Source organism: Loxodonta africana, chromosome 20, assembly GCF_030014295.1.
Source record: "Loxodonta africana isolate mLoxAfr1 chromosome 20, mLoxAfr1.hap2, whole genome shotgun sequence".
Lineage (NCBI taxonomy): Eukaryota > Metazoa > Chordata > Mammalia > Proboscidea > Elephantidae > Loxodonta > Loxodonta africana.
In genome coordinates this window covers 42,370,548-42,514,726 of record NC_087361.1, presented here as the reverse complement: position 1 = coordinate 42,514,726, position 144,179 = coordinate 42,370,548, and positions in this window count along the sequence as shown.

Sequence of the window (144,179 nt, the reverse complement as noted above, 5' to 3'; positions counted from 1 at the left end):
AAACATAAATGCTACAAAATACAAATTATATTTTTATTAATGCTGAGTTAATCATTTCACAAAATATTCGATTAGTATGGAAATATTATGAGTAATAACCCATCATGAACACAATTAAGAAGCAAGGTGGCCAGCAGGCTCCATTGCTGCTCTTGTACTACCCAGCTGAGCCTGGTGCGGGCCCAGGGAGCCTGGAATGCAGCCTTTGTTCTGGTTAGGCCTGAAGCTGTTACTTTTTCTTTAAATATAGGTGCCGTTGTCCCTCTGAGCCATGTACCCTCAGTTTGGTCTACCCTCAGAACAAAGAGTGGAGGCCTTTAATACACCCTAAAACTGAGCAAGATATTATTCTTTTACAATAACTAACATGGCAGTTTGCTAATACACAACCTTTTTCTGGCACTTCTACACTCTGGTGACACACAGTCTCTCCACAGCTGTGAAAGTGGGTGATAATAGAATATCCTACTATCTAATCATGAGATTTGCCATGGATTAGAGATAGAAGAACCATTGAGATTGTAATGAAAAGATCCCTGTGTGTGTGTTTGAATTTGAGGTTCTTTTATACAGATATGTTTTGTTTTCTCTAGCCAGACTATAATTTCCTTGAGTTCAGAAAATGTATCTGACTTGCAGTCTTTATACCTATTCAGACTACAAATTTATTACATGAATCATTTCTCTCACCAAACGTATTTATAAATGTATATATATATTTTAAAAAAATATATACAACATGATTTTTAGAATATTCTCATATACTCATGAATTTTCTCTGTGGCACAGTGGTTAAGAGCTCGGCTGCTAACCAAAAAGTTAGCAGTTCAAATTCACTAGTAGCTCATCGGAAACCCTCTGAGGCAGTTTTACTCTGCCCTATAGGGTCACTATCAGTCAGAATCAACTCAACAGCAACAGATTTTTTTTTTTTTTTTAATATTCCCAAAGATGAATTCTTAAAATGATAGTAATTATTCATATCTTGTTTAACATTTATGTAATGTATACGTATGATAGTAACCTAGGTTGCTTTGTAGTTTTGTTTGAGTTCTTAGCCATTACACACAACATGTAATATCAGTTGACTCTGCTTAAATCATTAAAAAAATCATTTTAAAAACAGAGCAATGTTAAATATATTTTGAGAATAAGAATGCAATTTGAAAGAAATCAACATATCTCTTTTTTAAAAAACATTTAATCTTTATTACAAATTTACTTTTTTTTTTCATATTATAATGACAACAGTAATTGCACTTAGTAAACTTAGAAAAACAAAAACAGGACAAATTTAAATTCACCTGTATTGTCGCCATACAATTCACACTTTCTCTTTTAACTTATTGGGATTAGTTCATTTCAAGATTTTTTTCTCTGTGAATTAAGAAAATTGATGGATTGGTTAGTAGTGGCAGAAGGGTTTAGGGAAGGTTTGGAAGTAATGATGAAAGCGAGTGAAATGATTTTCTAGAACTTTGATCTTTATGTTCAAATTTATATCCACACACATATATAGCATTATTTGTAAGGAATTTCTAAATCATTAATCTTTAAGAATAACACTTTACAGTGATATATTCTTTAGACACAGATGTGAATGTTATAAAATTATCATTTTTTAGCTCAAACATGACCCTGTGAATTATTTCCTTAGGATTAGTTTCTATTCATTGACAGTCTAGGATAAAAGACAGAAGTTTGTTTGAATCCTTGGTACATAAAGCTGATTTGCTTTTTGGGAGAGGTCAGGAATATCAATTGCTTTAGAGAAAAAATCGGGAATGCCTACCTCAATTCACTTAATTTTATACTCAAAAATGAATACATAATTGCTATTTGATTTGTAATAATTTGTTAATATTGTGCATAAATAGCATCTCACACAACATAATTGGAAGGACTATTCTCTTATTTCTATATTAAATGTGACATAGTTAAAATAATGTATGTATTCTTTACATATGAAGCATCTATTCTAATCCAAATTTACTAAAAAGAATGTAAGTGATAAATTTTCATTACTCACAAATGTATTTATGGAATTCATTAATACAATAACTTTAGTTAAATAATTTAATTAAATTTATTAATTTTTTTATATAATAATCTTTACATAGCATTTACTTTGGCCTTGGAACAAAATAAACTATCAATTCATAAATCAATCATGACTATTTAATGGGTAAAAAGCAAATCAAAATGATAGCCATGGTGTTCTTTTTTCCAATAGAACTGATACCTCGGTTCATACAAGACTTGGAATGATCTTATACTAACCCACACTAATTATGAAATTTGAAGATGAAAGATGAGAACTCCTTTCCAACTGAGAAGTTTTGAAAAACAGCAAGATTTATTGTGTTTGATATTTTTTAAAAAAAAGTCACAATAGAGTAATATAAATCTTTTAGTCAGCCACATTTCTTTAAAAAATTGTGCTTTTTCAAAATGTGAGTCAATTTCAAACATTAAAAATCTCAGAATAAGAATTCCTTTTCTTCTCTTTTCTGAGGCTTGATTATATAGCAATGCATGACCTTAAAACATATAATTCCCCCCAAAACTTCAATACATCCTTTATTTTAAACTTCTCCAAACAAGGAAATATACTATTTGACAAAATATCAAGAGTTAATGAATAAGAGAGCATAATATGTCCCTTTTAAACTCATTAATTTTTCCAGGAATTATTTTTTTTAATTGTTGCAATATCTTGTTTATGCACAACCAGTAGTTCTTTTATGTTCTTTTATACCAGAAGCTTATTAAATAAATTTATTTCAATGAATACTTACAGAATATATGACCATATTCAACTGATACAACCTGAAACTGAGAGACACATTATTCTTCCGTATACACTAAATAAACATGAAATTTAGCTAATGTGCCACCTTTTCCCTGTCACTTCTACACTTCTGGTTATTACAAAGTGATATCCATCCTTTGGGATCCTGGCAAAGCAATCTCATGGTAAAAATCTATGCCTCAAGTCATTCTCTAAAGCTAATTGGTTATGGCAATAATTTAAACTTTCACAAGGAAAATGCATCTTCTCTCTCTTTGTTTACATTCTTTGAAACTCCTAAGTATGCTGAAAATATTATAAGGACAGAAGACCAAAAATAGGCTAAAATATGTGATGAATTATTTTACTATTATATAGGGTAGATAACAAAAGTATTTTAAGACCCTATCAGTAAACAATTGAATAAATACCATAACCAGAAGAAATATTTAGCCTCCTATTCATGCTAAGGAGACCTGGTGGTGTGGTGGTTATGAGCTGGGATGCTAACCAAAAGGCTGGCTTTTCAAATCCACCAGCCAGCCCTAGGAAACCTTATGGCGGAGTTGTACTCTGTCCTTGAAGGTCACTGTGAGTCCCAGAACCCACTCTATAACAACGGGTTTGGTTTTTTATTCACGCTAATGGAAAAGTTGATTTTAACATTTATTTTTTAATTAAATTATTTAAACTTCTGTGCAAAAATGTTTTGTCTTTTAACATAAAATTTTATTTTTTGAATTTAATGAATCAGAAAAAAAAATTTATACTAGTATAATGTACTTGCTTTGGAATCTTTATTTTCTCCTCACAGTCATTAGAATTCTTTGTTTTCTGTAAAGAATGTTTTAAAATTTGGAAACAGAAAGCATCTAGTATTTATTTCACCATCTGAAGCACTCCTGATCAAGAAAATAGATGGTATACTATGGGAAATCTGACTTTTTTCAATATTATTTTTACAAAGTTTATATATTCTAGTTTTATAGAATTTCTTACTAAAATGGAATGACCCCATAGTGCTAAATCATCTCTAAAGGCATGGCTTTTAAGTGTTGAAAAAGGGAATCTATAAGGGTGTAACAATCCCTAGGTGAAGGTATATCCAAGTTGTCATCCCAGAGAACCGGCCATGGTGGTCACAAAGTCATCTCTGGCTTATTCCAAGATGGTAGTGGATTAGATTGATTCATCCATTGAGATATTGGTTCATGTATTGATTCTTTCAACAGGTATTCATAGCTTGACCATATCACATGTGCCACTGGACTCCAAAGAGTCAGCAAAGGAGAAGGTTGACAAGGCCTTGCCCCTTTGGAGTTTATATCATTTTGGAGGATACAGACAGAAAACAATCACCCAATTATTAATCATGACAAGTGTAGATGCTAATACTATTAAGAAAATGAATCAGGGTAAAATAATAGTGTTTCATGACCTACGATTATGAGACAAGGTGGTCAAGACTGAACCATGTGAGGAAATAACATTTGAACTGGATTTCAGAAATAAGGAGTAAAATAAGAAAATATTTGGATTAAGAATTTCAAGGCAAACAGATCTGTAAGAACAATGTTCTCAGGCAGGAAGGCCCCTGGAGTATTTGTGGAACAAACGGAAAGTATAGTGGCTAAAGTTAATGTAGGGCAAGGTTAGGTAGCAAATTCCTGACAAGCAGTTTGGATGGTTTTAAACAGAAGAGTGACCTTTGAAAAAAGCCCTCTTGAAAGGTAATTTTATTAAGCTGTATCATTTACCAAATACAGTTCTAAGTGTTGAACCCATATTAAAATTTTCCTCAAAAATGCCTACAGGAGTTACTTATCATTCCCAGGTGAGGAAACAGAGGCTTTGAAAGATTAAGAAAATTTCCTCGAAGTTGTACAGCTAGTAAGCGGCAGAGACAGAATATGAACCCAGAGATCTGAAATCAAAGCCTGCATGCATCCTCACAGTGCAATGCTGCCCTCCTCTCATTTAACAAAGGTCATTGAAGGATATATGAACAAGGCTTTGCCATAGGGGTTTATGAGCCCTGGTGGCACAGTGGTTAAGAGCTCGGGATGCTAACCAAAATGTCAGCATTTCGAATCCACCAGCTGCTCATCCGAAACCCTATGGGGCAGTTCTACTCCGTCCTATAGGGTCACCATGAGTTGGAATTGCCTCGTCGGCAACAGGTTTAGTTTTTTTTTTTTTTTTTAATAGGGATTTAAGGATCCCTGGTGGCACAGAGGTTAAGAACTCAGCTGCTAACTGAAGCTGCTCCATGGGAAAAAGATGCGGCGCTCTGTTTCCACAGGAAAGCAGCTTTGGAAACCCTGCAGGGCAGTTCTACTCTGTCCAGTACAGTCACTGTGAGTCAGAATCTACTCTACACCAATGGATTTTTTGGTTGTAGGGATGGAAGAAGAGAAGCAAACCTGCCAGCCTGAGATAGTGTTGCTTGGCCTGAAGTCATGTCATATCTTGGGCAAAGTACAGCTAGGGCTGGTAGACAGCTGTAATAGTTTCAGCCTATAAAATGAAGGGAGTTCAGTAAGTATGCGGTAACTTTTGACTCAATAGGAGAGCGCGGGGTATGTTTCAGAGCAGAATCAAAGTTCATTTCAGAAAGGCTAAATTTAGGTGTTTTTTGGACATCTAACTGGAAATGTCAAGTCAGCAGAGCACGTGGGAATCTGGATGTCATCAGCATATTGATGGAGACTAAATTCATGACAGTAGAGGTGATCACCTAGGAAGAAAATAGAAAAACAAAAAAACCAAAGAAAACCTGCTGCCATCAAGTTGATTCTGACTCATAGCCACCCTTTAGGACAGAGTAGAGTTGCCTTATAGGGTTTCCATAGAAAAGGAAAAATACTAAGTGCCAGTCAAGCATTTGGAGATCAATGAAGGTATGTGATGTGTATGCATGTGTGTTTCCTCACATTTCCCTGGGTGATGCAAATGGTTAAGAGCTTGTCTTCCAGCCGAAAGTTTGGAGGTTTGAACCTACGCAGAGGTGCCTCAAAAGACAGGCCTGGCTATTTACTTCTGAAAGGTCACAGCCTTAAAAACCCTATGGAGAAGCTCTACTCTGCAACATGGGGTCACCATGAGTCAGAATGAATTTGACGGCAACTAACAACAGCAATGTTTTTTTAATTTACTTTCTTGTTTTTAAATGTTTTCTTATCATAGCAGAAAACATCAAAATTGTAGTGGTAATGTCAGCACGTGTGAGAGGAGGTAGATACATGCACAAACTGTGCTAGTTTTAATTAGTACAGTGTTACTGAATGTCAAATCACCAATATTTTTCTAAATTAAAACTGCAATACCTCTTTTTTTAGGAATTTCAATTTTAGACATTTTAGATTGGCTGAAATATTCTCTTACATTTATTTTTATTTCTTACCATTTTAAATATCTTTAGGGTACACAAAACAGACCAGACCAGTTGCCCTTGAGCCCATTACCCCTTACAGTGACCCAGGTGTCAGAGCAGAACTGTGCTCCATAGGGTTTTCAGTGACTGATTTTTTAAAAGTAGATCATCAGGCCATTCTTCTAAGGCACCTCTTGGTATACAAGTAAATCTTTTTTGAATTAAAAAATAATGATAAAAACTGCATAGTCCTGGTAGAGAAAAAGAATTGCAACAAAAAGAATATAACATCATTGCCTGAAAAAAAAACTCTGTCCAGGGTGAATACTTGTATTTTGGATAACAAACAGATGGACAGATGATTGGTTGAGTGACTGGTCATATGGCTGGTTGGATAAAGACTAATATAGGCTTCTTGTATATTTTGGGTCATCTTATTTTTAAAATTGTGTAACTTGCTCTTTTATTGAACATTTGCTTCCTATTATTGTTCTTAGTTGTCATCGAGTTGATTCTGACTCATGGTGACCCCCTTTGTGCAGAGTAGAACTGTGCTTCCCATGGTTTTCAAGGCTGTGACCTTTCAGAAGCAGATCTCCAGGCCTGTCTTTTGAGGCACCTCTGAGTGGGTTGGAAAAGCCAAACTTCTGGGTAATAGTAGTTGTTGTTGTTGTTAGGTGCAATCAAGTCAATTCTGACTCATACCAACCTGATGTACAACAGAATGAAATGCAGCCTGGTCTTGCTTGATATCTTCTCCAGGAAATAGTTCCTCCTGACAACATGCCCAAAGTAATCGAGAGAAAGTCTCACTATCCTTGCTTCTAAGGAGCATTATGGCTGTACTTCTTCCAAGGTGAATTTGTTCATTCTCTGGCAATCCATGGTATAATCAATGTTCTTCTCCAAGATTCAAACGTATCAATTCTTCTTTAGTATTCCTTTTCATTGTCTGGCTTTCACATGCATATTAAGCGATTGAAAATACCATGGCTTGAGTCAGGTGTACCTTAGTCGTCAAGGTGCCATCTTTGTTTTTTAGCACCTTACAGAGGTCTTTTGCAGCAGACTTGCCCAAGTAATATGTTGTTTGATTTCTTGACTTCTACTTTCATGGGCATTGATTGTGAATCCAAGTAAAGTGAAATTCTTGACAACTTCAATATTTTCTCCATTTATAATGACGTTGCTTATTGGTCCAGTTGTGAGAATTTTTGTTTTCCTTATGTTGAGGTGTAATCCATAGTGCAAGTCCTTTATCTTCATCAGTACATCTTCATCAGTAAGTGCTTTAAGTCCTCTTTACTTTCAGAAAGCAAGTATGCGTATCTGCATATCACAGGCTGTTAACGAGTCTTCCTCCAATCCTGATGCCCTGTCCTTCTTCATAAGGTTCAGATTCTGGGATTATTTGCTCACCATACAGATTGAATAAGTATGGTGAAAGGGTATAACCCTGAGGAATACCTTTCCTGATTTTAAACCATACAGTATCCGCTTGTTGTGTTAGAAAGACTGCCTCTTGGTCTATGTACAGGTTCAACATGAGCACAATTAAGTGTTCTGGAATGCCCATTCTTCAAAATGCTATCCATAATGGGTAGTAATAGTGCAGTATTTAACTATTAGTGCCATCTAGGGACTCCTATTAAACTCAATGTGGTGAATATCTCCATGTCAATCAGGTATTATGCAGAAGATAGTATTTCTGGGTAAATTATATTGCAGCCAAGAAATGTACCATAAATTATTTCATGCCTTTTTGGTGAAAAATAAACTTTGCTAAATACCATTCCAGGTAGATTATGCAAACCTGAAATTCTACCAGCTGCATACAAATGATTGTTTTACTGTAACCAAGCCAAGTTGAGGGTGATCATTTTCAAAGGGACTCCATTTTGGAAGACTGGGATTAAAAAGTAGCATCACATTGTTGTTTCACTTTGACCTTATGTGCAACAGAATGAAACGTCGCCAGGTCCTGTGTCATCTTCAAGATTGCCAGTATGATGGAGTCCATCATTGTGGCTGTGGTGCCAATCCATCTCAACAGGGATCTGCATTTCCCTTGCTGACCCTTTCCATCACCAAATATCATGTATTCCTCCAGCGACTGATCCCTCCTGATGGTGTGTTTAAAGCAAGTTAGTTGGACAATGTTCTGTTGTGAACCACAAAATTTTCATTAGCTAAATTTTGAAATGTAGGTTTCCAGGCCTTTCTTCCTAGTCTGTCTCAGTCTGGAAGTACCACTGAGACTAATCCACCATGGATGAATCTGCTGGTATTTGAAATACCAATGGCATAGCTTCCAGAAGCATAGCAACATGCAAGCCACTACAGTAGAGTAAACTGACAGATGGGTGGTGGAGGGTCTCAGCAGATGGATCTACTAGAATGACCGCAACAGGTGGGAAGTTTTGCTTTACTGAGTGATGTGTCAATAAAAAATAACCAGTGAGAAATACTAAGGGAAAAAAAAATTGAATATTCAGAAAAAGGTGTATGATAAAGTTACCACCATGGGCAACTGGAACGCAATCCCACTAAGTTACTCAACTAGATCCAAAACATTGAGTAAAATAAATTCTTCAGAGATACTCTATCCATGAAGAAATGGTTGGTGATCTCGAATCAGCTCTCACTAACACATTTCCTCAGCATAATAGAGAAAATAATAGAACCCATGACATAAGTTTTGGGTGAAGAAAATAAGTTAAAACCTGTAAAGTGATTAGAACAATTATTGGCATATAGTAAGATCTCAATACGTCTGTACTGCTATTATCTTTTTATCTCCATCATTAAGCACAAAATTTAGAATTTAAGTATTAATATATTTTTATCATTATTGTTATCATCCAGGGAGTCATCTCCAGTATTGGACCATTGGGATTTGTAGGATTTTCATTGGCTTACTTTTGGAAGTAAATGCCAGGTCTTTTTCCTAATTCATCTTACTCTGGAAGCTCCACTGACACCTCTTTAACTTCACAGTAACATGCAAACCTCCATTGACAGACAAGTGGTAGCTGTGTTTGGGGTGCAATGGCCAGGAATCAAACATGAGTCTCTGACAGAGAAAGTGAGAATTCTCCCACTGAACCACCACATATATAACACTAATCACTTGTAGGTATTTAAAAAAATACTCAGTTACGTAAATGCATATCAATCTCACAACAACTCTATGAGGTGGGTAACCCAAGTATCTCTTTCCACAGTTGACGTCAATGAGAATAATGATGAATAGAAGAGTAAGGAACAGTAAAGAAGAGTGCCCGTAATGTATTTATACATATGAAGACAATATAATGGTACAATACTTTTGTTTATTAGTTAACTTGATTCTGATTGATCATAAAAAAAGCAAATCATTGTTTGGTAAGATAAATGCACTGGTAACAAGAATGAAATGGTGAAAAATCTTGGATTAATTCATTTAAATTGTTCAATAAAAATACTAAAGAAAAACCATTTCTCATCACTTGCCTTTTTGGTAGTTGCACAATAGCATCATCTCCCAATTGCATGTATTGTTATACATAAATGCAAAAAAAAAAAAGTCAGAAGCCATGAGTATATGCACAGTGATGACTCCGTAAAAGTAACTAAATGACCACATGGGGGTTTAAATAATGTAAATAATGGGAAATTATGCAATACAAATCCTTTTATTGTCATTTTGATCATCACAAATACAACATTATATTGCATTTGCATCATGACTGCACCCAGTGTTGGGCTGGAGCCTTGTCTTCTCATCTCCTAAGGGCCAAGATGGGGCATTTCTCCACGTCTCCATGTTTGGCGACACCAGATTGGTAGCTTGAAATCATTCATGAGGGAGTACATACATCACATCAAATGGAAAATACTACGAGTCAAGATTTAACTTTTAACCAGAAGATGGGTTGTGAAACATTTACCAGCACACCACTGGATGCATCTCTTTGATGATTTGGGAGACATGGTGATGTATTTACTTCCTGAGTGTCTTCATTAGTAGCAAAGTGGAGTAAAAAAAAAAAGAGAGAGAGATACTACAATTGAATTCATGGCTACTTGATGATTTATTTTCAAACTGTTTTAAGGGTTAGATAGCCATTAAAAAAGAAAGAAAGAAAGAAAACTATCACTGTTAAAACAGTGTTCATTCTAAACTGAAATTACTTTCATTAGGAATTTGTTTAAACATAGTCTGGAAAAGCTGAGAGAAATATCTCTGACCTTATTGTCTTTGCATTGTAATGTTTTTGTATGCTGGTTTAATATCCATATTTTTTTTTAATCTCCCTACTAGCAATGTCATACTTTGCTCAGTTTAGAGAATTAACACTCTATGTAAAAAATAATATACAACAAACAACAACAAAACCAACTTCAATGACACAGTTAACAATGCTTCTCAATATTTCAAAATTAAATATTTGAATATAGAACCTTCTTCATGTTTTCTCAACTTCTCACAGCTTTAGCTACCTCCATTCCCATTTGTGAATTCACTGGTTTTTATAATCTTCAAAGTTGTTATTGTTGTTGTTAGCTGTCATCAAGTCGATTCAGACTCATGGTGATCCCGTGTGTGTAGAGTTGAAACGATCCAAAAACTTTTCAAAGTTTTGACCTTTTTGCAAGCAGATTGCCAGGCCTGTTTCCTGAGGCACCTCTGTGTAGGTTTGAATGGTCAAGCTTTTGGCTAATAGTAGAACACTTAACCATTTGTGAAACCCAGTGACCATAAGAATCAAAATAGTGGAAATACTTCTGCTCTGGAAATACACCTATTTCAGCAGTAGAGTGCAGTTTGCCTGCACTGTGAAAAATGGTGGAAGTTACTCTCAGGGAAATTAATTGAAGGTTCAAGTGTATAGCATGGGCCTATTCATCTAGAGGAAATAATAAGGTCTGACTAAGGTTTGGGGATATGGACAGTAAAGGGCAATGTTTTAGTCTCAAGGAAAACCTGAGACATGAAAGGACAAAGACAAGAGAAGTCATTGATGTCATAAACTCATAAGCTTATGAAAGATTCATTCTTTTCTTATATATGTTCCCATTCCACCCAAATGTTACGTGACAATGCTTTCATTTAGATGTGCAATTACTATGCGGCAATGTAGAACAAACGGTATTCAAAGGGCTTGAAAGTACGAATAAAAAAAAATGTTTTCCAAATGAATAAATGCATGTTATCAGAGGTGTATTGAATTTTTACCCAGGGAGTTCATTCCTGGAAGACTCTGATTACTCAAAAGAATTATGGGGCTAATTATGAGGGTTTTGGAGAGTAGCCTAGTCAGAAACTGATCATTTAAGAAAACCAGCAATATGGTTTAAACTGATAGGGCAAGAGCTCATATTAATATTGGTATATACTAGGCAAAAATATTATCCAAGGAAGCATTGTTTGTAGCGAACTGCAGAGAAGGATTTGATAGTGAGCTCAGATAATCAAAGGTTAAAACAATACTGAATGGCATTAAATGGAAGGACTTTATGACTGTGTTAAAAAGATGGCTATAAGAGTCTTGAAAAATCTCTCAGGATAAAAATCATTACATCATATTTAAGAAGTACACCTGATTATTTATATCCTATAAACATATAATAATAATTACGAAAAAATGACTATTTAGTTGGATAAAAGCTAAAATATAAATATTACTAATAATTCACTTTAATAACAGAAAATATAACTATATAGATCAAGCTAAAAAAGAGAGTCACCTCTCTTTCTGATTAACATACATTCAATTCTGCTGGGAATGTAATGTTTTTTTGTTTTGGTGAGATAATGCAGCCTCTCTTCTACCTCATTCTAAGAAAAGGAAATTCTTGATGTCATAAGAATTAAAAATTAATCCTTGATCAGATCAACGTATAAATAAATACTTCAATCTTCCTCCATGAAAGTTTTAGCCTGGGCTTTAGTTTTTAAAAGAGCTGTAATCAGCTTTGGGCATTAGTCCACGGTATCTCTCTTCATAGACATATCTTTCTTCTTCAGATAGTCTTCATGCCACATTAAGGGATGGGCTTTGGAAAAGATTTCATTTAATTGATGACATATAATGTTTTATTTTGCCTTCATAAGAAATCTATATGGTTAATAAGTAACTTGAGTAGCTTGTTAACCTCCTCAAGTCTCACAGATAAACAAACATTGCTTTCTATTCACTTCCAAAGAGTCAAGTTAAAATTTACGTGAATGTTGTTGTTAGTTTCTGTCAGTCTAACTTTGAAATCTTCTGTTCAGCTTGTTTGGATAGTAAAAAACACATAAATGATTACATGAAACTCCAGTTGAGACAGCCACAGAACCATTTTTTATATATCATTTCATTCAGGTAACAAAGAGCCCAGGTTTTCTCTTGTATACTTCATATAATTGCTCTAATTGGTGCTAAATATAAATCAAAGTCTGTAACAATCTCTTAGTAGGTGTCTTAGTCATCTAGTGTTGCTATAACAGAAATACCATAAGTGGATGGCTTTAACAAAGAGAAGTTTATTTCCTCACAGAAAAGTAAGCTTAAGTTCAAATTCAGCGTGCTGGCTCCAGGGGAAGTCTTTCTCTCTCTGTAGGCTCTGGAGGAAGGTCTTTGTCCTCAATCTTACCCTGGTAGAGGAGCTTCTTAGGCCCAGGGACTCCAGACCCAAAGGATGTGCTCTTCTCCCAGTGCTGTTTTCTTTTCGGTGTGAGGTCCCCAACTCTCTGCTTGCTTCTCTCTTTTATGTCTCAAAAGACACTATCTAATCTTCTAAACCTTATCAGTATAAGTACGATTAATCCATCTTATTAGATTATAGTGATAGGATTTACAACACACAGGGAAATCACATCAGAAGATAAAATGATAGATAATCATATAAGGGATATATGACCTAGCCAAGCTGACAGATATTTTTGGAGGACATAATTCAGTCCATGACAGTAGGCTACCAAGAAATCATTTGAAACCTGGGCGGTGCAAATGGTTTGTACTCAGCTGCTAACCAAAAAGCTGGCGCTTCGAACCCACCCAAGAGCACCCCAGAAGAGAAACCCCTATGGAGCACAGTTCTACTCAGTAACACATGGGGTTGCCATGAGTTGGAATCCACTTGATGGAAACAGGCATTTTTTTTTTTTAATCAGGAATCCCCTCAGAAATAAATTTTTGATTTATCCCTTTATGTAAATTTTTTATTGAGGTAGAATGAAATTTAAAATCAAAAGTAAAAGGATGAATTATTAAATAACAACTATGACTTCAATTGCCAAAACAGAAACTATATCATTTGCCCATATTTTATCTCTTGTGGAGGATATATATATTATTATATATATAATTATAATAGATATTATATATGTATTATAACTGTTGTGGGCTGTTGAGCCGATTCTGATTCATAGCAACCCCATATGACAGAGTAGAACTGCCAGATAAGGTTTTCTGTGTTGTAATCTTTACATAAGAAGCCCTAGAAATGCAGTGGTTAAGCTCTTGGCAGCAAAACAAAAAGTCAGTGGTTCAAATTCACCAGCTACTCCATGAGAGAAAGATGTGGCAATCTGCTTCTTTAAAGATTATAGCCTTAGAATCCCTATGGGACAGCTCTACTTGGCCCTATATGGTCGCTATGAGTCTGAATCAACTCGATGGTAACTGCTTTGGTTTGGGTTTTAATCAGAAAGCAGATTGCCAGTTCTTTTCTCCCTTGGAGCCACTGGTGGATTCAAACTGCTGACCTTTTGGTTAGCAGCCAAGCGCTTTGACCATTGCACCACAAGGGCCTTTCTCTCTCTCTCTATATATATGTATAATTATTATAAAGACATCTTTATAATAATTTAATCAGCAGCATATACAGAATCAAGAAAAGATTGGATTTTCAGAACAAAGTTAAATAGCTGTATACACTCCGTTAACAACCAAATATCTGTACTGTTCCCTTAATTTATAAAGAAAAACTTTAGAACCTATCCACAGAATGCACTTCTTATTTCTGTCTATTTGTAAATTATTTTGTTTTCTTGCCTGACATGCACTTAACCATGTTGTATTGGTGGAAAATGCCCATTCGTCTTTAACACCAAGTCTAAATGTCATCCACTCTGAAGGCAATTTCTGACCAGAACAGTCAATTTCAAGTGTCGACTTGGGTGGGCCACGATGCCCAGTTGTTTGGTCAAACACTAGTTTATATGCTGTTAGGAAATAGCTATTACATGTGATTGGATCAATTTTCCTTTAGTAATGCAGATCTCATTCAATAACGTGGGTGGGCCTCATCCAACCATCAAAAAGGGAGTTTGCGCTAGCGTGTATTCTGCCTCCAGACTGTTGCGGCCCTAATACCTTGCAACTTGTTTTCTCCTATTCAAAATGGGTGATTGAGAGCTTGACATAACTAGCACCATAATGACACTCTAAGTAATCTATAAGCACTTTTTATTGCACCAGCTGCACTGGTCTCTTCTAAGGGGGGAAAGAGCCCTCTGCGCCCCTGTGCCCTTGGTCTCTCTCCTCTTCTTGTAGGCCTTCAGCCTACAAGATGGCAGCTAGGAAGACTGCCTGGCACTTTTGATCTGCAACTTTCTGTCTTGCTCCTTATTTCAGTCAGAGTAGACTTGGCAGGCCAATTCCACTTGCCAAGATATTCTTATGTAAGTTTTTTTTTTTTTTCCCAGCCTGTTACAAACATACAGATTAGAGTTCAGATGTCCAATATGCATATGTTTAGTTTAATAAAGACTTTCTTGTAATTGTTTTGTGATTGCATACCACCATCCATAGGCTACGTGCTTAAAAATTAAAAACATTAGGTGATTCTTGCCAAAATGATACATAAGCTCTGATAAAAAAAATTGCCCTTTGGGACTCCATAGAGGCAGTTGTTGCTGGGTCGCCGGTGATGTATACATCTCCTTAATAAACTCTCTCACTCTTTCTGACTTGGAGTACATTTCATTAGCTCAACTGTTCCAGGGCATGGACCCCAACTGGGTAACACTGTAAATAGGCATTTTGCCAGAACACTTTCATTCTTCACTCCTCCAGTTGCCTGACCTATGGATTTTGAGACAACCTACTGCAATCTCCAGTCTGTTGCCTGAACAATAGATTTGGACTTGCCAGCCCCTGAAATGTTCATGAACCATTCCCTGAAAATGAATCAAACTCTCCCTGCCTGTCTGTCTCTCTCTCTCATGAGACATATACAGAACACTAGTTCCATGGTTCTGTTTCTCCGGAGAACTCTAAGACACTACCTTACTTGAAAATGCTAAGCACCTTTCCTTTTGTGTCCTTCCAATGCCTTGTCCTAATGCTTCTAAATGTATTATAGAGAGTCTGATCATAGTTACTCCATCAATATATTTTGATATAATTTGAGCAGGAGAAATAAATAAAATTGTAGTATAGAACCTAAAAGTTGGAAGTAATATAATATCAAATCATTTCTCATGTCAAATGAGATACACATAAAAGATACACAACAAAATAGTATATAATAGGCAAAATCTAGAAGAAAAAAAAAAAGATTCTTTCTGGAATACTCAATAACCTAAATTAAGCAGTAGTAAAAAATTAACCCTAAAACACTCATGGCTTCACACTACAAAATTCTATTTCTTGCTCATTTTCAGTATGTGTCAATATGCCTCTATCATCTCAAGTTATAGTTTCAGTGATCTTCAGGGGTAAAGAAAGCTGGAGGGCCACGCATCAGGGCTTAAATTCTTGAGTCTGGGAATTACTTATACATATATTTTTTCCTCAGGGTCCATTGGCTAGAACTGATCACATAGCTCTAAATCTAAGAGGATTGGAAAATGAGGGTGGCTGGGTGGGTATGGAAATTTCAAAGCAGTAAAAGTCTCAGTCATGTCCCAGTATGTCTCATTCTAAAACCTCTTTAATATGAAGAAATTAAATCACTCATTTATTTTAATTTAAATTTTCTAATGCAGTCTTTTTACTAAATGGAAGAGGCATGTCACGGATTAAGTTATGTCCCCCCAAAAATGTGTGGATCAGTTTGGCTGGGCCATGCTTCCCAGCATTTTTGTGTTTTTGTCCTCTATTTTGTGATTGTAATTTTATGTTAAAAAGAATTAGGGTGGGATTCTAATACCCTAAGGTCACATCCTTGATCCAAAGTAAAGGAAGTTTTCCTGGGGTGTGGCCTGCACCACCTTTTATCTTTCAAGAGATAAAAGGAAAGGGAAGCAAGTAGAGGGTTGGAGACCTCATACCACCAAGAAAGCAGCACCGGGAGCAAAGCATGTCCTTTGGACCTGGGGTCCCTGCTCCTGAGAAGCTCCTTGATCAGGGGAAGATTGATGACAAGGATCTTCCTCCAGAGCCAACAGACAGAGAAAGCCTTCCCTGGAGCTGACACCGTGAATTTGAACTTGTAGCCTACTGGACTATGAGAAAATAAATTTCTTCTTGTTAAAGCCATCCAGTTGGGGTATTTCTATTTTAGCAGCACTAGATGACTAAAGACAAGGCATAATAGAGTTACAAAAGCAAATGTATTATTTTAGAATTATAAAATGATTGGGAGTCCCAGATCTAAAATTAAGAGGGGGAAATAAAATTTTGGTAGCATAATTGTTTTATGAAGGTATGAAGGTTGGCTTCATCTATTTGACTTTTTCCAAAATTTCTAAAGCATTTAAGATTTTAATTTGTTCTTACCAGTAGTTTCAATGGAATGGTCTTGTTGGTTTAGGCCACAGTGAAAGTACAGGGGTGTTTATAAAGCTTTATGATACACACTAGAATCCACATAATTTATGTTGGCAGTTCAGATTACCCAAGGTGTGAGACAGATAGGATAATTCCAGGAAATTGAGAAAGGACACAGTACCATGGATGTGTTAAGAGACACAGAAGTAAAAGAGATGTGTGAGTAAAAACTGTTACCTTCTAGGAGCATGATCATGGACAATTAAGTTAGTTTTTCTGCATTCATGCCCTATCAACTCTTACATAATATTTAGAATGCGATGTTATACTGTATCTACTGTATAGGACCCCTTTGAATAATGAATAAAACAACGATTGAATTTTACCCTAGCACAGCACACATTTCTTTTTTAATTAATGAATAACTAGTTTCAACATTTGAAATTCCATCTTTAGTATTTTTTGAGTTAAAAATAGTAAAAGAGGTCTATGATCAACATAAGGTCAGATAAGAAATAGTTGCTGCATATCACCTCACAAATACTGATAAATGTATTGAAAATGAAGTTAAAGCAGTGAGAGAGTAGAAAATAAGTTTCAAATGTTCACCAGCAATAATCTATATCCCAATTTACTCACTTTTTGGAATACTGATGTAAATTATTTTTAAAACAATGACAGATGTACTAAAAGCAAAATATGTGATATTAAAATTTGATATATTTATTTTGATCATGCATCATGTAAAAAAAGCGTGATGCTGTATTAAAAAAATTAAAGGTTGACACTATTTAAAATAATTTAATGAAGACATATTCTTGAGGTGGAAATATGACTTAAGAACATCCTTTGAGTAGGTTATTTTGGACCCTGTCTTAGTTAATTAGTGCTGCTACAACAGAAATGCCACAAGTGGGTGGTTTTAACACAAATTTATTTTCTCAAAGTTATTTTCTCTCTCTGTTGGCTCTGGAGGAAGGTCCTTGTCTCTTCTGAGCTTCTGCTCCTGGATGATCTTCCTGTGGCCTGGTACCTCTCTTCCCCCATATCTGCTTGCTAGCTTGCTTGTTTAATCTCTTCATATACCAAAAGAGATTGATTTAAGACACACCCTACACAAACATTGTCTCATTACCTTACCAAAGAAAACCCATTCCCAAATGGGATTATAATCACAGATATAAGGATTAAGATTTACAATACACTTTTGGGGGACAAAATTCAATCCATAACAGACTCCTGTCATAGGATCAATTGACAGTCTAGTTACTTCTGTATAAGATACAGCACTCTCTTAATTGTGTTCATGTGGAACTTGTACATAGACCTAGACTATTGTTCCAAGAGCACAGGGGGTACTGAGTGGTTTAAAATCAGGAAAGCTGTGTGTCTTAGTCATCTAGTGCTGCTATAACAGAAAAACCACAACTGGATGGCTTTAACAAAGAGAAATTTATTTTTTCACAGTCTAGTCGGATAGAAATCCAAATTCAGGGCGTCGGCTCAAGCAGAAGGCTTCCTGTCTCTGTTGGCTCTGGAGGAAGGTCCTTGTCATCAATCTTCCCCTGGTCAAGGAGCTTGTCAGATGCAGGTACCCCAGCCCAAAGGACGTGCTCTGCTCCCACTGCTGCTTTCTTAGTGATACGAGGTTCTCAACCCTCCATTTGCTTCCTTTTCCTTTCATCTCTTGTAAGATAAAAGATGGTTTAGGCCACACCCCAGAGAAACTCCCTTTACATTGGATCAGGGATGTGAGTTGTGTTAGGGTGTTTAGCCCCACCCTAATCCTTTTTAACATAAAATTACAATCACAAAATGGAGGACAACCACACAATACTAGGAATCACGGCCTAGCCAAGTTGATAACGAATTTTTGGGGAACGCAAGTCAATCCAAGATGGTGTGCATCTGGGTTGTAGCTTTTAACCATATTTTTTCAATCTATATGCTGATCAAATAATCTAAGAAACTGCTATATGAAGAAAAATGCAGCATCAGGATTGGAAGAAGACTCAATACCAGCCTCAAATGTGCAAATGATACAACCTTGCATGCCGAGAGTGAAGAGGACTTGAAGCACTTACTGATGAAGATCAAAGACTACAACCTTTGCTATGGATTACACCTTAAAACAAAGAAAACAAAAATTCTGACAACTGGACCACTAAGCAACATCATGTTAAATGGAGAAAAGATTGAAGTTGTAAAGGATTTCATTTTACTTGGATCCACAATCCATGCCCATAGAAGTAGCAGTGAAGAAATCAGACAATGTATTGCATTGAGCAAATCTGCTGCAAAAGACCTCTTTAAAGTGTTAAAAATCAAAGATGCCACCTTGAGGATTAAGGTGTGCCTGACCCAAGCCATGTGTTTTCAGTTACCTCATATGCATGCAAAAGCTGGACAGTGAATAAAAAAAAAAAAATGTGAATAGGGAAGACCAAAACAGAATTGATGCATTTGAATTATGGTGTTGGTGAAGAATCTTTAACATACCATGGACTTCCAGAGTAGGAACAAATTTTTCTTGGAAGAAGTACAGCCAGAATGCTCCTTAGAAGTGAGGATAGTGAGACTTCGTTTTGCTTACTTGCTTTAGATATGTTAACAGAAGGGACCAGTCCCTGGAGAAGGACATCATGCTTGGTAAATTAGATGGTCAGCAAAAAACAGGAAGACTCTCAAGTAGATGAATTGACACAGTGGCTGTAACAATGGGCTCAAACATAGCAAGACTGTGAGGATGGTGCAGGACAAAGCAGCGTTTTGTTCTGTCGTACATGGGATCTCTATGAATTGGAACAACAACCATCTAAGGATAATTCTCTGTCTTTTAACTGAACACAACAACTTTTACTATAAAATTCAAATAAAATATTGGAATTAATAGGGAATCAGTTCATATTGAAAATGCTGAAATTAGAGCTTGAGGTGTTAACATGCTGCAGTATAAATGAATAACATGCCTTTTAATTCGGTATGTGACACATTTCTTAGATGTTTGCCCATGTAATAAAAATCTTCATTTCTCTGATGAAAAATGTTCTCATTCTTATGTATGTATCTGTGTCAATGAAAATTTTAGATTTTGGTTGAAGTGAAATTTTCTAAACCACTCTGTCTTCCAAAAGTACAGTTGTTTGTTCATTTTCAAGATAAAAGACTTCCCAAATACTTCCCATACATCAAGAAAAGTTTAGAATATACAGTAAACTAGTTTAACACTTTCATGGTACTTGGGACAGAAGCTATTCACAAATATTTTCGGGCTCTCAGGTTTCTTGGAAGGCTGCTTTTCCCACTAAAAGTATTGGTGAAAAACTAAAGAAACTTTTTTTGGTTAAAATTCACTAAGGACTAAGGTGGGTGTCTTAGTTATCTAGTGCTGCTATAACAGAAATACCACAAGCAGATGGCTTTAACAAAGAGAAATTTATTCTCTCACAGTCTAGTAGGTTACAAGTCCAAATTCAGGGTGTCAGCTCCAGGGGACAGCTTTCTCTCTCTGTTGGCTGTGGAGGAAGATTCCTTGTCATCAATCTTCCCCTGGCGAGGAAGCTTCCCGGCACAGGGACCCCAGGTCCAGAGGATGTACTGTGCTCCTGGTGTTGCTTTCTTGGTGGTATGAGGTCCCCAACTCTCTGCTCGCTTCTCTTTCCTTTTATCTCTTATAGGATAAAAGGTGATGTGGAAGACATCCCAGGAAAACTCCCTTTACATTGAATCAGTGATGTGACCTTAGCAAGGGTGTTAGAATCCCACTCTAATCCTCTTTAAAATAAAATTACAATCACAAAATAGAGGACAACCACACAATACTAGGAATCATGACCCAGCCAAGGTGATCCACACATTTTGGGGGGGACACAATTCAGTCCATGACAGTAGGAGTCTTAGGTATGAGACACTGCATCCAGGAAGTGTGTTTGGGCCAAACGTTTGTCTCTGTTGGGTTTTGAACAGCTAGATAGTCCTTGTAAGTATATTCATGGGTTCCTTTGTGATAGTTAGGGAGCTCTGGTGCATTTGGTTTTGTGTGTGTGTGTGTGTGAATTTGGAAAACCAGAGATACCCAATGTAACAAAGTGAAAGGTGTCACCCTCCAAAGATCCTTGGGACAGATGGAGCCCATCAATATGGTATTTGACTACCACCATTTTGTGGGGAAATATATACCCACATGATATTTCTCGAAATTTGTATTACGACCAAAAATTTTGACACTCTCAATGTGTAAGCAGGCCTTTCATTACTGAAAACAGATAGTATTAAAAAAAAAAAAAATTAAAAGGAGAAAGTAATAGAGTCTGAAATGTTAAAAAGGGTAACCATGGATTGCCAGAAAAAAGAACAAATCTGTCTTGGAAGAAGTATACCCAGAATGCGCCTTAGAAGAAAGGATGGTGAGACTTTGTTTCACATACTTTGGACATGTTACCAGGAGGGACTAATCCCTGGAAAAGGTATGTTTGGTAAAGTAGAGGGTCAGCAAAAATGAGGAAGCCCCTCGACAAGATGGATTGACACAGTGGCTGCAACAATGGCCTCACACATAGTAACAATTGTGAGGATGATGCAAAACTGGGCAGTGTTTTGTTCTATTTTACATAGGGTCACTATGAGTTGGAACCAACTTGATGGCACCTAACAACAACAACAAAGTGAGTTTCAAGAACTGGAGAATATCTTAATCCGCTGTGTCATGATGGTGGATCAGTGAATTATGATCTGAAATTAGCACTTTACAGTCATACCAAAGCTCATTTGTAACTGCCTCCATAAGCTTTTCCACTATGTTTTTACTGGTGTATTTTGAAATAGGAGATGGCGCTTTATGCTAGCTATTTAGAATTTGCCTGAATAATTGGAAAGGCAATGAAACCGGGTTTCTCCGGTGCTTGAGCCAAAGTCAAAGTGAGAATAACTCCGTCAGGATTGATCAAGGAATGTATTCATAGGCATTTTCAAATGTAGGTTTTTAAAATTTACAGAATCTAGATTTTTTGGCTTCCCCACCATGAGTACTGGACTTGTATATCTATATAGGTCCCTAAGTGGCACAAAAGGAGCCCTGGTGGCAAAATGGTTAAGCACTTGGCTACTAACCAAAAGATTGGTGATTGAAAACCCACCCCCTCAATGCTCCATGGTAGAAAGAACTTACACGTTTCTTCTGTAAAGATTACAAAAACTCTATGGGCTGTTCTGTTCTGTTACATGGGGCAGCTATGAGATGAAATTGAATTAATGTACCTAATAATAACAACAGTGACACAAATGTCTTGGGCTCAACTGCTGTTCTAAAGGTTGGCAGTTTGAACCCAACCAGTGGTAGCATGGAAGGAAGGACTGGCGATCTGCTTCCATAAAGATGATAGCCAAGAAAATCCTATGAATCAGTTTTACTCTGTAACACATGGAGTCACCATGAGCTGTAATTGACTCGATGGCAAGGGTCTTTTTTTTTTTTTTTAATATGTGTGTATCACACACACACAGACATACACACACATAATGGAATATTATTTCAACAACCAATTATGTGAATAAATTAATTCCCCATTGCCAAGATAGTTTTTGCAAATAAATACAAATAAATAATCCTTGAGTTTCACTCAAATGAATAATTATTTGACATTAAACATTTAAGAACGATTTTTATCTACCGAATATTATCATCTGCCAAAATCAATCCAGTTTTACATTTTAGCATTGGGTTAGGTTAAAATTTCAGCTGATAAAATAATTATTAATGTAGTTAAAAATCACATTTTTGTTTGAAATGAAAAACTATGGTTATTGGGAACAGAAATATAATTTAACTAAAATATTAAAATATACTGCTTATTATCTTAAAAGTAGTATTCTGATATTGAAAAATATATTCCTATTGCTGACTTGGCTAAGGTCAAACATTAGTGCCATAACAAAAATAAAATAGAAATATCTAACTTACTATACATTCATAGTATTCTATCATAATTTAATGGATCCTATACTTGTACAGATTTTTTATGTACAATTAAAAATTCAAAGGCCTTGATAAATTATTCTCCAGGTAGCCATGCATTTATTGATTTTGCTAAAGGTACATTGAAATATTGTATTCTGGGTCACACAGTCAACTGAATTTACAAAGAACACACTTAAGGCTCATTTATCTAAAACTTAGAAATATTATGTCAGTATAATTATATCAGGAAACCCTTGTGACGTAGTGGTTAAGTGCTATGGCCGCTAACCAAAGGGTCAGCAGTTCGAATCCACCAGGTGCTCCTTGAAAACTCTATGGGGCAGTTCTACTCTGTCCTATAGGGTCACTATGAGTCGGAATTGACTCGACAGCACTGGGTTTGGTTTTGTTTTGGTTATAATTACATCGTACAATGTAGGAACAAGTGAATTCTATAATGTGCAGTTAAGTTATTGTAATATTCAGGAAGGAATCTCAAAAATACTTTTTTCAATAAAAATGCAGCAACAACTTTTTTCCTGGTTGGTTATATTTTAAGTATTTTATTTTATCATCTATCTTAAACATACTGATACTATAAGTTCTTTCAAATAAGACAAAAATATGCATTTGGAATAACAGTCTAATCTAATAGTGGATTGAATGCAAAGTCAATTAATTTTAATTTGTTTTTAGACCTGAAGACCAATTTCTTATAGCCATATTTAATGGACAAGGTACTCAAAGTGTGATTTATACTACATAAACAAGGACTAAACTGGTTGTAATCATACATCCAAGCACAATTAAGAATTTTTACATGCTATAATTGAATCATATATTGTCTTCTTATTGCAGATGAATTATCTGTGTCTCATCTCTATCACATGAAAGGAAGAAGGAGAGGGGAAACAAATAGGTATCCTAACAAATAAGGGCTCACAATAGGTTTTGTTAAAGTAAAAATCATCTTTAACAAATATATTCTATTTTTACACAAATAATGAGCACTATCTATGTTTGTTTACCAGCTGCGTCCTCCCCTCTTGAGGTATTTTTCTAAGCGTGCTACGCTATTTATTTTTTACAGCAACATGGGGAAAAGCATTGGTCTGGTGGTTCTTGTACCGGTGGCTGGCAGAGGGGGAGAGTGTGGCCAGCAAACACACAGAGAACACAGGTTATTTGTGTAAAATACAGTATATCTAAATTAGACATACTGAATAAATAAGCTTCCAATATCAAGGGTTTTTTTTTTTAATAAATCATTTTAATGCTTAATAAGCAGGACATCATTGCGTATTTCTTAACTGAGCACACTAAAAATGTGTCTTAATATTAATTAAACTGGCCATATCTTGGTGGCATAGTGGTTAAGTGTTAGGGCTGCTAACAGAAAGGTCCACAGTTCAAATCCACCAGGTGCTCCTTGGAAACTCTATGGGGCAGTTCTACTCTGCCCTGTAGTGTCATTATGAGCTGGAATCAACTCGACGGCAGCGGGGTTTTTTTTTTTTTTTTTTTAATCACAAAATAATAAGTTTAGTGTTACCATAAATAAAAGCTTTTTGGAACAAGATAAAATCTATTTTATTTAAAATCAAAAGCTTCTATACTAAAATACCTAAATACAAAGAATAAATCCACAAAATGGAATATACGACATTTTTCGCATAAAAAGAATACATTAGAAAGTAATACACTTGGCCAGTTTTACGGTTTTCCAAAATACCATAGCTTCCTATTATATTATGTGAATTATATTCGGAACACTTCAAACACTTCACTAAAGACATATTTTAAATGTAACAAGAGAAAATACCTAAATGTTTAATTAAGAAGACTGCTAAAACAACTGGGAAATTAATTATAATTATTCATTTGTTTTAAAAAATTAAGATTAAAATTCTCTTGCAATATTCATGTGTTGTAACAACAACAACAAAAAAAGTGTGTGCCAGACAAATTAAATTCTGTTCTCATTTTTGCTTTTCCTCATGCACTGGTGATTTTGAACATGCACAAAAGACTTCATATTTATAAACAGATTACGGCCTCCCTGGGCAACTGAGTTAAGGAAGTAGATGAATGCAAAAGTGTTGAAATTCATTACAGCAAATATTTGCTGATGTTGGAAAGTAAAACCCTAAAACTTGAACACCTTACATATTTTAGATACAATTTTTTAATGCTTTCTGACCATACGAGCATGCTCAGTGTTTTTAGCAGGCAAGCACACAAACCATATTTGTATTATGATGCCCCCAAATATCATGTTCATTATTTTTACTGGTATAAGAGTTCAAACGTAAGTCGAAAATAGAACCTTACCTCTGGATGCCTCTGGATGTGTCACGTCTTTGCTTTTGAAGTCTTCAACATATAAAAGGATGAGAATGCACACTCCGTGGTTATGAACGTCTTCTAAACGTTTAATAGAGCAAATGTCCATGGCAGCAAGATGGTACAAGAAAATTATAACATTTTTCATTTTCTCTTTACAAATCATATCCTGGCCACATATATTTTTCTCTTTATTCAGGCAAAAAATAACCTATCCGAGTCTCCTTCTTTTTCACTATTATCAGTTCCTTAGTTTTGAACCTTCTCTGCTCTATGTTCAGAATGTACTTTTTTCCTACTAGCTTTTACATAGACGGGTTTCTTCAGGTACTGGCCATGAGAGAAGGGGTTGAAGGAAAATAGTCTCTCTTGGTTCATTCTTGGGAGAAAGAACTCAAAATGGCATTTATCTTTGGCTTCTGAAAGATAAGCCTTGTAATTTCCTTGGTAATCGAGATGGCTTTTTATCTAAAACCACCAGAAAACAGTTCAGAATTTGTGCAAACTAGTGGGGATTTGTCAAGCCCCAAGGACCACACCTGGTCAGTTCACCTCAGGAAGAGAGAGGGTCACAACGCAATCAGTCATGCGTATTCAATTCATGACTATACAATGAGGCCCCAATCATGACTATGCATGAGGCCAATAAAAAGTTTTGAATGTGAACTTCACTAGCTCCCTAGTTGATGAAAATCCTGAATGAACAAGAGACAGGAGGGCATCCATTACCCAGTAAACCCAGTGCCGTCGAGTCAATTCCGACTCATAGCGACCCTATAGGACAGAGAGAACTGCCCCATAGTGCATCCATTAGGACATGAAAAGCAGCCCTGGGAGCTCTCCCAGACTTAGTCTTACGTGTGTTTTCATTTGCACCTTTTTATGGTTATATAAAGGAGCCCTGGTGGCTCAGTGGTTTAGGCCTGGGCTGCAAACCCAAAGGTCAGCAGTTCAAACCCACCAGCTGCTCCGTGGGAGAAAGATATATAAGTCTGCTTCTGTGAAGATTTACAGCCTTGGAAACCCTAAGGGGCAGTTCTACTCTGTCCTTTAGGTTGGCTATGGGTTGGAATCAACTCAATGGCAATGGGCTTTGGGGCTGGGTTGTTATATTAAGGATGTTATAGTGAATATAGTCCCTTCAGTGAGTTCTGAGAGTCATTCCAGAAATTAAGGAGCCCACAGGGGCCCTAAGAGCCAACAGGGGAGGGGATCTATCTATTTGGCAGTCTGAAGGACTATATCCTTTAACTCATGTGCTCTGACCTAGCACAGCGTGGCTGGAAACAGAAAAGGGCTGCTCAGGCATCTGGTTGGTCTGAAGAACAATGTCATTTTAACTGATGAGCATCAATCTAACTATGGGGTCAAAAACAGAGTATGCCTTTTAGGCACTGGCAGGCTACGAAGATAGAGAAGTAAGAAGGTGAGGACTAGATCCGCTTCCAGACGGGAACTGAATTCATGTTGATCCTTACAGCACTGTTAGCAATAAACATGGGATTTCCCCATTGTGTCCCTTTCTTAGTGCAAGTCTCCTGTAAAATAGCAAGAAAATAAAGTTTTCAAGAATCAATTTAAAAGTCTCAGAAGAATTCCAATGCTTTGTCATTAATATTACACACAAGTAAAATTTTGCAGAAGATTGTTGCAGCAGCACATCAACAGGGAACTGCCAGAAGTTCAAGCCAGAATTAGAAGAGAACGTGAACAAGGGATATCATTGCTAATATCAGATGGATTCTAGCTGGAAGTAGACAATACCAGAAAGATGTTTGCCTATGTTTTATTGATTATGGAAAGGCATTCAACTGTATGGACCACAACAAATTAAGGATAACATTGTGAAGAGTGGGAATTCCAGAACCCTTAATTGTGTTCGTGCATAAACTATACATAGAGCAAGAGGAAGTCATTCTAACAGAACAAAGGGATACTGCATGGTTTAAAATCAGGAAAGGTAAGTGTCATTGTTGAATCCTTTCACCGTATTTATTCAGTCTGTATGCTGAGCAAATAATTCGAGAACCTGGACTATATGAAGAAAAACATGACATCCGGATTGGAGGAAGACTCATTAACAGACTTCAATATGCAGATGACACAATCTTGTTTGCTGAAAGTGAAGAGGACTTGAAGCACTTACTGGTGAAGATCAAAGACCACAGCCTTCAGTATGGGTTGCACCTTAACATAAAGAAACAAAGATCTTCACAACTGGACCAATCAGTATCATCATGATAGGAGGAGAAAAGATTGAAGTTGTCAGCAATTTCATTTTACTTGGATACACTGTCAAGGTCCATGGAAGCAGCAATCAAGGAATCCAAGGACGCATTGCATTGAGCAAATCTTTTGCAAAAGACTTCTTTAAAGTGTTAAAATCAAAGATATCACTTTGAAGACTAACGTACACCTGACCCAAGGCTCAGTATTCTCAATAGCCTTATATATACATGCGAAAGCTGGACGATGAATAAGGAGAACAGAAGAATTGACACCTCTGAATTATGGTGTAACTCTGTGGGGCAGTTCTACTCTGTCCTATAAGCTGTAATTGATTCGATGGCAATGGGTTTAGAACTATGGTTTTGGGGAATAATATTCAGTATGCCATGGACTGCCAGAAGAACGAACAACTCTGTCTGGAAGAAGCACAGCCAGAATGCTCCTTAGAAAGAAGGATGGTGAAACTTTGTCTCACATACTTTGGACATGTTATCAGGAGGTATCAGTCCCTGGAGGAGGACGCTGGCAACCTACCCCTGTGAAAAATAGTGGAATTTATTGGGAGTTTATTACAGTGTCCACTCACCAAGGAGCATAAACTGCTATGTAAGTTTTCTCCTGGGGCATGTCTGTCTTCTAATATAGGTCAGTAACCATATTGATTATATTTCTCAGTATCTACTATTAAACCTGTTGCCATGAAGTATATTCTGACTCATGGTGACCCCATGTGTTATAGAGTAGACCTCCTCCATAGGGTATTCTAGGCTGTAATCTCTATGGAAGTAGATTGCCAGGTCTTTTCTTCTGAAGAGCTGGCACTGGCTTAGTTCAAACCACCAGCCTTTAGGTTAGTATTCAAGTGCAAACCATACGTGCAAACCATTTGTGCCACCCAGGGACCAAATATGTCTTCTATTTACCAAACCAAAGAACAAACCCATTACTGTTGAGTCTATTTCAACTCCTAGTGACCCTATAGGACAGGGTAAACTTTCTGCATCAGGTTTGCAGAAGCAGACTGCCACGTCTTTCGCAGAACAGCTGGTGGGTTCAAACTGCCAAACTTTCAGTTAGCAGCTCAGCACTTAACCACTGCACCACCAGTGTTCCTTATATTTGCCATTAACTTACCTTGTCGGTGCCGTGGTTAAAGCCCTCAGCTGCTAACCAAAAGGTTAGCAGTTCCTACCCACCAGCCGTTCCATGGAACAAAGATGTGGCAGTCTGCTTCCATAAGGATTACAGCCTTTGCAACCTATGGAGCAGTTCTATTCTGTCCTATAGGGTTGTTATGAGTCATAATTGACTCAGTGGCAGTGGGTTTTGGTTTTTTTATTTGTTTTTCTTTGGTTTAGCTACCCTTAAATTTGAATGCCAAGATCCCTATCCGCCCTGAAGTATTCATATTTGCTTCTACTAATTTCTACATCTTCATACCTTATTTTTTCTGAATGCTTAGGTGATTCTCGGTCCCTAAATGGTGTATTGGTAAATAATTATGATTGCGTTATTCTATGTCTCTATAAGACTTTCTGGAAAAGATCTGCCATCAGCCATGCCCCTCCTTGGAAAATTTAGCTCCACTGCCATCCTAGAATACTCATTTTCCTCTGATATATATTGTGTTAACTGGCTTATTGCCTGGACCTGTGACTAATAATTAATACATATATTTTTATCTATTAAGGAAAACCTTACAACTCTCTTACACCATTCAAGGATATCATGAAAAGATTGTTGTTCTTTTACATCTCAAACCTTCTTTTTCGTAGTCTCTCGCTCTGACCCCCCAGATAAATAGAGAGGTGTTGAGTTTCTAGTGGTATCCAAATTGCAGGTATATTCTGCAACTAGTATCACTTACCTTTCAGCAAAACTCCTCTGTCCTATTTTACAAAAAGCTATTCTGTCTCTTTTCGCCAATTGGAAATGCCTGGCGAATTGAAATCCTCTTAGCCAAATTTAAATGTGTTTTTGTACTTAAAAAATCTTGCCTTCTCTTTCTAATTTTTCCAGAGCCCTCATATGAGATTGGAAATGAGTATCTTAAATCAGCAACTAAATGATTGTGCCATACTATAATGCTGTTATACAAGACATCTGGTACCAAGGCCTATTCTTTTCACACAAATTTCACTTTGATAAAGAGACAACAGTTACTAAAACAAATGTGAATAAAACAAATTGAACTGTATATACGACCTTGAATCAAATAGAAGAACTTTTGTTAACAGTGAAAATATATGAGAAGATAATACAGTAGTTTTGAAATAGTTAAAAATAAAAGCTGTTGCTAAAAAAGTTTGTGCAGTGAAAGAAATGTGGTTTTCTCAGTGATAAGGCGACGTGTAGAGAGTGTTGTTGATTCACAGGAGATGGATTTTAATGAGCATGAGATTCTCAAAAAGTTATTGGATATTTTCCATTTGGTCTAAGCACAGCAGGTTAATCCTTTCATTCTATTATTTTTCTGAAGTTCTTGATAAAACAGAAGTCTTCATTTCATGGGAAAAATGAAGTTTATATCAAGTAAATTGATTACATGCTAGAAATATTTTTGCTGTAATCCATACACACTTTAAGGAAAATATAAATGGGTAAACTATGGAACCCACCTACAACAGCAAATGAAAAATTCAGAAAAGTTCCATAATGCAGTAAAGAACGGTTGTTCAATCTCAATGTTTATTTGAAAATCAATTCAAAACACATTCACCTCTTGTTCTAGCATGCTCTTATTTTGATTCAAGAAACTTCCATCACATAAATTCTAATAAGCCTGATTTGTCATAAAATAAGAAAACAGAAAATAAAAGTGTATTAAGTCAAATGAAAATTTAAGGTGTTAAAGACAGGAAAATCTCTGAGATTTGATGCAAAAGGAAGAAGCTAAAACAACCTTAGGCAAATGTCTAGGATTCAGAAATTCTCATTTGAAAATACAACAAATAAATCCACTTTCAGATGGTGTCATATCTATGAAAAAATATTTAGCATATGGAAATGTGCTTAGCATTCCATTGTTGTGGAGTCAATTCCGACTCACAGCGACCCTGTAGCACAGAGCAGAACTGCCCCATTGGGTTTCCAAGGAGTGACTGGTGGATTCAAACCGCTGACCTTTTGGTCAGCAGCTAAGCTCTTAACCATTGCACCACCAGGGCTCCTTGCTTAGGATAGATGCCCATTAAAATTTCAACCACAGGCAAACAACTGTATCTGCCAAGATTTTGTGAAGCCCTCTGCACTGAAGGTAGAAAAATAGGAAACAATTCTAAACACTAATCACATGCATTAATCGACTCCTAAGACAAAGGGCACTGCATGATAAACTCAATTAACTCTTGGTTCAGCAATCCTGAGTAAAATATAATGACAAATTAAAATGCTTTACACTTTTTAACACATACGTGTGCATAACAGAGTAACGAGCAAATGTTATTTGAAATGTATATTAATATTTAATGTATATGTATCTTTCCATTTAATTGCAAAGACAAACATAAGGACTCAATAGTGTTTACCCATTACTCAAGTCAACGTACACTTAACTAAGGACCTGTTTTATACCAGGCTTTGCTAAAGGCTTTCAATAAATATTAATCTTTAATTCTCACAATCATATGGAGACATATATATGGCTTCAAATATAAATGTAGTAGCTCCAAGCAGGTTGAGGGACATGTTAAATGTCACATGTCCATCAAATGATTTGCTACAAATCCAATCCAACACATCTGACTCCAGATGCAGCATACATGTTGCTGGAAATATGACCTCCTAAGCCACAAGCAGAAACCCTGGTGGCATGGTGAATAAGAACTATGGCTGCTAACCAAAAGGTCTGCAGTTGGAATCCACCAGGCACTCCTTGGAAACTATGAGGCAGTTCTACTCAAATCTATAGTATCGCTATAAATTGGAACTGACATGATGGCAACGGTTTATTTTTTATTTTTTTTTTTAAGCCACAAACATCCACCTGCACGTTTTCAGACACTTGACACATTTAGGACTATATTAATCTGCTATGCCTATTATTCTTCTATAGACCAAGTTTTCCACCTTCTTAATGAATGCAAACTTTACAAAATATTTGATGAATTACTTATTGGTATCATGTTGTTTTTGTGTGGGTGTCGTCAAGTCGATTCCGACTTACAGCGACCCTACAGGACAGAGTAGAACTGCCCCATAGGGTTTCCAAGCAAAGGCTGATGGATTTGAACTGCCTACTTATTGGTTAGCAGCCTGAGCTCTTAACCACTTTGCCACCAGGGCTCCATTTGGTATTGTAGTCCTACTTAAAGTCTGGTTAATATGAAAATGAATTCCTTTGATTTAAATCATTTTATGCTCATCACTGAATGTTAAACACTTAGCATGGTGCTTAGTAAGTGTTAATTTCTTCCCATTCTATGCATAATAACAAAACATTTTAAAGCAACCCCAGCATTTCTGTATAACAGAAGATAATAACTGTCTACCATTTTATTATTTCTTCTGCATTTATATCTCTGATTAATATCTCCTACTAAAAGGCAGACATGTATCTATTATAACTCTAAATATATTCCATTTTATTCTGCTCTACTGTGCTTTATATATGCTCTGATGGTTGCATTCATCATGTAATACTAACATAGATTTGAAAATGTGTGCCTCTTCTTAGACTGTGAGATTCTTGAGGTCAGGTTCTGTGCCTTTTTCATCTCTGTACTACACAGCGAAATAGTTGTGTGAATGGTGGATAAAAAACACCATTGTGGTTTATCTTATCTAAATCTAGACTATATAAATTTTGTGTGCCATGTAATACTAGCATATATTTGAAAATGTGTCCCTCTTCTCTATTAGACTCTGAGATTCTTTAGGTCAGATTCTGTGTCTTTTTCATCTCTGTACTCACTCAAATTACTTGTGTAATTTCACGAGGCTTATATGTAGAATTGGAAACCCTGTTGGTGCAGTGGTTAAAAAGTAAGGCTGCTAACCAAAACGTCGGCGGTTCAAATCCACCAGGAGCTCCTTGGAATCCCTATGGGGCAGTTCTAATCTCTCCTTTAGGGTCGCTATGAATCAGAATTGATCCGACGGCAATGGGTTTTTTTTTTGGGGGGGGTTATATGCAGAATTAAAATTAAGTCTGAATATCACTGTTTGTAGAAACTAAATGTGACTTTGCAGTGGATTTTTTTGGTTTTGCCAAACACTGGTCTTCCAAGTGAAAGATATTTTACTGTTCCAAATATGAATTTGGGACTAGGGGGTGCCCAAGACCTTCTTTTCTTTCCTGGTTCTGCTGTTTTCATTGCTGTTATGATAGCTCAAATACTAGCTTCAGCAGATCAGAGTCAGGCACATGTTAGACTTGTAACTTGCTGATTTATATGCACTATTTCATCAATTTAGGAGTCAAGAATTGACTCAACAGCACTGGTTCTGGGTTATTTCATCAATAATTTAAGTGGTAGTCTGGGATGAGAGTTTATAAATAAATGCACTGTTATTCAAAACATTACTTTTGATGTAATTTGACTAAAGTGCTTACAAATGCATCAGTTAAAGTTAGATTACTGTCCTCGCTAATGTGAAATGGAAGGAGAACTTTTTGCAGGTATCTTAATGGAGACTTAATGTAATAAGAATAGTACTCACTTTTCACTAGTCATTAAATACAATAATAATGCCTCTATGTTGCATCTATTCAGTCTAGTGGGAACATGTAAACATTTATAGCTGAAACAAAACGTATGTTTTATGCTCCTGAATATTGATGAAGGAAAAAGATTTAAAGGTCCTGGAGGAACACTTATTTAATATTTTCCATATCTACTAAAGAATACTTTGATTTTAATCACCAGAAGAATTATTTAAATTAGATCTAGGGAATATTTCACAAAATTAAAATTTGTTATAAATATATATATATATATTTTTTTAAATTTAGGCAAGAGTTTCTCATAAATAGGCTTGTCTGTTATAAAATAAATAATTCTACCTGGGGACAGGTGTATGAATTTATAAAACTGTATTAGAATTCTATCTATACTATTCTGTTGTAATAAAATGAACTTGTTGAAAAACTACTTAGATGGTTTTTTAGGAACTAAATTACAAGAGTATTGAAATGAACAACCAAAAAATTAAAAAAAAGGAAAATAAAAATAAAACAAAAGTAATGCCAGTAACGTACCACTGAATGTAACATTTTCCTCTTTCTGAAAAAAAATAGAAGTAAATTTGTCTTGTTCTAGTTAAAATCCTTAGGGAATGGACCGTATGGTTCCACTGTAAAGAAGGAAGAATATAAATACATCATCATTCTGTTCTGGAGATGGAAATATATTGAAAGATATGATTGGGAACACTGTCTGAATAGAAACTGAAACTGGAGTCTTATTTATATTCTGGAAGAAAACATTTTTTTTTTCTAAATAGATTTTTGAGAAACAAATTAATGACCTATAATAACTGTTAGAATTAAGCAGCTACATCAAAACAATCATTTTCGTAATGAAAATACTTCAATATAAGCAACTAAATATTGTTTTAAAAATATTCTTCAGAGAGTAAAATATGTAATCTTAATACAAAAATATTAATCTGCCTTTTAATAGCCCTCGCAGTATTATATTTATGGATTTTTAGTTTTTTGTCCTGTGATCTAACAGGATAGGTCAGAGTTCAAAAAATGTACATTCCTTTGATTTGTGCTGACTTTAAATTTTCCAGAAAATCTCTACTACATTGAAAACCTGTGTCTTAGGAGTTTTTATTTAGGGTCAAAAATTGTTCCAAAGGATACTCATAGACAAAGTTATTGCTAAATAGCTGGACATTCTTTGATTTTTCAGGGCTATACTTTCACTGAAACTTGATGGTATATATTACAAACTTCCAAATAGAAATAATTTCAAGAACAAAAAATTACTCAAATGTTAATATTCAAAATTTTTGTCTATTCCCTTATTTACTCTTAAATTAAAAGAGCTATCAAAATAAGAAATCATATTTTAGAATTGCATGTGACTTAAAATTTTTTCAAGTATATTGCAGGTGCCATTAGACAGTATATTAAAGAGTCCATTGTAGTGTTTTTCTGTGCTAATATTATTCTATGGCTGATCAAAATAAGTTTATTTTTATATGCTTTCTTGAAATTTTGAAAGCTGAGAAATGCAATATATATTCAATGTCAACATGAAGAATTGTGGTTTTGGTTATTAAAAATCTCTGAAGTAGTGATAAAAAATATTTTAAGGACAATACCCCTACTTTTAATGTCTTTCTTTCTATGCTTTAACTAAGCAAGTTAACTAAATATATTGAATAAAGACTGTTGAAATTTTTTTTTCTACATTCTTTTTCATATAAAGTGTCAGTACCAATTAAAAACACAAACATAATGGATCAGCAAAAATGGCAGTAGGTAGCTTAAGGGCACATCCTTCCACAGATACACTGAAAAAAATGAACAAGAATGGTCAAATACACTTTTTTGGAACTCTGAGAAATAGTCAAAGGTTTAAAGCAACCAAAAGAATGCAGAATAAAAAAAAAATGCCAACTTAAAAATAGAAGGAAACCTTTGTGGAAATTTTACGTGCCTTTCTCCAGCTCAGCAGTGGTCTTGAAGGTGGCAGTTTGTGCTCCCACTGTGGGACCCCAGTACCTGATTTGGAAAAGACAGAGCAGGCCTTATTCTCAAAGAACTGTGTTTGCCTGTTTTGACCTTTCTGGTGCTATTTGAAGGACTGACACAAGACACTTGCTTTTGTTTTGTCTAACTCGGAAGTTGCACAGGGTAGAAAAATGAGTTCATGAAGGATATTCCTCAAAAACATTGACTGGCAAATGAACAACCCACAGCTACCTAGGGAAAAACATACAGTTGAGAAAAACAATAGACACACTAAACACCTAGGAAGAAAAGCTGGGGGAAAGATTCTTTGGGAAAGTAGGGCATTTAAAAATGCCCATGTATACTGGGGAATTTAGAAAGCTACTTGCATACCCAGAGCTGGGCATCAGCCCAAAAATACATGAAGAATCCTGAGATTTCCCTCTGCCTAATCCTTTGGCTCAGCAGAAAAAAGAAATCGAAGCCTAAGGAAGAGTTTTAAACAGCCTGGCTAAATGTTGAAGGAATACCCCAATAGAAAGCCAATATGCAAAGACTGCAAGAGTTTTTGTTGTTATTTTATTGTATTTATTGCTTTTTCTTTCTTTCTCTTTCTTTCCTATAGATATATAAAAAAATGTCTATCAACATACTACCTGATCACAGGTTAATGGTACAGCGACTTCAGAGTCTATACACTAAACAACAACTAGGGGAAAAAAGAAAAAGAAAAATTACAATTCATGGCAAGAAAACCTGAGAAAGGGAAAGGATCTGATTCCCTGTATTAACACGTACTAATATAAGAATGTTCACTTTTCAACAAAAAATTGTGAAGCATGTAAAGGAACAAGAAAGTAATCCTGTTCACAAAAGAGATGAACAGCTGCAGTCCTTGAAGAAGCATGGACATTGGAGTCACTAGACAAAGACATTAAATCAACCATCTTAAATATGCTCAAAGAGCTAAAAAAAGAAAAAAAGAGCTAAAGGAAACTAGGAGAAAAATGCCTTAGCAAAGAAAGAATATCAACATGAGATAGAAGTTATAATATAAAACCACACAGAAATTCTAGAACTAAAAACTATAGTACAACTGAAATTAGAAGATTTTAAGAAAAGATTTGAATCCCAGGAGGAGAGAGAGAGGAAGAAAAAAATATTTGAAGTAGTCATGGTCAAAACCTCCCTGAATTTGATAAAAGACATGAATCAACTCACACAAGTATCTAATAGAATCTTTAAAAGGATAAAAGTGAAGAAATACACATTTGCTTAGGATGGGCTTTCTAGAGAAGCAAAACCAGTGAAGTATATATATGTATATAAAGAGAGATTTAGGTCAAGGAAATGCCTCACATAGTTGTACAGGATGGAAAGTTCCAAGTCCGTGGGTCAGGCTGGAGGCCTCTCCTGACTCACGTAGCTACTGGGGCTGATGAACCCAAGATCAGCATGTCAGACAGCAGGCGTCTGGCTCACAGGCTGCAGAGGCTGAAAAATCCCAAGATAGGCAGGTAAGCTGCTAGATCAAGTCCCAAGAACTGGAGGTAAGATAAGCAGCAGCCAGCTGCAGGATCCAGAGCAAGCAAAAGCTCATGAGTTTTGTCAGAAAATTCATCTATATTGGTTGCAAGCCAGGCCCCGGAGAAACTCTCTCTCAACTGATTAGCTGCTCATAACAAATTTTTCATCATGTAGGTTACTACATGATATCAGATCCCAGGTGATTACATCATTACTTGCTGGCAAACTACATCATACTACCAAACCATTGAGAATCTTGGCTCACCCAAGTTGACATACAACCTTAACCATCATGCACACCAAGACACATCATAGCCAAATATCAAAAGAAAAACACAAAGAGTAAATCTTGAAAGTAGCAAGAGAGAAGTGACTTGTCATATACTAGGGATCCTCAATAAAATCAACAGCCAATTTTATAGCAGAAACTATGGAGGCCAGAAGGCAGTAGGATTGCATACATGAAGCACTAAAGAAAAAAAGATTGTCAACCAAGATTTATTTATCTGTTCACAGTATTCTTCAAAGATTAAGAGGAAAGTACGACATTTTGAAGTAAACAAAAGCTGAAGAATTTTGTTGCTGGTAGACATGTTCTGAAAGAATTGCTAAAGGAAGACTTTCAGGATGAAATGAAAAGACACCTCAGAGTAATAACAAAGCCTGGGAAAAAACTTTTAAAAAAATCAATAAAGATAATTACGCAATCAGTATAATTGTGTTATATTGTTGGTAACTCCTCTTTTTATCTATATGACTTTTAAAAATATATTAAACAATAATTATAAATCTATGTTAATGGGAAAACAATGCCTAAAGATATAATCCATGACAGTAACAGCAAAGAGGGTGAAGAGCGTGTAGAACCAGAGCTTTTGAAGCTAAGTTGGAATTAAAACAGATAGTTATAAATTTAAATTGTAAACTCTACAGCAATCACTAAAAACAAAAAACTAAAAAAATATACGGAAAAGGTAATGATAAAAACAAGCAAATGGTATATCAGAAAAATATTAAAAATTATTAAAGGCAATAATGGAGGAACTGAGGAACAACAAAGATATAAAATACCTAGAAAACAAATAGTAAAATGCAGAAGTAAGTCCTTCTTTACCAGTGATTACTGTAAACTCTCCAATTATGAAGCAGAGAATTAAAAAAAAAAAAAAAAAAGATTCACCTTTATGCTGTCTGCAAGACACTCCCTTTAGACCCAAAGACACAAATGGGGTATAAATAAAAGAATAGAAAAACATGTTTTAAGCAGATAATAATTAAAAAAAAGTGAAATACCAGTAAAACCCATTTTCAGAAGGGTTGTTATTTGCCTATCAAATACACTTCCACCAAAATTATTGTTGTTAGGTGCCATCAAGTAGGTTCTGACTCATAGGTACCCTACATGCAACAGAAGGAAAAACTGTGTTGTCCTGCACCATCCTCACAATTGTTGCTATGCTTGAGCCCACTGTTGCAGCCATTGTCTTGATCCATCTCGCTGATAATCTTCCTCTTTTTCACTGACCGTCTACTTCACCAAGCAAGATATCCTTCTCCGGCGACTAGTCCCTCCTGATAACTTGTCCAAGGTATATGAGACATAGTCTCGCCATCCTCTCTTGTAAGGAGCATTCTGACTATACTTCTCCCAAGACATATTTTTGTGTTCTTCTGGCAGTCCATGATACATTCAATATTCTTCCCAACACCATAATTCAAATGCATCAATTGTTCTTCAGTCTTCTTTATTCATTGTCCAGCTTTCACATGCATATTAGTCATTTGAAAATACCATGGCTTGTGTCAGCTTCACCTTAGCCCTGAAGATGACATCTTTGCGTTTTAACACTTTAAAGTGGTCTTTTGCAGCAAATTTGCCCAATGCGATACATTCTGTGATTTAGTGGAACATGGGCGTTGAATTGGAATCCATGTAAAATGAAATGAAAATATTAAAAACTTCAATCTTTTCTTCACTTATCATGATGTTGCTTCTTGGTCCAGTTGTAAAGATTCTTGTTTTCTTTATGTTGAGGTGTAATCTGTACTGAAGGCTGTAGTCTTTGATCTTCATCAATAAGTGCTTCAAGTCCTCTTTTCTTTCAGCAACCAAGGTTGAGTCATCTGGATATTGTAGGTTGTTAATGAGTCTACCACTAATTCAGATGCCATGTGCTGCTGTTTAGATTACGAGCTTGTCATCCAGAATGAATAAGTATGGTGAAAGGATACAACCCTGACACATGCCTTTTCTGATTTTAAACCACACAGTATCCCCATGCTCCATTAGAATGACTGCCTCTTGATCCATGTACAGGTTCTGCATGAGCACAATCAAGTGCTCTGGAATTCCCATTCTTTGCAATGTAACCCAAAATTTGTTATAATCCACACAGCCAAATGTCTTTGCATAGTCAATAAAGCACAGGTAAACATCGTTCTGATATTCTCTTCTTTCAGCCAGGATCCATCTGACATCAGCAATGGTATCCCTCATTCCACATCCACTCTGAACCTGGCTTGAATTTCCGGCAGTTCCCTGTTGATGTGCTGCTGCAACCAATTTTGAATTATCTTCAACAAAATTTAATTGAGTATGGTATTTATGATATTATTCAATAACCTCCACATTTTGTTGGATCACATTTCTTTGGAATGGGCATTAATATGGATCACTTCCAGATCTCCCAAAATCTTCCAAATTTCTTGGCATAGGTGAGTGAGTAATTCCAGTGTTACACTGATTTGTTGAAACATCTCAACTCAAACACTTCGAAAATGGCTGTTACTGTTATTTGCATTTAAAATAATGACTTTGCATATTATTTGTATGCTCTTTTATGACTTCATGTTTCTGAAAATTGTTGATATAGGAAAGTACAATCTTGCATTGGTGGGAGTTGTTTCTTTTTGTAAGTCATATCTTGTTAGTGTGCAGGTCTTGATGTAGTAAATCTTTGATGAATCCTCTTAATTCTTCATTTCTAACAAGATCTCCCAGAATGTTGATAGTATTGGTCTGGCTTGCAGGCCATATATTGAGTAGCAAGACTCAAGACGTTATCAGAGAAGTATATTTCCTGGTCCGTAGAAAAGAAAATATTCCATTTTAACACTGTTGGCTTTTGAGTTATTCTCCACCTATTCTAGAGACATCAGGCAGACTCAAAGGTCCTGACAGTCCAAGTGATAATGTGGCAGAGTGAAAACAGCCCATCTAAAGCTCTCCATATTCTAATTTCTGGAACATGTGACTGTTATCTCATATTGCAAAAAGAGATATCTTTGCAGAGGTCATTAAGGTAAGGATTTTGAGATGAGGCGATTGTCCTGGATTATCTGGGTTCAGCCCTAAATGCAATAATGTGTATCTTTAGAAGAGGGATTTTACTCTCACAGAGGAGAAGGTGATATGAAGATACAGAAAAGAGAGATTCAAATATGCTGACATTGAAGATTGGGATGATGCAGCTGCAAGCCAAGGAATGCTGGTAGCCAACAGAAGCTAAAAGAGAAAAGAAATGGATTCTGCCCTATGACTCCGAAGTGAGTAAAGATCTGATTTCGGCTCAAAGATACTGATTTCAGACTTTTGGACTCTGAATCTGTGAGAAAATAAATTTCTTGAAGTTTTAAGCCACCGAGTTTGTGGCCAATTTTTTGAGCCGCCACAGGAAATGAATTCAGTAAGATTTTCCTCAGAGACTTCTAATGATCACGTTAAGGTGCCCATCAACATGGTACTTACCTTACACTTCAGGAAAAGATTTCCCTCAAGAACGCGAAGTTCTGAGAGGTGGGGCCAAGATGGCTGACTAGGTAGAACTACCACAGATCCCTCTTGCAACAAAGACTCAGAAAAACAAGTGAATCGATCACATATACTGACCATCAAACACAGAACTAAGGAGTTGACCTGAGTGACAGGGGAGTGAAAAGCCATGTCCTGAAGCAGTGACCGCTTCTGGAACTGGCATCCCACGCCACAGCCTTGAGCCCATGTGGTTCCCTAGTGCCAGAGTGGTGGGGCTGATTGCAGCTTACTGAGAAGGGGTGAGCACAGGATGCAGCCCTATCCCCTAACCTGCTGGAGTAACCTCAGTAGAGACTCAGCCAGGGCGAACAGGCTGCACACTGACGTGGCTGACAAGAGAACGAGCAACCACGGGGAAGCTGTGACTGTTTTTGGAGCCTGGAGCCAGTGTCCCAGTCAGAAAACCTTGGCACTGGGATCTGGACTAGGAGCAGAGAAGCTGATCACGGCTACCTGAGGGTGCAAGCATGGGATGCAGACCTGACCCTCGGGGGCAATCTCGAACCAGCCAGTGCACACAGGCTACATGCTCCTCTGGAGTCTCAAATATAAACAGTAATCACCAAGCAAGATAAGCAACTTTGTCTATGTTGCCTCACGCTACTCTCACCTATCTATCTGATTCCTCCCGTCCATGCCCCAGGCAGCTTCATTAACATTGGAATTTCCTGGGCCAGGAATTGAAGTGCTCTGCAGGGTGTTTTTTTTTTTTCCCCCCCAACCCATTCTATTGGCCTGAGAGAAGCAGCAATTAAAAACATGGGGGGAAAAATCCTTCCCTGACTTCCCTAAACTGGAATAAAAATACAGAACCAGCTCCAGCTAAGCATATGAGATCCACAGTCATTAGCTTTCATCCCTAAAGGGAACAAGGTAGGCTATTATAATGCAAAGGCAATTCTGACAGAGATCTGACTGTAATTGTTTTAGCGGAGCAGTGGAAAGACAAGTTTTCAAGGTCTGATACCTCTCTACCTATTCAACAGAGCCCTCACTGATCCACAGCGGGGGACCAAGGGCTGAAGCTCCACCCAAACCACCTAGCCACCTGCTAAAGGGGTCTGGAAATAGTGATGCCCACCAATCTTTACATGTACAAGCATTGGGTGCCTAAAGTCCAGCTGCAGAGCCCACGCACCAAGTGCTCTAGGAATAGAAACACACCTACCTCACTGGCACGTGGGGGATGGCTGTCAGCATTCTGCCCTAGTTGGAGTGTGACCCCCTGCCATTACTAGAATCTGATGCACACAACTATCACCACTACTCCTCTAAGTTAATAGGTGAGAGAGTACACCAAACACTTGATGACCCAAAATCAGAAACCTAAGCTGATTCTATTCAAGAATAGTGAATGGACTCTTAGGCTTATATATCTGGTAACAGCTCAAACCAGCTGGTAATAGGACATAAGTGATTTTAAGGCTACAACAATCAAGACAGCACAATATAGTAGCCCATCTGGTTATAATGAAACAAAACAAAACAAGAAGGTAAGACTCAGTGAGCAAATATAAAATAAATCATTACAATATCTTATAGATGGCTCGGAGACAGCAGTCGATACCAAACCACATAAAGAAGCAGACCATGATTGCTTCTACAACTCCCCAAATTAAAGAATCAAAATCTTTCCCAAATGAAGATACAATCCTGGATTTGCCAGATGCAGAATATAAAAAACTAATATACAGAATGCGTCAAGACATCAGGGATGACCTCAGAAATGAAATGAAGAAATCTACAGAAAAAGCCAAGGAACACACTGATAAAGCAGTTGAAGAACTCAAAAAGATTATTCAAGAACATAGTGGAAAAATTAATAAGCTGCAAGAATCCATAGAGAGACAGCATTCAGAAATCCAAAAGATTAAAAGTAAAATTACAGAATTAGACAACTCAATCGGAAGGCACAGGAGCAGAATCGAGGAACTGGAATGCAGAGTGGGGGAGTTGGAGGATAAGGCAATTGACACCACTATAAAAAATAGTTGAAGAAAAATCAGATAAAAGAATTAAAAAAAATGAAGAAACCCTAAGAATCATGAGGGACTCTATCAAGAAGAATAACTTGCACATAATTGGCGTTCCAGAACAGGGAGGGATAACAGAAAATACAGAGAGAATAGTTGAAGATCCATTGGCAGAAAACTTCCCTGGCATCGTGAAAGACGAAAGGATATCTATCCAAGATGCTCATCAAACCCCATACAAGGTTGTTCCAAAAAGAAAATCACCAAGGTATATTATCATCAAACTTGCCAAAACCAAAGATAAAGAGAAAATTTTAAAAGCAACCAGGGATAAAAGAAAAGTCACCTACAAAGGAGAATCAATAAGTTCAGACTACTCAACAGAAACCATGCAGTCAAGAAGGCAATGGGATGACATATATAGAGCACTGGAGGAGAAAAAATGCCAGCCAAGAATCATATATCCAGCAAAAATCTCTCTTAAATATGAAGGTGAAATTAGAACATTTACGGATAAACACAAGCTCAGAGAATTTGCAAAAACCAAACCAAAGCTACAAGGATTACTAAAGGAAATTGTTTGGTCAGAAAATCAATAATATCAGATACCAACACAACAAAAAGTCACAGAACAGAACATCCTGATATCAGCTCAAATAGGGAAATCATAAAAACAAAATAAGATTAATTTAAAAAAGAAAAAAATGCTCAAAACGGAGTCATTGAAGTCATTATGTAAAAGATTACAATAATCAAAAAAGAGGGAGTAAATACAGGAGGCATAGATCTTCCATATGGAGAGGAAAACAAGGCGATATAGGATGATACATATTAGGTTTTTACTTAGAAAAATAGGGACAAATATTAAGGTAACCACAAAGAGGTCTAACAATTCCATACTTCAAAATAAAAACCAAGAAAAACATAACGACTCAGAAAAAAAAATTCAACAACTATGAAAATGAAAAAAAAAACTAGAGGAACACACAATTTACGAAGAAAAACTTCTCACCACAAAAAAGTAAGTAGAAAAATGAAATTGTCAACAACACACAAAAAAGACATCAAAATGAGAGCACTAAACTCATAAAAAAAAAAAAAAACTCATACTTATCTATAATTACACTGGATGTAAAGGGACTAAATGCACCAATAAAGAGACAGAGAGTCTCAGACTGGATAAAGAAACACGATCCATCTATATGCTGTCTACAAGAGACACACCTTAGACTTGAGACACAAACAAACTAAAACTCAAAGGATGGAAAAAAATATATCAAGCAAACAACAATCAAAAAAGAAGAGGAGTAGCAATATTAATTTCTGACAAAATAGACTTTAAAGTTAAATCCACTACGAAGGATAAAGAAGGACACTACATAATGATTAAAGGGACAATCGACCAGGAAGATATAACCATATTAAATAGGTATGCACGGTATGACAGGACTGCAAGATACATAAAACAAACTTTAACAGAATTGAAAAGTGAGATAGACACCTCCACAATTATAGTAGGAGACTTCAACACACCACTTTTGGAGAAGTATAGGACTTCCAGTAAGAAGCTCAATAGAGATACTGAAGATCTAATTGCTACAATCAACCAACTTGACCTCATAGACTTACACAGAACACTCCACCCAACAGCTACAAAGTACACTTTTTTTCTAGCACACATGGAACATTCTCTAGAATAGACCACATATTAGGTCATAAAACAAACCTTTGCAGAATCCAAAACATCGAAATATTACAAAGCATCTTCTCAGACCATAAGGCAATAAAAGTAGAAATCAATAACAGAAAAACCAGGGAAAAGAAATCGAATACTCAGAAACTGAACAATACCCTGCTCAAAAAAGACTGGGTTATAGAAGACATTAAGGAGGAAATAAAGAAATTCATAGAATGCAACGAGAATGAAAACACTTCCTATCAAAACCTCTGGGACACGGAAAAAGCAGTGCTCAGAGGTCAATTTATATCAATAAATGCACACATACATAAAGAAGAAAGAGCCAAAATCAGAGAACTGTCCCTACAACCTGAACAAATAGAAAGTGAGCAACAAAACAATCCATCAGGCTCCAGAAGAAAACAAATAATAAAAATTAGAGCTGAATTAAATGAATTAGAGAACAGAAAAACAATTGCAAGAATTAACAAAGCCAAAAGCTGGTTCTTTGAGAAAATTAACAAAAGTGATAAACATTGGCCAGACTGACTAAAGAAATACAGGAAAGGAAACTAGCAACCCGAATTAGAAATGAGGTGGGTCATATCACAACAGGCCTGACTGAAATTAAAAGAATCATATCAGATTACTATGAAAAATTTTACTATAACAAATTTGAAAACCTAGAAGATATGGATGAATTCCTAGAAACACACTACCTACCTAAACTAACACAATCAGAAGCAGAACAACCAAATAGACACATAACAAAAAAAGAGAGTGAAAAGGTAATCAAAAGAAATCCCTAGTCTGGATGGCTTCACTGCAGAGTTCTACCAAACTTTCAGAGAAGTGTTAACACCACTACTACTAAAGGTATTTCAAAGCATAGAAAAGGATGGAATACTATCTAACTCATTCTATGAAGCCACCATCTCCCTGACAGCAAAATCAGGTAAAGACACCACAAAAAAAGAAAATTACAGACCTATATCCCTCATGAATATACATGCAAAAATCCTCAACAAAATTCTAGCCAATAGAACGCAACAACATATCAAAAAAATAATCCACCACGACCAAGTGGGATTTATAACAGGTATGCAAGGTTGGTTCAATATTAGAAAAACAATTAATGTAATCCACCATCTAAATAAAAGACAAAAACCACATGATCTTATCAATTGATGCAGAAACGGCATTTGACCAAGTCCAACACCCATTCATGATAAAAACTCTCAGCAAAATAGAAATAGAAGGCAAATTCCCCAACATAATAAAGGGTATTTATACACAGCCAACAGCCAACATCACCCTAAATGGAGAGAGCCTGAAAGCATTTCCCTTGAGAACGGGAAGCAGGCAAGGATACCCTTTATCACCGCTCTTATTCAACATTGTGTTGGAGGTCCTAGCCAGACCAATTAGGGTAGACAAAGAAATAAAGGGCAAGGAAGAAGCAAAACTATATTTGCAGATGACATGGTCTTATATGCATAAAAGCCTAAGGAATCCTCCAGAAAACTACTGAAACTAATAGAAGAGTTTGGCAGAGTTTCAAGCTACCAGATAAACATACAAAAATCACTTGGATTCCTCTACATCAACAAAAAGAACATCGAAGAGGAAATCATCAAATCAATACCATTCACAGTAGCCCCCAAGAAGATAAAATACTTAGGAATAAATCTTACCAAAGATGTAAAAACCTATATAAAGAAAACTACAAAGCACTACTGCAAGAAACTAAAAGGGACCTACATAAGTGGAAAAACATACCTTGCTCATGGATAGGAAGACTTAACAGTAAAAATGTCTATTCTACCAAAAGCCATCTATATGTACAATGCACTTCTGATCCAAATTCCAACGACATTTTTTAATGTGATGGAGAAACAAATCACCAACTCCATATGGAAGGGAAAGAAGCCCCGGATAAGTAAAGCATTACTGTAAAAGAAGAAAAAAGTGGGAGGCCTCACTCCACCTGATTTTAGAACATGCTATAAAGCCACAGTACTCAAAACAGCCTGGTACTGGTACAACAACAGGCACATAGACCAGCGGAACAGAATTGAGAACCCAGGTATAAATCCATCCACATATGAGCAGCTGATATTTGACAAAGGCCCACTGGCAGTTAACTGGGGAAAAGATAGTCTTTTCAACAAATGGTGCTGGCATAACTGGATATCCATTTGCAAAAAAAATGAAACAGGACCCATACCTCACACCATGCACAAAAACTAACTCCAAATGGATCAAAGAACTAAACATAAAGACTAAAACGATAAAGATCATGGAAGAAAAAAATAGGGACAACTTTAGGAGCCCTAATACAAGGCATAAACAGAATACTAAACATTACTAAAAAGGACGAAGAGAAACCAGATAACTGGGAGCTCCTAAAAATCAAACACCTATGCTCATCTAAAGACTTCACCAAAAGAGTAAAAAGACCACCTACAGACTGGGAAAAAATTTTCAGCTATGACATCTCCTACCAGTGCCTGATCTCTAAAATCTATATGATTCTGTTAAAACTCAACAACAAAAAGACAAATAACCCATTTAAAAATTGGGCAAAGGACATGAACACGCATTTTACTAAAGAAGATATTCAGGCAGCTAACAGGTACATGAGGAAATGCTCTCGATCATTAGCCACTAGAGAAATGCAAATTAAAACTATGATGAGATTCCATCTCACTCCAACAAGGCTGGCATTAATCCAAAAAATACAAAATAATAAATGTTGGAGAGGCTGCGGAGAGATTGGAACTCTTATACGCTGCTGGTGGGAATGTAAAATGGTAGAACCACTTTGGAAATCGATCTGGCGTTTCCTTAAAAAGCTAGAAATAGAACTACCATACGACCCAGAAATCCCACTTCTCGGAATGTACCCTAGAGAAAAAAGAGCCTTTACAAGAACAGATATATGCACACACAGGTTTATGGCAGCATTGTTTACAATAGCAAAAACATGGAAAGCAACCAAGGTGTCCATCAATGCACGAATGGATATATAAATTATGGTATATTCACACAATGGAATACTATGCATCGATAAAGAACAGTGAGGGATCTGTGAAAAACTTCATAACATGGAGGAACCTGGAAGGCATTATGCTGAGTGAAATCAGTCAGATGCAAAAGGACAAATATTGTATAAGACCACTATTATAAGATCTTGAGAAATAGTTTAAACTGAGAAGAACACATTCTTTTGTGGTTACTAGAGGGGGGAGGGAAAGAGGGTGGGAGAGGGTTACTTACTGATTAGATAGTAGATAAGAACTACTTTACATGAAGGGATGGACATCAGTCAATACAGGAGATGTCAGCACAACTGGACTGGATCAAAAGCAAAGAAGTTTCCTGAATAAACTGAATACTTCGAAGGGCAGGGGAGCAAGGGTGGGGGTTTGGGGACTATAGCTTCAGGGGACATCTAAGTCAATTGGCAAAATAAATTCTATTAAGAAAACATTCTGCATCCCACTTTGAAGTGAGGCGTCTGGGGTCTTAAATGCTAAGAAGCGGCCACCTAAGATGCATCAATGAGTTTCAAGCCACCTGGATCAAAGGAAAATGAAGAACACCAAGGTCACAAGGTAATTATGAGCCCAAAAGACAGAAAGGGCTACATGAACTAGAGGCTACATCATCCTGAGACCAGAAGAACTAGATGGTGCCCAGCCACATCCAATGACTGCCCTGACAGGGAGCACAACAGAGAACCCCTGAAGGGAGCAGGAGAATAGTGGGATGCAGACCCCAAATTCTCATAAAAAGACCAGACTTAATGGTCTGACTGAAACTAAAAGAATCCCCGCGGTCATGGCCCCCAGACCTTCTGTTGGCCCAGGACAGGAACCATTCCCGAAGACAACTCATCAGACATGGATTGGATTGGATAATGGGTTGGAGAGAGATGCTGATGCGGAGTGAGCTACTTGAATCAGGTGGACACTTGAGACTGTGTTGGCATCTCCTGTCTGGAGGGGAGATGGGAGGGTAGAGGGGGTTAGAAACTGGAAAATGGTCACGAAAGGAGAGACTGGAAGGAGGGAGAGGGCTGACTCATTAGGGGGAGAGTAAGTGGGAGTATGTAGTAAGGTATATCTAAGTTTATATGTGAGAGACTGACTGGATTTGTAAACTTTCACTTAAAGCTCAATAAAAATTATTAAAAAAAAACAATGCAAAGTTCTTATTTATGATTATTTTTAGTGAGCATATTTCTACTTAGGTTCTATGGAGATATGAATATTTTAGTAATTCACATTAAAAGCTATAGGCTTAAAAAAGATTATGAAATAATTAGATTATGATTTCTTGACATTTTGGATATGCAGGTATAACACCAAGGAATGTAAACTTCAAAAAATAAAAATAAGAGCATTAGAAAATATTCTCCAAATAAATCAAGGAGATACATCAGTAGGTATATGGAAATTGTGTTCTTTAAATGTCATTTAATGCTTTTTAGTGATTAGTATTCCAAAAATGAAATTCAACTAATAATAGAAAGAAAAAAATTGTCAATTCTAGCCTATCTGCATAAGTTCAGCCTCAACATGATTTTACTCAAATCACTAATGGAAACTAAATTAAGTCAATTTTATTTATACCTGAGGTGTCTTAATCAGAACATCTCACAAACTAATCAAACTAATTCCCATCTAATCTTATGAGGTAATTGCTGCAAAGCAATGGAAAAACAAATTTTCAATAAGTATTTTAAAAGCTAATTTCTAATACTGTATATCCAAAAGCAATTAAAGATTAGATAGACAGACAGACAGACAGAGGAAGTACATTAACGAATCCATAATTCTATGCTTTATTAAAAAAACCTATCATTTTAATCATTTTTTTATAATACTTGTTTAAGAAACACTGTAGAGTGAAAGAAATAAGGCCCCCAAGGCAAGATATTTCTATTTATTTTTCTCTCATTTTTTTGTCTCGTTTATATGTAAAGATTTACATACCTTCAACGTGACATCACAGATTCCAATTTATAGAGGACTCTATACATAAAAAAAAAAAAAAAAAATACATAGCCTTAGAAAATTCCGGTTGACTTTCTGTAAAACTTTAGCTTCTTTGTTTACAAATTCACACTATTACATATTACTGTATTTTTAATACAATAATATTGAGATTTACATTATCATTGCTTTTATTGCTGTGTGCCATCTAGTTAATTCTGATTTATAGCAAACTTAGCAAACAGAGTAGAACTGCCCTCAGAGGGTGTCTAAGGTTGTAATCTTGACAGGAGCAGATCACCAGGTCTTTTCTCCCTCAGAACCACTGGTGGATTCAAACCACCAACCTTTCAGTTAGCAGCCAAGTACTTAACCTTTGCACAACCAGGGGTCCTTGCATTTTCATTAAGTAATGTTATCCACAATGTTTATCCATGCTTTATGTATTTAAGATTGAAGACACTAACAAAAATTAAAAGTTGCTTATGTGTAGCAATCATATTTCATATTTGGTTTGGACCTCACTGTTCCTCCTACAAGGCCAAGCATTTTGTCAAGTCAATCTATTAAAACAGTTTAAGTGATATTTATTTAATTTATATTTATCGCACACCTACTATGTTGGGACTATGTACCAGACACCTGCTATATTAGGTGGTAGATACATTTATCGCTAATATTGTAAAGCTAAGTTCAGGCTCCTAGTAGCATGTAACAAATTGTTAAATTGTTAACTTATGGGAGAGCATATTTAGAGGCCTCATGCCTAATGAAGTCTGTGTTTAAACGGTTGACTACTAGCCAAATGTTGTAGGTTTGGACCTACCCAGAGGCACCTCAGAAGACATTCCTGGCAATTTGCTTCTGAAAGCTTACAGCCTTGAAAACCCTGTGGAGCAGTTCTACTCTGAACACATGCAGTCGCCACGAGTAGGAATCAGCTAGATGGCAATTAACAACAAAAACAACATGTGCCTGCAAGATGAAGTTAACTACATATTTATTAATTGAACACGATTGTGATATACTACAGCTTGAAGTATTAATCTCATTGTTCTCTATTTCCCTATCATTTTATATGGACCTCTGTCTCTTTGTTATATAAATACAAATCTATATATATAAATATATTTGTATGTAATGTGTATGTTTATACATGTGTACAATATTATATAGTTTTGTAAATGTGCTTCTTTATATATAATATTGTAACAGCATCCAGACGTGTACACATAAGATTCAAGAGTCATAAGTAAAAGGGGCTTGGTCCTAGCACCTGCCTTTCAATTTTAAAAGATTAGATAAGACTGAGTATGGGGAAAAAAGCAAGAAGACAGAACTAGAAATAAAAAACACAAGAAAGGGGAAGATTATACCACAAAGAGGCCTGGAGGGGACTTAGAATTCTCCAAAAATATGAGCCACACACCCCACCTAACCCAAAGAATCCTATTCTCCAGACAACCTGCCAGTTCAGTAGACCTGGATGCTTGTTTCCACCTTGAACACAGAAGAGATGACAGCATTACAAAGGAAACTGATACCCTGATTAAGTCATGTGATCCATGTGATCCACTGGGGAATTTCGCAAGGTACAGGGCTGATACTGGAACCATAGATATAGTCACTTACATGTAAAAATGTTTTATTGTCATTCATAGAAATCAGAAGAAATATACCTTTTTAGGTCTTATAGAATGGATACTTGGCCTAAATGGACTTAGCTCTCAAATCCAGGCCTGATGTTTCTGTTTATAATAAGTTCACCAGAAATGTAATGCCAGATTCAGAATGATGCACTTAGCAGACTTTGGTGATCATATTATTTCCGTAGAGGTTACACACTCAAAGATAGAGGATTCACAAAGAGTAGAGGGTATTTCTTATGTAAAATTTTATGTTCAGCTTCAACGTGAACTACTTCGTTCATTGGTGCACAAACACACGAGTTAAAATAAATAAAATACTGTAACATGAAAAATGAGCATGAAAGAATCAATTGATACATGTACTTATACTCTATCCTATACTTACTGTCATTGTATACATTTCGTAAATATCTGTTCCATTGAGGTAGAAAATATAAATCATCCATGGAGATGACACAAAATAAGACAGGGTCCCATTAATATCTATTAATAAAAAAATAGTAATGTTAAATTGACATTAGTAATATTAACTACACGATTCTCAACGTCAACTACATGTTTATTCTTAATATTATGAATATTGCGCATGTTTTTAGTTTCTAATACTTTCTGAGAGTACACTGATTTTGTATTTTCTAGCTATAATCAAAATGAAATAGAAAAATAAATACATAAATGTGTCTGAAACTCAGTATACAAGGAAAAAATAACTGACTCAAATGCACACTCTGCCAAATATAGCAGATTCACAAAGTGCTGCTGTGGTAGAACGGCCTGGCAATCTACTTCCATAAGATTACAGCCACTGAAAACCCAGGTGAGTGCAGTTCTACTTTGACACACATGGGTCTCCGTGAATTAGGCTCAACTTGATGGTAACGGGTTTGGTGATGCATTTTTTATTTTATCATAAATATACACACATATAAAATGATATCAGTTGCCATAACTTAATATGCATATTTTATTACAAAGCCATAATCAAAATGGATAAAAAAGAAATTAGAGTACTAATAAAAAGGAAATGCCCTTTAATAGGAAACCCTTGTAAAATTAATTCCAGTTGGACTCTTCAATGTTGTTAAATAAAATCCTAGAATATATAAAAGACAATATTCATTTGTAAACTGAGAAGTTATATTGTTGTTTTATGGAGAAAGTTGAACCAGCTCAGGAATTTTAGTTTTTTTTTTAACTAAGAGCAAGCAAGAGGAGGGGACTGATAATTTAAATCGATTATTGAGTAGCTGAAGATACTGTTTGCCTTTTTCTTTTTTCTATTCTTTCCCTCTTTATCGTATAGTGAGTTGATAAAGCATACTCAAATGGGAAAGAGTTTTGAGAAAATATAACTTGTCCACATTATTTCTTCACCAAAAATCATGTTCACGGAGCATCATATAAACATCTAAGTTTTGGGCTGAAAGTAAGCTTTCTGAGCATTTATTGCTGCAATATGCTTAATTTTTAAATTTTTATTAATAGATATCACACCACACAACTCAATATGTAATAATGATAACTACAAATTTCATGCTTTGTGGTTAAGAAGACACAGATGTCACATGCTTATTTTTAATGTCCACCATTAAAATTCTAGAAATGGGGAATATTATTCAACTAAATAGAGGTTTTGATTAAAATTACACATTTCAATACTAACTAGCATGTAAAGTTTTCTAACATAAAAAGAAAGCCATAACTACCTGCAGCCTAAAGTCTGTCATGTTCTCAATTTAATTTACCTGCTTTCTTCAAAAGAACTTGGGAAATAAATGATCAATTTACTTTTATCCTTCATAAATACTTTAATGCAGGGTTGACTCATAAGCAGGGAAGAAGTTATGCATTCAACCCTATCATGAGTCAGAATGAGTAAAACTCTCAGAATAAATAGCTTTCCCTTGAAGCAAATTAATTTCTTCAGGACGGCTGGTAATTTAGTTAATCATCTGTCTACCTTTCTTCTCAATGCTCTTTCTCCTGAAGCGTTTGCATTTACCTTGCAGGGAGAAATAGCTCATCCCCAGAAACTTTTGCTCATCCTGATTTCACTATTCACTGATATCCAAGACTCATTACCTGGGAATTTCCCCATCCTAAGAAGTGATCATTTATGCTAGTATATTTTCAACCTTTCTGAAGATTTTAAATATTTTTGACTCAAAACCCTTAGCAACTCTCAGAATGAATCCATTATTGTAATACTACAAATATATACATATTTACCTTATTTTCAATTTGAATGAGCTGTATATTACTCCAGGCTGTCAAATTTCCACTTCAGGAGACTCAGTAGAGAAACCAGGAGATGCCAGGAATGTAGTGGTAACAAAACCCATAAATTGTTCTTTGTTTTACTTAACACAGCACTATGACTCACCAGTTTATAAAGAAGCATTCTTATACTTTCAACACCACGGTTTGATGTCATTGATTAAATAATATGGCTGTTAATATCTAAAGCAGCAGTAGCTTAAGCAACACTATAATAAAAAGATTACCATGAGCACATTAGGTAGGCGGTACAATAAAAGTTTCTAAGGCTTTCTAAACATTGTAATTTGGAAGAAAATATAAATGATGGTCTATCGATTTCTACATATTTTCTGCTTTATGCAACAGAAATAAAACAAAAGTTTCATATAACTACTTGTAGTGCCAATATAATGAAAACTATATTGTGAGAAAGTTTCACTATTTTACTAGGCACATTTTACTTTTGAAAGCATTAATATGTGAATAGCAATGTTTTATGGGAAGAGAAGAGACACATAAATGGGAGGAACTTATTCAAAAATAAAACTTGAGACTCGCTTCCAAATCATGGCGCGTTTCAGATAGTGACATTCATTGTAAATGGCACTAAACCATTAAGAGTTCTGTTGTAACATTATAGTTTTATTTTCCAATTAAACAACAGCATTTATAAGAGGTTTAAACAAAGGGGTTCACAGAAAAGGAGTATTTCTGTCAGAGCAGACAAGGATTAAGCACTTCTGAATTCTAAATCCACCTCTGAGAAGATTCCGCTCTCCAACTCGCATTTCATTCTCCACAAAATGGCGAATGGTATGACCTGTATTTTCCTTAAAGTTCGGAAGGTAAGAGGAGAGACATGCTTCCCTTGCTGACTACAGTGACGTAATTCTTCCTATGCCATACTAAAATGTAAACCTCTGAGCAACTTTCAACATGCCTCTTCATTTTACATATTAAATTAAAGGCCACATATTCTTGCTTTGTTCTAGAGGGTAGTATTTTATGTTACCTCAAAAGCACAGCATGAAACAAGACTATGGATGGTAGAAGCAGTTAGGAGGGGATAGGGTGGGAAGAGGGAATTTGAGTGAACAGGAGGGAGGAAAAGAAAAGTCAGAGAGAGAAAAGAGCAAAGGGATCTGTAGTCAGTTCACTTGTTCAGGTTGTAAGAACCCAATTCATCCAGGGCATCTGAAAGTCGTAGTTTGCCTCCCAGAATTGGCTATTCAAACAAATCTTGTCTGGGACACGTCCTTCAGTGGTCGCTTCTATTGGGCGAGGGGAAACGTTAAACCAGCTCCACTTCCCAGACGTACTTGCCTGTGGTTTCAGTTTCGCCCAGGTTTTGTACTGGCAAGAGGCAGAGAAAACGTACACAGTGAGCTTGAGTTGGCAGGCTGAAAACGAGCCAGGTGAATGGGATGCTGAAAAACAGAGGGGTAGGCCATGCAGAGTTCCATTTTCAGGAAAGTTTATAATGAAGCCAGGCACCACCACCATTACGTGGCAAATATGGAAAACCCGTTGGACGCCGTTGGCGTCCAGTCGATTCCAACTCACAGGGATCCTTTAGTAGAACTGCTTCTCAGGGTTCCAAGGAGTACCTGGTGAATTCCAACTGAGACCTTTTGGTTAGCAGCCCTAGCTTTTAACTACCGCACCATCAGGGTTTCCAAATATGGAAAAGGGCACAGTAAACCCTGTATTTTTCCTAATGTGAAACACAGAATTAAGATTTCAGGGAAATGCTCCAGTTTGGAAAAAAAAAAAAAAAAAAAACGGTGCAAATGAATATACATTTGTAGGCAGTCTATTATAATAACAAACAGGAGCCGTAGGTCTGGAGTCCAGTCCATCCCCGACAGGCTTCCTTCAGTCTGCCAGTGAGCGCGTCTCCTCCCATACGTATTAAAACATGCCTTATGCGCAATTTAGGAGAGATCACGAAATCAAATCATGTTTAATTTGAAAGAATCGTGGTAATTTTTCTAAACTTAGAAATAATCTAGTTACGTTTTTACTATGTGCGCACAAGTAACCAGAAGACAGACAAGAGAAAATACCTGAGAACAATAAAAGTGTTAACGGTTTCCAGAAATGTCTTTTAATAGGAATGAAACACTTACATTAAAAAAAGCTTTAAAAGTGGAATTTCTGACATTTCCAAGAGTCAAAGGAAAGGGCATATTTTGTTTTTTGTTGTAGAGAGACGTGACAAACATTTCCTTTGTCCTTCAATTAATTATTCCTAGGGTCACTTAGGGTCACTAGGAGTCTGAATCATCTTGACGCAAAGAGTTTGTTTCTTTCTTTCTTTTTTTTTTTTTTAACGTATGAAATGCTTCAGAATTGCTCATGAAAAGGTATCCTGTTTTTAATCACTCATATCACCATAGTTCTAAACAAATATTTTACATGTAATGGGGAGCAAATAAATGTTTAACTCTTTACTTTTTCTTTCATTATGAAGTTGTCATTATAAATATTTCTTTTTAATGCCTAAGAAACAACATGAAACATGGCAATTTGTCAGTATATATTGGCTGGTTAGTATGGCGGTGAGTTAAATATAACGGCAAACATAAATGCTTTCCGACAGTAAAGGAAAAAATGATAATTTAATGCCACTGTGAGTAATGCTTCTGTGAATATTCTTGTACATTTATTTGGCTATCCATTCAATTCTGCTGAGGATATACCAAAGAATGCAATTGCTGGTTCACAGACTAAGGAAGGTCAAACTTTAGTAGATGGTAACAGGAAAAAGAAGCTTTACGATGTATTTGCTTGTTATTTGTTTGTTTTAGTAGAATCCTTCTATTGGGTGTGCAGTGGTAACTCACTGTGTTATTGTTTTGTGTTTTCCTGAAAACTAAAGAGGTTAACCATCTGTTTGTAGAATTATATGTGTTAAATTCTTGGATGGTTACTGAGGGTAAGAGGGGATCATATAAAGACATCATGACAAACCTTGGGTTCTGGAAATGACTGGGCAACTTGTATCACATGAACCCTCCTATTGGGGAAAAATATGGCATCGGAGAACAACCAAGGCTCAGATATTGCAACTCCGAGAAAATGGAAAGGTAATGCAATGAATAGATAAAATCAGTGGCATCACTAGGGTTAATGTCATCCAGTGTGGTGACTTATGGGTGGTGTCACCCCCCCCATGGATCTCCTCCCTTGTCAGGCCATACAGAAACCTTAGTAATGTTTTTTGTACTATTGTTACTTGTAAATCGTAATTCCCATATGCCGTTCATTCTTTTTCTTTAAATACTACTTCATTCTCAAAAAAGTTATAGGTTCACAAATGCTAATTACTATAACATGGTAGCATTGTAGCTAAATATGGCACAATCAGTGGCTATAAAAAATACCAGCAGCAATGAAAACAACAGCACAAGCTTGTAGTGTGTGCAGACGAAACCAGGTGATAAGAAGCATCAGTATAATTGTTTAATGATGACAGCTCTGACTGGAGGGCATCAAAAGGTTCAAAAAGTAAATTAGCATAGAGTTTTAGCCTTGTAGGTATATTGATACCGTGTAAGCTGGGATTACAAAAAATGTTTTTGTGGTTATAACTACGTGGATATTTTTATAAAAAATAAAAAATCATTCCTGAAACACAGCACACAAATTTATAGGCAATGATTTTGGTATCATCTCCGCTGGCAGTGTCATCTGATGCAGCCCATACCCCCCTGCACCTCTATCATGACACCGCTGGATAGAATAAAAGCCAATTACCCATAGGAAGCAGCAGTCTCAGGTTTCCATCATTGTACCAGAAGTGGAAAGACTGTGATTGGAGTTCTGACTATGAAAGTGCCTTTAAGTTGAGGGGACCATGATCTCAGAGGAAAGAGAATTAGAAATAAGTTAGTCTAACCCAAGCATTCCCTTTTCTTTGAAGACGTTGGCCTACCCCTGAAATAACACAATGAAAACTTTTATGGATCACAACCGTCCAATCTCATTGTGCATGGAGTCGCCATGATTTGGGGGACAACTCAAGGACAGCTAACAAAAGGAACAATAAGCAGTATTTTGAGTTCCTGGGTGGAACAAACTTCTTGGCCGCTAACCAGAAGGTTAGTAGTTTGAGTGTACCCAGAAACACATCAGAAGAAAGGCCTGGCAATCTACTTCCAAAAAGTCAGCCATTGAAAACCCTGTTGAGCACAACTCTACTTTGACACACGTGGGGGTGCCATGAGTTGGAATCAACTCCACAGCAACTTGTTGTTGGTTAGGCTGTATATTCACTACTGGTCTGTCAGTTTGTTATACTGTGAGGCTTTGTGTGTTGCTCTGATGCTGGAAGCTGTTTTACTGCTATTTCATACAGCAGCAGGGTCACAATGGTGGATAGATTTCAGTGGAGCTTCCAGACTAAGACAGACTAGCAAGAAAGGCCTGGAGATCTACTTCCAAGAATTAGCCGATGAAAAGCTTATGGATCACAACAGGACATAGTCTGGTTCTCTTGCTATGGATATGTCATCAGGAGGGATCAGTCTCTGGAGTTGTACACTATATTTGGTGAAACAGAATGAAGGATGGCCAAGAAAGATGGGGGAGTCCCTTGGTGAAATAAGTTAACACAATAGCCACAATTGTGCATGCTAACATGCCAGCGACTTCGAGGATAACTCAGGACTGGGCAATGTTTTGTTTTGTTGTACATAACGTTACTGTGAGTCAGAATCCACTTGGGCAGCTATCTATCTATCTAAGTTGTAGATACACAGATGTTTACCAATAAGCTAAAAGAAAAGAAACATTTCAAGATGGTTAAAAAAATGTGAACAAAGACATTTTCATTCTGATGATGTTAAGGCTACAAAAGCTGAAATTCTGGAACTGTTGAGACTTCTTAAGACAAGCGATAAATGGGAAGTGTTTCCCAGACTACCAAAGAATAAAAGACCTAACTAAGTCAGAGTCATCTTCATATACTTCATAATTTCAAGTATTCATTCAATCAAAATTTTCTTTTTATAAAATGCCTAATCAAAATCTTTCTTCCATTTTCTATTTTTCTTATAAAATCTGGTATGTGAATTGCAAACACTGTCTCATATTTTAATTTCTACTCTCTTAATTGTGCCCTTTTATACATGTTGTTGTCAGGTGCCTTCGAGTCAGCTCCTACTCATAGCCCGGTGTACAACAGAACTGAACACTGCCCGATCCAGCACCATTTTCACAATCATTGCTAAGTTTGAGAACATTTTTGCAGGTAATGTGTCAATTCATCTAGTAGAGGGTCTTCCTGTTTTTGGATGACCCTCTACTTTACGAAGCATAATGTCCTTCTCCAGGGACTGGCCCCTCCTGATAACTTTTCAAAGCATGTGAGATGAAGTCTCGCCATTCTCGCTTCTAAAGAGCATTGTTGCCGTACTGCTTCAAAGCCAGATCTGGTCTTCCTTCTGGCAGTCCATAATATATTCAATATTCTTCACCAACACCATAATTCAAAGGCATCAATTCTTCTGTCTTTTATTCATTTTCCAGCTTTTACACGCATATGAGGTGGTTGAAAATACCATGGCTTGCATCAGGCACACCTTCTTCCTCAAAGTGACATCTTTGCTTTTTAACACTTTCAAGAGGTTTTTTTTTTTTTCCCCAGCAGATTTGCTCAATGCACTGTCCTTTGATTTCTTGACTGCTGCTTCTATGAGCATTGATTGTGGATCAACATAAAATAAAATCCTTGACAACTTCAGTATTTTTTCTGTTTATCAGGATGTTGCTTATTGTTCTAATGGTGAGGGTTTTTGTTTTCTTTATGTGAGGTGTAACCCATATTGAGGGCCGTAGTCTTTTATCTTCATCAATAAGTGCTTCAAGTCCTCTTCACTTTCAGCAAGCAAGGTTGTGTCATCTGCATATCAAAGGTTATTAATGAGTCTTCCTCCAATCTGGATGCCTTGTTCTTCTTCATAAAGTCCAGCTTCTAGGATTATCAGTTCAGCAAATATAGACATTTTTAATTTTTCATCAAACCCAGTTTGTCTTCCCCTTTTGTTGTTTTAAAAATAATATTTGTCTCCTTCAAGGTTAAGAACATTTTCTCTTCTGTTATCTCCCAAATACTTACTTGTTTTCCTCTGATATTTGAGCCTGCAGTCTACAGCTTCAATATATACACTCAGTATATATCTGCAACATATTTCTTCAAATCAGTTGTCATCAAGTCAATTCTGACGCATGGTGACCCCATGTGTTACACAATAGACCTGCTCCATAGGGTTTTCTTGGTTGTAATCTTTATGGAATCCATCTCCAGGCTTTCTTCTGCTGTCGTTGAGTGAGTTCAAACCACCAACCTTTATGTCAATAGTCAAGTGCAAACCGTTTGTGCCATCCAGTGACACACACATACACATATGATTAAATTTCATTTTTTCTACATCAATTTACTTTTATTAAAAATAATGTAATTTCCCTAGGATACCATTGTGTATTAGTTCTCTATTTCTGCTCTAACAAATTACCACAAACTTACTTGCTTAAAATAACATTCAGTGTCTTCTAGTCTGTATGTTTACTTTTAATAAATAAATGTAAATTGATGTAGGAAAAATAAAATTTAATCATTTATGTATGTACATCGGGGCCCTGATGGTACAGTGGCTAAGTGTTTGGCTGCTAACCAAAGGGTCAGCAGTTTGAATCCATCAGCTTCTTTGGAAACCCTAAAGGTGGTTCTACTTTGTCCAATATGGTGAGTCACTGTGAGCTGAAATCGACTAGAGGGCAATAGTTGTTTTTTTTTTTTTTTCTTACATCTGTAAGTCAGAACTCCGAAGCATGTCTCCCTGGGCTACTTCTTCCTTTAAAAAATGATTTTATTTGCCTCAAAATTAGGATTTCCACTACTAAGTCGAACACAAATCATGCTACAGTATTCGGTCCTCATGTCCAATCTCAGAAGAAAGGCTTTCAATATCCAAAATACAAACAAACGCATTGCACTCGAGTCCATCCCAACTCATAGTGACTCTACAGGACAGAGTAGAACTGCCTCTTTGGGTTTCCAAGGAGTGGCTGGTGGATTCCAAATGCCCACCTTTTGGTTAAGAGTTGAGCTCTTAAGCACTGAGCCACAAGGGATTCAATATAATATTTTTTGATAATTATTTTAAATACTCTTTATCAAATTGAGGCATTAGGTTTTCCTTTCTACTGTCCTAAGAGTTTTGTCTTGCATAACCCATTGCTGTCAAGTGGATTCTGACTCACCCTATAGGACAGAGTAGAACTGCCCCATAGGGTTTCCAAGGAGCAACTGGTGGATTCCAACTGGTGACCTTTTGGTTAGCTAGGGAGTTCTTAACCACTGTGCCCCCAGGACTTCTTGTCATGCATACGTGTTGAATTTTTCAAACTCATTTTCTTCATCTATTAAAATTATCAAATGGTTCCTGATTCCTACATTCTGTTAATGTGGAACATTACATGATTTATTTATTCTTGAAAGTTGGTCCAACCTTGCAAAAAATTCACAAGGTTGTTTTTATATACATACATATATATATATATATATATATATATATATATATATATATATATATATATATATATATATATATAAACCAGTTGCCGTCGAGTCCATTCCCACTCAGAGCGACCCCATAGGTCAAAGTAGAACTGCCCGATAGACCTTCCAAGGAGCGCCTGGCGGATTTCAGCTGCAAACCTCTGGGTTAGCAGCGGTACCACTTAACCCTCTGCACCAGCAAGGTTTCCATATATATATATAATCTATTGAGGGTTCAATTTTCTAAATTTTGCTTAGAATATTTGAATTATATTCATGACCAAGATGTCCTTTCTTGTATTGACCTCATAAAATTTTGGTATTAACATTATCCTATCCTGTTAGAGAAACCCTGGTGGCGTAGTGGTTAAGGGTAACGGCTGCTAGCCAAAACGCCACCAGGCGCTCCATGGAAACTTTATGGGGCAGTCCTACTCTGACCGATGGGAATCGCTATGAGTTGACATTGACCCGACGGCAATGAGTTGTTGTTGTTGTTTTTATCCTCTTAGAAATAATTCCTCTTTCCCTATTCTCGAAAAAGTTCTTGTAAAATTTGCATTGTTTAAAATGTTGAAATAATTCACTAGTGAGGCTTTTTGGCCGTATTGTAAATTATAGATTCACGATATTTAATAAATACAGGATTATTTATACTTCTAATTCTTCTTGTTAGTTTTGGTAATCTGTGTTTTTAAAGAATTAAACTATTTCATCTGATTTTCAAAGGAATTATTGACATAAAATTGTTATCTGCTGATAACTTTTTAAGATCCAACAGATGGAATGAATTCCCTCTTTTATTTTTACTAAAGATAAATTATAGCTTTTATTAGGTGTATGTATACACACACACACACACATATATATTTTAAGTGCTCATCTACTAAGGAAAAGTTGGCAGCTTGAACCCACTCTCCTCAGAAGACAGGCCTGGCAATCTGCTTCTGTACTGAAAATCTCTATGGAGCAGTTCTACTCTGCACATGAGGTGTTGAATCAGAATTGATTTGACAGCAGCTAGCAATAACAACAACAAAAATGGGCTTTTTGTTAACCTTTTTCCAAGAACTACCTGTTAGCTTTTTTGGTTCCTCTGTTACCTAATTTAAAAAGCAAAGATGTCACTTTGATGACTAAGGTGTGCCTGACCCAAACCATGATCTTTTCAATTGCCTCATATGCATGCAAGTCTGGGCAATGCAAAAGAAAAAGAGAAGGATTGGTGCATTCAGACTGTGGTGTAGAGGAAGAATATTGAGTATGCTGCGAACTACCAGAAGTATGAACAAATCAGTATTAGAAGAAATACAACCAGAACGCTCCTTAGAAGCAATGATTGGTGAGACATTGGGTTGCTTACTTTGGACACTCATCAGAAAAGACCAATACCTAGAAAAAGACATCCTGTTTGGTAAAGAAGAGGGTCATGGAAAACAAAGGACATCTTTAATGAGATGGATTGACACAATACCCACAAGGATAGATTCAAACATACCAAGATCATGAAGATGGCACAGCACTAGGCAACGTTTGATTGTGTTATATATACGGTTGCCATGAGTCGAAGCCTACTTGACTGCAACTCGAAAAAAGAACATTATATGATTATTTCCAAATCTTACTTTCTGCTTTCATTTCCATTATTTCGTTTTAGTTACTTCCTCTATGTATGTGTGTTTAACTAACTTTCAATGATTCCTTAAGGTATTGAATGTTTATTGATTGTCAGCCTTTCTTTCTAGTAAACACATTTTTAACTTTAAGTTTTCTTCTAAGAATTGATTTCTTACAACCACAAAATTTTTTATGTCATATTTTCATTGTACATCAGGTCAAAATATTTTCAAATTTTTCTTTAGATTTATTAACTTATGGGATATGTTATTTGTGTATGAGTATATTCCCTAGTTTGTAATTCTTTAGGAAATTTTAGTTCTTATTACTTATTTCTAGTTTAATTCTGCAGGGCTGAGAGAACACAAAATAATAAGAAAAATATAATAAATAGGTTAATAGATATAAAGAGAAATTATCTGGGAACAGAGAAGAGTGACATTTTTCATCTTACTGTACTGGAAAGTTTGAGAAGACTTCCTTGAGGTCAAACCTTGCCTAGGACCTGAAGGCACATTAATAATCTAACTAAAGAATAAGAAAAAGGTCATTTCAGACAGGAGGAGCAACACTGCAGAGGCCTGGAGCTATGAACGTAAATCTAAAAATCAAAAAAGTAATGTAATGCAAAAGTAACTAAATGCCTTGGGCATAATTGGTCCCATTAAATATTAGTCAAATGAAGAAATGATAGAATTATAAACCTTTGACATTTGCTAATCTGAAAGTAATCCACCCCTTCATATGAATAGCCTTAAATGGTTCTGTTAGGTTATAAACCATGCTAGGATACAGAGGAAAAAAACAGAGGAAAGATAGAATTTAATCAGAAGTAGAACCCTATCCAATATTAGTTCATGTGATGCAGAAGGACTGTTATGCTTTCTACATAATATCCTTTCCTGCCACTCTTGAGGACAGGACATTCCGTAGATCAACCATTCTTCTACTAAACATAGCAAGTATTGTCTTCTATAATAGATATTCTAGATAAAAGCTCAGCACCTATTTGAAACCAAAAGTATGGTCATATCTCTATATTTCTTACTGGTATAAGTGGCTTAAATTACGAACACCATTTACGTTTTTGAAATGGAAGTATTGATGTCTTTTCTAAAAGTGAAATGTCAGAAAAAAAGTTTTAGAGGAAAAACTTTTTTTTTTGGTTGAAGGAAGATAATATATTAAGTTCATTCCTCAGTTACCAGTGACTTCCACATAACAGGCACTTATTAAATTTTGGTGAAGTATATGAAAATGAACATCAAGAGACTGGTTAACATCATCGTGCTTTCAATGATACTTAAGCTATACATTCTGACTAGCAAAAGCTCATTAAATATAATGTATAAAAATTCTAAGACTCTCATTAAGAGTATCAGAACATCTAGTTCACTTAATACTTTTTTTTGTATTTTACGTGTACTTGGTAAAACCTAAAAGATGAATTGTGTACAACAATAAAAAAGAAAATGATTTTTTCAAGGAAGGCATAATACTAAAGAAGAAAGTGCTTTTTCAGTTTTTAAAAGCAGTGCATAGGGACTTAAAAACCTGAAATAAGAAACGGAATCCAGTAACTGTCAGCTTAGGCTTGTGATGCAAAACTAGCATTAAAGAATTAGAATTGCCTTATAAGTACAACACAAAGTGTCTAAGGAATAATAAAAAAAGGAATAAGTTTAATTGCCAATATGTTACAAATGGGTTTCATTTTACCACTTTAAAGTGTTGCCCTATTTTAACATTCTTTTCTAATTAAAAGGAACGTTTTAAGAGCTTAATTGTTGACTCTCCTTCACCCTTTTATTTTAAATTATTGATATACACAGGCCTCAAAATACATTTCTCAGGGTACATACTACCCCAAATGATTGCAGTGGCTAATTTTCTAGGGTAAGGACTGTTGTATGAGTCTATAAAAATCAGAGAAGTGGAACACTGCAGATTTTAAACCTTCACCAGTTGTTGCAACTCAGACTGTTTCATAGGCAAAAAGGTGCTAAGTAGCAATATCAGAATCTTCCTTAATGACCTTTTTCTTTCTTCATGTATGACATCCTTGATGGCATCTCAGTATTCCTCTGGTCTTTGGTCATTAGTGTTCAGTGTGTGATATCTGTTCTTGAGATGGTCTCTAAATTCAGGGAGGATATACTCAAGGTCATACTTTGGCTCTCTTGGACTTGTTCTAATTTTCTTCAACTTCAGTTTGACTGGCATATGAGCAAGTGATGGTCAGTTCCACAGTTGGCCTTAGCCTTGTATTGGCTGATGATATTGAGCTTCTCCATCATCTCCACACATGTAGTCATTTTGATTCCTGTGTCTTCCAACTGGTGAGGTCCATGTATATAGTTACCAATTACATTGCTGAAAAAAGGGATTTCTAATGAATAAGTCCACCACTCATTTGTCAGTTTGTGATAGTGTGGTGTCATGCATGTTGCTGTGATGCAGGCTCATCCATGGTGCTTCCAGAGAGCTTGTAGACAAAAAAAGACTGGGAAGATGGACTTGACAATGTACTTCTGGGGGGAAAAAAAAATTGGCCAGTGAAAAACTTATGAATAGCAATGGGACATTGTCAGGAGTCTTGATATTAGAATATAAATATTTGGAAGAATAAAATAAATTAAGCATCTGATTTTTTTTTCTATCTCTAATATGATTTGCATCTTTGTTCTGTCCCAGTTTCACATGACATCAAAAATATATTCACTGTATCATAATGACCCCAAGAAGCAAATGGAAAGCAAGATGGAAGAAAGAAATCACCATCCAGAAAAATTGCTAAGGCAAAAAGAAATGTGAAAGACTATGTGGACATGTGTTGCCTGAGTGTTTGATTCAGAAAGGCAAAGTATGTAAAAATTTACATAGAGATGAATTCAGCGGGGTAGAAGTTCCTTACAGGAGATGCTCCCTTTAATTCGATAATGTAGGCAGTTGACCAAAATAATTCCCATTCGTTGATTTATTTGATATAATATGGGCCCATGTCTGGTCCAATCTGGCTAATTCTGAACACTTAAATAACCAGTGGTGGTCGAATGTGGACAGACTAAAATCTCATGAGAGAAAAAGACATTTAACTCACTATTAATTTTATATGCCAACTTTCCCAGGCAATGGTGCCCATTGGTTTGGTAACACTTGTCTAGTTGCTATTATAAAATGGTGTATGAGAGAGTATAGTTCTGTTTCTCTGGAGAGCACTGGTCAAAACACTTACGTGCACTCATTTCTCACAGTTCTCATGGTGGTTCTCCACAAAGAACCACAAATTCTTAGCCGTAACCAATGGACCAGACTGATAAGTGCAGCTGCATTGAGGCTGGAAATTTTTTGTTTGTTCGTTTCATCTCCCAACCCTGGTGCAGTGGTTACGTGTTTGGCTGCTAACCAAAAAGTTGAGAGTTTGAATCTACCAACCACTCCTTGGAAGCCCTATGGGACAGTTCTACTCTGTCCTATAGGGTTGCTATGAGTCTAAATCGACTCGATGGCAACAAGTTTACCTGATCACTGTCTTCTTAGCTATATTGTTAGGATGCAATCCCTAAAATGAGAAATATGCAGTCTTTGAAACTACTTGGAAAATTGGATCTAAAGAAACAGCAAACCCTTCAATATTTGTTCTGTTCTTGATTTCGGAAATGTCTCTCCCACTTCCTTTGATTCTCTTCCTGAAAAATGATGTTCTTCCTCAAAGCATTATTCAAATATTGACACTTTTTTTAAACTTTCCCTGATCACCGTGGCTATAATGTCTTTCATGTTTACCTAAGTTGTAGCCAGGCCACATTACTATAATATGACAGCTGGCAGTGTGATCATGGAAATTAATTAACTTTAACAATCCTCATTTTCAGTTTTTTCATCAGAAAAGCAGGAAGTAATATTAAATATACATTACAGCCAGTTGTTAGGATTTAAAGAGAGCACGTATTTAAATGAGGGGTATTAAGGTAGAGTAGGAGCTTACCAAATGTTATTTCTCTGTAGCTGAGATTTATTTATTTTCACTTGTAAATAAAGAATGCAACCAAAATGAGGTGATTTTATTATATCGGCTCATACAATCTCAAATTCAACCATTGAAGTTGGCAACATTTGTCTTTAATTCATTCATTTATGTGCCAGGCAATGCATTTGACAGTGGGAAAACAATGATGAGTGAAAACAAACACAACCCCAGCTCACAGACAGCTTATAGCTATTGACCAAGAAGTAAGCCAATCAATAGATAATTAATAGTTAACAGTGTGAAATGGGAAGGAGGGAAAAAAGAGTCTTTTGGCATTAAAAAAAAGCAACAATTGCAAAGGCACTTTTTAGGAAAAAGAATGGCCAGTTCAAGGAATGACTGATGATTATGATGTTAGGAGAAGGAGGAGGGTGAACAGAAGTAGTAAAAACAGCCAACAGTAAGAACTCCAAGAGTTAAGAGATGAAGATAAATAAGATGATAAGCTGAAGCTACAGAGGATAGAAGCTATCAGAACACACACAGCTTTGCATTTTTTTAAACAATGATTTTATATTTAACTTAACAACAGTGGGACAAAAAAAAGCAAATAAGTATTATCAGAGAGAAGGACAATATTTCACGAGGACCAGGATTTCATATTTTTAATGGTGCATAACTATTAAGTGTCAAACAACAGCAAAAACAACAAAAAAATACTTCCTGTTGATAAAATACTCTGTTTTGTTTTTATTTACTTATTTTTTACTACTTTTTAAAAATTTTATTGTGCTTTAGGTGAAAGTTTACAGCTGAAGTTAATTTCCCATTCAAAAATTTATACACATATTGTTTTGTGACATTGGTTGCAATCCCCACATTGTGACAGCACGCCCCCTTTTCCACCCCAGCTTCCCTGTGCCCATTTGTCCAGGTCCTGTACCTTCCTGCATTCTTGTCTGGCTTTTGAACAGAGTTGCCCATTTGATCTCATATATTTGATTGGACTAACAAGTGCGTTCCTCACATGTGTTACTTTCTGTTTCATAGGCCTATCTAATTTTTGTCTGAAAAGTGGGCTTTGGGAATGGTTTCAGCTCTCAGCAGAGTGTCCAAGGACCATAGTCTTGGGGGTTCCTCCAGTCCCTGTCAGACCAGTAAGTGAATCTGACTTCTATTCTACTTTTTTCTCCCCTTCTGTCTGGAACTCTTTGTTGTGATCTCTGCCAGAGAGGGTGGTGGTGGTAGTCAGGTACCATCTAGCTCTTCTGGGCTTTCCTACTTATTTTAAATATCATCCCACTTTTATAGTTTATGGTCCAACGTATCTGAAGCCTTATAAAAGGTTTAAATTTATTTTATGTACTAAATAACAGAATAAAGCTATACTTACATGTCATTGTTGTTAGTTGTAGTAGCCGTTGAGTCAATTCCGACTCATGGAGACCTCATGTATGCAGAGTAGAACTACTCACAGAATTTTGGAAACAAATTTTTGGATCTGTCTTCAGGGTGCCTCTGGGTGGGTTTGAACCACCAAGCTTTCAGTTAGTAGTTCAGTGCTTAACCATTGTGCCACAAAGGGATTCCATACTTACGTAAACCATATGATATCAATATCAAGGTAAATGCATATTTATTTCTCACAAATGATATTAGCCTCAATTAAAAAGATATGCTAGAATTATGTTTCGCTTTATGTGTTTTCTATTAGAAGCTAAAACTAGAATGTGTGGAGTAGGGTGGCACATAAGGCTCACATGTTTTCTCCTTATCTTTGCTGAGAAACAAGTATTGTTCAGAAATCCAAAAACAAACAACAAAAAAATGTAAAAGAGAGGTTAAAAAATAATACTAATATGAAGCACAGAATTTAGAAGAGGGCGAGACACAAAAGAAAAAAGTGATTAAAAATTCTGAGAGAGGGAGGGGAACAGGAGTAGTAGGACCCAGAAAAGACAACAGAAGCCAAAATCTGTAATATGCACGAGGTGGAAGCTTCTCATGCCTGATGGAAAACCAAAATGAACAATGAAGACACAGGATTCATTCATGGAAACAAAAATAACTTAAACCAAGATCACCTTTGTAATTAATATAATTAAATAATTTTGAGAAGTTACTTCTTTCAAGTAACAAATATGATTCTGAACAGCTTAAAATTTAAGAAAAATAAAAGACTCTTGAATATTGGATATATGACTTGTGAGAAAAACATAGTAGAACAACTGGAAGATAAAAATCCTGAAATGTTTGCAGCTGTACAAAACCAAACCTAACCCATTGCCGTGGACTCGATTCTGATACATAGTGCCCCATATGACAGAGTAGAACTGCCCCATAGGGTTTCCAAGGAGCACCTGGTGGATTCACACTGCCAAACTTTTTGGTTAGCAGCTGGGACTCTTAACCATTACGCCACCAGGGTTTCCATTTGCAGCTATAAAACCAAAAAGCAAACCCACTGCCCTCGTGTCGGTTCTGACTTATAGCGACCCTATAGGACAGAGTAGAACTGCCCCATAGAGCTTCCAAGGAGTGCCTGGCGGATTCGAACTGCCGACATTTTGTTAGCAGCTGTAGCACTTAATCACTACACCACCAGGGTTTCCTTTGCACCTATATAGGGAAAAAATATACGAGAAAAAAGAAACGTATAAAAGCAGCTCCTAAAAGCAGATACCTAACTAGAAAATGAAAAAAGAAAGAAGCAGGAATGATTATTACTTATGCAATATACCAAAATAAAAGCTGAGACAGAGCCTAATTCTTCAGATTGAAAAGAGATCACTAAATGGTGTCATCGATTTGTGCCCCTCTGAAATTCATTTTGAAGTCCTAACCCTTGGTACCTGCAAATGTGACCTTATTTGGATATAGGATTGTTGAAGATGTTACCAGTTATGTTAGCATGGAATCACACTGGAGTCCTAATACAATCTGAGCAGTGTCGTTGTAAAGAAAAAGAGACACAAACAGAGGAAAAATGGACACGTGAAGATACATTTACCCATCAAGGAGCACCTGGGCTGAGGGAGACAAGAAGGACTTTCTTCCTCTAGAGCCTTCTGACTAGAAAACATGGCCTACCTGGACTACATGCCTTCAGAATTGTGAGACAGTAAATTCCTATTGTTTAAAAGTCACCCATTTCATGGTACTTTTTTACAGCCGAGCTGAGAAACCAATATAAATGGCTAGCATAGCTTAAAAATAAAATAAATAAAAGTAACTAAGGGTTATTCTGCACAACTATTTTGACTTTAAACCATTAAGGATGAAATAATAATAAAGATAAAAGGTTGATACATTAGTTAGGCAGCCTCTAAGAAGTATCTTTATTCCACTTCTAGAAAATTGTGCCACCCTTAAATAACAGGAAGTAACCAACAGTGAAGTTTTGATTTCAGTAGAACCATGCCAGGAGTATTAAATGTGTTTTTATAACGCTATGTAAATATGTCCTTATGACCTTTCAGTGGAGCAAACTGGAATGTTAGGTAAGCAAAATGTTTGTTACAGTTGAAGATAGATGTTATGTGCCAGTAAAAGTCATTTTGCTGCACAGATTATATTCTTCATCTTGTCAAACTTTCACCATCTATCAGTTAAAATGTGTGAGTGGTGACATCAGCCATAGTAGTTGATTTTTTTTTTTTTATTTGTACCATAAACTGTCTATTCTACAACAGTACAGACAGAAACTAAGGAAGCTGAAGAAGAAAAAATGAATGAAAAGAAAAACAAAAATCTTTGCATTCATTAATTTAGGGAGAAGTTTAAACAGCCCAGGCATCAGTTTATGTTTACTATATACAGTCAGTCTGTAACCATAGTATTGATTAAAAGTAAGTTCAGGTCTGTATTCAGAGACTTCTTTTGGAAATTTTTAAGTTTACATTGTTGTGATAAAAATTCAGTTGTAGTAGAAGTTATACAACAAAATGGGTAGAATTTAAACACAGAACTTTCTGAGAAAGTCATATTTTTCTTACAGATGTTGTATCCAAGTCTAGCTAATCTAATCTAGTCCAGATATATAAAAATGCCTAGGACTATGTTCTATAAAGGAAACATCGAGCTCCTAACCCTTCCTTATATAACACCCTGAAAGTGCACGAAGTGTGCTTAGAGTAAACAATACACTTAAAGACATACAAGATGTAATGTCTTCTTTATTTAATTTATTTGAAGGTTTTATCTCCATGACTTATTGCTTTCGTATGCAATCATGCACAATGTATGCTGTGGATCATAAGTGGTGCTATTTTAAAAGAACTAAATATATTTCCAACTGTATTTAATGAAAACAATCCCTGAATCAGGACAAAGGAACGAGATAAATTAATTTAAATATATTCAAATTAATTCTCTATGGTCTCCAGTTGAGATTTGTTTTAAAATGACAATGTAAAAAAATTTTTCTAGTATAGTGTATATTAGAATTACTGGATTTAATCCAAGAGTAATGATCATCTTTACAATGCTAAATACAGTGAAGAAATATTTTATTTTTTTTTAAATCAGTGAGAACACTAGAATAGGATGGAAATAAAGAAAAGCCTGAGAAAAATACTAATTTAAATTTTTAGTAACTATGTTCATTTAAAAACAGCTGCCATATATTACAAAATAAAACATAGGGGTTTGCTTAACCAGAAGTTAAAATGGTTCAATACAATGGATATACAACTACAAAAAGATAAAAAAAATTATTATAAATACTTAACAATACAACCAATAACTATAAACATAACACAAATATTGTACAAGGTCAAAGAATAATGAAAACGCTATCCCTTACTTAGGCTACATATAAAAACCCATTTTCGTAGGATCAATTCAGACTTACAGTGACCTTATAGGGGAGAGTAAAATTGCACCATAGGGTTTTCGAGGCTGTAATCTTTATGGAAACACACTGCCACATCTTTCTCCTGTGGAATGGAAGGTGGGTTTGAACCATCAACCTTTCAATTAGCAGCCTAGTGCTTAACCACTGTGCCACTAGGGCTCCTTTAGGCTAGGTATAACTGATCTAATTTATTACACATAAATTGTCAATGGCATTGAAGAAAAGACTGTATGTCTACTTTCGCTATTTAAAAAGTAAAGTTTACTTTTGCTATTTAACAGATGTCCAAACTCTTGCTTAAATGGTTGGTTCTTTTGGAAGGTGTCTTAGTCATCTAGTGCTGTTGTAACAGAAATACCATAAGTGGATGGCTTTAACAAACAGAAGATTTTTTTCTCTCACAGTCCAGTAGGCTAGAAGTCCAAATACAGGGAAAGTCAGTTCCAGGGGAAAGGCTTTCTCTTTTTCTGTTGGCTCTAGAGGAAGGTCCTTGCCATCAATCTTACCCTGGTCTAGGAGCTTCTGTGTGCAGGAACCCCCAGATCTGAAGGACTCGCTATGTTCTGGGCACTGCTTTCTTGGTGGTATAATGTTCCCCTGTTTCTCTCCTTGCTTCTTTCTTTTATATCTCAAAAAATCAAAAAAACAAACCCATTGCCATCGAGTCGATTCCAACTCATAGCAACCCTATAGGGCAGAGTAGAACTGTCCCATAGGGTTTCCAAGGACTCCCTGGTAGATTCAAACTGTCAACCTTTTGGTTAGCAGCTGTAGCCCTTAACCACTGCACCACCAGGGCTCCATTATATCTCAAAAGAGATTGGCTTAAAAGAGAATCTAATCTTGTAGATTGAGTTCTGCCTCATTAACATAATTGCTGCTAATCCCATTTCATCAACATCATAGATATAGGATTTACAAAACACAGGAAAATAATATCAGATGACAAATGGTGGACAACCACACAATACTGGAAATCATGGCCTAGCCAAGTTGACAGACATTTTTGGGGGACACAATTCAATCCATGACAGATGGGTATGCTTTCTTACTAACTGCCCTATAAAAGTGATGTTCTTCCTGTTTAGTTTGATGTTGTCTTTTGATGTCCAAGAATGCAGAGAGCTTATATAAGATTTATTGCCAAGCATTCTCAAATATTTGAATACAGATTCCTACTTTTCAAAAAAGCAAATATTCTTTAACACCAAAGAGTCAGAGTGTAAAACAATTAGTAATAATTAATTTGAGTATTGAATTCGGATCAGTTGAATAGTAATAAAACATTAGTTACTAATGTTTACAACTGTTTCATAGTTTATCTTCACAAAAACCATATGAAGTAGGTCTATAAAATAGATATTTATAGTTTATTGACAAACAAAATATTATTGAATAGAATATTAGTAAAATTGTTTGAGATCTACAATTATACAAATAGGCCAAAAGGCTGAAATATATATAGCACACAATGGAATTAACATTTATGTTTTCCCAATACCCCTACATGGAAATATAAGACAATCTAAATACTGGGAAAAAGTAATCATTGTGTATGCATATGTGTGCTTTCCATCCTTCCCAATACCCCTACTGAAATGACAATGCAAAATGACTAGATCAAAAACTGCATAACAGTAAAGAAATTCTAAGGGTGGTGGAGAGAAAAAGCATTCATCTTGAATAAATCAGTTTGATGGTGAATTAAACTAGCAGCATAAGAAGTGAAGCTGAAAATATAGACTATTATAGACAGAAACCATATTTTTATGGATATAACTTTCTCCTTCTAATTTGTTTGCCAACCACTTCCTTCCCTGCCAGGTATTTTTGTATGCATGCTATGCTGATTTTTGTTTTTTTTCACAGCAACATGTAAAAAATGAGCATAGCAACACTTATGAAAATATCTCACAGTGTAAGGGAGTGGTTGGCAAACAAGTGTAGAAGGTTTTTTTTTTTTTTTGCATAAAACGCAATACATAGATAGCACTGGAGCAAACAATGGTCAAGTTTAAAAATACAAAAATGCTTTTACAGACAGGAAAAATATAATTTAATAAAAAAATAATAGCAGATATAAATGCCTTAAAAGAAACTCTTTAGTATGTAGGAACTTAATAACATAGGAAATGATGGTAATAAACAATATAATTTGATAAAATAAATAATCAGAAAACTATAATTTATAATATAAATATAATTAGCTCATGGAAATAAAATTATGGTGGAGAAATAAACCAAAGATTTAAAAGGAGGACTGGAAACTAATGTCGAGAAAATTCTCTTAAAATTAGGAAAAAAAAAAAAAAAACAGGAAAATATGAAAGAAATGGTGAGGGACTAAAATCGCTTTGGAAGGTACAACATCTTAATATAAAAATCAAAGGCCATGCAAGAACCAAGAACATCATCAAGAAAATAATAAAATAAAATTTCCCAGAGCATAATAACAACTGCTTTTATAAAAGTCCACTGAGTACTGTGTCCAATAATTGGATGCGTGCTAATCACATGCTTAAGGAGACTCAAATTGGTAAGCACAAATAGAACCCATAGGATTTATGTCACCTACAAAGAAGCAGGTGTAAGGATGGCAGTAGCTGACAAAATAGGATGCAAGAAAGCCATACAACAACTCTTCATAATTAGAACAAAAAATGAATTACATATAGGTTTATATTGAAATCCATAAAAATAAAATAATTAGATAAAGATACTGTCTGTTATTCAACATTTACAAAATATATATATATAAAACCCATTGCCATCAAGTCAATTCTGACTCATACCCACCCTATATATAGGACAGAAGAGAACTGCCCCATACGTTTTCCAGGAAGTACCTGGTAGGTTTGAACTGCCAACCTTTTGGTTAGCAGCTGTAGCTCTTAACCACTACACCAACAGGGTTTCCATGTAAGAACTGCCTCGTACGTTTTCCAGGGAGCACCTGGTGGATCTGAACTGCTGACCTTTTGGTTAGCAGCCATAGCTCTTAACCACTATGCCACCAGGGTTTCCATATATATTGTCAGACTGTAAACAGCTATGTGATGTTGTAAGTTTGAAAATTAAAGTTATGTTCCAATTTAATGTCAATTCTTAAAATTCTTTGTAATTTTTGCTACATTTTTCTGATATCTTTCCTTCCAAATGCAGCTGAGAAAATTACTTAGAGAAGAAGACTGGTCTCTACAGTCTTTATGGAAAGTTTTGTGCCGCCTGAGTAGCCAATATCTGCTTGACAGAGCTCTGTTTATCTGTTGCTTTTGAAATTATGTGTGTAACTTCACATTAAAATAATCATTTTTTCTTTTTTGTGCCAGCAATTATCAGTATTGGACACACCGCAGGGTCATTGGATACTTGAATGGTTATCTGAATTTTGCCTCAAAATATTTGTGGACAAAAAATTCTTTGCAATAAATCTATTGACTTAAAAAAACACTAATTATATATCACCATAACCAAAACCTGTTGCCATCAAGTCGATTCCAACTGACAGCAACCCTACAGCACTGAGTAGAACTGCCCCATACAGCTTCCAAGAAGCAGCTTGTAGATTCAAACTGCCGACCTTTTGGTTAGCAGAGGAGCTCTTAACCACTATGCAACCAAGGATGCAAATGTCACCATAGGCATATTTTTAATCTTACGTTTGTGTGTGTGTGTGTGTGTGTGCGCGCGCGCGCACGTGGGTGGGTGGTGTTTTAGGAGGATAAACCAAATATTAAATTTAACTATATTCCTACACCTATTTCTGTACTCTATTTTGATAGTTTCATTTGACTATTTCTAGCCTTGCACCATGTTATTTTAAATTCTATAGATTTATAGTTTATATTTGATCATACTTGACCTTTCTCAATGTTTTGCTTTTGAAAGCTATTTCTGTCTATTCTTTTGTTGCTCTTTCAGATGGCTGCTATGATGATTTCATAAAAAACAAAAACACATTGGTATTTTGGTTAAAATTGTCTGGAATACATAGCTTTAGAAAGAGCATACATTTTACAATATCATATCTTCTCATCTAATTTTTTTCCCATCAATGAATTCTTATAATTTCTTCAAATGGCTCTTACACATTTACCTGTAACTACCCATAAACCAAAAAAACCAAACCCCTTGCCATCCAGTCGATTCCGACTCATAGCAATCCTATAGGACAGAGTAGAACTGCCCCATAGAGTTTCCAAGGAGCACGTGGCAGATTCGAACTGCCGACCTTTTGGTTAGCAGCCATAGCACTTAACCACTATGCCACCAGGGTTTTCATAACTACCCACAGGATGGTTTTCTCTGCAAATAAGTAAAACAAATTACTGTTTATATGTAAGTTAGTTCTGATAGCCTTACTGAACACCATTTTTAGGACTAATTGCTTACATTTGAATTCCTTATATTTTTATGAATAGATTATCATACAATTTATGAAAACAGTAATCCTGAAAATTCCTTTCAAATAAGTATATTTATGTTGCTTGTCTTTTTCCTCTGGCTCTAATTTCAATAACAATATTCAATAATAAGAACCGTGCCTTTGAATTGACTTTTATGGTAATATTTCATTGCAAATTATCTCATTATTTATATAAAAATAGACATTGTATAGCATGTGTCTTTATAATTTGTGTGTACTTTATCATAAACAGATATTTAGTTAAATTTTAAGTTCTTTGAATATGATCTTTATTTAGCTTATTTTGACTAACTGCTTTAGTAGATTATTTTTCAAAAACTCTTCTTGAATTCCTATCATAATTACTAATATAACATGGAAGACATTCTTTTAATACTCTACAGGCATCAATTTTCTAATGTTTTATATAGAGTTTTTGAGATAATATTTATTAATGTGAATGGTTTGCCAAGTTTAAAAAAAAGACAGTTCATACATCATGTATATCAATCTGTTAAATATTCATTCTTCTCTATGTTCTGGATTATGTTTATGTTTATTAGCATTGAATTTTCTGCTTCTTATGAAGTTATGTGTTTTGAATCCATATATATACCCTCTCCTCACTTATCAACATGGTTAGGTTCCACAGACCATGGTCATTATGGGAAATTGGTGTTACACAAAAATGAAGAATGGCCACATCAGATTACAAAATGGAGGATGACCATATCATTATATAACTGCCAAGTCACATCATTACATAACTGCCAAATTATATCATCACATAACCGCCAAACTGCTGAGAATCATGGCCCAGAGAAGTTGATGCATAATCTTCACCATCAAAGCCAGCGCTACTGTCCCCTTGCACCTTGGTGTTCATTACAGCCAGACATGTCATTAACGTGCAAAGTAGTCAGTAGATTTTTCACTATTATTGTAAATGTAAAATGTTGGATAATGAGAGAGTCGATAAGTGAGCAGAAGGTGTAACCTATACATAGGGGCTAGTCTTGGATACATAGAGATCTTTAGAAGTCACTGGGTACTGGATACAGGAATAAAATCTTGTCTAGAAGACCATACACTGGGATTCTGGAGGGATTATACTGACAAGGTATCATAAAATAGCAAAATACCCAGTTTAAAGCCAATTAAAACTAAGGTGATGTCTGAAGCTTAATAACAATTCATGAAGAAATGAAGGCAGATTTACCTCATAGTATGAGTGAAGATATTATGAAAAAGAAAGTATCTATTGTATTGTGGGCTAAGCTTCCAAGCAAACAACTAATTATGTGAAGAACCCTCAGTCAGCAATTTTTCTTACTGGTAATATAATAGAAGCCAAAGCCCTATATGGTCTGGTTATTTCCTGCCAGTAAGTCTAATGCCCTATGGCTGGGAATGTGGAAAAACAATGTCAGTACTCCATAAAACAACTTCCTAAGAGCTAAAGGTCTCCAAATAATAAAGTAGGACTTTTTAAAAAGTGGGATCTCTTGATGACCACATTTCTTGGCACATTTTAGAAGGTAATAAAGTTATCAAGGCGTTCCTATGTAGACAGAAGGAAACCGTGGTGGTGTAGCTGTTAAGAGCTACGGCTGCTAACCAAAACATGCAGTTCGAATCCACCAGGTGCTCCTTGGAAACTCTATGGGACAGTTCTACTTTATCCTATAGGGTCGCTATGAGTCTGAATCAACTTGACAGCAATGAGTTTGGTTTGGTTTGGTTTAAGCAGATAGATGATTTCTGTGGTCTCTTAGTCTGGTTCCTTTTCTTTTCTTTTTTTGTTTTTTTAATTCTCAAAGTCTGTGTAATAGCCTATCTTGTACCAATCTTGCTGTCTAATTTTTAAAATAAAACAAACAATTTAAAAATAAAGAACTAAAACAGAAACTACTGAAAGAGTTGTATGGAAACTTAGATAAGCATCATTCACCCAACTACAATTGAACTTAGAAGCAGGTTAGCAACAATAATACTTCATGGGTACAGTATTGAAACTGAGTATTAAGCAGAAATAAATAAGGATATAAAGTGTGGTTGTTGTTAGGTGTCATCGAGTCGGTTCCGACTCAGCGACCCTATGCACAACAGAACGAAACACTGCCCGGTCCTGCGCAATCCTTACAGTCGTTTTGCTTGAGTCCAATGTTGCAGCCACTGTGTCAATCCACCTTGTTGAGGGTCTTCCTCTTCTCCATTGATCCAGTACTTTGCCAAGCATGATGCCCTTCTCCAGCGACTGATCCCTCCTGACAACATGTCCGAAGTATGTAAGACGCAGTCTCGCCATCCTTGCTTCTAAGGAGCATTCTGGTTGTACTTTTTCCAAGGCAGATTTATCCGTTCTTTTGACAGTCCATGGTATATTCAATATTCTTCGCCAACACCACAATTCAAAGGCGTCAAGTCTTCTTCGGTCTTTTACCCATCGTCCAGCTTTCACATGTAAATTGTGGTACTACTTTTATTTTATATTTTATTTTACAAAATATGTATGAGTGGAATTTATTTATATTACTTTTTTAATTTGTGTAATTTTATTTTGAAGTAGTATTTGGCATCTTGGCTTATCCTTGTTTTACATAAATATTGACGCTGTCTTTGTGATGCCTTTACAAATCAAAATGGTTGATTTGTTAAAATCATAGCTTTTAGTTAAATATGACTCTAAAAATATTTTTTACTTCATTAGTGTCTTATCTATCTGTTCTCAGTCATCAAATTATCATGAAATGGTTTAACAAATTAGGATTTTATTTCACTACAAAATAAAAGGAACAAGGCTGTGGCATGAGGGTTGCTTATACTTTCTCAATTTGCAAAACTTCAGATTTCTTGGTTTGACTGCCTATCTTGCAAATTATCAATAACTACCAAATCTAAAAGAAAATGTATTTTCTAATATCCATATATAACTTTATACTTAATGTACTACAAGTATAAAAATAAAATGCCAAAGTATTAAAATGTATACTTTATGTTCTCCAATTTAACACTTTCCAAAATAGATTGTAACTCACCAAATATTTTAAACAGGTTTAAATTCTCCAGCTATCTTTTATATTAACCTCTAGTTACACTAGTTTTTATTGAACAATGCATTTTTTTAAATTTATGCCAATCAATTTTTAAGAATATATATTTCAAAAAATTTTCCTAAAATTTATAGGGATTTCTTACACCTTTTTATTTTTCATTTTTAATAGCAACACTCTTGTGTAGGAACATTATACCACAAATTACATAAGTTTTAATTACACACTTATGTTCAACTACAGATCAGATTCACTATGGATAATAATAAAACCTTAATACATAATAACTAATGGTGTTATTATTAATTTATTCTTTTATCATACCATGTAAATCAATTCTTAAACTTTTAAGTGACTTACATTTATAGATAGTTATATATTTAAGGCAAAACACTTGAATATATTTGTCTTGATTCTTTATTTCAATACTCTTAAGTTTTTGATATTTAATTAAATAGTATTTTAACATGTGGGGTACTTTTTATTAAGTAAAAATAGAATAGTGTGAAATTATAAAACATAAACTTGAACACCATTTTTAAGCAGAAGTAATATGTACTTTGCATTAGTGTGAATGGACTACTCTTCTATAAAGACTATAATCTTAGTACAGTTTTAACATTATTTTCAACTCTATTTATTAGTGAACTCTTGGGTTCTCTGGTTTTAATCCAAGAATTGAAGAACTTTCTCATTGTTGAAAATGAGATTTTTTTCTCTGTTAAGATATCATTAACAGAATCCAACCTGTTAGATCCAAATCACCTTTTACTCCCCTGATTATATGATTAACTTCTTAGATTTTATTATCTTCAGCACGAGAAGTCTTTAGCATTATTGAGTATAAGAGGGGATCATATATTTTATAATTTTAAACATCAAAGAGGTCAGAAACTTGCCCTGTGACCGTTACTATTTTCATATTATTGACATTAATTACTGTACAAAAAAATGGCAAATGATGTGCCCAACAGTAGTAAAGAATTTCATTTGATCATCACAAGTTTTTTTGTATTATTATCATTTTCTTTACAGGTAAAAAATGAAACTTACGAGAATAAAATTTAATTAAAATAGAAGTAGTACATAAACATCAGTACTTCTATGCCTAGGAGGTATGTTTAAAATCAATGGCATTATTTAGAATAAGAAGAAACTTTGAATTATTTCTTTGTAAATATCTACATGATAGAACTTACAAATCGTTCAACACTAAAGTGCTTCTCAGAATTTTATTTGCCCTTTGCTCTTTTTTTTAAATTGTTGTATATATACATATACAGGCAGTCCCCAGGCTAGGACTGTCCGGCTTTAGGACAACCTGTAGTTATGAACTAAGCCCTGTAAAGCCTATTATATTAAAAATTTGAGGTATATAGCATGGTTTTTAATAACAAATGGGTGCTACATTGTGATGTGCATCAAAATGTTATTATTGCTTTATTATTATGTTAAAGATGTTATAGTGTGTCTAGAAGTGATTCTTCAATGTTTTTTATGCACTTAGAAAGGTATACTACATACTAAGACAAACATTTGACTGACTGATGTTAGATAGGAACTGCACCTAACTATTTCAACTTATGTACAAATTTTGACACAAAGACAGACTTAGGAAGGGAACTCATTTGTAATCCTGGGACTGCCTGTATATATCTGTAAAAGGTTTGCCATTTTAACATTTTTTACACATATTATTCAGTGACATTAACAATGTTCATTGCATTGTGGCATCATCACTACTATCCATTTCCAAATATTTCTATCACCCTTAATGCCTTCTTTCTCCCTCATGCCTCTGGAAATTACTAATAAAGTTTGGTTGCTATCTTTTTGCTTATTCTACATATTTCATATAAGTGGGATTGTACAATATTTGTCCTTTTGGGATTGAGTTATTTCACTTAACATAATGTTTTTCTAATTTTTAAATTATTGATTTTACTTAACACAGTGCATTTATCAACTAGTTATTATAATTAATTGTATAATTGTAATTAATTTTGATGTAATTTGAAATATATTTCCAGCTACAAAAAAATTATCTTATAAAGTAAGGAAATCAAATCATGCAAACGTATCATAGAAAGAAGTTGAGGAATAATAAACCATTCAAATATATAAAAATGCCTCTTCCACTGTTGTTGTGAGGTGCTATCAAGTTGGTTCCGACTCATAATGACCCTATGTACCACAGAACGAAACACTGCCTGGTCCTGCACCGTCCTCATAATCATTGTTATGCTTAAACTCATTGTTGCAGCCACTATGTCAATCCATCTGATTGAATGTCTTCCTCTTTTTTTGCTGACTCTCTGCTTTACCAAGGATGGTGTCCTTCTTCAGAGAAGACTAAACTATGTTAACAGATACTTTGTCAGTTTTCTTAACTACATTATCTCAGCACCTGGAATTATGCCTGGCATATATTAGACAGTCAGTAGATGTTTTGTGTATGAATAAAATTAGCAACAAGTAGTTCTTTCAAATTAATTATCTCCCTACTTCCTTTGTGATTTGTCATATCATTAGTATCCCAGAGCTTAATTTTACTGTGTTACACATCTGAATGTGACAAACCATAAAAATTAATTTAAACTGTTAACATATATGGAAAATGAGAAAGACATTCTAACACCGTAAAATATTTAAAAAAGCAATTTTAAATTAAGCACATAATAAAATTAATCTATAAGTTACAACACGTGAGGTAAGAGTTTTAGAAAAAAACAAAACAATAATTGCCTGTAGAATATAGATATAAAATAATTCCCATAATTCTGGATTACTCTTTCTCTCTCTGACAAAAACACATCACACACACACACACACACACACACACTAACCCAAAGAAAGAAAAAAAAAGAAAGAGTCACACATTATTATGTATAAGCCATTGTGTTAGACACTGGAGTAAGGGAGTTGTATTAGTCATCTAGTGCTGCGATAAATATCACAAGTGGATGGCTTTAACAAAGAGAAATTTATTCTTTCAGAGTCTAGTAGGCTAGAAGCCCAATTTCAGGGTGCCAGCACCAGAGGAAGTCTTTCTCTTTCTGTCAGTTCTGGTGGAAGGTCTTTGTCATCAATCTTCCCCTGCTCTAGGAACTTCTCAGTGCAGGGACCTTGGGTCCAAAGGATGCGCTATTCTCCTGAATCTTGTTTCTTTGTAGTATGACGTTCCCATGTCTCTGCTTGCTTCTCTCTTTTATTTCTCAAAGGAGATTCGTTTAAACACAGCCTAATCTTGTAGATTGAGTCTCAGCTCATTAACATAACAGCCGATAATCCCACCTCATTAACATCATAGAGTTTACAACACATAGAAACATCACATCAGATGACAAAATGGTGGGCAATCACACAAGACTAGAAATCATGAACTAGCCCAGTTGACATACGTTTTGAGGGGGGACACAATTAAATCTACAACAGGAGTAAACAAGTAAAGTAAAGGTCTTAAACTCATAAAGTGTCCATTCCTTGGGTAAGACAATTGCATAAAATACCCACTCATATGTGAGGAGGAGTTGAAGGTAAGCCAAACAACGGTAGATTAAAAAAAAAAAAAAATGTAGATAGTCATTATTATGAAGGTATAAATTCTAGAGAAAGATAATCTGACTCCAGAGGTTAACTCTAGATTTTTGAAACGCAATGAATGTAACACTTTGGAGTGCACTTTTCTCAGTTAGTTTAGAAAATGTGGTTAGACAAATTTATCAATTTATCTTGCATGGGGAACTTCTCAGAATACTGGGAAGGTTAACCTGCCTTGTAAATTTTCAAGAGAAAGCCTTAGTAAGCATGATTTTCCAAATGCAAAAGCCATAAAATGGAAATGTTTTTAATTTAGAGAAAAAGAGCAAGAAGATTAACAAAGAGTAAATGAGAGGGAGAATAATAAAAGCTTGGTTTTCAACATAAGCCTGCTGCCAAAGCATATAAGGCCACCATAAGCACTTGGATTTTATGCTAAATATAAAGCCATGGGAAGGTTTTACACAGGAGATGGTCTGACACAATTTTACACTGTATAGGGGCTCCACTGTTGTCTCTGTGAAGAATACACGGTAAGCAAGTAAAGATGGAAGCTGAGACATTAGTTGGAGAATTATTAAAGCAATCCAGGCATGAGAAGACACTAGAGTGACACTAAGGTGATAGGTAAGGAGTTCGTAAAAATGGTCCAATTTATGATATAATTGGAAGAGAGAGACAGATTTGGTGATAGAATGAATGAACTATAAGACAAGAAAAAAACTCAAATGTGTTTCTAAGGGTTTTGCCCTGAGCAAATACTCGACACAGTGAAGAACACAGGTTTGGGGAAAGGAATCATGCTAATATTAGATTGTCTGTTGGCCACCCATGGGAAGATGCTATGGAGGCAGTTGAATAATGAGTGTGGAGTTTAGGGCTAGAGAGATAAAGGCTAGAGAGCACCATTTGGAAGCGTATGCTTGATATTTAAAGCTGTGTATTTTTTTTTTTTAATTGAATGAGGTCATTCAGAGGATGAATACACACAGCAGTCATAAAAGTATAAACACAGAGTTGCAGAACACTCCAATAATTAGAGATCAGGAAGTGGAGAAAATTTAGCAAATAAGATTGAAAAGCAGTATCCATCAAAGTGTGAGGAATATGAGGGGGTTGTAGCATCTCTGGGAGTCCCTGGGTGGCACAAATGATTAACATGGTTGTCTACTAACCAATCTACCCAAGTCACTTAGAAAGAAAGGTTTGGCAATCTGCTTCTGAAAGTTCATGGCCATGAAACCTCTGTGGAACACCCTTCTACTCTGAAGCACATGGGGTCTCCATAGTCAGAGTCAACTCAATGGCAAGTGGTCTGGTTTATTTGCGATGTCTGTGAAACCAGATTAAGATACTTCAAGGAGTCATCAATGAATGGTTTGAAATGTTAATAAGAATTTGGAGAGCACCCGAATGTATGTAAAACAGTTTCGAGTTCACAATATCATTGAATTATCAAATACACACCATGCAATACCTATTTATTTTATTGTTATAGTGCAAATAAAACAAAACAACAAAATTACCACTATTCAAAGAAGCCACATAACTTCCAGGTGGCAAATATACCCAGATTTTCTGGTGTTTTCTTTAATGCAAATACCAAAACTTAGCAGATTCTATTGCTGTCATCAGGTTGTACACAATTTAAAATAATATTCTTGCATGAATTTTAAGTTAGTATTCTTAATTGTGGGGCCCCAGTGGTGCAGTGGTTAAGAGCTTGCCTGCTAACCAAAAAAGCTCAGCAGTTTGAATCCACCAGCTGCTCCTTGGGAACCCTAGGGGACAGTTCTACTCTGTCCTATAGGTTCTCTATGAATTGGAATCGACCCGATTGCAATGATTATTTTTTTTTATTCTTAATTCTGCTAATGCAGAACCTATGCACAGAACCAGAGGCAGTCCTTCAAACAGAACAAGGGGATACTACATGGTTTAAAGTCAGGAAAGGTGTGAGTCAGGTTGTATCCTTTCACTATACTTATTCAATACGTATGCTGAGCAAATAATCCAAGAAGATGGACTTTATGAAGGAAGACTCATAAACAACCTGTGATATGCGGATGACATAACCTTCCTTGCAGAAGGTGAAGAGGACCTAAAGAACTTACTGATGAAAATCAAAGACTACAGCTTTCAGTATGAACTGTACCTCAACATAAACAAAGTTTCTCACAGCTGGACCAATAAGCAACATCATGATAAATGGAGAAAAGTTTGAAGTTGTCAAGGATTTTATTTTCCTTGGATCCACAATCAAGTCCCATGGAAGCAGCAGTCAAGAAACCAAATGACACATTGCATTGGGCAAATCTGCTGGAAAAGACCTCTTTAAAGTGTTAAAAAGCAAAGATGTCATTTTGAGGATTAACATGCACTTGACTCAAGCCATGGTATTTTCAATTGCTTCACGTGCATGCAAAAGCTGGACCATGAATAAGGAAGCCCAAGGAAGAATTGATGTCTTTGAATTATGGTGTCGGGGAAGAATATTGAATATGCCACGGACTGCCAGAAGAACAAGTCTGTCTTAGAAGTACTTCAGCCAGAATGCTCCTTAGAAGCAACGGAAGTGAAACTTGTCTCAAATACTTTGGACGGGTTATCAGGAGGGACCAGTCCCTGGAGAAGGACATTATGCTTAGTAAAGTAGAAGGTCAGTTAAAAAGAGAAAGGTCCTCAACAAGATGAATCAACACAGTGGCTGCAACAACAGGAACCGACAAAGTTTTGTCTGTTATACATAGTGTTGCTATGAGTCAGAACTGACTGTACGGCACCTAACAACAGCAACAATATTCTTGTAGTAAAACATATGGTTAACATAGGGCACATGCAAGGGTTAACATTATAGAAAGAAATATGTGTAAAACTTGTTTAACTCAAAGCTACTGACTGGATAATCTTAATAGTCACTAAAAAGAATGTTGTATTTCTGGTATATGCAGTATATATAACCAACTAGCCAGTTGCTGTCAACTCGATTCTGACTCATGGTGACCCCATGTATGTCGGAGTAGAACTGTGCTATAAAGGGTTTTCAATTGTCATTCTGACCGTGAATAAGATTTTTTGGAAGTAGCTGTTTCAACCTTTCTTCCAAGTTGACTCTGGGTAGACTTGAACATCCATCCTTTCCATTGGCAGTGGAGTGTTAACAATTTGCACCACCCAGGGACTCCAAAGATACGTAGAAAGAGAAGTTGTAAAGTGTAAACACAGAGTTCCAGAACACGCCAATAATTAGAAGTCAGGAAAAGGAAGAAATACGTGTTATATATTTATATATACATATATGGGAAAAAATCTTTTTGACGTATTAGCATTTACTGATAGAATTCTGCCATTTCCAATCTTTTAATTTAAATTTAAGCTAATTTCAAAAGCTTCATTTGCTATAGACCTCACAAACGAAGACTATATTAACTTTGAAGGGTATAAAACATTGGAATATAGTTTTATCTTATTTAGATCCTTAAAGATGATAAGCCCCTGATCTTTTCTTGTTTAAAGCTCTTTTTAATACAACCCAGGGCCTGTCTTATTCTCTCTGTTTATTTTGGTATATACTTGATTCATTTTTACCAATCCTCTGTGAATTTTACTTTTGTAGTCATAAGCCCACATGCCTAATTGCCTGCGCCCCTTCTGGAAGATATCCAAAAGCAGCTGTCTTGTTTTAAAAATAGGAAGAAAAAGCCTTCAGCCTTGTGGTTATAACACTCAAGAGATATGAAACCATCCCTCAGAAATGCACTTTCTGTCACATCTTATTGCTTCACACTTTTTTGATGGCTTTGGAAGAAATGAAATGATACAGAGTTTGCTGGAGCTAGATTGCACAGGAAACAAAATAAATAGGTATATTAGAAAGCTATTATAAATGAAATATTTTGGGGAATGGCTGTTACAAATGTCAGGTAAAAATAATTAGGCTTCTTGATATTAAAAAAAAAAAACTTTTAAAGGTATTGGAAGGAAAATATAACGGCTGGTTTTAATTGTTAAGTAAATGAACGTAAGCCTGCGGTTTGACATCCAGTGTCTAAATCTCACAGTACGTACAGTTCTGAGTACACTGTTTTCATGCTAATAAAATTTTAATAGCATTGCCATAGTGCTGATCAAAACTTACACTCTTGTAAAGGTGAAAGCAAAGAGATTTATTTGGGGACTAGAACAGCCAGGGTGGGGAACACAGTGTAATGCTGGATCTCAAAGTGTTCCAATTCATTGGAAAAAAGGTGGGTCTTTTATAGTGCAAAATGAGAAAGGGAATACATGATCAGTCACAGGGGATTTTTACAAGCATGGACCTGGGGGTGGTAAAAGAGACACAAGACAATTATAAGTTAAAGTTTTACATTGTCAGCTGGTCTATTTTCTAACGTAGACTTCTTGGAGTTAACTTAGTGAGTGATGTTTTGAGATAGCTATGTCTGTGTTCTTCTTGGGGCATGCTGCACAAACATTCTCTGAGATAACCTGAGAAACATTTCTTGACAAATACTTCTTCTCATGAACCACATCCTTGCCTCTTTATTGTTTGCTGAGGGTGGTTAAAGTTTTAAAAGGAGTGACATGTCACTAGACTCTAAAACAGGCTCTATTCTTAGGAAGGCAGGCAGAAGGGCTTAGGACAAGCTAAAATTTACATCAAAATGGAGTTTGGAACAACGTAGCCATCAGCCATCTTTGTCAGTTAAAGAGCATGAGCTTAAAGTTTTGAGTACTCCTCAGCATCATCTATGGCATTTATGTAAGCCCAAACACTAGAAAAGGACATCATGTTTGGTAAAGTAGAGGATCAGGGAAAACAAGAGAAGCTTTCAATGAGATAGACTGATACAGTAATAGACTCCAAAATAGACACCATGGCGAAGAATTGGGCAATGGTTCATTCTATTTAATGTCGCTGTGAGTAGAAGCAATTCTATGGCAACAAACAACATAGCAACTTATCTCTAATTTAATTATGTACCTTTCTATGTTTATTCAGCTATTTCTTCTGGTCATGGAAATTTTTCTAGTATTTTAGTACTGTTAATGTGCCTCAAAGATAGTCAGTTTAAACATTTTGTCAAAAAGACAATTGATATATTTTTCTTATTTAACATATAACAGACTATTTACTGACACAGCATTGAGGGCAAGGATGAGTCATTCTGGCCAGGGTGCACCCTTTCTTGCATATGATGTCATTACTGACATCTAGTGAGGAACAACAAGACAATATCCAATCTCTCATTTTCTCATTTGCATAATATAATTCATTAAAATAAATAACAGGAACATGTTTTAGTTTTTTATTTTATTTTTCTCTCCCTACACAAGCTTGAAGTCAGTTGTACAAAAAATAACTTATTGATTTTCTATGATTGGTTGTTTAACCATAGTTCTGCAAAAAATTTAACTACTCTCATCTGTGCAAGATATAACGACAATTTCAAATTAAGGCAAAGAGACAAACAACACATACAGGTATTTTCTATGCCAAATGAACAAACACAAAAGTACTATTGTTGCAAGGAGATGATCTGCTGAAAAATGAAGAACTAAACAAATAGCAAAATCAATAAAATTAGAGATTAAAAGAACACCCATCATAGACTAACAGATTATATTTTTTGGATTTTGGCCAAAATCTGCTTATACTTCTGAGAGAATATTTTTCTCTGAATTATTTACATTCCCACTCTTATTTTTTCAAATTCTTCATAATTATAGTCAACATTTAGAACAACATCAAAATAAGAAATAAGATTGTTATCCAAAAAGCCTTTGTTCTATAACTTCTACAGTGCAATTTTTTGGTAACATTTTAAGATATAACTGTAGCATTAGATTGAGAAAACTGTATTTATTGGTCATGCAGGAAACGAAAAGTGTAGAAAGTAGGGACAAAGATAAAGGGAGAAAAATGAGGTTAGGAGAATGGGAAATTTGGTCTCTCCAGATTCTACGTGAAATTGCGGAGCCCCTGACACAGAGTGGAGATTAACTCCAAAGCCAACGAGAGTGGGATGGGGGGTCTTCATTGTATTTCAAAAGCAGATCTCTTTCTTCAAGTGGAATTGTGCATAGTAGCCAACATATAACAGAGATCAAAGCAAGCCTGCTTCCCTTGAAGTAGCTGGGTGGTTAAAATTCCATAAGTCAAATTTCCAGGACTGGTGGGGTTTCACGAAGTAGCTCACGTCATTAATGCTATTCCTTTTGGTCATGAGTATTATCCATGCATTCTACATGTTGTTTACGTATTCCTCATTTAGTTTCAAAAAGAAAAAAAATAAAGATATAGGAAAATGAGTTAGAAATTATTTTCTAAATGATATGAAAATTGGCATCTAAGAAATGAAAATTTGCTTTGCATTAATACTTGATTTTATTTTATTTTACTAGGGGATTAAAAACACAAGATGTGAATGGTGATCTATAGAATGTTCATTTCTAGACTCTTTAGACATAAATTTTATTTGCAATATGTTGCTATTTTGTAAGATTGCTCAAAATTAATAACAGAGCAGTTATTTTCAACCATTGCTTGGAAAGAAACAACAAATTCCAAATTTAAGAGCCAGAATAAGATAATACATTTAAGGTTATATTCAAAAGAATTCACATTGTGTTAAGTTGCTAGTATCTTGATTATCCATTAATAAGGGTTTATATTACAAAATACATATTATTTATTATATAAAATAAATATTTTCTACTAAATTTTATTTTTTTATTTGAATTTTTATTTTCACAAATGCCCTATAATCTATTATATTCTTTTTCCTTAGCTTTTCTCTAGGTAGCTTTTTTTTTTAATCACTTAACTTCCATACCAGTGGCTTATATTGTTGATCAGTAGCTTTAAGTAATTATGCTCACATATCTGGAATACTTTTTTTAAAAAATAAAGAAATAAAAACATAATGCTGATAAGACCACAATGGAAAATATTATGGTTTGCAAGAATTTTTTAAATTTATATTAACAAATGAGATGGTACAATTATTTCTAATGCATTTAGAAATGAAAACATATAAAAGTAATATTGATAAAGCAAATCATACTTCTATGTGAGTCATTGTCTTTTCAGAGGTAAAAGAACACTGGATTCAAACTGTTGAATTATCCTGAAGGAAGAACTAAGAAACATTAGAAGGTTACAACGCAAATGGCACTCTAGAATTTAAAGAATAACTCAGATTTTGCCTATTTATGATTGAATTAGGGGTGATGTGAGAAAAGTAATGTATATGAAAGCCACAAACTCCCCAAATAAAATTATTTTAGGTTAAAAATTGTAGAAACTTTACCAATTGACAAGTAATTGTGAGAGGATGTAAATATTAGTATGCTGCATTTGTGTCTTTCTCCTGCACTCCTGACAGAGAATTTAGGCTTGGCAACTGAGCTTTTATCCTCTTCTTTCCACGGAGGGGAAAAAAAAAAAAAACTAGGGTGAATCTGGAGCAAGTAGTCAGAGAAGAGGACCCAGATTCTCAAGGGTAGAGTATCAGAACAGACAAGAGAGTGAAAGCTTTCCAGTAGTTTCAGAATACAGAGAGAGGGAGAAAAGAAAATTTCTATAAGAATATCAGCCGAACATACACTGGATCCATCTAAGTAGCTCAAAGAGGATACACTAAAGACTCAAATCTCTGTAGTAACCAATTAAAAATAACGCTGCTTCTGAAACGCACTGTTGCAGTTTTAGCTATATAATGCCAAACGTAATTTCAAAGTTTCGATGAGTTTGAAAATCTTTAGAACTTCACATTGCACTGATTATTTCCAGACTCTACCCCTTTGCCTCATTTTTTCTCTTTAAACAAGATCTCTATTTAGATTCACAAGGGTAGTGCAATATACTCCGAGCACAGCCAGTACTCTTTTTTCACCTGTGAGAAAGCCTTAAACACTTTTTAGCCATGAGTCAGAACCCAGTCTAATGAGTTCTGCAAACTGCAAAGTAAGTATATGGAGCTCTATGCGATCCAGGCAGAGTTCATTTTCTAGGTCTATGGTGAGGCGCAAGTGCCTCCCAACCTTCCCAATTGTTGGAAGTGGGTTGGAAAAATTGATGGTTATAGTGTATTCACATTTTTCAGAGAATTAGAGGTCTTGATCAATAGCATCAATGACACTTCAAATTCCTCATCAAGACTGTTTTAATATTTTAAGTGGAATTTAGAACAGCCGGCCTTTGAATTGCAATATTGACGAAGAATATTGAATATACCATTGAGTGCTAAAAGAATGAAAAAATATGTCTTTGAAGAAGTATAAACAGAATGCCCCTTAGAAGAAAGGATGGCAAGACAAGTCTCACATACTTTGGACATTTTATAGGGAAGGATCAGGTCCTGGAGAAGGATATTATGCTTGGTAAAGTAGAGGGTCCACAAAAAACAGGAAAACCCTCAACGAGATGGATTGACATAGTGGTTGCAACAATGGGCTCAAACATAGTAACGATTGTGAAGATGGCGCAGGACCAGGCAGTGTTCTGTTCCCTTGCGCTGGTCGTTATGAGTTGGAACTGACTTGATGGTACCTAATAACAACACCTGAACAGAGCTTTTATTTTTTTTAATTAACTTTTTATTTTGAAAAAGACTCACAAGAAGCTTTAAAAATGATCCAGAGACTTTGAGCACTGTTCCCTCAGAATCTCCCAATGATAATACCTTACACAGCCAGAGTACGCAGTCAAAACTGGGCAGCCAGCATTGCACGACACCATTTACACATGCCCAGACCTTATTCAGATTTCACAAGTTTTTACCTGAACACTTTTTTTTTCTTTTCTCTCTCTCTTTTTTTTTTGTTGTATGATTCTATACAGTTTTATCACATGGGTAGATTCGTGTAACCATCATCAAAATAAGAACAGAGAACTGTACCATCACCAAAAAGAAACTTCCTGTGTTATATCTTCCCCTAACCCTAAACCATGAAAGCCACTGATCTGTTCTTCATTACAATAATTTTCTAACCTCAAAAAGTTAGGTAATGCAATCATAAGTATTTCATCCCATTAGGTTGCCTTTTTTCACTAAGCAAGATGACCTTGAAATCCACCAAAGCTGTATAAATCAATAGCTTATTGCTTCTTATTGCAATGGAGTATTCTATTGCATGAATGTATACCACAGTTTGTTTTTGGGCTGTTTCCTGTTTGGGGTTCTTATGAATAAAGCTGCTATGAGCATTCACGTACAGGTCTTTGCATGAAAATAAGTTTTTCATTTCTCTAGGATAAGGAGCGCAGGTGGTGCAAATGATTAAGCACTCAGCTGCTAACCTAAATGTTGGTAGTTCAATTTGAGTAAAGATTATAATCAAGAAAACCCTAGGGGCAGTTCTACTCTGTCACACAGGGTCACTATGAGATGAAATTGACTTCAAGGCATCCAACAACAACAACAACAGGATAAATACCAAGTAGTGTGATTGTTGGGTCATATGGTAGCTGCATGTTTAGTTTGATTTAAAATAGCCAAGCTGCTTTCCAGAATAGTCCCGCTATTTTACATTCTCATCAGGAATGTGTAAGAGATTCAGTTTCTTTGCATCCTTGCCAGCACTTGAGATTGTATTTTCTTTTTTTTTTTTATCCCAGCCATTCTAATAGGAGTGTGGTGGTATCTCATTGTAGCTGTAATTTGTGTTTTCCTAAAGGCTAATGATATCAAATAGTTTTCCATGTGCTTATTTTCAAAACATAGGTCCTTTCAAATAAAGTTTTAGGTTCTCTATGAGTCAGAATCAACTTAGCAGCAATGAGTTAATAGGTTCAACTCTTTTATACATCTAATTGAATTATTGTCTTAATGTTACATTTAGAAAGCTATTTCATTCATTCATTGTTTATTTACTTGTTTATATTGGATACACAAATTTTTCTCTCACTCCATGACTTGTCTTTTTCATCCTCTTAACAAGGTTTTTTGTAGAGCATATCTTTTTAATTTTGATGAAATATTATTACTTGATTTTTTTATGAACCTATTCTATTGTGTTGTTATTGTTGTGTGCTATTGTCAATTGAATAGAACTATCCCATAGGGTTTTTTTGACTGTAGTCTTTATGGAAACAAATTGCCAGGTCTTTATTATGCAGAGCGCTGGGTGGGTTTGAATCACTAACCTTCCAGTTAGCAGCTGAGACCTTAGCCATTTTGTGCTCTGAAAAGAGTCATAAACTGGTTTTCAGAAAAATCCTTTGCTAGTCCTGTAGAATGAATTCACATCTCACTTTGATATGCATGATATGTGTAGTGATTTTATTGTCTTGGGCCTTGCACAAAATTTGAAATTAAGATAATTTATTTCTAACAGCCTGTTATAACAGTAATTAATCCCTGTAATTTCCATCAGTTACTGGCTGGAGAAGTGTCAAGGGCAAGGTAGAGAACACTGATGTATATGTAATGTGAGGAGTTGAAATGGTTTAATCTTGAGGGGCCATTACAAATTAGACCTGTGAATACGTGTGTCTGTGTGTGTATATACAGATTCACATACTATCCCAAGTCACCAGGAGTTTACCTCAAGTCATCAAAGAAAATAAATGCACTTTGCATGTAATCGCAAAAGCATATTCTTAAATCATTATATGCACATCAATGCCTCCTTCATACAATTAAGTCTGACAATTTGTTAAACATATTGCTAAAATTATGTATTATCAGTGTATACTAGAAACCCTAACCTGTCATTAAAATGTTTACTATATATTCAGATTTTGCAATTTAGTGCTTTTCAACTTTCTTGAGAGTTTATCTTCTTCCTTTTTAGCTCAAAAATTGTGTGCATAAAACGGAGGAATTACTTACTGTTGGATACTATTCTGATGCTCATATCTTATTTTCTGAAACCATAGAGCTAAAAACTCAGATCGGGTATACAAAAAACCAAACTCATTGCCCTCAGGTCAATTTCAACTAATAGTGAACCTTTAGGACAGAGCAGAACTGCCAGTTAGAGTTTCCAAGGCTGTAATTTTTATGGAAGTAGACTGCCACATCCTTCTCCTGCATAGTGGCTGGTGGGTCAGAACCACTGACTTTTGGTTAACAGCCAAGCATTTAACCACTGAGGCACCAGGGATCTTAGATTAGATATAGAACAAAGCCAAATCTGTTCTAAGTCAAAAGACAGTGACCAAAACAAATGAGTGTTCGTATCTGTTAATTATTTAAGTATAACTATCTACCTGTATATGGTTTGTATGATTGTGACATAGTAATCTCTCTCCTTGATGAGAGATAAGGTTTTTGCCCTTTTGCAAATTATTATGTGACTTGCCAAGACACTTAGCCTTTGATGCTCAGATAACATTTTGTGTAAAATATGTGATGATTGGGGCTAGTTGTCACTATTTCTTCAAGAAATAAAAAAAAAGGTTTTAATAATTAGCCACATGTATCAAATCAAACAGGGAATAAAAACCTCTATTATTTACTATCTTAATAAGTGTATATTTGTTTTTTACACAAATATACACTTATTAAGATAGTAAATAATAGTTAGAGGTTTTTATTCCCTGTTTGATTTGATAGGTTATTCAGATTCCTTTTTAGCATGAACTTTGGATGGTTTATGAAGTTTTTATTCCAGCAAAATAATGGAAGTGTTCTGGTGAAGGAGTAAAATGTTCACCGGACTTTTCCATTTCTTTTCCTTCGTTTAAGACAAATGAGCTTAAATGACAAAGCAGCAGAAATTCAATTGATTTTGTTGTATTAGAATTTTGGCTGAGTACATTTGATAATCCAATCAAATTCTTCTGCCAACACCAATTTGTTATACCATTTGATATTCCAGTAACTGTAAAAATTTTGCCATAATAATCTCAGCCTCCACAAGCTGAGGATAAACCTTCAATGTATTACTTCCTAGGAAACAAGTGACACTCTAGCTCACCTTTTGCCATTTCTCATCTGTGATTTATAAGAAAAAATCACATGTTTTAAATTCAATTAGGCACAAGTCCACAATACGCAGTCCTCTTCTTTCTTTGAAATCTGAAATTGCACACGTTTTGTATCAAGATTCTATATATGAATAAGTATGTTTCTGGACTCATTCTCTTCTTGTCAACATTTATATAACTCCTCAAGTACATAGTTTTCAACTATCATATCTTCTTAGTCATCTTTTGCTGCTTGCAAATTACCTTAAAACTTAGGCACTAATGAGAATGAACATTGATATCTCACACTTTCTCTGGATCAAGAACCCAAGCATCATTCTTTGGGTCAGGAATCCATCCTTGAGCCTCTGGCTCAAGGAGTCTCATGAGGTTGCAATCTGGGTATTGACCAGCTCTGCAGGGTCGTATAATGACAGAGATCTACTTCTGAACTTAACAGGCAATGGTTCTCCCCACCTGGACCTCTCCATAGGGCTGCCTCATGATATAGTAGCTGGCTCCTCCAAAGACAACAATCTGAGAGAGAGACAGAATACCTAGGATGGAAGCCATCATCTTTTTATTACCTAATGTCTAAAGTGAAGTTGTGTTACATCTTCTCTATGCTATTTAACTGTTGTAAGTCATTAACCCAGTCAACACTTAGGAGAAAGGGTTTAAATAGGATGTGAATAGGAGAAAGTGGGAATCACTGGACTTCATCATAGGGAAACCTACAACACTGTGTATTTCTTACTAGAATTTCTATTAATAGGGCAAGTCCCACAATATATCATTCTTTGATTGTACCTTGACTATTTTTGGGTTATTGATCCTCTATATATGTTTGTAAGTTTATAAAAAAAAAAATTTTTAAATAGCATTTGGTATTTTTTTTAAAAAATTGAATTGAACCTATAAACCTATTTAAAGAACTTCACAAATTTGTAATATTGATTATATCCATAAAAATGGATTATTTTTATTGATTTATACATTCATTGCACCACTCACCTGTCAGGTTGTCATACTGTGGTGGTTTGCCTGTTGCTGTGATGTTAGAAGCTATGCCACTGGTATATCAAATACCAGCAGGGTCACGTATGGTGCAAAGGGTTCAGCAGAGCTTCCAGACTATGATAGACTAGGAAGAAGGACCTAGAGATCTACTTCTGAAAAATTGGTCAGTGAAGACCTTATGAATAGCAGCAGAACATTATCTGATTAGTACTGCAAGGTGAGGTCCTCAGGTTGGAAGGCACTCAAAATACAGCTGGGCAAGAGCTACCTCCTCAAAGTAGAGTGGACCTTAATGATGTGAATGCAGTAAAGTTTTGGGGACCTTCATTTGCTGATGTGGCACAGCTCAAAATGAGAAGAAACAGCTACAAACATCCATTAATAATCAGAACATGGAATGTATGAAGTATGAATCTAGGAAAATTGGAAGTCGTCAAAATTGAAATAGAATGCAAAAAGAGCAATACCCCAGGCATTAGTAAGCTGAAATGGACTGGTATTGGCCATTTTGAATAGGACAACCATATAGTCTACTATGCCAGAACTGACAAATTTAAGAGGAATGGCATCACATTCATTGTCAAAAAGAACATTTCAATATCTATACTGAAGTGCAATGCTGTCAGTGATAGGATAATATACATATGCTTACAAGGATGAACAGTTAATAAGAATATTATCCACATTTACACACTAAACACTAATGCCAAAGATGAGGAAATAGAAGATTTTTACCATCTTCTGCAGTCTCACATTGATCAAACATGCAATCAAGATGCATTGATAATTACTGATGATTGGAATGTGAAAGCTGGAAATGAAGAAGGATCAGGTAGTTAGAAAATATGGCCTTGGTGATAGAAACAATGCTGGCGATCCCATGATAGAAGTTTGCAAGACCAGCTACTCATTCGTTACAAATACCTTTTTCAACAACATCAATGGTGACTATACAAGTGGACTTCACCAGACGGAATACACAGGGATGAAATTACTACGTATGAGACAGAGATGTACATATAGAAAGAAACAATGGAGAAGATCGATATCATCAGTCTGAACAAGGCCAGGGGCAGAGTGTGGAACAGACTATCAGTTGCTCATATGCAAGCTGAAAAAATTAAAACAAGCTTGTGAGAGCCAAAATACGACCTTGAGTACATTCCACTTGAATTTGAAGAATTGATGCCTTTGAATTATGGTGTTGGCAAAGAATATAAATTATATCATGGACTGCCAGAAGAATGAACAAATCTGTCTTAGAAAAAGCAGCCAGAATGCTCCTTAGAAATTAAGAGGGTGAGACTTCCTCTTACAGACTTTGGACATATTATCAGGATGGGCCAATCCCTGGAGAAGGACATTATGCTTGGTAAAGTACAGGGTCAGCAAAAAAGAGAAAGACACTTAACGAGATGGAGGGACATAGTGGTTGCAATTATTGTCTCTAGCATAGCAATGATTTTAAGGATGGCGCAGGGCCAGGCAGTGTTCTTTTGTACACAGGGTCATTATGAATGGGAACCAATTCCACAGCACCTAACAACAACAACGATACATTCATTAATGTGTTTTCACAAAGTTTTATTTTTGTCCTCCATAAAGATTTTCATATTGCATGTAAGATGGATTTATTAATCATTTGTCAATGTATTTCTGTAGTTATTTATCTATTTTGTATCTAGTTTTTCCATCCTGTCTTCTAAGCACTGATGATAAGAAATTGAACAAACAAAAATTCCTACCCTCATATAATTTATATTCTGTGGAAGAGAGAGAGAAGAATCAAGTAAGTATGTAGCATATTACATGGTGAAAGCTGACATAAAAATAAAACAGAGAAGGGTGATAAAAAAATGCAGAAGAAGAGAGAATGTGGTTATGCTCCTCTCATTGAAAAGTTAACATTTGAGAAAAGAATTAAGTTGGATAAGTTAGCTACGGATTTATACCAAGGGAGAGGCATTTAAAGCAGAGAGAATAGGGAAATGGTAAATGCTGGAGTCATGTGAAGGACTGGTTTGGTTTAAAAGATCACTGAGGCCTATGTTACAAGACCAGAGAAAACAAGTGGAAGATGATCTGAGACGGAGTGGGTAGCCAGATCCTGGTCAGCCCTGTTGTCCATTTTAATTGGAAAAATTTTCTGAGTGACATGAAGTCCAGGAATGGTTTTTGAACAGAGGAGATACATAATATGACAAATTGTTAGGATTCCTATGGAGGATATTTCAAGAAGCCAGGTGAAACTGCAATTTCATCCAATATGTATTAATGAATGTGCTGAGAAGTGATCTGTATATATTCTAAAAGTGAAAACAAAATGAAAAAGAGAAGTATCAAGGATAATCTTAAAGGAATTTGATCTGAACAACTAGAAGGATGGATTAGCCATCACATGCGTTGAGATATTGTGGAACAGACTTGAGATGACTAGGGAAAAAATCAGTATTAAGTATGACAGTCTATAAAACTTCCAAGAGTATTTAAGAAATCAGAGTCTGGGCTTCTGCACTAAATTTCTGACTCTTGTATTCAGTGTAACTCCAGGATTCACCCTTTTTTTCACTCAATGTTTTCTGAATCTCATATTTTCTTTTTACATTTCATTGTTTCATTTTTGTATATGTTATTGCATGGCAGGGGATCACAAAGCCAGAAATAAAGTTAAAACTCAATGAAAATAACAAAAAGTGATTTTTTAAAAATTGGAAATCAAAATAGAATGATGTGATAATGTGATAGGTGTTGATTAAGGAAAGGCCACTCTGTAGTGGGGATAGTTAAGGCCAGATTAAAAAAAAAGAAGAAGGTACTAAAAAGTCAGCAACATGAAGAGAAAGGAAAGGCATAATCCAAGTAGAATAACCAAATATTGTAAAAACCCTAGGTTAGGAACTTGCTGGAACATTTCACAAAACCAATGTCACTGGAAAATAGTAAGAATGTGATGAAGTAGATAAGGGAGATGCAGGTAGGACTATATCATTTTGGTTGTATAACGCAATTTTAAAAAAGTTTGGGGTTTATTCTTAGTGCTTTGGAAAACTATCAAAACAACATAAGCAGAAAAATTGAATATATTATTTATTTATAAATAAAAAATTTGACAGCTGGTTATGTGGCAAATAGAAAGAAAAGGCCAAGTTTAGAAGCAGAAAAGTCATTAAGTATGTAATAGGTAACAGATAATGGTGATGTGGGTGACTACAGTTGAGATGGAAGTGTGGAGGAATTTCAGATATATTTTAAAAGAGAGATTAAAAACCAAGGTGAGTTTACAATAAAGGCTAAAGGAAAAGGGAGAATCAAAATATGTGTTTGATGTTTGTCTTGTCCAAGTGGGTAGATGTAGGTACTATGAAGTACCCATACCCATTGTCATAGAGTCGATTCCGACTCATACAACCCTATAGGACAGAGTAGAACTGCCCCATAGAATTTCCAAGGAGCACCTGGTGGATTTGAACCACTGATCTTTTGGTTAGCAGCCGTAGCTCTTAACCACTACACCATCAGGGTGTCCGTACTATGAAGAGAGTTAGGAAAAACTGAGGAGGCAGAGGTTGAAAGTGATTGCAGGAAAAAAAAAAAAAAACTCTATATTTTTGGCCATATTAACATTAAGATTTTATAGATGTTCCTCATCTTGTGCACAGGAAATCCTAAAGAATCCTCAAGAAGACTACTTAAGCTAGTAGAAGAGTTCAGCAGAGTATCAGGATACAACATAAACATACAAAAATCAGTTGGATTCCTCTACACCAATAAAGGTAACGTAGAAGAGGAAATCACCAAATCAGTAACATTTACAATAGCCCCCAAGAAGATAAAACACTTAGGAATAAATCTAGCCAGAGGTGTAAAAGACCTACACAAAGCAAACTACAAGACACTGCTGTAAGAAACCAAGAGAGACCTACATAAGTGAAAAAACATACTTTGCTCATGGACAGGAAGAATCAACACTGTAAAAATGCCTATTCCACCCAAACCAATCTATAGATACAATGCAATCCCAATCCAAATTCCAAGGGCATTTTTTTAATGAGATGGAGAATCAAATCACCAACTTCATATGGAAGGAAAAGAGGCCCCAGATAAGTAAAGCATTACTGAAAAAGAAGAATAAAGTGGAAGGCCTCATACTGCCTGATTTTAGAACCTAATATACTGCCACAGTAGTCAAAACAGCCTGGTACTGATACAACAACAGATACATAGACCAATGGAAAGAATTGCAAATCCAGACATTAATCCATCCACATATGACCAGGTGATATTTGACAAAGGCCCAAAGTCAATTAAATGAGGAAAAAAGAGTCTCTTTAACAAATGGTACTGGCATAACTGGATATCCATCTGCAAAAAAATGAAACAGAACCCATACCTCAACATGGACAAAAACGAACTCAAAATGGATCAAAGACCAAAATATAAAATTTAAAAAGATAAAGATTGTGGAAGAAAAAATAAGGACAACACTAGGAGCCCTAATACATGGCACAAACAGCATACAAAACATTACTAACAATGTACAAACACCAGAAGAGAAACTAGATAACTGGGAACTTCTAAAAATTGAACACTTATGCTCCCCCAAAGACTTCACCAAAAGAGTAAAAAGATTACCTACAGACTGGGAAAAAGTTTTTGGCTATGACAAATCTGATCAGTGTCTGATCTCTAAAATCTGCATGATAATGCAAAAACTCAACAACAAAAAACAAATAACCCAATTAAGAAATGGGCAAAGGATATGAACAGGCACTTCACCAAAGAAGACATTCAGGCAGCTAACAGATTCATGAGGAAATGCTCACGATCATTAGCCATTGAAATGCAAATCAAAACTACAATGAGATACAATCTCACCCCAACAAGGATGGCATTAATCAAAAAACACAAAATAATAAATGTTGGAGATGTTGTGGAGAGACTGGAACACTTATACACTGCTGGTGGAAATGTAAAATGGTACAACCACTTTGGAAATAGATTTGGCACTTCCTTAGAAAGTTAGAAATGGAACTACCTACAATGCAGCAATCTCACTCCTTGGAATATATCCTAGAGAAATAAGAGCCTTCACATGAATAGATATATGTACACCCATATTCATTGCAGCACTGTTTACAATAGCAAAAAGTTGGAAGCAACCAAGATGCCCATCAACAGATGAATAGATAAATAAATTATGGTATATTCACATAATGGAATACTACACAACGTTTAAGAACAATGATGAATCCGTGAAACATCTCATAACATGGATGAATCTGGAAGGCATAACGCTAAGTGAAATTAGTCAGTTGCAAAAGGAAAAATATTGTATGAGACCACTATTATAAGAACTCAAGAAATAGTTTAAATACAGAAGAAAATATTATTGATGGTTGTAAGGGTGGGGAGGAAGGGAGAGGGATTTCATTAATTAAATAGATAACAACCATTTTAGGTGAAGGGCAAGGCAACAGACAATACAGGAGATCTCAGCACAACTGGACTAAACCAAAAGCAGTTTCCTGAATACAATTGAATGCTACAAAAGCCAGAGCGTAGCAAGGAAGGGGGTCTGGGGACCATGGTTTCAAGGGACATCTAGGTCAATTGGCATAACAAAATGTATTAAGAAAACGTTCTGCCTTCCACTTTAGTGAGTGGCATCTTGGTTCTTAAATGCTAGCAAGAGGTCATCTAAGATTCATCAATTGGTCTCAACCCACCTGAAGCAAAAGAGAATGAAGAACACCAAAGACACAAGGAAAATATGAGCCCAAGAGACAGAAAGGGCCACATAAACTAGAGACTACGTCAGCCTGAGACCAGAAGAGCTAGATGGTGCCTGGCTACAACTAATGACTGCCCTGATGGGGAACACAACAGAGAATCCCTGATGGAGCGGGAGAGCAGTGGGATTCAGACTTCAAATTCTCATAAAAAGACAATACTTAATGGTTTGACTGAGACTAGAGGAACCCTGGAGGTCATGGTCCCCAGACTCTGTGTTAGCCCAAGACTAGAACCATTCCTGAAGCCAAATCTTCAGACAGGGATTGGACTGGACTATAAGACAGAAGGAAACCCTGGTGGTGCAGTGGTTAAGAGCTACGGCTGCTAGTCAAAAGTTTGGCAGTTCACATCCACCAGGCGCTCCTTGGAAACGCTATGGAGCAGTTCTACTCTGTCCTATAGGGTTGCTGTGAGTCAGAATCAACTCGATGGCAACAGGTTTGGTTTTTTATAAGACAGAGAATGATACTGGTGAAGAGTGAGCTTCTTGGCTCAAGGTAGACACATGAGGCTACTTGGCAGCTTCTGTCTGGAGGGGAGATGAGAAGGCAGAGGGGGGCAGGAGCTAGTTGAATGGACATGGGGAATATAGGGTAGAGAGAAGGAGTGTGCTGTCTCATTAGGGGGAGAGCAGCTAGGAGTACACAGCAAGGTGTATATAAGTTTTTGTATAAGAGACTGACTTGATTTGTAAAATTTCACTTAAAGCACAATAAAAAGAAAAGTTTGAACTCCCCAAAAGATTTTGTGTATGTTCAGATAGAGATGTTACAGGCAATTGTGTATTCAGTTTGGTAGATCTATGGAACGAATGAAACTGAAAATCATAGATTTGGGAGACAGAATTGTATATAGCAATTACAGACATGGGAATGATGTGATCATCAAAAGAAAAGGTGAAGCTGGAGAATGAAGGAATACACAGATGAAATTATTAAATATATATATTTGCATATTGAACGAATTGGGAGTAGGAAATACTTTAAAATACCCTAGTGGTTATATCAAAGGTGGAGTATATTTACTTCTTTATGATCTGTAAGGATTTTTCATTTCCTTTGCTTACGATCTACAATCATATAACAGTTAATACTCTGAGAGATTCTACCACGTTCTCAACTTTTATTTCCTCAGAGTCTTTCAAACTACATTTTTTCTTACAGGCTGTCTCTAATATTGAATGACCTTTTTCTATAACGAACAGGTCTGAAATACTAACATGGTATAATGTCAAAGATCGTACACCATCTGTCTTTGTAGCTGCTTTGTATTAATCATTCACCAAAAAGGCTTTCATGTATTTCTTAAAAGACCATAGAACTTTAGATCCATTATGGTTGTTTTCAGCATCATTGTAATGTAATGAATCATTGGACTATTTACATTAAAAAACAAAACAACACTGTGGAAAACCTCAAATAAAACTAGCCTATAAAATTGAATCAGTTTTGAACATATTTAATTCAGAGTACATTAATTTATCACAAAAGGAAACAATCAGAGGTATGGTTAGGTTGGATTTAGCATTTCAGCTAGTACAAAATATATAAAGGTCAATGATTTTGATGATTTTTTAAAAGTAAAATATTTTGATACTCCAGGATACCAAGAAATATCAGCTGTTTATTATTAAACTCCTTTGGAACAATCATGTTGAAAAGTAGAATTGGCTGTTTTACTTACCTCCAAAACCAAGGCTAATATTTGAATGTTAGTTAAACAGGTTACTGCATTTCTCCTGCTCTTCATTACAGAACATATTTTTTTTCTGTCTTAGTCAAGAAGGTCTTTATTAGACTTTTAATTCTTCTGTAAAAGGAGATTTTGATGCAAAAATGTCCTACACTGACAAATACAGTCTTAACAATGGAACATTTAACTTTTCTGTATATAAGGTCTCTAATAATTCTTATAAATGACTGAAGCCAGAAAACTGATACTGCTTTTAAAATATATTTAAACCATATAGGCCAAAATTTCAACATATCTTTACTAGAACATCATCTTTTGAAATTTGGCTTCCTAAAACTAAAATTAAGGAAGAAGGGAAATGTCACTTTTTTTTTAAAACGTACAAATGCTTTTTATTTTTTTGTTAATTAAGTCAATAATGTCTTGTTCCCCCTCCCCTTTTTTTTTTTTAATTTATTTATTGTGCTTTAGGTGAAAGTTTACAAATCAAGTCAGTCTCTCATTCAAAAGGCCGTATATACCCCACTGTGCACTCCCAGCTGTTCTCCCCTTAATGAGACAGTACGTTCCTCCTCTCCTCCCTATATTCGCTGTGTCCATTCAACCAGCTCCTGTGCCCTCTTCCTTCTCCTTTCGCCGCCAGACAGGAGTCGCCTGCGTAGTCTCAAGTGTCTACTTGAGCCACGAAGGTCACTCCTCACCAGCATCATTGTCTATCTTATAGTCCAGGCCAATCTCTGTCTGTAGAGTTGGTTTTGAGAATGGTTCCAATCTTGGGCTATCAAAGGGTCCAGGACCATGACCATCAGGGTCCCTCCAGTCTCAGTCAGACCATTAAGCCTGATCTTTTTACGAGAATTTAAGATCTGCATCCCACTGTTCTCCTGCTCCATCAAGGATTCACTGTTGTGTTCCCTGTCAGGGCAGTCATTGGTGGTAGCCAGGCTGATGTAGTCTCTGGTTTATGTGGCCCTTTCTGTCTCTTGGGCTCATATTTACCTTGTGTCTTTGCTGTTCTTTATTTGCCTTTGCTCCAGGGGGGTTGAGGCCAATTTATGCATCTTAGATGGAAGCTTCCTAGCATTTAAGACCACAGATTGCTCTCGGCAAAGTGGAATGAAGACCATTTTCTTAATACATTTTGTTATGCCAATTGACATAGCTGTCCCCTGAAACCATGGCCCCCAGACCCCCATCCCTGCTACTCTGGCCTTCGAAGCTTTCGGTCATATTTAGGAAATTTCTATGCTTTTGGTTAGTCCAGTTGTACTAACAATCTCTGTGTTATGCGTGCCCTTCCCTTCACCTAAAAAATTTTTTGTCTACTATCTAGTTAGTGAATATCCCTCTCCCTTCCTCCCCACCTTCGTAACCACCAAAGAATATTTTCTTCTATGTTTAAACTTCATCTGGAGATCTTATAATAGTGGTCTCATACAATATTTGTCCTTTTGCAATTGACTGATTTCACTCAGCATAATGCCGTTCAGATTCCTCCATGTTATGAAATGTTTCACAAATTCATTGTTGTTTTTAATCATTGTATTATATACCATTGTGTAAATATACCATAATTTATTTATCCATTCATCTGTTGATGGGCACCTTAGTTCCTTCCAATTGTTTGCTATTGTAAACAGTGCTGCAATGAACATGGGTGTGCATATACCTGTTCCTACGAAGACTCTTATTTCTTTAGGGTATATTCCAAGGAGTGGAAATCCTGGGTCCTATGGTAGTTCTATTTCTAGCTTTTTAAGAAGTGCCAAATTGATTTCCAACGTGGCTGTGCCATTTTATATTCCCACCAGCAAGGTATAAGCGTTCCAGTCTCTCCAATATTTATTAGAAAATGTCATTTTTTGCAAATATCTCTCTATCACATCAAAATACTATGTCTAAAGATATGTGAATGAAATAAAGTGTAACAAAATTAGTGAACATCTTCAAATCTTTGTATTTCCGTATTGATTAAGAAAACAAAAATCCTCACAACTGGACAAATAAGCAACATCATGATAAAGAAAAGATTGAGGTTATCAAGGATTTCATTTTATTTGGATCCACAATCAACACCCATGGAAGCAGCAGTCAAAAAATAAAAAGACACATTGCATTGGGCAAATCTGCTGCAAAGGAGCTCTTTAAAATGTTGAAAAGCAAAGATGTCACCTTGAAGACTAAGGTGCACCTGACTGAAGCCATGGTGTTTTCAAGTGCATCATATGTATGCGAAAGCTGGAGCATGGATAAAGGAGACTGAAAAAGAATTGATGCCTTTTAATCGTGGTGTTGGAGAAGAACATTAAATATACTATGGACTGCCAAAAGAATGAGCGAATATGTGTTGGAAGAAGTAAAACAAGAATGCTCCTTAGAAGCAAGGATGGTGAGACTGTGTCTCATATACTTTGAACTCGTTGTCAGGAGGGATCAGTCCCTTTAGAAGGATATCATGCTTGGTAAAGTAGAGGGTCAGTGAAAGTGAGGAAGATCCTCATTGGGATGAATTGACACAGTGACTGCAACGATGGGCTCAAGCGTAACAAGGATTATGAGCATGGCACAGGACCAGGCAGTGTTTCCTTCTGTGGTACACAGGGTCAATGTGAGTCGAAACCAACTCAAAGGCACCTAACAACAACAGCAACAACATTGTTGCTTTAAATAAATTCCTCTTTGTAGTTTAAGAAGATTATATTCTTAAAGTTTAGAAAGGTTAAAATACTTGGCAATTGTTCACCTGATGCGTATGCGTGAATAATACTTAACTTCTGGAATGCTGTCCCAGTGTTAAGGGACATGGATGATTCAGTGGAAGAAGTCCGACTTCCATGCCGGAGACCTGGGTTCAGTTCCTGGTCAGTGTACCTCATGCACAGTCATTACGCATCTGTCAGTGGAGGCTTGTGTATTACTACAATGCTAAAAATGTTTCAGTGGAGCTTCCAGACTAAAATAGACTAGTAAGAAAGGCCTGGTGATCTGCTTCAGAAAAATTAGCTGATCAAAACCCTATGAATCTCAATAAATAGATGATTGGCAGTGTTTTGTTCCATTGTGCAAGAGGTTGCCATGAGTTGGGGGCCTATTTGACTACTAACAACATCAACGCTCTTATTTTTAAAACTGAGCAAACTTACTTTCATAAAATGATCTCACTTCCAGAGAGATGAAGTTATCTATAAATTGAATTTAATAATAGCCATTACGTACTTAAAAAATGACAAATCAATCTGGACCTTACAACATTCAAAGAAAATTGCTATCAATTAGTATATATTTTCATAGGAGAAATTGTAGATAATATTCTTCTAGCTTAAAATAACAGAAACTTCTCTGACAGTTCTGGAGTCTAGAAGTCCAAACTGAGGTGTCAGCAGAGCCATGGATTTTTTTTCTGTAGGTCCTAGGGAGAACGTTTCCTTGCTTTCTCCTGGCTTCTGTAGTTTACCAGCAATTGCTGGGGACACGTCACTCCAATCTCTACCCATGCCTTCACATGACTTTCTGTTCTGCATGTCTGTGTCTCTTCCCCTGTTCTTATAAGAACGTTGGTCATATTGGATTAAAAAACCCTAAAAACCAGTTGCAACTGAGTTAAGACCAACTCATAGTGACCCTACAGGACAGAGCAGAACTGCCCCATAGGGTTTTCAAGGAGCAGTCGGTGGATTTGAACTGCCAACCTTTTGGATAGCAGCCTGAGCTCTAAACCCGTTGGTCTCATTTTAACTTGATTACATCTGGGAAGACTCTATTTCTAAATAAAGTCATGTTCACAGGAATCAAGGGTTAGAAATTTAACACATCTTTTGGGGGGACACAATTTAACTTATAATAATCAATATATGTTTTAAAAGACTCTTCTTAATTTATGATTGCTGACTGGACAATGGCTTTTATAAATAGTAGCTGTTTTTCATCAAGAAAATCAAATATATTTTGCATTATCTAAGCAAATATGAGGATTCCTGGTGGTGCAGTGGTTAAGAGCTATGGCTGCTAATCAAAAGGTCAGCAGTTCAAATCCACCAACCATTCTTTGTAAACCCTATGGGACAGACACTGTTGAAAGAGAAATTAAGAGAAAATGGGAATGTTTTGGGGTTCAATTTTAATTTGCTGCTTCTGAAAATATTAATATTTAGGATGTATTTGATGACAAAATTTGGCCTTACATTCTTATAGCATTTTGTTTTCCAGTGGATGTTCACTTCTTCTAGAACACTGACTTCCCAAAATACCTACAAAACATTGAACAAGAAAATAATACCTAAAAATATATATAAATTATTAAAAAAAATTGCTTTTACATATCTTTATGGGCCAGAATGGAAACCCTGGTTGTTAAGAGTTCAGCTGCTAAGCAAAAGGATGGCAGCTTGAATCTACCCAGTGCTCCTTGGAAGCCCTGTGGGGCAGTTCTACTCTATACATTAGGGTCGCTATGGGTCAGAATTGGCTCAGTGGCAATGGGTCTGGCTTCTGGTTTTGGTTGTGGGTCACAAGGTGCTCACCTAATCACTAATCATAACCAACGGTATCGTGGATGTGCTCTCATTTTTCTGGACTTAGATACTATTTTCTTGTTCAATGTTTTGTAGGTATTTTGGGAAGTCAGATGTCTAGAAGCAGTGAACATCCACTGGAAAACAAAATGGTATATCACATAAGTGATGATATCACAAGATTCACATATTTCATTGAGTAACTCTACTTCTTTAGAAATTACAGAAAACTGGAAAGATATAGTGATATGCACTTAAGATTAAGCGTTCTGGATTGATATACACATTTATATTCATTCTGTCTTAAATTCCTATTCAAAAGATAAAATCGTATATACATAAAAAATACAAAAATAATCAAATAGGAGACCTGATAAAATATGAGATAGGAAAAAAAAACTAAAACAGATCTTGAGAAAATGGAAAGAAGATGGAAATGTGCTAAATGTCTTTGCATAAAACGACCTGCAAATCAATTAGATATAGGATTAGAATAAATACATTTTCAGAAATACAAGGTCTTAAAGTTTTATCTCATAGGTCTCCTTTCTCAAGAAAATATACTCCATCATAAATGATGAATAAAAATAACAAGAGAAAAATTATAAAGTCCAAGAAGAGAACTTAGGAATTAAACACAAGACTGTGACATGTGCAGCTTCCATTGTAATTATAAAGGGACAACCCAAAAGGATAGCTGTCGAGTACAACAGCCAATTGAAGCAGGAAGTTCAGTGTAGGGTAAGAAGGGTTGACCATGAGAAATAGATTTTGTTAATAATATTGAGTGGAGTTTTATAGTTTTTAAAATAATTTTGATCCAGAATTAGTCATAATGTTAAATAAAACTAAACAAGTAAATAAACGAGTCAATTACTAAAACTAGAGCAATAACAAAAAAAACGTATACCAGAAGGTGAATTGGCTATGAACAACATTTGGGTGGCCATAATACTAATTCAACCAAAAAGTTACAGTGTAATTCTTTCTGTAGAATGGGTAAAGCAGGCCTGTGTGTTTCTGTGTGTGTGTGTGTGTGTGTGTATAGACATGTGAGCATTTTTGTGTGTATTCATGTGTGCATATATATTGAAGATGATACAAGTGACCTAATCCTTAGCTTCAGAAGTCAATAGTTAATGCCTAAAATTGGAAAAAAAAAAATAGTAATTCCATTTTATTTTAAAATATTTGTTTAAACATCAACAAGCATACTATTTAAAATTATCTGGCTAAATACAAGAAGATAAAGCTAAAAATCATTGTCATTCTTTGCCTTTCGGAGTTAAAAATCAATAGGGTAGTTTAGTATGGGGAAGGGAGCTGATATTTTTTGCTTGTTTACTTTGCCTTACTTTGTTTTGTGTAGTATAAGTCTGCAAAAGACGCTTCGTTTATACCAGTTCATAAACTCTTGATTAGCCTGTGTCTAGGGCTCTTGGTAACTCTTTTTGCACCAACCGACCACAGAAACAATCTCTGAAATGACTCAATCAGGCTGGAGCCTATGCAAAAAAACACAACAGGATACAATCCAATAACACTTGCCTCATGTCCATATCATGTGCCCCTCACCTCCTCTAAGCATTTTCCTGTTGACCCTGAGACATATGAATCTATGGGACATGCTTAGCTCCCTCACATACCCCATAGTGAAGGGATTGTAAAACAAAGTTTTGACAAATGAGAGATAGAGGCAAGGAAATAAATTCTTCCTTCCTTCCTTCCATGGCTATATTGCCAAGAGACAAAGTGACACATACTGCTCTTCAGAAAAATAATGGTCTAACTATATACATAGTTGCAGCCGCCTTGATAATACGTGCCTGTATATCTCTCTGACATGCTCTGTGTCACCCACATTTCCTCTCTCTCTGGCTTCCTTTGGATTGCACTTCAGAGTGAAGTTGTAGTGAATGAGCATTTGCCCCAAGCTCTGCTTTCTGAGGAGCCCAGGTTAAAGAGTGGGTACCAGGAATGAACCAGTGATGAAATGTGGCATGCACTCACTTCAGAAATATTAACGATTCCACCTTCATTAATCAGAATGAGGGACAAGTGGATGGATAGGTGTTGAGTATGTGGGGGCTGTGGCACCTGAATGATACGGTGGTAGTGATAATTATAATGACTAGGAGTGGGTTGGCTTCTGCTAATGTCATTAGAAGCCTTGCGAAAACAAGATTGTAGGCTAAGGTCAGCCAACTGGAAATTGAAGGTATGCTATAAAACTGTGAAAACAAAGAGCTTCTGTGGTAGCTTTTAAGTAGACTCTCATCTGTTAAAGGCTTGGACAAATTTTATTGAAAATTAAGTCACAGATCTAATTGTAAAGGTAGCAAAGCTAACAATTGAAATTAACTGCCAGTCTTGATAAAGTTCCTATATTATGGTAAGACTCTGATAAGTTAATATTTTGAGCCTCATACCTATTAATAAAACTGAGGAAACTGAGCCTGAGAATCTTGATCCCTTATATTTCCCTGAACTTTCTGGGCCAAAATAAACAACGCCCCTCCTTATTATGGATCTGAAGAATGCCTTGATGCCTAAACGTGTGTGATAACTGCACCTGGAGCAAGTTGCACACAAGACGGTCCTTGCTCTCCTCAAGGTCTGTCCATACCACCCCCTACTGTCTTCTAGCCATTAGTCTGGATGACTTCTCAGAAGAGTTTGGGTGGGGAGACAAGGTTTATTCATCAAGAAGAAATTGTTCACTTCCCAAATGAAATGCGGAATCTCAGAATATATCCTTCAGAAATAGAAATAGAAGGAAGAAGGTGAGGCCAAGATGGCTGACTAGGTAGACGCTACCTCAGATCCCTCTTGCAACAAAGACTTGGAAAAACAAGTGAATCGATCACATACATAACAATCTACGAACCCTGAACAACAAACACAGATTTAAAGAGTTGACCTGAATGACAGAGATGGAGAACGAACAAATACGGGGAAGCAGAGGCTGTTTTCGGAGCCTGGAGCCAGCGTCCCAGTCAGGTAACCTTGGCGCCGGGCTTAGGACTGGGCCCAGGAGAGCTGAACACAAAATCTTGTGACGGCGCAAACAAGGGGCGTAGCCCTACCCCCTGAACTGACCCTAGGAGGGGGCCCAGCTAGTCCGCGCGGGCGGCATGGTGACATGGCTGGTGGGAGAAGTCCCCGGGAGGCAGTGACTGCTTTTGGAGTCGGGAGTGCAGCGTCCCAGCCGGGGAACCTTGCCGCCGGGCTTTGGACTGGGCTCAGGGGAGCTGAACACGGCATCTACTCACGGCACAAACACGGGGCGCAGCCCTACTCCCCTAAACTAACCACGGGAGGGGGCCCAGCAGGTCCGTGGAGGCGGCACGGCGATGCGGCTGGCGGGAGGAGAAGTCGCCGGGAGGCAGTGACTGGTTTTGGAGCCGGGAGTGCAGCGTCCCAGCCGAGGAACCTTGATGCTGGGCTTCGGACTGGCAGCAGAGGATCCGACCGTGGCTTTAGCGGGCCAGACTTTCATCCTTACAGGGAACAAGGTGGCGGTTATAACCCAAAGGCAGTTCTGATAGGGATCTGACTGCATTTTTTTTTAGAGGATTTACTGGAAAAACAAGTTTCCCAGGTCTGATATCTCTACTTATTCAACAGAGTCCTAACTGACCCACAACAGGGAACTGAGGGCTTAAGCTCCCCCCAGACCACCTAGCCTCTTGCCTTACGGGTCTAAGGAGGGTGACACCTACCAATCAGTAGAGGTATTTACATTGGAGGCCTAAGGTACAGCTGTAGTGCCCTCCCACCAAGGTGCTATAGGAATAGAGACACACCTACCTCACTGACACTTGGGGGAAGTCTGTCAGCGTCCTGCCCCCCCAGAGTGTGAACCCCAGCTGCTAATAGAATCTGGTGCACACAACTATCACCACTACTTTTCGAGGTGGATAGGTGTTAGGGTGAAGCACACACTTGATGACCCCAAATCAGATTCTAATCAAGAATAGTGAATAGACTCAGGCATATATATCTGGAAACAGCCCAAACCAGCTGGTAATAGGTCATAAGTAAGTCAAGGGCTATAACAAACAAGACAACACAATCTAGTAGCCCATCCACGTATATTGAAAGAAAACAAAACAAGATAAGACTCAGTGAGCAATTATAGAATAAACCACTACTATATCTTTTTTTTGGCTCGGAGACAGCAGTCGATATCCAACCACATAAAGAAGCAGACCATGACAGCTTCTACAACCCCCCAAACAAAAGAATCAAAATCTTTCCCAAATGGAGATACTATCCTGGATTTATCAGATACAGAATATAAAAAACTAATTTACAGAATGATTCAAGACATCAGGGATGACCTCAGAAATGAAATAAGGCAAACTGCAGAAAAAGCCAAGGAACACACTGATAAAACAGTTGAAGAACTCAAAAAGATTATTCAAGAACATACTGGAAAAATTAATAAGCTGCAAGAATCCACAGAGAGACAGCATGCAGAAATCCAAAAGATTAACAATAAAATTACAGAATTAGACAATGCAATAGGAAGTCAGAGGAGCAGACTCGAGCAATTAGAATGCAGAGTGGGAAATCTGGAGGACCAGGGAATTAACACCAACATAGCTGAAAAAAAATCAGATAAAAGAATTAAAAAAAATGAAGAAACCCTAAGAATCATGTGGGACTCTATCAAGAAGGACAACTTGCGTGTGATTGGAGTCCCAGAACAGGGAGGGAGCACAGAAAACACAGAGAAAATAGTTGAAGATCTGCTGACAGAAAACTTCCCTGACATCGTGAAAGACGAAAGGATATCTATCCAAGATGCTCATCGAACCCCATTTAAGATTGATCCAAAAAGAAAAACACCAAGACATATTATCATCAAACTTGCCAAAACCAAAGATAAAGAGAAAATTTTAAAAGCAGCTAGGGAGAAAAGAAAGTTCTCCTTCAAGGGAGAATCAATAAGAATAAGTTCAGACTACTCAGCAGAAACCATGCAGGCGAGAAGGCAATGGGATGACATATACAGAGCTCTGAAGGAGAAAAACTGCCAGCCAAGGATCATATATCCAGCAAAACTCTCTCTGAAATATGAAGGCGAAATTAAGATATTTACAGATAAACACAAGCTTAGAGAATTTGCAAAAACCAAAACAAAGCTACAAGAAATACTAAAGGAAATTGTTTGGTCAGAAAACCAGTAATATCAGATACCAGCACAACACAAGGTCACAAAACAGAACATCCTGATATCAACTCAAATAGGGAAATCACAAAAACAAATTAAGATTAAAAAAAAAAAAAAAAGCTCGTAACAGGGAATCATTGAAGTCAATACGTAAAAGATCACAATAATCAAAAAGAGGGACTAAATACAGGTGGCATAGAACTGCCATATGGAGAGTGATACAAGGCGATATAGGACAATAGAAGTTAGGTTTTTACTTAGAAAAATCAGGGTAAATATTAAGGTAACCACAAAGAGGTATAACAACTCCATAACTCAAAATAAAAGCCAAGAAAAACGTAACGACTCAACAAACATACAGTCAAACACTACGAAAATGAGGATCTCACAATTTACTAAGAAAAACGTCTCAGCAGAAAAAAATAAGTGGAAAAATGAAATTGTCAACAACACACATAAAAAGGCATCAAAATGACAACACTAAACACTTATTTATCTATAATTACGCTGAATGTAAATGGACTAAATGCACCAATAAAGAGGCAGAGAGTCTCGGACTGGATAAAGAAACACGATCCGTCTATATGCTGCCTACAAGAGACACACCTTAGACTTAGAGACACAAACAAACTAAAACTCAAAGGATGGAAAAAAATATATCAAGCAAACAATAAGCAAAAAAGAAGAGGTGTAGCAATATTAATTTCTGACAAAATAGACTTTAAACTTAAATCCACCACAAAGGATAAAGAAGGACACTATGTAATGATAAAAGGGACAATTGATCAGGAAGATATAACCATATTAAATATTTACGCACCCAATGACAGGGCTGCAAGATAGATAAATCAAATTTTAACAGAACTGAAAAGTGAGATAGACACCTCCACAATTATAGTAGGAGACTTCAACACACCACTTTCGGAGAAGGACAGGACATCCAGTAAGAAGCTCAATAGAGACACTGAAGACCTAATTACAACAATCAACCAACTCGACCTCATTGACTTATACAGAACTCTCCACCCAAATGCTGCAAAGTATGCTTTTTTTTCTAGTGCACATGGAACATTCTCTAGAATAGACCACATGTTAGGTCATAAAACAAACCTTTGCAGAATCCAAAACATAGAAATATTACAAAGCATCTTCTCAGACCACAAGGCAATAAACCTAGAGATCAATAACAGAAAAACTAGGGAAAAGAAATCAAATACTTGGAAAATGAAGAATACCCTCCTGATAAAAGACTGGGTTATAGAAGACATCAAGGAGGGAATAAGGAAATTCATAGAAAGCAATGAGAATGAAAATACTTCCTATCAAAACCTCTGGGACACAGCAAAAGCAGTGCTCAGAGGCCAATTTATATTGATAAATGCACACATACAAAAAGAAGAAAGAGCCAAAATCAGAGAACTGTCCCTACAACTTGAACAAATAGAAACTGAGCAACAAAAGAATCCATCAGGCCCCAGAAGAAAACAAATAATAAAAATTAGAGCTGAACTAAATGAATTAGAGAAGAGAAAAACAATTGAAAGAATGAACAAAGCCAAAAGCTGGTTCTTTGAAAAAATTAACAAAATTGATAAACCATTGGCTAGACTGACTAAAGAAATACAGGAAAGGAAACATATAACCTGAATAAGAAACGAGAAGGGCCACATCACAACAGACCCAACTGAAATTAAAAGAATCATATCAGATTATTACGAAAAATTGTACTCTAACAAATTTGAAAACCTACAAGAAATGGATGAATTCCTGGAAAAACACTACCGAACTAAACTAACACATTCAGAAGTAGAACAACTAAATAGACCCATAACAAAAAAAGAGATTGAAATGGTAATCAAAAAACTCCCAACGAAAAAAAGCCCTGGCCCGGACCGCTTCACTGCAGAGTTCTACCAAACTTTCAGAGAAGAGTTAACACCACTACTACTAAAGGTACTTCAAAGCATAGAAAATGACGGAATACTACCCAATTCATTCTATGAAGCCACCATCTCCCTGATACCAAAACCAGGTAAAGACATTACGAAAAAAGAAAATTACAGACCTATATCCCTCATGAACATAGATGCAAAAATCCTCAAAAAAATTCTAGCCAATAAATTCAACAACATATCAAAAAAATAATTTACCATGACCAAGTGGGATTTATACCAGGTATGCAAGGCTGGTTTAATATTAGAAAAACCATTAATATAATCCACCATATTAATAAAACAAAAGACAAACACCACGTGATCTTATCAATTGATGCAGAAAAGGAATTTGACAAAGTCCAACACCCATTTATGATAAAAACTCTCACCAAAATAGGAATTGAAGGAAAATTCCTCAACATAATAAAAGGCATCTATGCAAACCCAACAGCCAACATCACTCTAAATGGAGAGAACCTGAAAGCATTTCCCTTGAGAACGGGAACCAGACAAGGATGCCCTTTATCACCGCTCTTATTCAACATTGTGCTAGAAGTCCTAGCCAGAGCAATTAGGCTAGACAAAGAAATAAAGGACATCCGGATTGGCAAGGAGGAAGTAAAATTATCTCTCTTTGCAGATGACATGATCTTATACACAAAAAACCCTAAGGAATCCACCAGAAAACTACTGAAACTAATAGAAGAGTTTGGCAGAGTCTCAGGTTATAAGATAAATATACAAAAATCACTTGGATTCATTTACATCAACAAAAAGAACACCGAAGAGGAAATAACCAAATCAATACCATTCACAGTAGCCCCCAAGAAGAAGATAAAATACTTAGGAATAAATCTTACCAAGGATGTAAAAGACCTATACAAAGAAAACTACAAAGTACTACTGAAAGAAACTACAAAGGTCCTGCTTAAGTGGAAAAACATACCTTGCTCATGGATAGGAAGACTTAACATAGTAAAAATGTCTATTCTACCAAAAGCCATCTATACATACAATGCACTTCCGATCAAGATTCCAAAGACATTTTTTAATGTGATGGAGAAACAAATCAACTTCGTATGGAAGGGAAAGAAGCCTCGGATAAGTAAAGCATTACTGAAAAAGAAGAAGAAAGTGGGAGGTCTCACTCTATCTGATTTTAGAACCTATTATACAGCCACAGTAGTCAAAACAGCCTGGTACTGGTACAACAACAGACACAGAGACCAGTGGAACAGAATTGAGAACCCAGATATAAATCCATCCACATATGAGCAGCTTATATTTGACAAAGGACCAGTGTCAGTTAATTGGGTAAAAGGGTTTTTAACAAATGGTGCTGGCATAACTGGATATCCATTTGCAAAAAAATGAAACAGGACCCATACCTCACACCAAACACAAAAACTAACTCCAAGTGGATCAAAGACCTAAACATAAAGGCTAAAACAATAAATATCATGGAAGAAAAAATAGGGACAACTTTAGGAGCCCTAATACAAGGCATAAACAGAATACAAAACATTACCAAAAATGACGAAGAGAAACCAGATAACTGGGAGCTCCTAAAAATCAAACACATATGCTCATCTAAAGACTTCACCAAAAGAGTAAAAAGACCACCTACAGATTGGGAAAGAATTTTCAGCTACGACATCTCCGACCAGCACCTGATCTCTAAAATCTATATGATTCTGTCAAAACTCAACCACAAAAAGACAAACAACCCAATCAAGAAGTGGGCAAAGGATATGAAAATGCACTTCACTAAAGAAGATATTCAGGCAGCTAACAGATACATGAGAAAATGCTCTCGATCATTAGCCATTAGAGAAATGCAAATTAAAACCACGATGAGATTCCATCTCACTCCAACAAGGCTGGCATTAATCCAAAAAACACAAAAGAATAAATGTTGGAGAGGCTGCGGAGAGATTGGAACTCTCATACACTGCTGGTGGGATTGTAAAATGGTACAACCACTTTGGAAATCTATCTGGCATTATCTTAAACAGTTAGAAATAGAACTACCATACAACCCAGAAATCCCACTCCTCGGAATATACCCTAGAGAAATAAGAGCCTTCACACAAACAGATATATGCCCACCCATGTTTATTGCAGCACTGTTTACAATAGCAAAAAGCTGGAAGCAAACAAGGTGTCCATCAATGGATGAATGGTTAAATAAATTGTGGTATATTCACACAATGGAATACTACGCATCGATAAAGAACAGTGACGAATCTGTGAAACATTTCATAACATGGAGGAACCTGGAAGGCATTATGCTGAGTGAAATTAGTCAGAGGCAAAAGGACAAATATTGTATAAGACCACTATTATAAGATCTTGAGAAATAGTATAAACTGGGAAGAACACATACTTTTGTGGTTACGAGGGCGGGAGGGAGGGAGGGTGGGAGAGGGTTTTTTACTGATTAGTTGTTAGATAAGAACTGCTTTAGATGAAGGGAAGGACAATACTCAATACACGGAAGGTCAGCTCAAATGGACTGGACCAAAAGCAAAGATGTTCCCAGGATAAATGGAATGCTTCAAAGGTCAGCGAAGCAAGGGCGGGGGTTTGGGGACTATGGCTTAAGGGGACTTCTAAGTCAATTGGCAAAATAATACTATTATGAAAACATTCTGCATCCTACCTTGAAATGTGGCATCTAGGGTCTTAAATGCTAACAAGCGGCCATCTAAGATCCATCAATTGGTCTCAACCCACCTGGATCAAAGGAGAATGAAGAACACCAAGGCCACACGACAACTAAGAGCCCAAGAGACAGAAAGGGCCACATGAACCAGAGACCTACATCATCCTGAGACCAGAAGAACTAGTTGGTGCCTGGCCACAATCGATGACTGCCCTGACAGGGAGCACAGCAGAGGACCCCTGAGGGAGCAGGAGATCAGTGGGATGCAGACCCCAAATTCTCATAAAAAGACCAGACTTAATGGTCTGACTGAGACTAGAGGAATCCCAGCAGTCATGGTCCCCAAACCTTCTGTTGGCCCAGGACATTAACCATTCCCGAAGACAACTCATCAGACATGGAAGGGACTGGACAATGGGTTGGAGAGAGATGTTGATGAAGAGTGAGCTACTTGTATCAGGTGGACTCTTGAGACTGTGTTGACATCTCCTGTCTGGAGGGGAGATGGGAGGGTAGAGAGGGTCAGAAACTGGCAAAATTGTTACGAAAGGAGAGACCGGAAGGGCTGACTCATTAGGGGGAAAGTGGGAGTATGGAGTAAGGTGTATATAAGCTTATACGTGACAGACTGACTTGATTTGTAAATGTTCACTTAAAGCTCAATAAAAATTATTTAAAAAAAAAATAGAAGGAAAAGATGAGTAGATTGCTAGGGTGTAGGAAAAATTCAGGTGGAAAAAAGAACTGAATTGTAGAGAATTTATTGACATCATCACACTGTTGCTCTTGATTCTACATACTGGAAAGAAAACTGGATCCCATCCTAATAGTCTTCTGGAATATTGTCATGATGATGGACTAGAATTAGTGAATAAAAATGACAGAATTACTGTAGTGCATATTGGAATAGGAGTAAACTTCATTACAGCACTGAGATGGGGTAAACCCAGAGATGAAACACAATTCCCATGAAGATTCATCAGATGTGTATTGTATTAGTGAAGAATTTAGGAGTCCAGTTGTCTAGGACTTTTTTTTTTTTAACCTCATATCTCTTACCACTAAGGCACAGCACCTAGTGAGCCTCTTTGATTTTACAGTTTTGGAATAGTATTGTGAACATTATATTGGTTGACAAAAGAGGCTGGAAGCTTCAAAGAGGGTTCCAGAGCAAAAGTGGGTGCTGCAACAGATTCACAGTGTTTTGCCAACTGCACTGCCACTTGTGCCATATGGCCCTGAACATCTGATGGTGCCAGAAGTATCTGTCATAGATGGCAAGAAGCTTTCCAAAAAAAGCTTCAGTTGAAGAATTGTAGTATAAATCTTAAGACTCTGGAGCAACATTATGGGTTTTACAGCTGAGAATTGCCCATCAGTTCTAAAACAGCTCCCTACTTTGCTACATGACTTAATATTGTACACATAAACATGAGATACCAAGTGAAAATGCAATTATACCAGATCTTCATGATTTGAGTATTACTGTTTTTCGGTGCTGTTGAGTCAGTTCCAACTCATAGTGACCCTGTCTGCAACAGAACAAAACACTGCCTGGGCCTATGCCATTCTCATGATTGTTGCTGTTTCAGCCCACTGTTTCAGCCACTGTGTCAGTCCATCTCGTTGAGGTTCTTTCTCCTTTTCACTCACCTTCTAATTTACCAAGCTAGATTGTCTTTCTCCAAGGACAGGTTCCTCCTAATAACATATCCAAAGTATGTGAGACAAGCGCTGCCATCCTTACGTCTAGACCAGCCAGCGCCTTTCTCTCCCTAGCCCCCTGGGTTAAGTCACAAGCTAGAAGGAGTTTGCCGTTCTTCATCAATGGCCCATTCAGCCTTTTCCTGATGGCCAGCTGTCCACGGCTGGGTCTTTATGAGTTATGACTCTGTCCTTATTAGTGCCTGTGCTGCCCTCTGAATTAGCCACTCTAATTTTTTTAATAAGATAAGCCAGTGTCTCCTTGCCCCTATATGGGTTTGTTAATCCTGTACAATGGCTCACAAAGTTCACGGAGACTATTACCCATATGAGCCCTGGTAAGAAAGTGATTAAATGCTCAGCTGCTAACCAAAATGTTGACAGTTGGGACACACCAACCACTCTACAGGAGAAACATGTGATAGTCTGCTTCTGGAAAAGTTTATAGTCTTGGACACCCTATGGGGCAGTTCTACTCTGTCCAAAGGGACCACTAAGCCAAAAACCAACTCCTTTGCTGCCAAGTTGATTTCAATTCATAGATTTCAAGTAGCGCTCTGGCTGTATTTCTTCCAAGATAGATTTGTTCATTCTTCTGGTATATTCAATATTCTTCACCATAATTCAAAGGCATCGATCTTCTTCAGTCTTCCTTATTTATCGTCTAGCTTTAACATGCATAGAGGCTACTGAAAATACCATGGCTTGGGTCAGACACACCTTAGTCCTCAAAGTGACATGATTGCTTTTAACACTTTACAGAGGTCTTTTGCAGCAGATTAGCCCAACACTCCATTTGATTTCTTGATTGCTGTTTCCATGAGTGTTGATTGTGGATCCAAGTAAAATGAAATCTTTGAAAACTTAAATCTTTGCTCTATTTATTATGATGTTGCTTATTGGTCCAGTTGTGATGATTTTTGTTTTCTTTATGTTGAGGTATAATCCATACTGAACCTAGTATGATCTGGTTAGAAAAAATAGAATTTATGCATCTACGAAAAATATTTTGATATAAGAACTAATGAGGTCATTATGAAAGAATTCACATGTTAACAAATATTCTAAGCAGAGTGTTCACTTTTATTCTATCTTGTATGAAAGTATGTTTAATAAATAAATATTCATCCTATTAGTCCAAAATATTACCTCTGATATTAGAATTATGATTGCCATGTATTTTCAATATTTTTCAAATTTTCTAAATGAGCATTTATTGCTATTCTGATGTTTTTTTAAAAATCAAATATATTTAAAAAGAAAATTTACAAAATTTTTTTTTTTCAAAAAATGAACAAAGTTTCACTGCCCTTATTAAGCACATTAAAAAGCCTAAGTAAGCAGTAAAATCTGATTAAATATATGGAAAAACGTAGGCAGTTCCTGATATTGAAAATAAAGATGAGTAAATTTGAGACTATCTTAAAGGCTATTATTAAACTTGATTTTATAATTATGAAAATACAAATTCAAATAGCCATATGTCATTGCTTTTGTTTATTTTGTTGGTCATTTTTATACCCAAGTTTGGAGAGATTATTTTTTTCCAAGGCAGTACTATTTTGTGATAACAAAGGCTATGGCGAGATCCATCCTCTTATACAATATTTATGATAGTAAAAGTGACAGAAATATATTTGATAAGAAGTTTGGATATGAAGAGCTAGACTGTAAAAATATTTACATTATTTGTGCAATACTTACAGTTCTTTAATTTTATCCTAAACAAAATACGAAACACCTACTGACTGTAAAACTGCTCAAAATTGTACTATTTATAATAGCAAGAAATAGGAAAGAATTTAAATATTCTAAAATATTATCTTAAATAATAAAAGCTTAAGTAGCTGTGAAAACCCCATGGAAAGGAATATTATATGGATTTCTTAAATGATATATACCATATACTTTTAAATGGCATTAGGAAATCACAATGTGATATTCAATGAAAAGAAATAAAATAGCAAATACCATTTCTTTTTTTTCCTAAATTTTGCTTTAGGTGAAAGTTTTCAGAGCCAATTAGTTTCTCATTAAACAATTAAGACACATATTGTTTTATGACACTGGTTGCCAACTCCACAAAATGTCAACACTCTTGCCTACTCCACCTTGGGTTCCCCGTTGCCATTCGTCCTGCGTTCCATCAGCTCCTGCCTACTCATCCTTGCTGCTGGGCTGGTATGCTCATTTAGTCTCATACATGGTTGAACAGCATGTGTTATTTTTTGTTTTATAGGCTTGTCTAATCTTTGGATGAAAGATAAACCTCAGGAGAGGCTTCAGTACTGAGTTAAAAAGGTGTCCGGGGAAAATACTCTTGGGGTTTCTCCAGCCTTTGTCAGACCAGAAAGTATGGTCTTTGTTTTTGTGAGAGTAACAAACATGATTTCTAGATGAAGAGAAATGGTACTAAATAAACTTCGTAGAACTGCCCCACCGAGTGTCCAAGGAGCACCTGGCGGATTCCAACTGCCGACTCTTTGGTTGGCAGCCGTAGCACTTAACCACTATGCTACCAGGGTTTGTTTCCTCTGGTTTCTTTTTTTCTTTTTTTTTTTATGCTTATTTGTTTGCTAGGATTATCTATGGTTTCCGTTCTCTTATTCTTATCAATATTTTGGGTTTTCTAAGAGACCAGGTGCTTTTTTTTTTTTTTTTCCTTCAGAGAAAGTATTTTCACAGGTTTTTTTTTTCCTCTTTGCCCTCTTTCTGGATACCGACATTTTTTCAGAAAAAATGCATTCAGTTGCAGTTAAAGGAAACTCCACTCCAGCTGAGTTTAACAATTAAAAAAAGTATGTTTATTAGCTCAATAGAAGTTGTGTGGACAGTCCTAATTTTTATGATTTCTTGGCATTTCTCTTATATTTTACATTTTCTATATTTTGTTTTTGTCCTGCAACTGACTTACCCAGGGACAATGCAGCTACATGCTTCCTTTTTTTTTTTTTTTTAATATTTTATTGTGTTCAAAGGGAAAGTTTGCACAGCAAATTCAGTTTCCATTTAACTATTTCTACACGAATTATTCCGTGATATTGGTTACATTTTTTTCACAATGTGTGATCATTCTCATTCATCCCTTTCCAGTTTCACCATTTCTAATACTCTAGTTTTTCTGCCCCCTTACCTTCTCATCTTTGCTTTGGAGTAATTTTTGACCATTTGGTCTCATATGGACGATTTTTAAATAAGCTCATTACTCACAGGTAATATTCTTTATAAGTCAAACTTATTCAGCTAAAAGGTGACCTTAAGGGAAAATTCAAATTAACTTTTAAAGAATATCTCAAGTCAATAGTCTCAGGGAGCCCTCTTGTCTCAATTGGTCCAGTAAATCTAGACTTTTTTGAATTCTGTTTCACATTTTCTTTTGTTTTATCAGGATCCATCTATTGTGGCCCAAATCAGAACAATCCATAACAGTAACCTGGCATCATCTAGCTCTTCTGGTCTCAGAGTAGATGAGGCTGTAGTTCATGTAGATTATTAGCCCTGTAGGTTACTTTCTTCTCTGCGTCTTTGGTTTCTTTCTTTTTTGTTCTGGACGAGTAGAATCCAATAGACAAACATGCTCCCTTTTTAATAACCAGAAATGATAGTCTGCTGGTTGACCACACTGAATTATCAGAGCCAATCAAAAATGGAAATACAGGTTATTTAGTTTAATCAGAGGCATTTCTGAACACATAGGTTGTGGATAAAATGTATATTACAGAGGCAGCCATCATGTGCACACTAACAGTTACCTGTTGGTGTCAACACAATTCTGATTCACAGTGACCCCATGTGTGTCAGAGTAGAACTGTGGTGAAAGAGTTCTTGACGATTGATTTTTTGCAAGGAGATTGCTAGGCCTTTCTTCTAAGGTGCCTCTGATTGGACTCAAACCTCCAACCTTTCTGTTTAGCAGCTGAGTGTGTTAACTATTTGCACCACCCCTAGAGATGACATGCCATGGAAAAATAAAACTATGGTAGAATGCTTCAAGTATTTTTAAACGACTTCCATGATAGGAAGAAACTTTCTTGATTAACTACCAAGAAAAAAAATTATAGCAATTTTATGTTTTGATATTAAACATAGCATGTCTTACATTAAGAAGGCACTTATTTTTGAGGACAGACAGAAGATTTAATTGTATACGGCTCTTTTATTTAAAAATAACGGAGCTAGTTGTTTCAGCTTTCACAGTAAAGAGCTTGGAAGTCAATAGTACTATACTTATAATAAGCTACAGGCTGATTAAACTGAAAATCAATAATGTTTTTTAGAACTTACTAGAAAAATGACATCACATGGAAAATCACCGACTCAAAATATGGAGAGACTAAAGACTACAGAAAATTACAGCTGAGATCAGTTTATTGGACCAGAAGCAACTGGAATCGTAAACTGGCAGAGACATATAAATGGTAATTTTGACAAATTGTTGAAGGCTTATGTGGACCAAACAGGAAGTGAGAAATTCCTGGAGGCCCATCTTAGGGTGTCCCCTCACTTTTATGGCTTTTCTCTTTATGATCCTACTAGATCTTATGGTAAATATATGAAAAAGACCCCTTCATGTGACTGATAGACTTTTCCTTTTTTGGGAAAAGTTACCATTTTGAAATATGCCCAGAAATCATATGAAATGCTCATTTAAAACCAGAGAAGGCGGAAAAATAGAAGATTAAAAAGAAACAAAGTTCAAAAGCAACAATAAAAAAGTTACAAACATAAAGATTTTAAGTCATCAATATCAACTTTAAATATGAATGTATATTTGTATTGAAAGAGAAATTGTCATAATGAAAAAAAAAAGAAGACCCAATTATATGCTACTTAAAAGACATCAAATTTATATGTAAAAACACTGACTGGTTAAAAGTAAAGCCATAGAGGAGATTCAACTCGCTAGCACTAATCAAAGATAGCTGGATTAGCTATATTAATTTCAGACAAAACACAATCAGAACAAAAAAATCAGGGATAAAGACGAGCATTATATAAGATATTGTTCAATTCTCAAAAAAGATATAACAATCCTTAACTTGTGAGCACCTAACAACTGTAATTATTAGGTGCTGTTGAGTCGATTCTGACTAACAGAGACTCTATGTTCAACAGAACAAAACACTGCTCAGTCCTGCATCTAACAACAGGTGTTCAAAATATGTGAGGAAAGTCATATAATTGCAAAGGGAAATACAGTTATAATAGATGGAGCCGTCAACACCTCTCTATCTGTAAATGATAGATTCAGCAGGCAGAAAATCAGTAAGGATGTAGTTGAGCTGAACAGCAGCATCAATCAACTTAATCTCATTGATATTTATAGAATATTTCATCCAACAGGGGCAGAATACACATTCTCCTCAAGCTCACAAGGAACAGCCATGAAGACAGACCACATTTTAAATCACAAAAACACCTTAACACATTTCAAAGTATAAAATCATACAAAGTATATTCTCAGATCACAACACAATTAAACTAGAAATCAGTAATAAAAAGATAGGTAGAAAATCCCAAATCCCAAAATATTTGGATATTAATCAACACACTTCTACATAGCACATGTACCTAAGAAAAAGTTTCAAGACACGTAAAAATGTATATTTTGAACTGATATATATATATACAACTTATCAAAATTTGTGGGATGAAGTGAAAAACACTGATTATAGAGAAATTTACAGCATTAAATATGTATATTAGAAAAGAAGACAAATCTAAAATCAATCATGTAAGCTTCCATCATAGGGAACAGGGAAAGAAGTTCACTTTAAGTCAAAACAATCAGAAGAAAATAAATAACAAAAATTAGGGCTGAAATCAATGAAATTGAAAAGAGAAAATCAATAGAAAAAATCAGATAAATCAAAAGCTGGTTCTTTGAAAACACGAAAAAAATTGATAAACCTCTAGCCAGGATAAGCAAGAAAAAAAGACAGAAGACACAAATTAATAATGTCAGAAATGAAAGAGGTGTCATCCCTATTAATTCCAAAGATATTAAAAGCATAATAAAGGAACATTATAAATTTGAAAACTTAGATTTAAAAGGACCAATTCCTTGAAACATACAAACTATCAAAATTTACTCCAGGAGAAATAGATAATCTGAATAGGCTTACATCTATTATAAAAATTGAATCAATAACCAGCCTCCTTAAAAGGAAAACACCAGTGCCAGGTAGTGAATTCTACCAAATATTTAAGGAAGAAATGATACCAATTACCTATAATGTCTACCAGGATATAGAAACTGAGGGCGTACATACTAACCTATCATGAAGCCATAGATTGTAATATAACCCCATTAAGTATCATAAATGTTCCACCAATTTACCAGAGATCTTCCAATTTGGGATTTTTGTACCTGTCTTAGTCATCTAGTGTTGCTATAACAGAAATACCACAAGTGGATGGCTTTAATAAAGAGTTTATTTTCTCACAGTCCAGTAAGGTAGAAGTCTGAATTCAGGGCACTGGTTCCCAGGCATAGGCTTTGTCTCTCTGCTGGCTCTGGAGGAAGGACCTCGTCATCAGTCTTCCCTTGGTCTGGGAGCATCTCAGCGCAGAAACCTCAGGTCCAAAGAATACCCTCTGCTCACCGCACTACTTGTATCTCTTGAGAGATAAAAGGTGGCGCAGGCCACATGCCAGGGAAATTCCCTTTACATTGGATCAGGGATGTGACCTGTTAAGGGTGTTACCATCCTGCTCTAATCCTCTTTAACATAAAATTACAATTATAAAATGGAGGACAGCCACAGAATACTGGGAATCATGACCTAACCAAGTTAATATACACATTTTGCGGGGGACATAATTCAATCTATGACAGCACTTAGGGTTTAGTATAATTCTTTTGTTCATCTTGGGATTCACACTAAGAAGTGACCTGAGTGCAGGTGGTTTGTTTGCCCTTGGAGGGGAAGAGCCTTGCTTCTGGTTAGTAATTTTGATTTAGGCTGAATGGAGAAGTTTTTGTAGAATTAAGAGGCAATATCTGGCTGAGTCTCTTTCAGGAGTTTCTACTAACTCTAGGGCATCTATGGCTTCTTGTATCATTTTAGCATTCGTCATCATCGTGAATAAGAAAGCCTTATATTTCAGGAGCCCCATTAGAAACAACTGCGTAGACTCAGGACTCAGTTCAGCCAATTTCAGTCTTACTAAGTGTCATGGATTGAATTGTGTTCCCTAAAAAATATGTGTCAACTCAGTTAGGCCATGATTCCCAGCATTGTGTGGTTGACTTCCATTTTGTGATTGTAATTTTCCTGTGTGTTGTAAATCCTAATCTCTGCCCGTGGTTAGTGAGGCAAGATCAGATTATGTTAAAGAGGATTAGAGTGAAATTGTAACATCCTGACTAAGATCACGTTCCTGATCCAAAGTATAGGCAGTTTCTCTGGGGTATGGCCTGCACCACCTTTTATCTTAAAAGAGATAAAAGGAAAGGGATGTGAGCAGAGAGTTGGGGACATTATAACACCAAGAAAGCAGCACTGGGAGCAGAACATATCCCTTGGACCCTGAGGTACCTGTGCAGAGAAGCTCCTAGGCCATGGGGAAATTACTGCAAGCATTTTCTCCTGGAGCCGACAGAGAGAGAAAGGCTTCCACTGGAGCTGATGACCTGAATTTGGACTTCTAGCCTAATAGACTGTGAGAAAATAAATTTCTCTTTGTTAAAACCATCCACTTGTAGTATTTCTGTTATAGCAGCACTAGATAACCAAGGCACTAAGTTACCATGTTACTCATCAACTGTTTTTTGATAAGCCCACTCCAACATTCTTGGCTGATTCAGGTAATCTTTGACTTTGGCCGACACCTTCCATTTACAGTCTCCCTGGGCCATTATGAAGTTTAATGTAGGGTAGGAATCCTTCCAAACTATAAAAAATCCACATTAAGAGGGGGTACGTGAACCAGAGTTCAAGACCACTTCCGGGTCATGCACACTTTCTGCTCTAATTGTGCAGGATCCTTTAATAGAGACATCGTTTTTCCATTCTGTCCTATGGAATTAATTGTTTAATTTCAGTCCCCATTAGGTAGTGCCTGCCCCCAACTAGATACACTCTGTAGAGCCTGGCAGTCTCTTTTACATTTGGTACATGGGTGAGGGCCTAAAGGAGAGCCTAGGCCTCCAAGCAAGAGAAAGAATATCTCTTTTCCAATAAGTGAGAGCGATGTTGGTTGCTGTCAAGCTGATTCTTGTCACAGAGACCCCATATGACAGAGTAGAACTACAACATAGGATTTTCTAAGCTGTAATCTTTATGCAAGGTGATCACCAGGTTTTTCTCCTGAGTAGCCAGTGGATGGGTTTGAACTGTCAATCTTTTGGTTAGCAGCAGAGAGCTTAAGTGTTGCACCACTAGGAAGCTCTTTCAGCCCTCTACTTTTGTCTTTCTGCCTTTATTACTTTATGGGTGGTTACCAGGAAAGACGTTCGAATAGCTAAAGCATAAGGAAAAAAAGGATGAAGTAAAAAAGCTGAACAGAAGATTTCAAAGGGTGGCTCAAGAAGACAAAGTAAAGTATTATAATAATCGCATGTGCAAAGACCTGGAGATAGAAAACCAAAACGGAAGAGCACTCTCAGCATTGCTCAGGTTGAAAGAACTGAAGAACAAATTTGAGCCTCCAGTTGTAATATTGAAGGAGTCTATGAGGAAAATATTAAATGATGCAGGAAGCATCAAAAGAAGATGGAAGGAATACACAGAATCACTATACCAAAAAGAATTGGAGGATGTTTGACTATATCAGGAGGTAGCACATGAGCAGGAACCAGTGGTACTTAAGGGATAAGTCCAAGCTGCACTGAAGGCGTTGGAGAAAAACAAGGTTCCAAGAATTGACAGAATACAAACTGAAATGTTTCAACGAACAGATGCAGCACTGGAAGTGCTCACTTGTCTATGCCAAGAAATTTGGAAAAGAGCTGCCTGGTCAACTGACTGGAAGAGATTCATATTTATGACTATTCCAAAGAAAGGTGATCCAACAGAATGTGGGAGTTATAGAACAATATCATTAATACCACACACGAGTAAAATTTTGCTGAAGATCATTCAAAAGTGGCTGCAGCAGTATATTGATAGGAAACTGCCAGAAATTCAAGCCAGATTCACAAAAGGATGTAGAACTAGGGATATCATTGTTGATGTCTGATGGATCCTGGCTGAAAGCGGAGAATACCAGAAAGATGTTTATCTGTGTTTTATTGACTATACAAAGTCATTCAACTGTGTAGATCACAACAAATTATGGATGCAAAGAATGGGAATTCCAGAACACTTAACTGTGCTCATGAGGAACCTGTACATAAATCAAGAGGCAATCATTTGAACAGAATAAAGGGATACTATATGATTTTTTTTTTAATATGATTAAAAGTCAGAAGATGTGTGCGTCAGGGTTGTATCCTTTCACCATACTTATTCAATCTGTATGCTGAGCAAATAACCAGCGATACTGGAGTACGTGAAGAAGAACACTGAATCAGAATTAGAGGAAGACTCATTATGAACCTGCACTATGCACATGACACAACCTTGCTTGCTGAAAGTGAAGAGGACTTGAAGCACTTACTGATGAAGAGCAGAGACCAGAGCCTTCAGTATGGGTTACACCTCAACATAAATAAAACAAAAATCCTCACAACTGGACCAATAAGCAATATCCTGATAAACGGAGAAAAGATTGAAGTTGTCAAGGATTTCATTTTACTTGGATCCCTAATCAATGCCCATGGAAGCAGCAGTCAAGAAATCAAAAGACGCAATGCATTGGGCAAATCAGCTGCCAAAGACCTTTTTGAAGTATTAGAATGCAAAGATATCACCTTGAAGACTAAGGTGCACCTGACCCAAGCCATGGTGTTTTTTATTGCCTCATATGCATGTGAAAGCTGGACAATGAATAAGGAGGACTGAAGAAGAATCGATGCCTTTGAATTGCAGTGTTGGCAAACACTATTGAATATACCATGCACTGCCAAAAGAATGAACAAATCTGTCTTGGAAGAAGTACAGCCAGAATGCTCCTTAGAAGCAAGGATGGTGACACTACGTGTCAGATACTTTGGACATTTTATCAGAAGGGATCAGTTCCTAGAGAAGGACATCATCCTTGGTAAATTAGAAGGTAAGTGAAAAAGAGGAAGACCCTCAATGAGTTGGATTGACCCAGTTGCTGCAACAATGGGCTCAAGGATAACAATTGTGAGGATGGCACAGAACTGGACAGTGTTTGTTCTGTTGTACATAGGGTGGCTATGAGTTGAAGCTCACTCAATGTTACTTAATAACAACAACTAGCAAAGAGGGGATAGGAACTGTACCAGTTGCTAGAGGTGAGATTATGTTGTCTGTCTTCCTGTAGGGAATTCCCTTCTAGCTCCCCAATGTTCTCTCCTCCATCTTGTCTACACCCTAGATGTTTAAGCTCCTACCTTCTCTTCGGGTGTTGTCCTGGTGAGAAGCTGCTGTAAGTACAGCACATCGAGTTTCTAGTGCTTAGTATTGTCCCCTCAATGGAGTAGTGACCTCAATCAGAGTGCTGGGAGGGGCAGGAATATAAATTTTTTTGTCTTTAGAAAACTAAACTAATGCTTTAGCTGGCATGGCTCAAGGACTGGGGTCTTGCTATCCTTTGCGGAGGGAATAAAACAAGGATATCCACGGTAGGAAAACTGAGTATCACAGCAACAGAGACATTCTAGCTGTTTGCAAAGGCATCTCTCTCAACTGTGCTATGGGACCAGCCTCAGTTTGATGTCTTTGCCTTATCAGCTTGCGTATTTGCCGTACCAGTCCTTCGTGGATGAAGACACCTTCTCAGAGTTTCCCAAGTCATCAGTTGATCATAGAGAGATCCTCCCACTATAACCTGTTATGAGATCAATGTTGACCCAACATTGGTCCAGAGGCATGAACTCCTCTTCTTTATTTATTCTTGCTCACAGGTCATACAATGTCCAGCACCTACATAGTGGGGAACTGTGCTGGTGACTAAACTCTGTTCTGGGGCAGCTTGATGTCTCTGACCCTAAAGGACAGTTGTAATAGCATGACTTACTCAAAACACTGGTGCTACTACTTGGCCAGACTACTGGGACATGAGGGAGTCCATGAAAGAGAGTGCAGGATAGCAAAGAGCAATTCCTCCCCAAACTGACACAAATACATGTCAAATTTTGAATCCCAACCTCTTTGGGCCATCCAGGATCATTCTGCCAATTGATTGCCATTCTCACTGAGTAAACCCCATGCCAAATCTTTGCTCATCACCAAAAACCTTCCTTGGCATCACTTGTGATGAGTTTGAGAATTTAGAGGTTGATGAGGAAAAGGACGATAAAGTGCAGTGTTGCAAAACAAGCTATTTATTGGCAGCACTTGGATAGGTTTGCAACAGAGGAACTGTCAGTCTTAGCAGGAGATCTTCCAGAGACAGTGGTGCAGAGGAGCAGAAGGGGAAATACCAACCAAAAGGGGAAGAGGGCAAGGAAATCTTGGGTGAGAGTGAAATTGGAGAAGGGGCTTTCATGTCTAGGTGATGTTGCTTGGCAGCAAAGAAGGAAGCTTCTGGGTCAGAGAGCTCTGAAGGCAGCAGCACTTTGAGATCTTTTATAGCTATAAGGTACATTTTATACATGACTAGCAGATTTGGAGTACAGTCTTAATGGGGTATGCAAATTGGCAGGCTCTAAATGACTAAAAATACAATTATCTGGGCTATTTAAAAAGTAATTGTATGTGTAAAATTTTGGGTTTGTCTTGGACTAAAGGTTCTAGCCTACTGTTAGGAAATAAACACCCTAGGGGCCAATACGAAGGGGCCATCTTTGACTCATTTATACAGCATAAGACTGCTTCAACATTTGAATATCTGTTAATGTAATCCATCATATCAGCAGGCTCTAAAAGAAGAGTCATATGATCTAATCAATTGATTTACAAAAAGCATTTGACAAAAATCCAAGACCGTTCATGATAAAAACTGTCAGCTAATTAGAAATAGGGGGGAACTTCTTCAATTTGATTAAAAAAAAAAAAAGTCTAAACTATAGCTCATATATTACTGGATCCTTTCATCCTAAGATTAGAAACAAACCAAGGATGTCTCTTTCCACCATTCCTGTTCAACATCATATTGAAAGTTGTAGCTAGTGCAGTAAGATATATTTAAAAAAAATCTACATATTGGAAAGGAAGAAAGAAATAAAACTGCCTTTGTTCACAGATGATATGATTGTCTAAATAGAAAATCTCAAAAATAGCCAAAAAAAAAAAAAAAAACCCTAGAACTAATAAGGGATAATAGGGTATTCAGACTGGTCAAGGCTAGAACAATTTGAGCAGCAAAATAAAGTAGTATTGGATCATAGCACACTGATATAAATAAATTATTGAATTAGTAAATGAGGCAAGGAGGCAAATCTCCCATGCAGAAAAATCCCAAGTACTTCATGTACCTACTCCACTCCAAGGTAGAGGTGAGGGGATGCCTACCTCTTCGCTCCTTAAGTATGGGCTTTGCCCAGTGACTTCTTTCCAGAGTATAGTATGGAGAGGGGGAAAAAATAATTTTATTTTGTTTGTGAAATGGAGAAGCTTGACAAATACCACTTCACCCAGGTGATGAAATCAATATCAACAACCATAAATCATGTTGAAAGCGTGCACCCTTTATAGGATGTGATAAAGAAAGCACTTTACCAAAGTGATCTTTCTTCTGAAAACCCATAATCTCAATCTAATCATGAGAAAAACATCAGAAATTTTTCAGTAAAGAGACATCCTACAATATACCTGATGAATACTCCTCAAAAGACGATTAAAAACAAAGAAACTCTAAGAAGCTTCCAGACCCAGGAAAAGCCTAAGGAGACATGGCAACTAAATATAATGTGATATCCTGGATAGGATCCTGGAACAGAAAAAAAATCAGATGAAAACTAAGGCTATCTCCTGAGTGTTGTGCTCTTTTAAAGAATTATCTGTGCAATAAAATTGACAATAGCAACTCGAAAGATTAAATGAGAAGCTTAGGAGGCAGTGAGTTTAGGTTACTAGTGGTGGAATAGTTTGGAAACAGCAAGAATGGTTGTGCAACTTGAAGAATGTAACCAATATCGCTGAATTGTATGTGTAGAAATTGAAGAATTAATGTGTGTTTTGCTGTGTATATTTTCACCAAAATTAATAAAAGAATTTAAAGAGGATATATCAATAAACAATGAACCATAGTATATAATTATTAATATTTGTTCACTAATTGTGGCAAAGGTATCATTGTCATGAAGAAAATTAATAATAGAGGAAACTGTGGAGGTATACGGAAACTCTGTACCACCTTCTTATTTTTTCTCTAATTCCAGAACTGCTTTAAAAACTAGTCTATTAAAATAAGATAGAAAATACATATGCACATTAAAGATGCAACTTGTAAACCAGTAAATATTTGTGACCAAGACAGAAAGGTGATAATAAAAAAAGTAAAGATAATGCTTTTGATTGAAAAAATTGTTAAATGAATAAGTGCTGCCCTAAAGAAATCATGGGAGATGTTTGTTTTAAGAAATTTTTATTTAATACTGTCATCACTTTTTTTCACTTAAACTTTCCATTGAATTATGCATTAAAAGAGTAGAATTCCTGAGGAAAAAAAAATAAATGAAACTACCTGATGGGATGACATAATGAAATAAGTATTCATGGATAGCAGAGAGAAGTATTTTTTCAGAGCCATGCTTAAAAAGTCATGTTAGAATCCAGCTTCAGGTTTTCTGTAAAAATCACATATCCACACTAGGATTTTTGTACCAGCCCTACATGAATTACCTGCCGCTATGTTGGTTGTTGGATTATGATGACTAAAGGAGTCAGATGGTGTGAATATTTGATGTGTTACCCTCAGTTCTATCTGCTCAATAGTAAACAACTTGAAACTTAAAAATTAAAATTGAAACATTGAAGTGTGTTTCATAATCCAATTTTTAAATACCATTTGCCTCTCTATTCAGTATATTTCAGAGTGTTAGTTGTTATTTCATATAATAACAGTGTTTCTCCAATTTACTACGCACATGTAGATGCCTTCAAATACACTAAAAAAAGGAGAATTCCAATTTTGACTCACCTTTTTGAGGAATGCAGGTAATTTTCATATGCAAATATTCACTGAACAATTAAAGTTCAGTTCAGCAGAATGAACTTGTCTGTTTAAAAAGCCCACTGAAAATTGGTCCTTTAGATCTCCTTTTAATTATTAGCAAGCTTTTAAAATAACTGTGTTTTCTTTTGTGCTAAAACGGGATTGAAAATGCCTGGCCTTTTCACAAAGATTCATAGGTTTTTCTTTAGAGGAGAATAAGCTTTGGTAGAAACCGCGACCCCAATGTGAGTCTGTGTAAAGATATTCAAAAGAGATAAAATTATGAGTGTGTACAATAGCTCTGGATTTAGTTACTTCAAAACAGTTATTTCTGTCACTTATAATGGCAGGAAAAAAGATTCCAAAGTGGTGGGCTATGAACTTGATTTGCATTACTGTTGCTAATGTGGTTTGTAAAAGGAGAGAAACCAGTAGACTCATAATTGGAGGAAAAGAGAAAAAAAAACAAACCCAGTGCTGTCAAGTCGATCATAGCGATGGTTTTTTTTTAATTCAATATTTTTTAATACATTTTGCATAGAGGTTAAAAATTTATGCATTAATGATTGAAGAGAAACAAAAAATATTCATGCTATTACTTCCGGAAGTCATTTCTGACAGTACTCATCTAAGTCAAAGAGTCAAAGGTGTGTTTGCCATGTTCCCCGTCTGTGGTGGGGAGCTTTAGTTAGCACAGGTTTGGGATGGTTAGGATTAACTGCAGGGCTTGGGGCTGAGAATAATTTGTAATTGGACCAGGGACTCCCATCTGAATTGCAAATCCTCAAGAACTGGGACAATTAGCACTTAGAACAAGGTAGCCTGTTTTTGTATGTACAGGTTGAAACTGCATATGCCAGACTTGAGCAAGTAGGTTTAGAAGGAGAAGTATGTCTTGAGTCTGGAACATTTCTCTAAGCCACAGAGGGCTTGATACCAACCTTGAATGAAGGACAACCTCTTAAAGCATCCTAGAGGGCCAGGGCAGAACCTGTGGATATTCAGTTGTTGCTCTGCTAATCCTCTGTGTCCTCTTCTCTGCCTGGAATGTTTGTAATCTTAGAAAACTGATACACCACACTAGAGCCTTAGGCTTCGTATCATTCAAATTTGAATGTGATCTTTTCATGCAGAAAAGGCCACCCACACTGAAGCTTTTCAAGAAAGATCCCTTCCTCTGTATCTGTTTGGGGACTTTTCTACAGGATCAAGAAATTGACGGACATTATCATGAAAAGGTGGTTGTATTATTAAACCTTTTCTCAGCAAAGGTCTGGCTGATATTTGTGATTTAGATTATCTTTTTATGTGCTGCTCATGTTACAGACTGATGTTGTCATTTATTTGGCCAAGAAAGCTGAGCATAATTCTAGTCGTTAAGAGAAATAGAGAATAACCTAAACTGGGTTTTTTAAGATTATGTCCTGTGTAGTCAGTTGGAAACCCTGGTGGTGTAGTGGTTAGGAGCTATGGCTGCTAACCAGAAGGTTGGCAGCTCGAATCTATCAGGCGCTCCTTGGAAACCCCGTAGGGTAGTTCTATCTGTCTTATAGAGTTGCTACGAGTGGGAATTGATTCGAAGGCAACGGGTTTGGTTTTTTGGTTTGGATGCAGTCAATTTCAAAGGTTTTTGAGGAACATGATTAAAGAAGTATTCAGAGAGGTTAGAGGACCTGAACATCCCATATTATGGCTTCTATGTTATTACCTCAGGAACAGGCATGATAATTGAATAAATGACACAATGACTCTGACTTTTCATCATATTAGTCAACTTCCTCAAAGAGGACTTGATTCTTATTGTCCTATGTCCATGAATGTGCAAGATTATCTTCCTTTCTATTACTTTTATACATGGACAACTTTTCAGGGTACAAAATTTCATAACACCCTCCTCCCCTGCCATGGTAAAACTCCTTATATAAAATATAGACAAAGCTATGTGTAGACATTTGTCATGTAGATCTTCTGTAAGTGCCTCAGAGGCTAGCATTGTTCCACCCTTGTCTATTTCAGAATGATTTTCTTTTATATTACTCTGATTATTTCCTTTGGATATGTTTTCGTCAGTGGAATTGATGTCTCAAAGAATTTTCCCCTTTATAATCACCATATTGTTTTCCAAAACTCTTGTACTATTTATAGTACCACAATCGCAAGTGCAGCTGCCTGTTTACTTCTATCCTCATTAACTCAAGAATGTAAAATTTTGAGAGTTTTTTCAATGGAGAGATACTGTTTTTTTTTTTTTTTTAATTAAGTGCTTTTATTGCCTATGAGATTGAATATAGACTTTACATTTTAATTGGCTGTCTGTATGTATTCTTTTGTGGTTTTCTTCTGCCTATATCTGTATTGAGGTATGCTACATATATTTTCTGGCCTGAATGCTCTGCTTCTGGCTCTTTAGGAAGAATGGTGGTAGTTTTTCAAAAATATAAGTTCAGAAGTGGTTTTATATGTAAGCAAAGTTTATGGCTTTGTATACAAGATTAGTAAAATCTTTGCTAAATATTTACCATATCTCTGCTCCTTGTTGTATGAGAGTCCAGGCCTTTGCGAGCAGTGGTAGGTATGGAATTGTCCTGCCTAGGCCCACTTTACTTGGCCAGATCATTTGGCCCCCAGCTGTTAGAAGGGTTGACTTGTGATGATCAGAGCCATCACTTCTCTCCGAGGAATTGCCCTTGACTGATGGGAGTTGCCTCACTAGGAAATTTAAATTATCATCCCTCCCCCTAGAGAGTCATCTTCAGCCAATGACTGACTAATATGGGGTTCAAAAGCACCATCCTTTGGCCTCAAAGATGAACAATTTTATGGGGTAATGTATGCTCCAGAGTGTTCCTCCTGATGTAAGTCAGAACAGGCTAGACTTGAAATAAGACCAAGTCTTTGCTCTTTTTCCCATTCGAATCCAGCTTCAGTCCCTCCTTTAAGTTCTTTTCCTGAAGAATGTTTCCCCCAAATCCCGGCATCCCTGATCTTTATCTCAGGCTATGCTTCTAGGGGAACTGTCCTAGTTTCTAGCTCATTTTATACTCTCAAAGAAAACTTTCAGGTAGCTAGGAAGTATACGATTAATAGTGTTAAAAGATAAGTTTCAAGAAAGAGTAAAGCTGTGACTTTCATACTAATATATGATTGAATATGTGTTAGACAATTTGTCGAATTCATGAAGGACCTAGGCTGATGTTACAATTGGTTCAAAAGAGAATCCAAAGAACAGACAAATGTATGGATTAAGAATATTAACAGTAATGTTTAAATGGAGGCACAACTGTTTCATCTGAATGGGAAGAGATTTGTCAGTGGAAAATCTACTGTTTATGACAGAATTTATATGTCCATAAAAACTGTTTTGCATGGTCATCAGAGACCAACCACCTACAGAAATATAAAATAGCTCAAAGGCAATTAAAGACTAGAACCCAGAGAGGTCTCCTCTAGACATTGTATATTTTCCACTGAAGTATATTTTTTTTTTCCACAATAACAAATAGAAAATAGGCTCAGGTGTAAAAAAATGATTTATTCAAGAGGCATAGTTTATATTCTTATTCCTAATGCATTTTTCTATTTTCCCATTTCATTTACTTATTTATTTTTCAATATGTTGTGGGAGGAGAACCATATCAACGAAAGCTTGTCGTCATCTGGCTAGACATCTAAGAGTAAAACTGCATGTGCATATAATGGTTAAATATAAAGTAGAAACAGCACTTGAATAGAAGTTAAGGGATTTGGTTATGAGTTCCTTGCTGAGTAGTTTTATACAGTTTAATAATGCTGTTATGGATTGAATTGTATGCCCCCAAAATATGTGTCAACTAGGCCAGTATTGTGTGGTTGTCCTCCATTTTGTGATTTGATGTCGTTTTCTTAATGTGCTGTAAGTTCTAATCTCTGCCTGTGGTTAATGAGGCAAGATTAGGTTATGTTACAGAGGATTAGGGTGGGATGCAACATCCTTACTCAGGTCACAACCCTGATCCAATCTAAGGGGAGCTTCCGTGGGGTGTGGCCCACATCACCTTCTATCTTACAAGAGAGAAAATGAGAGAGAAGCAAACAGAGAGAGAGGGACCTCATGCCACCAAGAAAGAAGCACTGGGAGCAGAGTATGTTCTTTGGACCTGAGGTCCCAGTGCTGAGAAGCTCCTAGACCAGGGAAAGATTAATGACAAGGACCCACCCCTAGAGCTGACAGAGACAGAAAGCCTTCTCCTGGAACTGACGCCCTGAATTTGGTCTTCTAGCCTCCTAAACTTTGACAGAATAAATTTTTGTTTCTTAAAGCCAACCGCTAGTGGTATTTCTGTTATAGAAACAGAGACCAAACCCAGTGCCCTCGAGTCAATTCAGACTCATAGCAACCCTATAGGACAGAGTAGAACTGCCCCATGGAATTTCCAAGGAGCACCTGGCGGATTCGAACTGCCCACCCTTTGGTTAGCAGTTGTAGCACTTAACCACTATGCCACCAGGGTTTCTGTTATAGCATCACTAGATAACTAAGAAAAATCCTAAGATATGTATGGTGACCAGAATTCAATAGGTTATTAACAATTTGTGTTGAAATGCATTGAATTAGGACAATGATATGGACATTCAATGAAAGATGCATGTGAATGTTGTGCCATCTCCAGTTTCACCTTTGCTGGCATCTTCCTTGTACTTAACGACTTTTGCTAAACTTGTCTGATTACAAGCCTTTCTCTTTAAATGTGCTGTAAATACCTCCATGACAGGGGCGTGATTTATTCAGTATCACACCCCCAGTGACCAGTACTTAGTCTGTTATTGAATACTTTCAATAAATTCTCTTTATCTATTTATTAAACTATGTGTGAACAAGACCAATTTAAGGAGATTGAAAACTGCCCATTTGGTAATTCTATCCAGGTATGGACTTGCCTAAATTTATGCTGCATGTTAGATATTACTAGCATATACATATAGATAGATAGGTAGAGATAGAGATGAGATAGAGATTAGAGATAGAGAAGAGATAGAGATGAGACAGAGATTAGAGATAGTTAGAGATAGAGATGATAGAGATAGAGATAGAGATGAGACAGAGATTAGAGGTAGAGGTAGAGGTAGAGGTAGAGGTAGAGGTAGAGGTAGAGGTAGAGGTAGAGATGATAGAGATAGAGATAGATATATAGTGTGTGTGTGTGCTTTAGGTGAAAATTTACAGCTCAAGTTAGTTTTTCATACAAAAATTTATACACACATTGTTATGTGACCCTAGTTGCTCTCCCTATAATGTGACAGCAAACTCCCACTTTCCACCCCAGATTTCCCGTGTCCATTCAACAAGCTCGAATCCCTTTCTACCTTCTCGTCTTGCCTCCAGAGAGGAGCTGCCCATTTAGTCTATGTATGTACTTAAAAAAAATAATTAAATTTTTTTTTTTTTTTATCTACTTGAACTAAGAAGCAAATCTTCACGAGTATCATTTTATGTCTTATAGTCCAGTCTAATCTTTGTCTGAAGAGCTGACTTCGAAAAATGGTTTTAGTTCTGAGTTAACAGAAAGTCTGGGTCCGTGTCTTCTGGGGTTTCTCTAGTCTCAGTCAGACCATTAAGCCTGGTCTTTTTTACATGAATTTGAGTTCTGCACCCTATTTTTCTCCTACTCTGTCAGGGACTGTCTTTGCATTCCCCATCAGGGGAGTCAATGGTGGTAGCCAGACACCATCTAATTCTTCTGGTCTCAGGCTAATGGATTCTGTGGTTTATGTGGCCCTTTTTTTTTGTCTCTTGGGCTAATATTTTCCTTGTGTCTTTGGTGTTCTTCATTCTCCTTTGCTCCAGGTGGGTTGGGACCAATTCATACATCTTAGATGGCCACTTGCTGTCTTTTAAGACCCCGGATACCACTCACCAAAGTGGGATGCAGAACATTTTCTTAGTAAACTTTATTATGTCTGTTGACCTAGAAGTTCTCTGAAACCATGGTCCCCAGACTCTCGCCCCTGCTACTCTGTCCCTTGAAGTGTTTGATTGTATTCAGAAAACTTAGCTTTTGGTTTAGCCCAGTTGTGCTGACTTCCCTGTATTGTGTGTTGTCCTTCCCTTCACCTAAGATAATTCTTGTCTACTATCTAGTTAGTGAATTCCCCTGTCCCACCCTCCCCACTCTTGTAACCATCAAAGAATATTTTCTTCTGTGTTTAAACCCTTTCTTGAGTTCTTATAACAGTGATCTCATACAATATTTATCCTTTTGTGACTGACTAATGTCACTCAGTATAATGCCTTCCGGCTTCACCCATGTTATGAGATGTTTCACAGATTCATCATTGTTGTTTATCGCTGTGTAGTATGCCATTGTGTGAATGTACCATAATTTGTTTATCCATTCTGATGTCGATGAGCACCTAGGTTGTTTCCATCTTTTTGCTATTGTGAACAGTGCTGCAATGAACATGGGTGTGCATATATCTATTTGTGTGAGGGCTCTTATTTCTCTAGGATATATTCTAAGGAGTGGGATTGCTGGATTGTATGGTACTTCTATGTCTACCTTTTTAAGAAAGCACCAAGTTGATTTCCAAAGAGTACCATTTTATATTATCACCAGCAGTGTATAAGTGTCCCAGTCTCAGAGAATATTTTTAAATATAACCTCTTTCTCTCCTTTCTCTTTTCTTTCTGTGTCACACATACATACATACATGCACACAAAAACCAGAAGACAAATATTCAGCTGTCTTGATATCTATCCTACTTCATTAACATTGTTGTCCTTGTTAGGTGCCTTTAAGTCGATTCCAATTAGTATCCTGGTCCTGTGCCATCTCGCAATAGTAGATATATTCAACCCCATTGTTGGCAGTCGCTGTGTCAATCCATCTCACTGAGGGTCTTCCACTTTTTTTCTTATCCTCTACATTACCAAGCATGATTTAAGGATTGGTCCCTTTTGATGACATGTTCAAAATAAGTGAGAAAAAGTCTCACCATTCTCACTTCTAAGGAGCATTCTGGCTGTACTTCTTCCAAGACGGATTTGAACATGTTCACATAAACCTGAATATAAATGTTTTTAACACAGTTATTCATAATAGCCCAAAAGTGAAAAAAAAAAAAAAAACCACAAGTATCTGTAAACTAATGATCGGGTAAGAAAATGTGTTATACCCATAAAATAGAATATTATTCAGCCATACAGGGGAATAAAGTATTGATAAATGTGACAACATGGACAAACTTTCAAAATATAAGTGAAAGAAACCAGACAAAAAGGCCACATATTGTATGATTCCATCTATATAAAGTATATAGAATAGGCAAATCTATAGAAGCAGAAAATATATGTCTTAGTCATCTAGTGCTGCTATAACAGAATACCACAAGTGGATGCCTTTAACAAAGACAAGTTTATTTCCTCAGAGGAAAAAAAAAAAAAAAAAAACTCACAGTAAAGTAGGCTAAAAGTCCAAATTCAGGGTGTCAGTTCCAAGGGAAGGCTTTCTTTTCCTGTGGACCTTCTCAGCAATCTTCCCCCAGGACTAGAAGCTTCTCTGCACAAGGACACTGGCTCCAAAGGATGTGCTCTGCTCCTAGCACTGCTTTCTTTGAGATATGAGGTCTCCCCCTCACTCTGCTCCCTTCTTTCTTTTATATCTCAAAAGACATTGTCTCAACACACAACCCAACCTTGTAGATTGAGCACTGCCTCACTAACATAACTGCTGCCTATCCCAACTCATTAACATCATAGAGGCAGAATTTACAACAGCTAGGAAAATCACACAATACAGGGAATCATGGCCCAGGCAAACTGATACACATTTTTGGGGGGATATAATTCAACCCATGACAATAGATTAGAGGTTGCTGGTGGATGCAGTGGTGGGATTGTGGTGTGACCTTTTAATGGGTACAGGATTTTTTATAGGTGATAAAAATGTTCCAGGATTAGTTAGTGCTGATGGTTGCAAAGCCTTGTGAATATACTCAAACCACTGAATTGTACACTTTAAAGAATGCATTTTATGGTATGTGAATTATATCTCAATTAAAAACTAAAGGGGTAGGATAGTGATCACTGTTGGCCAGATTTTGTTGGGTGGGAAGCAACTGATTGACAAAAGACTACACATGGAAGTTTGAGGGTGAACGAAATATTTTGTGTGATGCTAGGGTGGTAGATACGTCACTTCATGCATTTATCAAAATGCACAGATTCGTACTCACAAATAATGAACTTTAATGTGCACAAACAAAAAAAATCAATCAGGAGGCCAGGAATCCCAGGATGGGATGTTGACTGTGACCTATGAATCTAACAGTATTAAAAATATATTAAATAAACACATTAAAAGGGCTCAGAGGGGAAAAAAACAAACAAACAAACAAAAAACAAAACAAGTGACTCAAGTAATTGTGGAGAAAATTATGGAAAAATGTAAGACTAAACATGAAAGGAATTGTACATAAACATTGAACTCAAGTTGGTTTCTCAGAGACATATGGTTTAAATATTCTAAAACAACTTTCCATATCTACTGGGGTTGAAAAATTAAGTAAATTTTTGGTGGATGGTGGGAGCCAAGTTTCTCACCATTGGAATAGAAGTCACAAATAAGTAAGAAGAGAAGGCCGGGATAAATTTCTAAATTAGAATTGGGGGCACCATTGTGAAATCATATTTAGCCTAACAAAAATACAGATAGGTAGATACAGAAGTTATAAACAGGCATGTGTAAATGGGTCAGCCTACTGAAGAGGGCCTTGGATTATTGACAATGCAGTAGCAATGAGCACACCCTGTACTCACATTCAACTCTGAACACTATTCTCCAATTAATAAAACAGAAAGGTATGTGAGAAATAGCTGATTCTAGGGCTGGAACAAAGCAACTACAAGAGTTCAGAGTATCTTTTAGTACTAGAAGGTAAGGAAGTGTTCAAAAAAAAAAAAAGTATGTCAGGAACACAGGATCGAATTTAAAAAAGCTCCCAATGCCAAAATCTGGAAAATTTTGAGGAAAAAAAAAAAAAAACATATTATTGGATTATAAGCTCTAGTATAAATATTTTTATAGTATAAATATACATGACTTATATTCATATAAATAAATGTATGAATACACAATGAGAAAGAAACAAATCTTTCTTAGAGAAGATCTACAAATAATATATACAGACAATTCTTCTCCCTGTCCTGAGTGTGTGAGCTAACTTTAGTGACTTTCTTTCAAATTACAAAGTATAGAGAAAGAAAAATAGTCACTTTAAAATGGAGAAACCTGGCAAATCAAAGTTAACCTGTTTGGTGATGTCATATGGACATCGTCATGTAACTCCTAAGATGATGTGATGAATCACCTTCACTTCCATGATATTCTTTTAAAAAACCCACTAACCAAAGTCTAATCCTGTGAAAAACGTTGTTGTGTGCCATGGAGTCAATTCTGGCTCATAGTGACCCTATAGGACAGGGTAGAACTGTCCCATCGGGTTTCCAAGGAGCATCTGGTAAATTTGAACTGCTAACTTCTTGGTTAGCAACCTGAGCTCTTAAAAAAAAACCTAAATTGAGGGACATTGTTCAAAATACCTGTTATTCAAGGTTGTGAAAAATAAGGAAAGCCTGAGAAACTATCTTAGAGGAGACTAAGGAAAAAGTAACAACTAAATGCAATGTGGTATTATGAATTGTATCTTGAAACAAACAAAAAAATGTAAAAATTGGTAAAATATGAATAAAGGATTTAGTTCATAAAAATAAAAACTGTCATCAAAACAGAGATTTAAAATGATCTGATCTTGTTACCATGCCTTTAAAAAATGTACAAAAAAAAAGTTTTAATTCCAAAAAATAATTTGTGTTAAATTGGTTAATTCTCCCCTAATGACAGTAGTTTTCCAGGGCAAAAAAACAAAAAACAAATGTCAATCATATATGTTGTCAAACCTATTATTTTCTTGAAATCTAAATCCTGAAAAATAAATGTATAATATGGGAGGGAACACATCAAGCTAAATAATGTTTTCAAAGAAATGCATTAAAAAGTGTGATTTTTAACAAGCTGACTTAAAATTGTTAATTAGCGAATTGATAACCTAGAATTATTTAATCAAACAATCACCTGTGGTTAAAAAAAAAAAAAAACCTGAAAAGCTTGAAATGCTAAATATTCTTTAAATGCATTTTATGGCCTGAGTTAATTTTAGTTATAAATTTTAAGTCAGACCTGATGGTAGTATCTTAACAAAGTGAGTTGCACAATGTGGATATTTTGGTATTTAAAAATCCTTTAGAATAAAGACTTTTGAAACATTAAAATGAGCACAATTGCAAAATGCTATTTAATGATAAATACTAAAAATATCGGAATGTCGTACACACTTAATTTAATTTTTTATAGAGATGTTAACCTTTTTTTCACCTCTTATGGATATAAATTTATTTAGCTATGATTGCTTGCTGTATGACATAATTTCTTCTTTTGGAATGAAGCCAATACTCTCAGTTTTATTTAAGTCAATATTAGAAAATTATTGCTGGCTGATTTTTTTCTTTCACTATTGAAGAGTAATTCTGAATTTGGTATGTTGAACTAAATATTAATACCACCACCTAAAATGGAATAATCACCACCATTAATAGAGGTTTTAACATACATATTTAACCTTTAGTTGAACATGCTAGGCAATAAGCTATGGAAGAGTGATATATAAATTTTGCCTGAAAAGTAAAATAAAAGAGAGGGTATATAAAGCAAGGTGAGGTTTATGCAATAAAAGGCATAAACGAGGAGTTCACAATATCTTCTTGTTCCTCTTAATGTAGATAGGGAATTCTCACTCCTTTCTCAGGATGCTTATCTTTTTTGCCTTTTTGTAAGTAATCTGGCTTGTTTGTTTTTTAATCAAGCGAATTTCCAATCAAATTTTGGGTTAAGTATAACAGCAGCCAGCCAGTTGAGAGATCCAGAGAGTGACCAGGTTTGTGAGAGTAAGTAAAAGTTGTTTGGTAAAAAATACGGACGAAGCTTGTCTTTGTGGCCAGAGATATATGATCCCAGAGGAAATCAAGTGTTCAGGAGAAAAATCTCCATGAGAAAGAAAATGGTAGAGAATTACTCAATCGATGGATTAAATTGTGCCTCACTTGAAGTCCTAACCCTTATACCTATGAACATGACTTTGTGGGGAAATAGGGTCTTTGGTGATGCTGTAGGTTAGGTTGACATGAGGTCACACTGAGTAGGGGGGGTCCTAATGCTATGTATTGATGTCCATAAAGGAGAATAGACACAGAGACACACAGAGGAGAGGTGGCCACACGACAATATATCTACAAACCGAGGAACACTAAGGATTGCAGGGGCTGCCTGAAGATAGGAGAGAAGCATAGAAGAGTTTCTCTCTTAAAGCTTCAGAAAGAATTGCTCCAACAGATTTGTGGGCGGTAAGTCAGATGCAACATGGGAAAATGGAGTCAGGGAGGCCATGAAAACTAACTGGATTTTTTATACCCACAGTTTCCAGGGTTAGAAAGAAACAGTGCTCCATGACACAGGGCCACACAGGGTATTGTGCCCATGTACAATGTAACAACAAGCTGGAACTGTAGGAGAAGGCTCATGTACGGCAAGCAGGATGGGTTCAGCTAGGTTGTGTGGGTTTCCTGGAGACCAGAAATTTTGAATAATTCCAT